At 42.2% G+C, this 144,179-nt stretch overlaps 8 protein-coding genes across 10 annotated transcripts; 4 read left to right on the forward strand and 4 right to left on the reverse strand.

Moving 5' to 3' along the window:
• Window positions 1-1,322: 1,322 nt before the first annotated feature.
• On the forward strand, window positions 1,323-7,024 carry LOC139548031 (RIMS-binding protein 2). The gene is made up of 5 exons (XM_071357325.1): window positions 1,323-4,072; window positions 4,547-4,703; window positions 4,943-5,046; window positions 5,213-5,284; window positions 5,433-7,024. The coding sequence occupies exons 1-5, from the start codon at window positions 3,836-3,838 to the stop codon at window positions 5,496-5,498; spliced, it is 636 nt and encodes a 211-aa protein (XP_071213426.1). The 5' UTR covers window positions 1,323-3,835; the 3' UTR covers window positions 5,499-7,024.
• Window positions 7,025-12,180: 5,156 nt separating this feature from the next.
• Window positions 12,181-30,647, reverse strand: LOC139548054 (carbonic anhydrase 4-like). Its single transcript, XM_071357366.1, has 9 exons — window positions 30,367-30,647; window positions 24,525-27,058; window positions 23,804-23,848; window positions 21,483-21,647; window positions 21,072-21,217; window positions 20,812-20,904; window positions 20,636-20,702; window positions 13,108-13,271; window positions 12,181-12,841 (listed from the first exon to the last, which is right to left on the reverse strand). Exons 2-9 carry the CDS (start codon window positions 24,577-24,579, stop codon window positions 12,662-12,664), a joined length of 915 nt encoding a protein of 304 aa, XP_071213467.1. The 5' UTR covers window positions 24,580-27,058; window positions 30,367-30,647; the 3' UTR covers window positions 12,181-12,661.
• Window positions 30,648-30,690: 43 nt separating this feature from the next.
• On the forward strand, window positions 30,691-33,643 carry LOC139548055 (dehydrogenase/reductase SDR family member 11-like). Of its 2 annotated transcripts, none has more exons than XM_071357367.1 (7): window positions 30,691-31,133; window positions 31,751-31,960; window positions 32,268-32,362; window positions 32,481-32,610; window positions 32,931-33,023; window positions 33,115-33,180; window positions 33,316-33,643. In XM_071357367.1, the coding sequence occupies exons 1-7, from the start codon at window positions 30,993-30,995 to the stop codon at window positions 33,355-33,357; spliced, it is 777 nt and encodes a 258-aa protein (XP_071213468.1). In that variant the 5' UTR covers window positions 30,691-30,992; the 3' UTR covers window positions 33,358-33,643. The 2 variants fall into 2 exon arrangements, with proteins under 2 accessions (XP_071213468.1, XP_071213469.1); XM_071357368.1 differs by having other exon boundaries at window positions 30,701-31,124.
• Window positions 33,644-33,821: 178 nt separating this feature from the next.
• Window positions 33,822-79,779, forward strand: LOC139548056 (transcription elongation factor SPT6-like). Of its 2 annotated transcripts, none has more exons than XM_071357369.1 (37): window positions 33,822-34,037; window positions 34,602-34,710; window positions 34,847-35,026; window positions 35,278-35,348; window positions 35,528-35,717; window positions 35,819-35,903; window positions 36,163-36,418; window positions 36,954-37,055; window positions 37,177-37,290; window positions 37,390-37,479; window positions 37,574-37,716; window positions 37,905-38,047; window positions 38,129-38,245; window positions 38,505-38,634; window positions 38,828-38,978; window positions 47,718-47,872; window positions 50,345-50,540; window positions 50,916-51,058; window positions 52,293-52,410; window positions 52,701-52,777; window positions 52,961-53,096; window positions 53,926-54,063; window positions 72,526-72,693; window positions 73,474-73,601; window positions 73,773-73,980; window positions 74,153-74,300; window positions 74,528-74,670; window positions 74,862-75,002; window positions 75,117-75,312; window positions 75,622-75,860; window positions 76,028-76,141; window positions 76,346-76,470; window positions 76,974-77,086; window positions 77,193-77,270; window positions 77,725-77,903; window positions 78,030-78,253; window positions 78,476-79,779. In XM_071357369.1, the coding sequence occupies exons 2-37, from the start codon at window positions 34,611-34,613 to the stop codon at window positions 78,660-78,662; spliced, it is 5,226 nt and encodes a 1,741-aa protein (XP_071213470.1). In that variant the 5' UTR covers window positions 33,822-34,037; window positions 34,602-34,610; the 3' UTR covers window positions 78,663-79,779. The 2 variants fall into 2 exon arrangements, with proteins under 2 accessions (XP_071213470.1, XP_071213471.1); XM_071357370.1 differs by lacking the exon at window positions 33,822-34,037 and adding an exon at window positions 34,063-34,236.
• A 114-nt stretch (window positions 79,780-79,893) lies between these two features.
• proca1 (protein interacting with cyclin A1) lies at window positions 79,894-85,982 on the reverse strand. The gene is made up of 4 exons (XM_071357371.1): window positions 84,890-85,982; window positions 84,606-84,738; window positions 84,209-84,343; window positions 79,894-83,985 (listed from the first exon to the last, which is right to left on the reverse strand). The coding sequence occupies exons 1-4, from the start codon at window positions 85,605-85,607 to the stop codon at window positions 82,110-82,112; spliced, it is 2,862 nt and encodes a 953-aa protein (XP_071213472.1). The 5' UTR covers window positions 85,608-85,982; the 3' UTR covers window positions 79,894-82,109.
• A 17,811-nt stretch (window positions 85,983-103,793) lies between these two features.
• LOC139548034 (adenine phosphoribosyltransferase-like) lies at window positions 103,794-107,135 on the forward strand. The gene is made up of 4 exons (XM_071357327.1): window positions 103,794-103,905; window positions 104,373-104,499; window positions 105,108-105,199; window positions 105,373-107,135. Exons 1-4 carry the CDS (start codon window positions 103,890-103,892, stop codon window positions 105,564-105,566), a joined length of 429 nt encoding a protein of 142 aa, XP_071213428.1. The 5' UTR covers window positions 103,794-103,889; the 3' UTR covers window positions 105,567-107,135.
• Window positions 107,136-112,525: 5,390 nt separating this feature from the next.
• rab34a (RAB34, member RAS oncogene family a) lies at window positions 112,526-119,751 on the reverse strand. The gene is given in 13 exon segments (XM_071357326.1): window positions 112,526-113,101; window positions 113,263-113,370; window positions 113,536-113,626; window positions 113,820-113,901; window positions 114,011-114,062; window positions 114,194-114,221; window positions 114,223-114,259; window positions 114,350-114,451; window positions 114,640-114,705; window positions 114,848-114,939; window positions 115,084-115,187; window positions 119,252-119,295; window positions 119,389-119,751. Coding segments are annotated over 11 exon segments (801 nt in total). The 5' UTR covers window positions 115,159-115,187; window positions 119,252-119,295; window positions 119,389-119,751; the 3' UTR covers window positions 112,526-113,033.
• Window positions 119,752-125,959: 6,208 nt separating this feature from the next.
• LOC139548035 (TLC domain-containing protein 1-like) lies at window positions 125,960-140,113 on the reverse strand. The gene is made up of 5 exons (XM_071357328.1): window positions 139,989-140,113; window positions 138,382-139,010; window positions 130,731-130,813; window positions 129,388-129,470; window positions 125,960-127,358 (listed from the first exon to the last, which is right to left on the reverse strand). The coding sequence occupies exons 2-5, from the start codon at window positions 138,585-138,587 to the stop codon at window positions 126,957-126,959; spliced, it is 774 nt and encodes a 257-aa protein (XP_071213429.1). The 5' UTR covers window positions 138,588-139,010; window positions 139,989-140,113; the 3' UTR covers window positions 125,960-126,956.
• Between the last annotated feature and the right edge of the window lie 4,066 nt (window positions 140,114-144,179).

Genomic DNA, 144,179 nt, shown 5'->3' on the forward strand with positions numbered 1-144,179 from the left:
ACCACTCACTGTTACCAATGCAAAGGGTGACCTCTCCTGGGAAGATAAGCTTAATACAACTATTTGGCATTACTAGTGTCACAACTTGATTGTGCTACCTGTTTCTTCTGAGAAAATCAGATACTATTGTTGCAACCCAACTGGAAGTCTTGTCAAACATTTTTCAAAGATCAGGTATCCTCCTTATTCATATTCAATGGGTGTGGGAAGTCCCAAATGCAACCCTATTCCCTATATAGTGCACTACTGTTGACCAAGTAGTGCACTATATCGCACACAATGTCAGTGCATTAAAAGCACATTTCTGCAGGGAGATGGAGTGATGGAGAAGGGACCTCCTGCTTGCTGTACCTTTAGTCCAGCAGCACCAATACAATGAGTCAGTCAGAACACCCTCTGCTGGTACAGCATGGTACAAAGTCATGACTCAGTGCAAAGGATGGATGAATCATCACGGCCAGTGCTAACTCCTTGCATTTGCGAATCAGTAAGGGATGAATCCCAACTTCCCATTGATGTTAATGCAGTGAAAATTCTACCTAAGGGGAAGTTTAGGATTCACCCCTAAACCTCATGTATTTGACATTTTTTGACATAGTTTCAGAGTACTATAGGTGCAGGTAGTATGCTTTGTCAGTCACAAAAGTCTCAATATTAGCTGGATAGGAGTTCTACATGTATTGTTGTATTGGGGACAATGGCGAACATGCATTCTGCAGAATCAGGACACTGTTGGTTCACACCTGGCTCCAGTTGGAGGGACAGATCAGCTAATTAGTAAAGATGTTCCAAGCTGATTAAGGTATCACAAACGTCAGATGATTATTTTCTGTCTCTCAGACCTTCAATGTAGGTCGGCTGCAAAGGCACCAACCCTTCCCTTCTTTCTTCTCTCTGCCTGCCTTTCTCTCACTCTTTCTTTCTCTCACTCTCTTCTTTCTTTCTTTCTCTCTCTCTTCTTTCTTTCTTTCTCTCTCTCACTCTCTCTTATTTATTTATTTCTCTCACTCTCTCACTCTTCTTTATTTATTTATTTCTGTCTCTCTTTCTTATGGAGATAGAATACTGCCATCTCTCCTTCTCTCTCCCTTTCACACTCACTCCCCTCTCTCCCCCCTTTCTCTCTCTCCTCTCTCACTCAATCACTGTTTCCACACTCTTCACCTTAGTTTCAACCCCTTCCATTTGTCAAGGCAGTGGTGAGAGAGATAATCTGTTGCTGACCTAAGTTCAGAGAAGGAAGTTGAGTTGAGTCGCAATATAACTTTAAACCCGTCTTGAGTCAATTTCTGTGCCCCTGCGGAAATCGAATTAGCATAATAAAAAAATCCCCATAAAAATCTGTCTATTTAAGCTCGAGATATCTGTTTTTTTGCATGGGCTGCGTCTATGACCCCTCTATGGAAAGGTGAGTCTCTCATGAACACGTACATGTCGGTTGTTTTTGGTCTAGGATGCCCACAAGACTCGCTTGAAGATAGCCCGGTACCATGAATGAATGGAAGTATATATGGAAGTAGTTTAGCCCCTAAAAAGCTATTAAATATGTGTCATTAAAAAAAATGTTTCCTCATTCTTATATCTCAGATATAGGATAGACACTTCAAAACAAACTTCATTTAGAATTTTTTGGAGAGACTAACTGTTTTTCCTTGTATGAATGTGTTATTCAATGTGTTTCTATGGGCTAATAGCAGTAATGCCAAATTCAATGTTTCATCAAACCATTTTTGTTTCTATATTTTTATATCTAAAGGGGTCCTAAAATTCTTAATCAAATACACTCAACAAAAATATAAATGTAACATGCAACAATTTCAACAATTTTATTGAGATACAATTCATATAAGGATATCAGTCAATTGAAATACATTTGTTAGGCCTTAATCTATGGATTTCAGATGACTGGGAATACAGATATGCATCTGTTGGTCACAGATACCTTAAAAAAAAAGTAGGGGTGTGGATCAGAAAACCAGTCAGTATCTGGTGTGACCACCCTTTGCCTTGTATGAATGCAAGACATCTCTTTCACATAGAGTTGATCAGGCTGTTGATTGTGGCCTGTGAAATGTTGTCCCACTCCAATTCAATGGCTGTGCAAAGTTGCTGGATATTTGCGGGACTTGGAATTATATGGAATTTTGCTTATATCATGCTATACCCCAATAAACACAAAGTTCAAATGCAGAGACTCCGAGACCATTAATTGAGTGCTTTTGAAGTGACAGGTTGGCGCAAAATCGCTGCTGCGCTGTATCAGCACAATGGACAGCGCCCTATATACTAAAGCAAGGCCTTTTTGGTAATGGATATAGGCTGCAATTCACCTATTACAAACAGCCTATGTGAATGCACCTGTACACACAGCTGTCTTACCAAAGTAATGCAAATGCTGAAAGAAGTAGCCTAGTTATTCATGCATGCTAACGAAAATACTGAATAGCAGTTTGGCTTAGAATACCAACACTACTGCAAATGCCAACGAATGAATGTGAACAGAACAAAACAGCGGTACCAAGTAGGCCTAGTAAACTAAATGTTGATAAAGGCATGAAACAATCTATATTTAGGCCAGTTAAATTAACAGTAAACAAACACAGTAAACAAAAGGCAAATGGAGATCCAAATAACCAAAACATAGCCTACAGCCTACTACAGTGAGATGCAGCCATGCACAGCTGTCTTGCCAAACAAATGGAACATGGAAAACCATGCTGCTCATGAGTACAGCAACACCTTCTGATATGGAACAATACACTTCTGTTGATCAAATTCGATCTTACGTCAATTTACGCAAAGTTTTTTTTAAATCTGACACAGCGGTTGCATTAGGAACAAGTGTATCTTTAATTATATGTAAAACATGTATCTTTCATCAAAGTTTATGATGAGTATTTCTGTTATTTGACGTGGCTCTCTGTAATTACTCCGGATATTTTGGAGGCATTTCTGAACATGGCGCCAATGTAAACCGAGATTTGTGGATATAAATATGCACATTATCGAACAAAACATAAATGTATTGTGTAACATGATGTCATATGAGTGTCATCTGATGAAGATGTTCAAAGGTTAGTGATTCATTTTATCTCTATTTCTGTTTTTTGTTATTACTATCTTTTGCTGGGAAAATGGCTGTGTTTTTCTGTGGCTATGTACTGAGCTAACATAATTGTTTGGTGTGCTTTCCCCGTAAATCCTTTTTGAAATCTGACATGTTGGCTGGATTCACAACATGTGTAGCTTTAATTTGGTGTCTTTCATGTGTGATTTCATGAAAGATCGATTTTTATAGTAATATATTTGAATTTGGCGCGTTTTCTGGATTTTGGCCAAGTGGGACGCTACCGTCCCACCTATACTAGAGAGGTTAATTAAGAACAAAGTCTTATTTACAATGACGGCCTACACCAGCCAAACCCTAGTAGTGCTATACACTATCATCTTTCATTTAAACTTCACCCAACAATGCACATCTTTAGCGCATGCAAAGCTGAGCATTCTTCTCTTGCTACTACACTTCTACAGATAGACTGTGTCCCACAGGTAGAGAGGGTTGGGACGAGAATGTTATCCACTTTCCTCAAAGAGGATTACAGCCTCAGGCAGCTTAGCTTCATAAAGGGTGAGGGTAAGGAGAGCCCTGTTGTCTCCAGCAACCATCTGTCTGCCCAGTGTAGAGCTGAGAGGGGTTGCTCTCACTGAAGTGAAGAGGGAATTCAGAAACTCTTGGAGGACAGTGGAAGTTGATAAAAATGCTTCTTTATTGTTAAAACCAACACATTCTGGCCCTTAACTGTCATCAGGGTTGCTCTCACTCACATAAGAGCTAATGGAGGGGATGCTAGGAGTGGATGTGTTTCTTTACCCTGATGGACTGAGAATTGCTACACCAGAGGATGTTAGGCAATGGGAGCTGGAGACCGCCAGCCAGGTGTCCAGCCAGGTGTCTCAGGAACCCCCCGTCCGACTCTTTGTGGCTCTTTTCCCATACAACCCTGCTGCGATGTCCCCAAACCCTGAGACCGCTGCGGAGGAGCTCCCTTTTGTGCCAGGACAGATCATCAAGGTAATGTACTGAGTAGTTTATCTGTACTGTAGAATATCAACCATTGCGTAATAACTGTTTATACCAACCAATGATTGACAGTTTATAAATAACTTATAAACTCCTTTTTAAATACTCCTCTTTAATATACCTTATGTAAAGAGTAACCTCCCATTTTAAAGGGGTAGATATGATCAAACCAAGTTTGAACATGGCTGGGTTAATATGAGGTAGGCAGATTATAAACAGTTGTACAGTATATTGGATTTTCTAGATGCTGGTGTTTCCTGTTTGTTCTCTGTTAATGCGTAGGCCTACATGATGTGCAAAAGTTGTGGTTTCCTAATTTCCTGTCATTATTTGCAAACTGGTTGATGTTGAACCGATAACTTTCCACTCATGTTCCTTTCTTTTACACATGCACAGTAGATCTGTATCATTACCCAAAAAATCTCATGAAAACAAAATGGCTGACTTTGTCTCTGTCTCTGCCAGGTGTTTGGAGATAAAGACGATGATGGTTTCTACCATGGGGAGTCTGGTGGTCTGTCTGGTGTCGTGCCTAGTAACATGGTATCTGAGATCCCAGTGGATGATGACTACCTCAAGCATCAGCTCATGCAGCAGGGTTTCCTGCCTGTCGACCACACAGGTATCTCTTTCTCTCACTCTCGCTCACACTCTCTTTCTCTCTCACTCTCTCTGAAATAATTTATATTAAAAATAATCTGAGATTTCTTAATGATGACAATTGAGATCTGGTGTGCGTCCCAAAGGCACCCTATTCCCTATATACTGTAGTGTACTACTTTTGACCAGGGCCCTGGTGCCATTTGGGATGCAGTCCTATGATCTAATCCTTCAACTCTTGACATCTATGTTTCCCATCAGATCCCAGTGAGGAGTCCAGCGTGCTAGATGACTTGGTCGTCCGCAGGATGGTGGCCATCTTTGAGTATGACCCTTGGGAAAGTTCCCCCAACATGGACAGCGACGTGAGTGTGTAACCTCCACATGGGTGTCCAAATCCACTTTCTTATTTTGTTCTTTTGAATTTAGTGAACTCCAATTTTGAGGTAATCCCAGTTATAGGGCCTTACTGTGCATATTACAGCTACACCAAATGAACAGTAACTTTTTCCCCCAATAATCTTCTTGTAGGCTGAGCTCGCCTTCCGTGCAGGGGACATAATATATGTGTTTGGTGATATGGATGAAGATGGATTCTATTATGTGAGTGTTGGACTGCATTAAGTAGTCTTTGGGGAAATTGAACCTTGTTTTCCATTGGTTCTATATCTAAATGCTTTGCTAATGTCTAATCTCCATCCAGGGGGACCTGTATATCTAACTGCTTTGCTAATGTCTAATCTCCATCCAGGGGGACCTTCATGGGCTGAGAGGTCTGGTGCCATCCAACTACCTGGAACCACTACCATGGGAATAGGATTAACAAGGAGCATCCGATACATGAGATTATGCCAAGAATCAGAATCAGATACAATGAACAAAAAAACGTTTTCAAGGATATCTGAAGGGATATTACTGTGTCAAAGATCAAGATTTTGTCATATTTTTTCTTCTGCATAAGTACATGTGACCACAGAAATCTCCTCCAGGATTTGTAATGATCATGGAATAGGGTTTTTATGAGCCGTGTGCAGGCTATCACGCACAGTAACGCAGTAGACAGATTTAGCTCTGTCCAAATAAATCCTATGAACTACAAACCTTTTGGTGGACATTTTAAGGTGCAGTAAGATTGGCCAAAATAATGACATCATGGTTATCGTATTACATAATGCTTTGTCAGCAGCTAGGGTATTGTAGCCTTAAAAATATGATTTTTATTCTCACTTTGCTGATGGGGATGTATGTTGTAGTTATGCCTATATTTGCCTTAATACATCTTCCGGTTTAGGAAATATCCATGCACATCATTTTATCGTGAAGGCTGTGAGCAATCTTTCCTGTTAGAGATATTATTTTCTTCCTTAGTAATATGTACAATTGTTTTTTTATTTTTTATTTTGGTAAATACCAACTGAGATTCTGATGGGAACATTGAGCACATTGAAGGAAGATATCTATGCAGAATTTAGCAGTACTATTAAACTGTTCATTTTCTGAAAATCTGTTTCGTACACTTGTTCCTCATGTTAGTGGGTTTAGAATTATACAGTGCAGGATCTTCATCATAACCGGATGCTGAACACTGAAACAATTGTAACTGTACAACCACTTTTACTATCAACTGCACTGTGATTGTTATACAAATATCTACAATAGTAGAATGACCATAAACCATGGAAAGCAAGAAACACAATTTATTTATTTTCATTAGTACAATATTGCAATCAAATCTACTTTTATTTGAGAAACATGACTGAATACTTAACGGGAACTTAACATTTATTCATAGGACTGTATTTCTAGTACAAAAATGTAATACAACTTAAAAATAGACCATGGTCTCCAAGCTTTTCAGAATCGTTCATTGATGTCAATGGAGTCCTTGTAGAATTTTCCTTCGTAGCCAACAGTACAGTCATCCATAAAGTAGGAAACACTACACTGTGCAGAGGAGTTTAGTAGTACTCTCTACTTTATGGATGACTGCACTGTACATCAGTATCTTCTCGTTGCTGTGGCAGCTTCGTGTTTGGTTCTGCTCAGAACCCCTCCTCAGTCCAATCCGTAGAGCAAATTCAAAACAGGAACTTACTAAATCGTCACAAAAACGTGATGTTTTTTTTGTAATACATTGCGGATGTGTAACAAAATGATCTCATAATTTATAAAAGTGTACTAAAATCGTCTCAACCAGTAGAACCAATAAAATGTTACAATATATTACTGCCACCATACAGTAAACCTCTCATATGTTTTATACAAAATGATATTCAATGAATATATCTCAGTCAGTATATCACACGGTCTTACCATCTTTCTCTCCTCTATCCCAGCAGAAACAGAAGTGTGAAATAACAGTGGTGTTCTTATTAAGCTTCGTAGTCACGTGGTGTAAACCACAGGAAGAGGTCTAACAGTCCCTCTATAGCAATCTCTCCTTCTATCTCTGAGATACACCAACCAACCTACGCCCATACAGCCCACATAGACAGACATCTTCACTGATGACAGAGTATGTACCCCAAATGGCACTCTTTTTCCTTTACAGTGCACTACTTTTGACCAGGGCCCATCGAGCTCTGGACAAAAGTAGTGCATTATATGAGGAATAGGGTGCCATTTGGGACACAGTCAGAGGTGCCCTCTTTTAAGGGTATGCAGAACATAACAAAAAACATTTTTAAACAGGCAAGTCAGTTAAGAACAAATTCTTATTTACAATTATGGGGAACAGTGCCTTGTTCAGGGGCAGAACAACATATGTTTTACCTTGTCTGCTCAGGGATTCAATCCAGCAACCTTTCTGTTACTGGCCCAACAGTCTAACCACTACGCTACCTACCGCCCAATTAAAAAATTAGCTACTTAGATATTGTGAAATGTATGCATATTTTATTGATCGCTTTCAAATTGATTTGACATATTGACGTGCTGTCCATGTTGACTATAACCTAGAGAAGAGATCAAAAGCTCAGGATGTGCTGAACCTTTGATGGGATTCACACAAAAACATTGTTTTAGGCTTTTAATAGCATAGATCCACTATTAAAGGAGTGTAGGAGTAAAAAGAACACGTATGTCTTATGAGGGTGTATCTCAGACATGGTTTAATTCATTTTTACCTTTATTTATTGATCCAATTGATCCATAACCTGTTTAAAAAAAAGAGGAGGTGCAGATATCAGCTTTTCATTGCTTTAAAAGATTTGATGGGATAGGTTACGCTACTGTTTATTCTTTTGTCTTCCATTTTACATTTGAGTCATTTACTGTAGCAGATTCTCTTATCCAGAACGACTTACAGTAGTGAGTCTTATAATGCATTTTGCCAACAGAGAAGAACACTAACACATACCACTACCCTAGTTTACAGCAGCAGAAAATGGGCTATATGTAATAGGCACAACTGAAACTTGTGAAATGACTTTTAAGTGAGACATGTCCTCTGTTGTCAAGACAACCTAAACCTCAGAGTCAAGTCAGGCAAGAGAGGAGGAAGTGGTGATGGGTGGAAACTGGGTGTGCAAACTGTGCAAGATATTTTTGTGAAATGTTTACAACAAACAGCGATGCGTTCCACGCCTACACTCTACCTTCTCTTTATTTAGTTGAAGATACTTGAAGACCTACCATTTCTCTCACATTTAATGATTTCAATGGGCATCACTACTAATATTTCAACCTCCCTACACCATAATTACACTTTACAGTGCTTTCTGTGGTGGGGCAAGCCAGCAGAAAATATGGAGCTTTGCGCCGTGATTGGTTCAGTGTTCTGTCACTCATGGGGACACTACGTCACCGCCAAGTCTAAGGGTAGAGCTAGAAAATTCTAGCTCCTTGGGTGCTGCCATAGAGTTACATTAGAAGTGCCCATCCAAGAAGGTTTAAGGTCATTGGCCACAGATAAAATGACGTCAAATAACGTTATATGTACAGTAGCTTTGTTTGGACTGATCATGTCAACACCATACTTTCAAAATCTAAGCTAGCACTCATCATCATAAATCAAGTCGACAGTCTACTGGCAAATCCTTTTAAATGCCTGTCATATGAAGAGAAATAATGAAGAGAAATTATAGATAAAATGTATCAGTGCTCATTTGCCTTTGGACATACACATTACACAAGTTGGAAATCGCAAATTCAACAATGAGTGGTTTGGAAGGAATCAGTGACAGTGGCTAACTGAAAGCATTGCAAAGCAATCACTAGCCTGCTATTCAGTGGAGTGGCTGTGTGGTCCCAAATCTGGGAATAAGGGTCTCTTTTCCAAGTTAAAAATGATAAACATTCAACATTGGGCATGCTGTCAATGAAGCATGATTTGTGCCACGCTCAAAACAACTGTTAACTTGGAACTGCAAAAACTTGACTTCACTGTGTCACGGTCGTCTGAATGAATGGACCAAGGCGCAGCGTACTTAGAGTTCCACATGATTAATAAATATGAAACTCACCAAAAACAATACAGAAGAAAACGAAACGTGACGTTCTGGGCTGCTCACAGGCAGCTACACAAAAACAAGATCCCACAGACAACAGGTGGGAAAAGGCAGCCTAAATATGATCCCCAATCAGAGACAACGATAGACAGCTGCCTCTGATTGGGAACCATACCAGGCCAACAAAGAAATAGAAAACATAGATTGCCCACCCTAGTCACACCCTGACCTAACCAAATAGAGAATTAAAAGGATCTCTAAGGTCAGGGCGTGACACACTGAGTTCAAGACAACTTGGAACTCGGGAATAAACGAGCTCCGACTGGGAAAAGAAGCTTTGAACAGTCATCCAAGTCTGAATTGTAAATCCGGCCTCTTTCTAGAGCTACGACCTGAAGATCAATGACGTCATCATGATTCAACCTTGTTTTTTTCTAAGTTCCCAGTTGTTTTCAAAGCACCATAAATCCAGAGAATTCCAGACTTTGATGACGAGTGTTGTTCGAGTGAGCACAGCACAACAAGGTGAGTCCAAAAATGTATTTTATGCTGCTGCATAAATTATGTAATATGCCAGGGAGATATGTACACTGTAGCGAAGAAAGTAATACTAGTGTTTGTTGTGTAGTGAGATGTTGGTAGCCCATGTGCCTCCCCCTAATAATTTGGTCTATTTACCCCTCTTAATTCCACCTACTGTTCTGACTTGGTGGTGCACATAACAGCTTATAACCTGTTTTAGAGAAATGTAATCATTTAATATTTTAAGAGCTTTCAATGTCTGCTTATATGCCCCCTTTATGTATCCTGACTTGGTGTACTGTGAGAACACCATAAGAACGGCCGATGTTCTGAACAGTGTACATTTCAAAAGCGCTAAACAAATAGTTATATTGACTACGTCCGTCCTAGCTCGCTCATTAACGTCTTAATCTAAATTACAGATTGCCTCTTATCCGCTTGTCGTCCCCTTATGACATAGTTTGTACATCTCAATTGTCATTAGAAACCACATTTGTTTAAACAAGTCAGCCATATCAGCTATGTTTTTTTAAAGGCAGTAAATGAGGCTGAATGAACTGTTTCGCTGCCAGACAAGGCTCCGCTGATAGCCAGGTGTAGCAGTGGTAAGATGTTGGAACTGCTGTTGGGACAGCTTTATGTAGGCCCTAACAGTTTGTGGTAACCGTTTGTCACCGTTATAGTGAAATAAATGCATTGTTTAGTGTTGTGTTGTGTAGTGGCTTTGCTGGCATGCATCCCACTTTAAATTTTTTGCCCCACCAAGATTTACATGCTAAAATCGCCACTGCCTATAGCAATAGCTAAACATGATTGAGTAGGTGGTAGATTATTCCCCTGGCTCAACTCACTGCAGTGCTATTTCTTTTTAACATGGGATTACTTAAGGTGAAATGGATAGTGTAGCCTACCTGTATCTAAACAAGAAGTGCCCTAAATGGAATCAGTGGCTATTATCCACAGGTTGTTGACTAGGGATTGATTGAATTATCCCTGATTAGACTAGTGTGACATTGTTAGGTGTGGGGTGTCCTGACTAACCTGACCAGGCTATGGGAAGTCTAAAGTCTACAGAGTGGAAATTATATTTTCAGTCAAAACACATGGTTATATGACCACATTTTCCCCTTATGGAAACCGCTGAATCTGCCATTGCAGCCATTTCTATTGTATCAATAATCTGTGAAGTGTGTGTGGGGGGGGGGGGGGGGGGCAACGACTTTTGGGTGGAAATAAGAAAGTACTCACCTTGGGAGTTGTACATCTTGCATTGCTTTGTGCAGTGTAGTGGTCAAAAAGGATGCAGAAAGGAATGGTAGGTGTGCTCTGATACCCATTACTGCCACTTGGTGGACTGTTGAAGAAATTACATAAGAATAAATCAAAATAGCCTTTTTTTCTTATTATTTATATTTACCTTTCTTTAACTAGGCAAGCCAGTTAAAAACAAATTCTTATTTACAATGACGGCCTACTCCGGCCAAACTCGGACGACGCTGGGCCAATTGGGCACCGCCCTATGGGACTCCCAATCACAACCGGATGTGATACAGCCTGGATTCAAACTAGGGACTGTAGTGACGCCTCTTGCACTGAGATGCAGTGACTTATACCGCAGCGCCACTGTTCTTAGTTAGTGTGAAGAAAGTGAAGAAAAAACAATATGTTGTTGGCTTTATAGCTTTAACTGAATTGGTACACCTTATAGCTGGGACCGAGAGACTGAAAAACAGCTTCTATCTTTATTTTACCTTCATTTAACTAGGCAAGTCAGTTAAGAACAAATTCTTATTTTCAATGATGGCCTAGGAACAGTGGGTTGGTTAATTGCCTTGTTCAGGAGCAGAACGACAGATTTTCAGCTTGTCAGCTCAGGGATTCAATCTTGCAACCTTCCGGTTGCTAGTCCAATGCTCTAACCACTAAGCTACCTGCCGCCCCAAGGCCATCAGACTATTAAACAGTTATCACTAGCACATTAGAGGCTGCTACCTATAGGCATAGACTAGAAATCACTGGCCACTTTAATAATGGAACACTAGTCACTTTAATAATATTTACATATCTGGCATTACTCATCTCATATGTATATGCTGTATTCTATACTATTCTACGGTATCTTAGTCACTTAATAATGTTTACATATCTTGCATTATTCTTCTCTTATGGATATACTGTATTCTATACTATTCTACGGTATCTTCGTCACTTAATGTTTACATATCTGGCATTACTCATCTCATATGTACAGTATATACTCTTTCTATACTATTCTACGGTATCTCATTCACTTGATAATGTTTACATATCTTGCATTACTCATCTCAATACTATTCTACAGTCCGTTCCGCTCTGACATCCCTCGTCTATATGTATATAGTCTTAATTAATTCCTACTTAGATTTGTGTGTATTGGGTATATGTTGTGTAATTTGTTAGATATTACTTGTTAGATATTACTGCACTGTCGGAGCTAGCAGCACAAGCATTTCGCTACACCCGCAATAACATCTGCTAATCATATGTATGTGACCAATACAATTTGATTTTATTTATACAAAAAATACATGAATGTGGTTTGTTACCGAACAATATAGATCAGAGTTCCAGTGCTTTGATACTGATTCTCAACAGTTGTGTTGCTGGTTCTGTGGAAAGCACAGGTCACATAATGACATTGACCGTTCAATAACAATAGGAAGTTTGAGGTTAATTAAATATTAACAATAATGATATGAAGGTAATAAGAGGGTAATAACAATGCTTGGCTCAATGCCATCTCAAGTATTATTTTATACATAACAATAAAAATATAAAATGTTTTGGTGCATTTTTATGCTGTGTCCTTAAACACATTACCCCCTTGAATAAACTGTATCAACTATAATTTGGCAAGTAAAGTAAACTTGAAAGAGAACATCTGCATAGCAAAGCGAAATATAAGCACTTGAGATTTTGACAATATCAGGCACTCTAATTCACTGATACCCAAATCCAAAGATCCTGGTATTTAGTTGGGCAGTGGGAGTCCAATGGCGGATATCACAGAGGTGATGAGTAGCAGAGTGCTGACTAAGACAACTTGACTTCCAGAGCGATACACCTGGCGACCATTCAATAGCTGGACTGGGCGATAGGTTCCCACCATAGGCTTTCCATCAGCAAACTGAAGCTGAGAAAATGCAGCAAGCTGTAAGACACAAAGATGAAAACATGTTAGACCAGTGGCGTACCACAGTTTCGAATGGCCCCCAAAAGTTCTGAGATTGTTTTGGGAGGAAACGGCTAATTTCTTGCAATTCTACACAAATTGTTATGGGGCAAAGTTAACCATTTGCAGTTTTACAGTTAATTTCCTGACAGCAGGTAATTGTATGATTGTACAGGTATAATGTCAAGTATAAAGGTGACATAGGTGAGGTACAGTATAATGTCAAAGGTGATTCTATAAAGCACCTGTTGCCTGCTGAGAGGAATAGTATTTTCGAACATTGTCCAGACGACAGATTCTACACAGGCAGGTGTGGTGAGAGAGCCATTGTAGCGGAAGTAGCTGGTCATATTACTCCGAGAGGGGATGAGCATGTCCAGGGACACTTCACTAAGGGTAGTGTTTGAGCCTAAAGTTGGACACAATAAATACAATGGAAAATAAATATACAGTTGCCAAGGATTCCAGCCACCTGAGCCATGGACTGTTCTCCCTGCTCCCGTCTGGTAGGCGGTACCGGAGCATCGGGTCTCGAACCAACAGGCACTGAGATAACTTCTTCAACAGTCTTATGGCCTGGGGAAAGAAGCTAACTACCCCTGCCCTCCCTTCCAGACTTTCCGCACTGACTACCTGCTCTGTCTCTATGCTCAACCACAGGTCTCTACCACTCAGGCACACACACCTACACACTGACACTCTTCTCATTCACACATACCCACATGTACACGCACTCATGCACCCACGCTCACACACTCACTACTGACGCCACACACATACAGATCTAGGATCTTAATTGCAGTGCAGGACATTTTTATCTTGGGTAGCACTTTATAATAACTCCACGTATTAAAGCATTTATAATGGATTATTCAATATTTTATTCATCATTTACACCCACATTTGTAAAAGTTAGTAACCTATTTAATAATGATTCATAAGATCATTTATAAGATAATTTACTAGTCATTAGTTAAGTATTTTTGCGTGGACTCATCTAAAGTGTGGGATATTTATACTTTATAAATACTTTATAAATGTTTTGAGCAGGGGCTGGAACCGAAATACTTTTCCAATCATTCCGTTCCGAGCAGAACCCCTATGTTTTGTTGTTCCAGTGTTCCGACCAGAAAATAAATTTCTAAAGCGGTTTGAACCCCCAAAAGGTAACAGTTCATATAGTTCCTTTTTGTTCATTTCTTAAACTGTGAACTCATTTTTACCTTTAGCTCGTTAAATGACTCCTCCAAATAGTGCCAACTGAGCAGCTTGCTGTGGAACAAGTATTTTTTATTTAACTAGGCAAGTCAGTTGAGAACAAATTCTTATTTACAATGATGGCCTATCACAGCCAAACCATGGGTCTCTCAATCACGGCCAGATGTGATTCAGCCTGGATTCAAACCAGGGACTGTAGTGCGCCTCTTACACTGAGATGCAGTGTCTTAGACCACTCGGGAGCCCAAGAGGTAAGCGTTGTTTACATGTTTGATTGGTCAGATAAGTGCAGGCGCAAGATCCGACTGAAATTTCACGGGTCGGGAGAGAGCGACATGCTGCTTGGCTTGAAACGCTGAGCATCATGACGTGAATTGGAACATGTTTAGGCTATTCTAACATTCTAATTATACAGAAGTACATACTAGACATTAGGAATATTTTTGGAACTAAAAAGAATGTTATTAACTCGTTCTCAAGATTTGAAAATAACAGTTCTGTTTCGTAACACTAGAGATCCCTTTCGTTCCTGGTTCTGTTTCCGTTTCTCTGAACATTTTGTTATTTTTCGGTTTTCATTTCTGTTCTCTGAACCGGTTGCAACCCCTGGTTTTGAGTGACCAGTATAATTTCTCACAAAAAGATGAACATGCCATTGGTAATGTCACGTCCGTTGATGGAATGAGGAGAACAAGGTGCAGCGTGGTAAGCGTACATCTTACTTTATTAGATGAACACCAAAAACAACAAAATATAAACGAACGTAACGTTCTGCAGGCTACACAGTAACTAACAAAAACAAGATCCCACAATCTAAGGTGGGAAAAAGGGCTGCCTAAGTATGATCCCCAATCAGAGACAACGATACACAGCTGCCTCTGATTGGGAACCATACTAGGCCAACAAAGAAATAGAAACATAGATTTGCCCACCCAAGTCACACCCTGACCTAACTAAATAGAGAATAAAAAAGGCTCTCTAAGGTCAGGGCGTGACAGTACCCCCCCCCAAAGGTGCGGACTCCGGCCGCAAACCTGAACCTATAGGGGAGGGTCCGGGTGGGCATCTCATCTCGGTGGAGGCTCCGGTGCGGGACGCAGACCCTGCTCCGCTTAAGGCTCCCCCCACTTCGGTGGCGCCTCTGGTGCGGGGATCGTCGCCGGGGACTCCGGACCGTAGATGGTCGTCGTGGACTCCGGACCGTACATCACTGCCGGAAGAACCGAACCGGGGATCGTCGCCGGAAGAACCATACCGGGGATCGTCGCCGGAGGAACCGAACCGGGGACCGTCGCCGCAGGCTCCGGACTGCAGACCGTCGCAGGAGACTCCGGACCTTGGATCGTCGCTGGATGCTTCGGGCCATGGATCGTCACTGGAAGCTTCGGGCCATGGATCGTCACTGGAGGCTTCGTGCCATGGATCGTCACTGCAGGCTTCGTGCCATGGATCATCACTGGAGGCTTCGTGCCATGGATCATCACTGGAGGCTTCGTGCCATGGATCATCACTGGAGGCTTCGTGCCATGGATCATCACTGGAGGCTTCGTGCCATGGATCATCACTGGAGGCTCTGTGCGTGGAGCAGGCACAGAACGTACTGGACCGTGGAGGCGCACTGGAGGTCTGGAGCGTAGCGCGGGCACAACCCGTCCTGGCTGGATGCTCACTTTAGCCCGGCAAGTGCGGGGCGCTGGCTCAGGACGCACTGGGCTGTGAAGGCGCACTGGAAACACAGTGAGTAGAGCCGGCGCAGGATATCCTGGTCCGAGGAGGCATACTGGAGACCTGGAGCGCTGAGCCGGCACAATCCGTCCTGGACAGATGCTCACCTTAGCACGGCAAGTACGGAAAGCAGGCACAGAACGCACCGGGCTAAGGGTGCGCACTTGAGGCACGAACCGGAAAACATGGTATCTGACCCGTGACCAACTCCTCATCGTAATTACAGGGAGTTGGTTCTTGTTCCCACCTTTGCTCCACTCACCACCCCGTGTTTCCCCCCCCATTTTTTTTTTTTTTGAGGCTGCCTCTCGGGCTTCCGTCGTTTCCTTGATTCCTGGTTTCGTTGCTGTTCCACTCTCGCTGCCTCCGCCTGCTTCCATGGCAAGGTCTTGTCCCCTGCCATTACCTCCTCCCAGGTCCAGGATGTCCTCCACTCCTGGGCACGCTGCTGGGTCACTTGGTGGTGGGATCTTCTGTCACGTCCGTTGATGGAATGAGGAGACCAAGGTGCAGCGTGGTAAGCGTACATCTTACTTTATTAGATGAACACCAAAAACAACAAAATATAAACGAACGTAACGTTCTGCAGGCTACACAGTAACTAACAAAAACAAGATCCCACAATCTAAGGTGGGAAAAGGGCTGCCTAAGTATGATCCCCAATCAGAGACAACAATACACAGCTGCCTCTGATTGGGAACCATACAAGGTCAACAAAGAAATAGAAATATAGATTTGCCAACCCAAGTCACACCCTGACCTAACCAAATAGAGAATAAAAAAGGCTCTCTAAGGTCAGGGCGTGACAGGTAAACATTCCAGCAGTACCTAATGCTCCTTAAGGTCTCAAAATGACAACTAGGACATATCAATGGTTTAACAATAAGCACACAATACAGTGGATGTTTAAGAAAATATACTTACAATTTTATTCCAAAACAGTCACCCTGTTGTAATAGTGTTATGCTAGGTAAAATAATGTTTTTAGTCTAAAAATGCTAACATAGGAGTTTCTTGGCAGTGACTTTTCTACCAAAACCAAAGTGTGGATTGCAGCCAGTCACTTCTTCTTGGTTAATCTTGGTTAACCCAGAACTAAAATATTGCGGGGATTGGTCAGCTGCGTGATTAAGGTCTTGGTTATTTTATACATCAGTGGTCCATACATGTTAGAAATTGGTCTAAACATTCGCAAAAAAGGAAACTCTCACATTTCCACCTTGAAATTTCAGACTTGATTTCCCCTTACAAAAAATGTATCAACACCTACAAAAATGTCCATTAATTATAATCCACATTTCCTGTTGCTGCAGGATTATTTTCCTACTGTAGTAGGCTGGCTCAAATTAAAATCCTATATCTGTACACTCACACATCACAATGCACACACCACATAGCTGCCATAGTGATTATAGTGATTACTATTACCGTTCACTGCTGCTTTATTGATTATTATGATTATTATTAACATTGCAATTTATCCTGCTACTAGTCACTTTTACCCCATTTACATGTTCATACCTATCCCAATCACTCCAGTACCCCTGCACATTGTATTAATGGTACTGTCACTGACCTGTAAATAACTGTTAATTTTTTTTCTTTTTTCTCGTATTTCACGTGTTTCTTCTCATCTACAGTGCATTCAGAGAGTATTCATACCTCTTGATTTATTACACAATTTCATGTGTTACGGATACAATTATTATTTTTTAACGCATCTACACCCATTACCCCATAATGACAGTGAAAACATGTTTTCAGAAATGTTTGTACATTTATTGAAAATGAAATACATAAATATCTTATTTAGATAAGTATTCACACCCCTGAGTTAATACTGAGTAGAAGTACCTTTGGCAGCGATTACATCTGTGTCTTTCTGGGTAAGTCTCTAAGAGCTTTCCACAAATGGATTTTGCAACATTTGCCCATTATTCATTTCAAAATTCTTCAAACCATGTCAAATTGGTTGTTGATCACCATTTTCAGGTCTTGCCATAGATTTTCAAGTAGATTTAAGTCAAAACTATAACTCGGCCACTCAGGAACATTCACTGTCTTCTTGGTAAGCAACTCCAGTGTAGATTTGGCATTGTGTTTTAGGTAATTGTCATGCTGAAAGATGAATTAATCTGGTGGAAAACAGACTGAACCAGATTTTCCTCAAGGATTTTGCCTGTGCTTAGCTCCATTCCATTTCTTTCTTATCCTGAAAAACTCCCTAGTCCTTAACGATTTAAAAGCATACGCATGATGCAGCCATCACTATGCTTGAAAATATGAAGAGGGGTACACAGTAATGTGTTGGATTTTCCTGTCACGCCCTGACCTTAGAGATCCCTTTTTATGTCTCTATTTTGGTTTGATATGGGCGTGAGTTGGGGTGGGCATTCTATGTTTTGTTCTATGTTGTCCTTTTCTATGTTTTTGGCCTGGTATGGTTCCCAATCAGAGGCAGCTGTCAATCGTTGTCTCTGATTGAGAACCATACTTAGGTAGCCTTTTTCCACCTGTGTGTTGTGGGTAGTTGTTTTCTGTCTTTGTGTCTGCACCAGACAGAACTGTTTCGGTTTCGTTCGTCTTTTTGTTGTTTTTGTTATTTAGTGTTCTGAGTTAAATAAATTTAACATGGACACTTACCACGCTGCGTTTTGGTCCGATCTTGACTACTCTTCATCAGACGAAGAGGAATATCGTTACATTTCCCCAAACATAACACTTTGTATTCAGGGCAAAAAGCGAATTGCTTTGCCAAAATGTTTCCAGTATTACTTTAGTGCCTTTGTTGCAAACTGGATGCATGTTTTGGAATATTTTTGATTCTGTACAGGCTTCTTTCAATTCACTCTGTCAATTAGTCCATAATACTAACCTATCTATAATTTTGTTGATCCATTAAATGCTGTAACTGTTTTAAAGTCACCTGAGCGGTTTCCTTCCTCTCCGGCAAATTAGTTAGGAAGGACGGGTGTATCTTTGTAGTGACTGGGTGTATTGATACCCCATCCAAAGTGTAATTAATAACTTCACCATGCTCAAAGGGATATTCAATGTCTGCTTTTTTTACCCATCTACCAATAGAGTTTAATCTGTGTTTGAAATTCACTGCTGGACTGAGAGACCTTACAGATAATTGTATGTGTGAGGTATCACTAGCCACTTTAAACAATGGCACTTTATATAATGTTTACATACCCTACATTACTCATCTCATATGTATATACTGTACTCTATACCATCTACTACATCTTGCCTATGCCGTTCGGCCATCACTCATTCATATATTTTTATGTACATATTCTTATTCATTCCTTTACACTTGTGTATAAGGTAGTTGTTGTGAAATTGTTAGGTTAGATTACTTGTTAGATATTACTGCATGGTCGGAACTAGAAGCACAAGCATTTCGCTACACTCGTATTAACATCTGCTAACCATGTGTATGTGACAAATACAATTTTATTTTGATCTGATGTAGTCATAAAAAAAATTGTACAGAGATGATGTAGTCATAAAAAACATTTAAACCCTATTATTGCACACAGAGTGAGTCCATGCAACTTATTATGTGACTTGTTAAGCTAATTTTTACTCCTGAATTTATTTAGGCTTGCCATAACAAAGGGGTTGAATAGTTGTTGACTCAAGATATTTCAGCTTTTCATTTTTAATTAATTTGTACACATTTCTAAAAACATTATTTCACTTTGACAACATTTTCCCCCATTTTCGTGGTATCCAATTGATTGTTACAGTCTTGTCTCATCGCTGAAACTCCTGTACGGACTCGGGAGAGGTGAAGGTCATGAGCAGTGCGTCCTCCAAAACACAGCCCAGCCCAGCCACACTGCACCCGGCCCACCACAGGAGTCACTTTCTGGAGGAACTGTATATTACCGTTATTGCATTGTTGGGAAAGAGCTTGCAAGTTAACTCTTAAGGATTGGCCCCTTTTTTTCAATTTTCGCCTAAAATTGCATACCCAAATCTAACTGTCTGTAGCTCAGGCCCTGAAGCAAGGATATGCATATTCTTGGTACCATTTGAAAGGAAACACTTTGAAGTTTGTGGAAATGTGAAAGGAATGTAGGAGAATATAACACATTAGATCTGGTAAAAGATAATACAAATTAAAAAAAATCAGTTCTTTTGTATTTTTTTGGTACAATAATTTTTTAAACGAGAAAAGCCATAATGTATTATTTCAGTCCAGGTGCAATTTAGATTTTGGCCACTAGATGGCATCAATGTACGTGCAACATTTCAGACTGATCCAATGAACCATTGTATTTCTGTTCCAAATTTTGTATCAAGAATTCCCAAATGTGCCTAATTTGTTTATTAATAAGTTTTCATGTTCAAAACTATGCACTCTCCTCAAACAATAGCATGGAATTATTTCACTGTAATAGCTACTGTAAATTGGACAGTGCAGTTAGATCAACAAGAATTTAAGCTTTCTGTCAATATCAGATATGGCTATGTCCTAGGAAATTTTCTTGTTACTTACAACGTCATGCTAATCGCATTAGCCTATGTTAGCTCAACCTGCAGGGGACTGACCAATCCTAAAGAAGTTAAATATTTAACTGTACTATTTTACACCTGCTGTATCTTGTACATGAGACAATTAAACTTTTGAAATCTTTGAAAAATGCCAGTTGTACTTTAGACTCTTGGCACTTATGCCAATGTGACTGGAAACTATGGGCACTTTCACATAGGCCTATCCCTGTATGATCCTGATCCTGGAGTATTATCTACCTGGATCCATCCCATAAAATATTACATAACAAGGCCTGTTGTTTATGGGATTATATGACTTACTGGGATGTTTGATAGTGTTCAGAGCATTTACAATGGCGTCATATTTCTTGTTGGAGCTTCTTGATTCCTGAAAATATAAGATAAGTATCAATCAATCAAATGTCCTAACAACCCAAATAAAAATATTACAGTTGTACATCTCATGGATAATCTCATAATAATCTCATAGTTAATACCTCATAAAAGAATCCAAGAACTCCAACCCCTGCACGGTCTTTCAGAGCTTCAGCCAAAGAGTTGTATTCCTCTTTTATATTAACAATATGCAGCTGAGGATAAATAAATAAAATGTGAACATTCATAGTGTATGTAAATGTGATTGCTGTATAATTACTGTACACATACTGTACCCAAATGACCATAAAACATTGCAATAAACACAAATCAAGACCATGAAAATGGATTGTGAATGTTTCCTTTCTTTTGGTCACCAAACCTCCATGGGATATCGTTCTCCATCAATGGTGTGTTCTGATCCAGGGCCTCCATCCTTGCCCCAGTGCAGGTGGAGCTGTACTGCCTTGTATGGCACCGCCAGATCTCCACCCTGAACCTTCGCTGTGGCAGGCAGGTCCACTTGAACTGCAGAGATATGAAAGCTTTAGTCCATGTAAGAGCAGATATGTGGAGTCCATGGACCTTGCATGTACTGTACTATTGTATTGTTCAGTCTATGTTATGGAGCTTTGAGCTTATATCAAATCTGTGAAATATCAAGGCATTAAAACGGTGAATAGGCCTTGCTATTCATGTTCAATACAACTACAATACACCATGCTAATATACTGTATCATTAGCAGGGGACATTGTACTGTAAATGTAATGCAGCATCTATATAGCAATTTACCAGTGTGACCATTGTTTGTGATGAAACCATGGAAAGCCTCTTGGTACCCAGTGAATGTGAATGGTGTAAGGCGTCCGTCTGGTAGGGTTCTTCTCGTCACAATGTTAATTGGAGATTGGGCTCTTCCGTCACATGTCCCAGCAACCGTTGCCCAACCATCAGGTCCTTCTCAGCGAATATTGAGACAGAACATTCGTTATATTTGATTTGGGGTGGCAGATAGCCTAGTGGTTAGAGTGTTGGACTAGTAACTGGAAGGTTGCAAAATCAAATCCCCACGCTGACAAGGTAAAAATCTGTTGTTCTGCCCCTGAACAAAGCAGTTTACCCACTGTTCCTAGGCTGTCATTGAAAATAAGAATTTGTTCTTAACTGACTTGCCTAGTTAAATAAAAATGTTTAAAGAACTTTGATTCCAATGGGTATTTTAGCAAATATATGTGCAACAAGTGTTGAATTTCATGTTTTATAATTACACAAAATTGTAGTAGTTCCCATGCCTGATATTAGTGTACATTCCTTTTGTTGTTGTAAGTTCCCTTTTTAATGTCGCACACTTCCTTCTCCTTCTGTATTCTCCCTCAAACATTCCCTGCCCTCCCTTACCTCTTCAATTTCTACTGTATGTGGAAGAGGTTCAAGTAAAATTGTCCCATGAAAATCCTTATCAATCCATTATGTTAAAACACAGATATTGAGTTTATATAGTCACTGACATTGTAATATTATGGTCTTCTACCAGTATATTGTGATTTGTATCTGTTGATTTGTGAATGCTGTACATGCTAGCTAGTTAGCGGGGGTGTATGCTTCATAATTAACGACTCATGTGTAATCGTAACAGCATAAAGGAAGTCCATTTGTTCATCTGACCTAGAATTCCTTACAATAAAATGGCGACAATATTATCTCCGAAGAGAATTCTCGTTGGTGACTGTCACAGCCGTGTATATCCCCCTCAAGCCGATACCACGACAGTCCTCAAGGAACTTCACTGGACTCCACGCAAACTGGAAACCATATATCCTGAGGCTGCATTTATTGTATCTGGGGATTTTAACAAAGCAAATTTGAGAACAAGGCTACCTAAATTCTACCAGCGTATTGATTGTAGCACTTGTGCGGGCAATACACTGGATCACTGCTACTCTAACTTCCTTGTCACCTAAAACCCTCATAAACTTTTACGGATGCACAATTGAGAGCATCCCGTCTGGCTGTATCACCGCCTGGTATGGCAACTGCACTGCCCACAACTGCAAGGCTCTCCAGAGGGTGGTGCGGTCTGCACAACGCGTCACTGGGGGCAAACTACCTGCCCTCCAGGAAACCTATAGCACCCAATGTCGCAGGAAGGTCAAAAAGATCATCAAGGACAACAACCACCCGAGCCACTGCCTGTTCACCCCGCTACCATGCAGAAGGTGAGGTCAGTACAGGTGCATCAAAGCTGGGACCGAGAGACTGAAAAACAGCTTCTATCTCAAGGCCATCAGACTGTTAAACAGCCATCACTAACACAGAGAGGCTGCTGCCTACATACAGACTCGAAATCATTGGCCACTTTAATAAATGGATTACTGGTAATTTTAATAATGACACTTTAATAATGTTTACATATCTTACATACTCATATGTATATACTGTATTTTATACCATCTATTGCATCTTGCCTATGCCGCTCGGTCATCGCTCATCCGTATATTTATATGTGCATATTCTTATTCCATCCCTTTAGATGTGTGTATTAGTTGTTGTGGAATTGTTAGATTACTTGTTAGATATTACTGCACTGTTGGAACTAGAAGCACAAGCATTTCGCTACACTCGCATTAACATCTGATAACCATGTGGGGCGGCAGGGTACCCTAGTGGTTAGAGCGTTGGACTAGTAACCGAAAGGTTGCAAGTTCGAATCCCCGAGCTGACAAGGTACAATCTGTCGTTCTACCCTTGAACAGGCAGTTAACCCACTGTGCCTAGGCCGTCACTGAAAATAAGAATTTGTTCTTAACTGACTTGCCTAGTTAAATAAAGGTTATTTAAAAAAATGTGTATGTGACCAATAACATTTGAATTGATTTGCGTTATTGTAGTTTTCTCTGCACATGTCGTCATTGGGCTAGCATGGCTATTCATGTACCCTGTTGTTAATTAATACTTTACAGAATAGTTGGTGCATAAGGGCAGCACAACATTTAATTTATGGATGTTTGTTTCTTTATCAGAAAATAAAGCATCATCCTCTGGACACCTGTTGCCAATCAAAATACAACACAGAGGCAATCTACACTGTCACATATGTACTGTATATGGTTTACCTGTGCAGTTGCCACCGCATGTAACCTGGGACTGGTAGCACCAATCTAGAGAAGGGATTTAAGGACAAAGATGTGTGGCAAAGTTCACTGTTAAGGTTAACCTTTGTCAATCAGATACAGACAGCGTAAAGGAACACCCAATGTTATTGGCTTTTGGCAGATAGCATTAGAAAGGTTAACTTGCCACAGGTGATAGAAATAGATAGAAATTCAGAACATTTCATTCTCTGAGAAAGTGGTAGTTGAATTTCAAAATCATGTATCTAATTCAGTAGTTTCATCACCACATAGTGGGGTAAGCTTTGACAAAATGTCATCATTTCCCTCTCATTCCAGTGCATTTCATGAGAAAACATTGGATATTTACTTACAATAAGCAGGCAGTTGGGCTGATCAAGTCTCTATAATTGACCATTTATATTTCATACACACTGAACATTTTGCCTTCTGATTGATCTGCTACTGTGAGTTACATCAGTTCTTTGTTTTATTACATCTCAGACAAAATTACTATTTTATTAATGCATTTCTATGATATTTGTTGTGGAATTCCAAAGTACCAAGCGTTTACTGTAGTTTGTAATATATTTAGCTTCATAACTTAGCTAACTACATTTTCAGAGTAGCTTCCTCAACATTGTAAACCCAATGCAAGTACACATAGATCAAGTCTCAACCCATGTTAGTTACTAGGATTGAATAAATAAATGAACACACTCACCTGCCCCTTGAATCTTCACAATGGTGGCAAAGAAAAATGAAATAAGTAAATTCATTGTGATTCGTGTTTGGTTGTGTCAAACGGATTAAGTTATGTTCCAAATAATGCCAATAAGCAGAGCACCTAGTTCATAAAAGTTCCAATAGAAAAGGCAACTCCTCCCACTAGGTTGTATCCATACCTGTTGATAAAATGTATTTACATAAGGCTGTTCCCTTATCATTTGTTATCTATACATTGATGGGAATTCGTTAATAAATGTCATATACTCCAGTCAAGAGTGATTTATAGACAGATATGAGTCAAAACTATTGAATACATTAGTGAGATACTGCTTGTAGGCTATTTCCTCAGAACTACTGATTAGATAGTTGGCATATAATTTTATGATTTGAGATGTGGTGTACTCTCACACGATAAATAAACAGCACTACATTTGTTTCCTTGGAAGTTGTGGGAACATACGTTTTTGGTTTCCTGTTGGTTCTGGGAACGAAGCCATAAATTACCTGACTGATAGAATAGAAGTGAACACTGCCTGTTCTGGAAACGTTTATTTTTGGTTGCATGGAGGTTCTGAGAATGTTTTACTCTGGGTGGTTTTATTAAGGCTCTGAAAATGGAAATTATAGGTTATTTAGGGGGTTTTCAAGAACTTCCTTAAAACTTTCACTGAATGTTTCAGTAAGACTTTAAACATTACTAGCTTATTTTTTGTTAACTTTAAAAAAAACTCCAAGCACAGATAAGACACATGGAAATGTATTTCCTTAGGCATTAATAATGCAAACACATTTCTTTTTTTGTGACACGGCATCAGTGAGATTCAAACCTATAGTCTTCTGTTCTCTATCCATGTAATTAGTCCACTTCACCACCAGGATGGAGCTGGCATGCCATGTTTTTTTACGCATACAAATCTGTTTATTTTAGTCTATTCAAACAGACCCCGTTTCAAAGGAAGCAAGCACTCATTAAGATCAGGTGTAGCCAATTAGTGGGCATGGCCAACAAACCTGAACACACTTAACAAGATAGAGGATAGAGAGAGTTTTGTTGATGCTGAGAACGGAATGTATATGTTTTTAAATAACATTCTTAGACTGTTCTCTGAACATTACTAAAGTTTTCATGGAAGGTTTTTTAACGTCCTCGGAACAATTCGAGAACATGACTTTAAATAGAACTATGAAGAAACCTGTAGGAAATGTTATGCTGAAGTAGCAAAATTCCCAAAGCCAAACATTGCTCTTTTGTCACGACTTCCACCGAAGTCGGCTCCTCTCCTTGTTCGGGCGGCATTCGGCGGTCGACATCACTGGCCTTCAAGCCATCGCTGCTCCACTTTCATTGTTCCATGTGTTTTGTCTTGTTTCCTCGCACACCTGGTTTACATTCCCTAATCACACTACATATATATTCCCTCTGTTTTCCCCATGTCTTTGTGTGGAACTGTTTTTGTTACGTGTTTTGTGTGACACACCAGGCTGGTTTTTCTCCAGGTACCATGTTCAACCCGTGGTGTGTTTAATTGTTAAACATTTTGCATCCTTGTGACTTTGTTGCGCTTTTCACTTTTGCCTATGGCTGGAGGTTTGTTTGACGCAGTTGCGTCCGTCTGTTGTTTGCTTCTGCCAAATAAAGTGTGCGCCTGATCACAACTCTGCTCTCCTGCACCTGACTTCTACACCAGTAGCGCACAACCTTGACACTCTTAATGTTCTCTGAACTATTTGAGAATATTCCCAGTGTCAAACCATTTGAAGAAAGTTCCTAGAACATTCCTAAAATTGAACTGAAATGTAACCGTGTTTGAGCTTTTAGGAAACATTCTCTTAAGTAATGAAATACTAAGAAAGTTACTTTTTTGGGGTCAAGTTCCTTACCTGCGGTCTAATTACCAAAGCACCCTCTTGTGGCCTCATGGGTGGAATTTGTCATGATTTTTCATGATTTTATAATTAATTAACAGTATTTATTTTTTTCCCACAGAAAATCTGGTGTTTCTATCTGAAATGGTTTTGTTATATTTCCGTCTTCTGTGATGTATATAAAGTGTAATATTGGGATGCAAGCTCAAAATTGAATACATTTCAAATCTATATCTGACATGGTACCGGTGTCTTCTTGTTTTTAAGCCCATAACCATGTGTGTGAGGGGTATACTTTTGTTTCAAATAATATTTTTTTTAAGACTACCAAGAAACACTGTGTGACTCTGATTTAGCACAATGCAGTAAAAGGTTAAACATACTGAGAATGTTCCAAAGCCAAGCAACTATCCTGCACCATTCCCAAAATGTGGTGGGAAGGTTGTATGCAAAATAGCCATAGGACAACCACACACTCACCAAGCTTTAAGAAACATATGGTTCTCAGAATGTTATGTGCTAGATGGGTACTGACCTTAGAGGCAGAAATAGAGTCACCCCAATAGATGTCAACAGAGCCGGCTCTAGCCTTTTGGGGGCCCTAAGCAAGATTTGGTTGGGGCACACCTCGCCGCAAAACATTTTAGTGGCCCCCCTCTTGACCTGTGGAGAGATTTATTTAAATGTTTTTCCTGTAATTCTACACATTTTGCAAAGGGACATAGAGAAAATGTTGCAGTTTAAAAAGCAAGTTTTCTGCAATTCTACACATTTTGCCATGGGTGGAGAGATAACGTTGCAATTATACTATTTTGCCATTGGGCAGATAGACAGCTAAGCGACCACTTACAGTATGTCGTGAACACACAATCCATGTCTAAATAGTCTCAAGGCTTAAAATCTTTATTTAACCTGTCTGTAGACAATATAAATGTACAAATAGATTCTAAGTTGGTTACATAAATGATTATTAAATGTTACATGAAATGTAAATATCAAAACCGAATGGAAACCCCCTTGTTAATATGTATTGGCAATCATTTACTTAATGGTGAGGCATGGAACAATGTTTTTTTTTGCTTTTGTCAAGCTGGATGTTTGAAATATGAGTAGGAGATTTCAGTCATGCTTCTTCAGGAATGGAATACAGACAATTAGCACTTGAATGCTGTAAATGAATACTGTGTGTAAATACTGGTGTGATGTATGATTGTTAATAAAATTGTTCATAGACACATTTTTTATACTGTGTCTGTGTGTATGCAAGTACTTTGGAATTACGTTTAAATCGTCGAAGCAACGACCTGAAAAGATGTCTCTTCAACTTTCACTCTCAACCAGAACCGAACTTAGACTGACATCTTTGTATAGTCGTCTTTTCAATTACATAAAAAACAAGTATTTTCAACAACACTTTCAACCAAAACCGAACGTAGATTGGACGTCAGGCATAGTCGTCTTTTCAACAACATTTTGCTAGGTGGGTTATGTCTGGAACCAGCCCTGGATGTCAGACCACTCCAGAACCCCCAGGAGTCCATGTGTAATGTCAACGCTTCTCGAATACTCCTCACATGACATCATTTACAAATCCATGTTGGAGCTCATTGTTATACACTCTGTGGAAAGGGTTCTACATGGAACCCAAAACGGTTATATTTGGAACCAAAAGCGTTCTACCTGTGAATCAACCAGGGTTCGTTATTTAGCAACAAAACTGAAGCATACGCAACTATGGAGCGAAACAGATGGACTTGGCTTCGATTGTTGACAACATGTAATCTACAGTGCATTCGGAAAGTATTCAGACCGCTCATCAATCTACACACAATACCCATAATGCAAAGCGAAAACAGGTTTGTAGATTTAAATTACTATTTTTTAAATATAACATTTACATAAGTATTCAGACCATTTGCTATGAGACTCGAAAATGAGCTTGGGTGCATCCTGTTTCTATTGATCGTCCTTGAGATGTTTATACAACTTGATTGGAGTCCACCTGTGCTAAATTCAATTGATTGGACATAATTTGGAAAGGCACACACCTGTCTATACAAGGTCCCACAGTTGACAGTGCATGTCAGAGCGAAAACCAAGCCATGAGGTCAAGGGAATCCGTAGAGCTCCGAGACGGGATTGTGTCAAGGCACAGATCTGGGGAAGGGTACCAAAACATGTCTGCAGCATTGAAGGTCCCCAAGAACACAGTGGCATCCACCATTCTTAAACGGAAGAAGTTTGGAACCACCAAGACTCTTCCTTGAGCTGGCCGCCGAGCCAAATTGAGCAATTGGGGGAGAATGGCCTTGGTCAGGGAGGTGACCATGAACCTGGACCTCCTGAGTTCCTCTGAGAAGATGGGAGAACCTTCCAGAAGGACAACCATCTCTGCAGCACTCCACCAATCAGGCCTTTAGATAAAATTGGCCAGACGGAAGCCACTCCTCAGTAAAAGACACATGACAGCCCGCTTGGACTTTCCCAGATGCACCTAAAGGACTCTGGTCTGATGAAAACAAGATTGAACTCTTTGGCCTGAATGCAAGTGTCACATCTGGCGGAACCAGGCACCATCCTTATGGTGAAGTATGGTGGTGGTAGCATTATGCTGTGGGGATTTTTCAGCAGCAGGGACTGGGAGACTAGTCAGGATTGAGGGAAAGATGAATGGAGAAAAGTACAGAGGATCCTTGATGAAAACCTGCTTCAGAGCGCTCAGGACCTCAGACTGGGGCTAAGGTTCACCTTCCAACAGGACAATGACTCTAAGCACACAGCCAAGACAACGCAGGAGTGGCTTAGGGACAAGTCTCTGAATGTCCTTGAGTGTCGCAGCCTGAGCCCGGACTTGAACCCTATCTAACATCTCTGGAGAGACCTGAAAATAGCTCTGCAGCGACACTCCCCATCCAACCTGACAGAGCTTGAGAGGATCGGCAGAGAAGAATGGGAGAAACTCCTCAAATACAGGGGTGTCAAGATTGGAGCGTCATACCCAAGAAGTCTTGAGGCTGTAATCGTTCCCAAAGGTGCTTCAACAAAGTACTGAGTAAAGGGTCTGAATCCTTATGTAATTGCAATATTTCAGTTTTGTTTTTCAATACATTTGCAACAATTTCCAATAACCTTTTTTTGTGGTATTGTTTGATGAGAGAAAAAACGATTTTATCCATTTTAGAATAAGGCTGTAACGTAACAAAATGTGTAAAAAGTCAAGGGGTCTGAATACTTGCCGAATGCACTGTAGTTACCAGCAATTTGTTGCAAAGGGATATACATATAGGCCTATCAAATTGTGAAACTATCAGGTTCTGTGTTCCCTGAAGCAGGGACCTAACTTTCACTGGGGACGGGGAGATATCCCCCACATTCTGAAATTGCATTTTTGTCCCCCTCAGTTGAATAATTGGAATGTGATACAAAACGAGGCAACGGTGTGCTTATGGACCCTGCAGACACCGAGCAGCTGGGTAGGCTGTTTGGAGTGTTTATCTAACCAGATAAAATTATAATAATAATGTTATGTTCCCCCACTTCTAAAACCAAAGTTGTGCCCCTGCTGAAATGTATTTGAAGTTAACACGCATCTTTTTTATTGGCAGACAGAGAGAGTATCCGGCTAAATACACTACATTTCACTAGAGTAGGGCTATAGGACTCCCGAGTGGCGCAGCAGTCTAACACCTTGCCCAAACCGGCTGCGCGCGTGCGCCATTGTGCGCTATCGTGCATAATTTTATTTTACCCCCCCCCCACACCAAACGCGATCACGACACGCAGGTTAAAATATCAAAACAAACTCTGAACCAATGACATTAATTTGGGGACAGGTCGAAAAGCATTAAACATGTATGGCAATTTAGCTAGTTAGCTTGCACTTGCTAGCTAACGTTAATTTGTTCTAGTTAGCTAGCTTGCTGTTGCTAGCTAATTTGTCCTGGGATATAAACATTGAGTTGTTATTTTACCTGAAATGCACAAGGACCTCTTCTCCAACAATTAATCCACACATAAAACGGCCAACCGAATCGTTTCTAGTCATCTCTCCTCCTTCAAGGCTTTTTCATCGTTTACTTTATATGGTAATCGCATCTAAACTTTCATTCTATTACCACAACTACTGGCAAAACAGTTCGTCTTTCAATCACCCATGTGGGTATAACCAATTTTGCGACGCACGCGACGTGTCAGGTCTGGACAGGCGCTGCATCTCTGTGTAAGAGGCCTCACTGTCGTCCCTGGGTCGAATCCAGGCGGGCGTGACTGGGAGTCCCATAGGGCAGCGCACAATTAGCCCAGAGTCGTTTGGGTTTGTCATTGTAAATAAGAATTTGTTCTTAACTGACTTGCCTGGTTAAATAAAATAAAAAACAGGAAAGGAAAGGGCTCGAACAGCAATCAGTCATCCTATGAATATTCAATCATTTGCGGGACAAGGGGTTTGGCCTGAGTTTCATTGGGCACGAGTTAGGGAGTTTGTGCACCTATCAATGGATACAACGTTGCTGATACTCTGCAAAATTCTAAACAACTTGAGAACAGTATACAATTGAGCAACTTTAGGAAATACAGTATCCAGTTGTGTTGATAGATTATGGATCGCTGGAAAGGTAGAGTGGCGCTTGTTACCGGGGCTTCTGTTGGAATCGGAGCGGCGATATGCAAGGCTCTTGTCCAGCACGGCATGAAGGTTGTCGGCTGTGCCAGGAACGTCGAGAAAATAGAGGTGGGCCATGTATGTGACGTAAAGCGTTAGTGTAGGCTTTTTGTTGTTTCTACTTTTTGAACTGTGCTGACTAGGCACTATGCACTACTATCTTAGCCCAATATTGGACTAAAGGAGCTAACCTTACTCCAATGACCTTACATGTTTTGTTTAAAGGGCGAATTGGCGCTGGAAAACTAAACAGCCAAATACTGAATAGATTATCAATTGCGGTACGGTTCTAGAAACATAAATCCCTCTACTTTCATATAACATCAAACAATTTCACAAATTCAAAATACACACTTACTGCACTATTTCATATGTAGCATATATGGGCCAACAAATAAATAATTGACATGTCACCTGCATTCTGTCACAAGGTTTGCATCACACGTTTTAGGTTAGGTTTATTATAGATTACTACAGTCTAATGGCACCTGATCTATACCAATTGTGAAGTATTCTTTGCAAACTGTTTCATTACTTTTATGATGTGTGCCACAGTACTCACAGTAGTATATGATATTATAGAAAATATTATGTGTCAAATGAAGCACATTTGGGAATTACTTTCATATGGCTTCACCATGGTGTTTTAACCTTTGGAACATAATGCATGAAGTCATCTTACCTCTTGATTTTAGAAACTGGCAGCAGAGTGTCAGAGCGCTGGGCACAGTGGCACCCTTGTTCCCTACAAATGTGACCTTTCAAATGAAGAGGAGATCCTTTCCATGTTCTCTGCCATCAAGACTCTCCATCAGGGAGTGGATGTGTGCATCAACAATGCTGGCCTGGCCCATTCAGAGTCACTGTTGAATGGCAAAACCGATGGCTGGAGGACAATGATTGATGTAGGTGTCACTGTCAATGATCTCTGTGTTTATGTCAACTGCTGTCCATATTTATCTTTTATTTTTTATTTTTAGTCATTTAGCAGGCACTCTTATCCAGAGCGACTTACAGTCAAAAAGCAAAGCATGATTTTCGCTATCCTGTGTCATGCTCTCCATCATTTAATAACATTTGTTATTGATATACGTTTCAATCTCTGTGTTGTTACTGACCTTATTTATTAATAAAAAAACAAGGGATGGCCGTCACACTTTCTTCAGTCCATTATTTAATATCACATTGATATTCAACGGATGTATTTTACAGGTGAACGTCATTGCATTGTCTATCTGCACACGAGAGGCATACCAGTCTATGAAGGAGAGGAAGGTGGATGATGGACATATCATCAACATAAACAGGTACCGTACAACTCTATCTCTACCTCCAGATATGCAATTGGACTCAGGTTGCAGTGAATGCTTTTCTTTGGACAATCCACTGGTAGTACAAACCATAATGTATCTTCTTCTATTCTAGTATGAGTGGACATCGTGTAGTTTTCAGTGCTGATACACACTTCTATAGTGCTACCAAGTATGCTGTGACTGCCCTGACAGAAGAGCTGCGGCAAGAGCTGCGAGAGGCTAAAACCCACATTCGAGCCACGGTAAGTTATTAATTCTTAGTCTTCTTATTAGAAATATTTCATTCTATTGTCAATGAGCTGATCAGTCGTCCATAGCCACCCAGCACTGAATTGTGCTAATTTGTCATATTGTGAGTACTGTACACTAATAGTACACTGCTGAAAACGATGGTGTTCTATTATTGGCAACACTCCACAATATCAGGCCAGTGTGTCCTCATAATAGACCACATTGATGTTTACAAATCAACCGATTTATCTAGCTAATGCACAATGTAATCGTTAGAGCCATCTAATGTAAAACTGTCACTAACCCTGTGTTTCTGTTTTCCTCTGAACAGTGTATATCTCCTGGTATGGTGGAAACAGAATTTGCTTTCCGGCTTCACAGCCTGCATCCAGAGAAGGCTGCTGCTACCTACAACAGTATGAAGGTGAATAATAACAATAATAATGATATCTGTGCATACAGGCTATATGATTGTTTTTGAATGTGTACGTTATAATTCTACTGCCTTCCTACAGTGTTTGGAAGCAGTCGACATTGCCAGTGCTGTAACGTATGTCTTAGGCACACCGCCACATGTTCACGTAAGTAGGACACTTGTCTGTCTCAGTATTCTTTGCACACTCTGTTCACTTCCATCAATGTTTGAATGAATGGGGGAAACGTTTTCCATAATCTGACAAATAATAACTACCATACTCCTGTCTTTACATATCTAGATTGGAGATGTTCAAATGCGACCTGTGGAGCAAGTGTCATAGAGCAGTCCTGCAGGAGGAATCTGATGCACCTTGTTCATCTCAAAGAGGATTTAACGTTGGCTTAAAGCTGTAGGATTGTGGAGATTTTGAATTGTGATTTTTGGTCTGATCCGAAAATTATTATTTGCCATGAAAATGATTGTAGGCTACACTACAGCCCCTTTACAATCTGATACAACCTGATAATACTGACATTGTGTAACAACACTAATGCAATTTTCCACCAGTATTTGGATAATTTTTTTAATTAATGTGTTTTCTAAAATAAAGTTATATTTCAAGTGAATTTTGTGTGCAATACATTAAACACAAGGTCCAATTAAACTGAATAACATGTTCTATGTTACAGACAAATATTACAAAAAGAAGACATTGAAAAGTAATGCAAATACAAAATATATTATGTTACATAGCATAACACTAGAAAAATAACACACGAAAACATTGAAAAGTATAATGCAAGGATTGCACTCTGCAATCCAAGGAGAGCTGTGTTCATCTGTGACGTGCCTCGCCTTCATTTAGAGTTTGAGGGATTTTTCTGCATTCCAGTCTTGGAAATTTGCTTGCGCCTAGATAGCTAATACATTTTTGTCGTTAAGAAATGAATCTATTTTCCATATCACGCTTTGCTAATCAGTCAACTTAAAAGGGAGCCGGTCCTGCCTCCTGTCACATAGGTATGTACCGTTATGGGCAATGGGAGTCAGCCAGCTGTTTCTGGCAATACAGCTGTATGCTAGCTACAGTAGATGGGGCTAGCTTGGTAGCCATCTCTTTCCATTGTTGTTATGCAAGCTAGCTAACGTTAGCTATGTTGTTGTAGCTAAGAAGAATGCTACCTGCAGCTCCAGCCTGATATCCGTTGGATAGCTACGGGTACCTTTGCTTATTTGCCAAGTCATACATTTTTATCGTAGCTAACTAGCTAAACCTTGTGATATCTAGCAATGTCTTTGCCCCCTGGCTATAATACTGTTCTACTGCATCTCTACCAGTCAGCCATGGCAGACAGCAGCGTTTTATCATCATAGCTTATTGTAGCCTAATATTTCATTATTTACAATAAGGTTTTCTTATGACATAGCCATACTTAAACACGTAAACTGTAAAATATGGTGTAATAAATTGGTTAACGTTTTTAAATGATGGAATAATTTTTTCCCATAACATTATTTCCAAAAACTGTTCTTTGACACATAACCAGCTAATGAAAATCATGTTGTTTATTATCTCTTCAACAGCCACTAAACATGGATTTCATCGAGAGGGAAGCAGAGGAGTCTGAGGAGGAATTTGGGAGTCCAGAGGACACAGAGAAAAAGGCACTGAAGCATGCTGCAGCAAATGATGGTAATCTATTCATTGTACAGCATGTGAATCATTTAGATTTTATTTCAAAGATGTTCCTTGACAGAGTTATCATCATCACAACTACCCTAAATAAGATCGATGTTAACAATGTACAACTTCTTGATTTGTGACTTAGATGAGGAGGAGGAAGAGGAGAATACTGAGGATCAAGATGCAGATGGAAACCTCTGTGGTCTGATTGATGATGGTGTGGATGAAGGGGGAGGGGAGGAAGAGGATGAGGAAGAAGGGAATAAAGATAAAGAAGGTGATAGTGACTCTGGGGAGGAAATTGGACACCGTAAGAGGAAGAGAAGTAAGTGGTCATTCATAAATTGGTCCTGTATTTATTCATGTCTGGGCTGCACTGTGATTGCTTCCTAGCCACATTGTAGGCTATGTCTTCAGTCATTGAATAAACTATAATGTCGTAAACCCTTTGATTCTATTTTGCCCATTCAGATTCAAGCCTTCATGATTTGTGACACCTAACAGTGTGCAGCAGAATCATGCATACCAATAATAATCACATTTGGTGTTTGAGTATCTTGCGATTTCTGTCTACAGGCTTTGACGACCGCTTGGATGATGATGATATTGATCTCATTGAGGAGAATTTGGGAGTAAAAGTGAAAAGGGTAAATATTCCGATGCCATTATGACAAGCAAAATTCATTGTCATCATGGACATTGTATAACACACAGCGGAGGTCTCGTGTCATGTCCCATGGTCCCACTCTCTAAAAATACTATGTAAAAGTAGATTGACTAAAATGTTTTCCTGATATCTCTACTCCTTCCTTATCATCATAAACAGCAAAAGTTCCGTCGTTTGCGAGACATGTCGGATGATGAGGATGAGGAGGGAGATGAAGATGTCAGGGAGGCCCATGAGAAGGACATGATAGCGGATGAGATCTTCATGGGGACGGGAGCGGATGAGGGTGAGGCATTGGATGTGCCTTTGCATCCCGGGGAGGATGAGGAGGAGGACGATGAGGAGTCTGGTATGAAACATGTTAGTTTCTTCATCTATAAACAGTTGAGTTGTTTTGAGTTAGCCATTTGAAAATATTTGAGTCATAGTGTTTTTTTTAAATTTCCTCAGATATCGATGACTTTATTGTGGATGATGACGGACAGCCCTTGAAAAAACCCAAGTGGAGGAAGAAGCTGCCAGGATATACAGATGCGTAAGTGATTCTGACATTTCATTTAATCACTTAGATCCCAATTTGCAGTAGCCTCTCCACCTGAAAGCTTACCCGAAAGTAAGAAGTCCTATCTGTGCAATAGAATTTGATATGGTAGATATTTTCCAAATGGCACCCTATTCCCCTATGGGCCCTGGTCAAAAGTAGGGCACTATAATAGAGTGCCATTTGGGACGCTGGCATGTTTATCTGTACTCACATGCAGTATTTAGTACTGAGCACCACTGCCTTTTTACAGAGCCCTTCAGGAGGCCCAAGAGATATTTGGAGGGGACTTTGACTTTGCCGAGTTTGACACTGAAGCCTATGAAGATGCAGAGGAGGAGGAGGAGGATGCAGATGAAGAGTCATGGGACCGGCCCAAGAAGCAGGCCAAGAAGAGGGTGGGTCGACGCAGTATCTTTGAGATCTATGAGCCTAGCGAGCTGGAGAGCAGTCACATGACGGACCAGGACAACGAGATCCGCTCCACTGACATGCCAGAGAGGTTCCAGGTGTGTATACTTCTAAAGGGTGCATCCCAAATGGCACTCGGACCCTATGGGCTCTGGTCAAAAGTAGTGCACTATATAGGGAATAGGGTGCACAGTCATAGTAATTTGGACACGTGAGCACCTGAAACTCACCTATAACTGTTATGGGCTTGACGCTGTAGCCCTATGGTATTCAAACTTTTTAATTTCTTCAGCCAGAATTTCTGGGGACCACATTTTTTTCGCAATAATTTTGCATGACCCCACCCCAAATATGACACAACCTTAAAATCGGTACATTTCGATTTTTACATAAACAAATCACCTTCAATTCATTACATTTGCATCTCTTATCAAAATGAAAAGAAACGAAATAAAATAAATAAATGATAATTATCTTTCTCAAAAACTTTTGCATATTGTCCCATACAATAATCTATACTCTTAATTTTTTCACTGTAGTTGCCCCGCGACCCCGACTTTGAATACCACTGACTTTGAATACCACTGCTGTAGCCCATACCCTTTTCTATGTGTGTGGTCTTGTTGTTTTTAGTTGCGCTCCACTCGTGTGAAGCCAGCAGAGGATGATGAGCTGGAACAGGAGGCTGAGTGGATCTATAGGAATGCCTTCTCTACTCTCACCATCTCCATGCAGGTACTGGAGTGAGGATATTTTAGCTAGGTCTCATAAGACAATTAGTTAAAGCTGATGCTACAGTCTAGGTCTGTTTTTAAAATGTTTGTATTTTTAAAAATCTAATATTCTGTGTTTTCAGGAGAACGCAGACTATTTGGACAGAGGTCCAACCACTACTTTCAGCAGAAAAGGCCCCAGCACCATACAGAAGATTAAAGAGGCTTTGAATTTCATGAGAAACCAACACTTTGAGGTACTACACATTCCTTCTAGCACTGTAGGTAAAGTTGAGTTCTTCCATATCATTTTTCACAGTTAGTTAATAAAACTGTCTTCATTGTTTCACTTCTAGGTTCCGTTTATAGCGTTCTACAGGAAAGAGTATGTGGAGCCTGAACTCAATATCAATGATCTGTGGAAGGTTTGGCAGTGGGATGAGAAGGTAATATACTGTAGCATTGGATTTTGGTTAACTTTAACCCTTCATTTATTCTCTCTGTTTAATTACTGTTTAATGTGGGACTTTCTTTCCTCAGTGGACCCAGCTGAAAACCCGCAAACAGAACCTGAGACGCCTGTTCCAGAAGATGCAGGGATACCAGTTTGAACAGATCTCAGCTGACCCAGATAAGCCACTGGCTGATGGCATTCGACCACTAGACACTTCAGATTTAGAGAGGTAAGGCTTGTCATGTCAAACATGTTTGTAAATAAGCCTTGTCTGAGCCAGAACAGCCCATCTCCTGTTTCTGTAGTGAGGCAACTTGATGTACAAGTACACCCCTTAGACAGTACGCTAGTCATGTTATGACACCTTTATTATTTTTGTTGTATCTGAATGCATACCTGATTATGTTTTTTGACAAGGCTGAAGGATGTCCAGTCTAGTGATGAACTGGGCGACGTCTACAACCATTTCCTGCTGTACTATGGCCGGGATATTCCAAAGATGCAGAATGCAGCCAGGTCCAGCAAGAAAAAGCTGAAGAAGATCAAAGTGGATGAAGATGGTACGATTTAGATTATATATTGTAAGATGGGGAAAGCACCTTTACCCTTACCAGAGTAATTATCATGTATTCTGTTCGCAGGTAATGAGCAGGAAGTAGAGGAGGAGGAAGAGGAAGAAGAGGAGCAGTCAAAAGGGCCGGACCTGAAGCTTGCATCTCGCAGGGATATGTACAGCATCTGCCAGTGTGCAGGACTGGGTGAGTGCTTTATCATGTGTGTCCAGTAGGCATCACTATCAGCACCTATTACAGACAGATTTGTGTGCTTTACAGTACATCTTCAGGTCTATACAGTTAGCTTGTGATAATACAAAAACTTGCGAAAGAATGTGTGACTGGAAAACTGTGACTATTGTACTTAAACAGAGTTTGCTAATCAAAGTGCACTTCCTGTATCACGAGCCAACTGTATTTGCAACAGTTTTTGAGTCCACCATTTAAAGGGTTCTCTCGTCAGATGGCCTGGCCAAGAAGTTTGGTCTGACTCCAGAGCAGTTTGGAGAAAACCTACGTGACAGTTACCAGCGTCACGAGACGGAGCAGTTTCCTGCTGAGCCCATGGAGCTGGCTAAGGACTACATCTGCAGGTTAACCGGCGACACAATATTGCACTGTATACAGAATACACTTTAATATTAAGATAACCCCACCATCTTAGCAGTAACAGAGTTGGTGTTGAGAGGTGAATATGCAAACTTGTACATGGCTGCATCTCAAGTCGAGATGCAAACCTATAGCTTCCGCAATACTACTAATAGTATGTTCTCTCTGCCTGTGCAGCCAGTTCAGCACAGCGGAGGCAGTACTGGAGGGGACTCGCTACATGGTTGCCATGCAGATCGCCCGGGAGCCTCTAGTCAGACATGTGCTCCGACAGACGTTCCAGGAAAGAGCCAAGATCAACATCAAACCCACCAAGAAGGGAAAGAAGGTATACACCATCTATTTGCAATAGGGTTGAAAATTCACAGTAACTTTCGGAAAATTCCCAGGTTTTCCAGAAATCCCAGTTGGAAGAAATCCTTTATCCTTCTACCAGGAATTCCTGGGAATTTGTGAAAGTTACTTGAATTTTCCAACCCTATTCTGCAATTACCTCCACTTATTTGTTGGTTGTATTAGTGGTTTATTTAGGTCTTTCATGGGATATACAATAGCTGTCAGAGCAGCTCACAGCTCATAGATTACTGCACCTGTACATAACCCATCTACAATTTAGCCCAAACAACTACCTCTTTACCTACTGTATTTATTTATTAATTTATTTTGCTCCTTTGCACCCCATTATTTCTGTCTCTACTTTGCACTTTCTTCCACTGCAAACCAACCATTCCAGTGTTTTTTTAGTTTTTATTTTACTTGCTGTGTTGTACTCACTTCGCCTCCATGGCCTTTTATATTTTTATTTATTTATACATATATTTGTTTGCCTTCACCTCCCTTATCTCACCTCACTTGCTCACATTGTATATAGACTTATTTTTTTTAATTTCTTTTCACTGTATTATTGACTATATGTTTGTTTTACTCCATGTGTAACTATGTGTTGTTGTATGTGTCGAACTGCTTTGCTTTATCTTGGCCAGGTCGCAATTGTAAATGAGAACGTGTTCTCAATTTGCCTACCTGGTTAAATAAAGGTTAAATAAAAAAATAAAATAAATAAAAGAGGCGTCAGGTAGCCTAGCGGTTAGAGTTGCTTGTTTGAATCCCTGAGCCGGCAAGGTGGAAAAATCTGCTGTTCTGCCCTTTAGCAAGGCAGTTAACTCCCACAACAACTGTTCCTCTGACTCAGAGTGGTTGGGTTAAATGCAGAAGACACATTTTGGTTGAATGGATTCAGTTGTGCAACTGACTAGGTATCCCCTTTCCCTATTCATACCCCTTGACTTTTTCCACATTTTGTTTTGTTACAGTCTGAAACATCCTTGACATGTCACTACAACTTGTTTGGAGTCTACCTATGGCCAATTCAATTGTTTGGACATGATTTAGAAAGAAACTCACCTGTCTACAGTGCACTCTCCAAAGATGTTTGATCAGGTTCAAGTCTGGGCTCTGGCTGGGGCGCTAAAGGACATTCAGAGACTTGTCCTGAAGCCACTCCTGCATTGTCTTGGCTGTGTGCTTAAGGTTGTTGTCCTGTTGGAAGGTGAACCTTCGCCCCAGTCTGAGGTCCTGAGCGCTCTGGAGCAGGTTTTCATCAAGGATCTCTTTGTTCATCTTTTCCTCGATCCTGACTATTCTCCCAGTCCGAGCCGCTGAAAAACATCCCCACAGCATGATGCTGCCACCACCATGCTTCACCGTAGTCATTGTGCCATGTTTCTTCCAGACGTGACGCTTGGCATTTAGGCCAAAGAGTTCAATCTTGGTTTCATCAGACCAGAGAATCTTGCTTCTCATGGTCTGAGAGTCCTTCAGGTGAATTTTGGCAAACTCCAAGCGGGCTGTCGTGCCTTTTACTGAGGAGTGGCTTCCGTCTGGCCACTATCATAAAGGCCTGATTGATAGAGTGCTGCAGAGATGGGAGAACCTTCCAGCAGGATCACCATCTCCACAGAGGAACTCAGGAGCTCTGTCAGAGTGACCATCGGGTTCTTGGTCACCTCCCTGACCAAGGTCCTTCTCCCCCAATTGCTCAGTTTGGCTCGGCGGCCAGCTCTAGGAAGAGTCTTGGTGGTTCCAAACTTCTTTAATTTAAGAATTATAGATGCCACTGTGTTCTTGGGGACCTTCAATGTTGCAGACATGTTTTAGTACCCTTCCCCAGATCTGTGCCTTGACACAATCCTATCTCGCAGCTCTACGGACAATTCCTTCGACCAAATGGCTTGGTTTTTGCTCTGACATGCACTGTCAACTGTGGGACCTTATATAGACAGGTGTGTGCCTTTCCAAATCATGTCCAATCAATTGAATTTACCATAAGTGGACTCCAAGCAAGTTGTTGAAACATCTCAAGGATGATCAATAGAAACAGGATGCACATGAGCTCAATTTCGAGTCTCATAGCAAAGGGTCTGAATACTTATGTAAATAAGGTATTTCAGTTTTACATGTTTTATACATTTGCATAAATGTAAAAATAAAACAGTTTTTGCATTATCATTGTGGGGTATTGTGTGTAGATTGATGAGGAGAAGCAGTGAATCAATTTTAGAATACGGCTGTAACGTAACAAAATGTGGAAAGGGGAAGGGGTCTGAATACTTCCAGAATGCACTGTATATAAGGTCCCACAGATGACAGTGCATGTCAGAGCAGAAACTATACCATGAAGTCCAAGGAACTGTCCGTAGCACTCCTAGATAGAGTTGTGATGAGGCATATATCTGGAGAAGGGTATAAAACAATTTCTAAAGTTTTGAAAGTTTCCAAGAGCACAGAGGTCTCCATCAAAAATATACCCAGACTCTGCCTAGAGCTGGCCGTCCGACCAAACTAAGCAACCAGGCAAGAAGGTCCTTGGTCAGGGAGGTGACCAAGAACAATGACCACTGACATAACTACAGAGTTCCTTGGTTGAGATGGGAGAACCTGCCAGAAGGACAACAATCTCTACCGCACTTCACTAATCTGGGCTTTATGAGAGTGGCCAGACGGAAGCCACGTATGAGAAAAAGGCACAAAACAGCACGCACGCCTGGAGTTTGCCAAAAAGCATGTGAAAGACTATGAGAGCATAAAGCAAATGAGCATGTGGTCTGATGAGACAAAATTGACCTGAATGCAAAAATATACTATGTCTGGAGAAAACCAGGCACAGCTCGTCACCTGTCTAACACCATCCCGACTGTGCAGCATCATGCTATGTGTCAGGACCCGGTGCGAGAAACAGTCACTAAATCGGCAGAACCCAGAAGATGAGGCAGACACAGCAGTACTAGAGATGGTGGTTTAATAAAAAATAGATAACTTCCAAAATACAAAGAAAATCCACAAAGTGGTAAAAACAGCAAGGGAAAAAACAAACCTAAAAGACTAATCCAAAATACAAAAGAACAAAACCAGAGAACCTCTGGAAAATCCAACAAGAGAAAAATATATGTTCACAACAAGGCTTGGGCTGGGGCTGGGTGCTAACATACAAACACTGAGCAAGGAACTAAGGAACACACAGGGATTAAATACTAACAAGGGAACGACATACAGGTGCAAACAATAATAGAGCAAGGGAAAAACAAAATGTACAAAAAAGGTGCAATGGGGACATCTAGTGACAAAAAACCAGAACAGTCCTGGCCAAAACCTGACACTATGGAGATGGTTTTCAGCGGCAGGGACTGTGTGATTGGTAAGGATAGAGGGAACAATGAATGGAGCTAAATACAGGCAAATCCTTTATGAGAACCTGCTTCAGAGTGCAAATAACCTAAGACTGGGCGTGAAGATTTACACTACCTTTCTAAAGTTTGGGGTCACTTAGAAATGTCCTTGTTTTTGAAAGAAAAGCACATTTTTTGTCCATTAAAATAACATCAAATTGATCAGAAATACAGTGTAGACAATGTTAATGTTGTAAATGACAATTGTAGCTGGAAACGGCAGATTTTTTATGGAATATCTACATAGGCGTACATAGGCCCATTATCAGCAACCATCACTCCTGTGTTCCAATGGCACGTTGTGTTAGCTAATCCAAGTTTATCATTTTAAAAGGCTAATTGATCATTAGAAAACCCCTTTGCAATTATGTTAGCACAGCTGAAAACTAATGTTCTGATTAAAGAAGCAATAAAACTGGCCTTCTTTAGACTAGTTGAGTATCTGGAGCATCAGTGGGTTTGATTACAGGCTCAAATGGCTAGAAACAAAGAACTTTCTTCTGAAACTCATCAGTCTATTCTTGTTCTGAGAAATGAAGGCTATTCCATGCGAGAAATTGCCAAGAAACTGAAGCTCTCGGACAACTGTGTACTACTCCCTTCACAGAACAGCGCAAACTGGCTCTAACCAGAATAGAAAGGAGTGTGAGGCCCCGGAGCACAACTGAGCAAGAGGACAAGTACATTAGTACAAGTACATTACGCCCCCCCCGCCCTAGGGGCGCCGCCTGGTTGACCGGGGTGTCGGCGGTGGAAGTCTGCGATGAGGGCTGGATCCAGGATGTCTCTAGCGGGAACGCAGCACCTCTCCTCTGGGCCGTAACCCTCCTAGTCAACCAGGTACTGTAAACCCCTGCCCCGTGGTCGAACACCCAGGAGACGTCTCACCGCGTATGCCGGATGGCCATCAATGACACGGGGGGTGGGCCTGGGTACAGGAGACAAAGAACTGTGAGACACGGGTTTAATTATAGACACATGGAACGTAGGGTAAATACGGAGGGTACAGTGTAACAAGAGATGGACAGCAGTGGAACTCAGGACTCTGTAGATGGGAAAAGGACCAATAAAACGGGGGGGACAGTTTGCGGGACGCTATCCGAAGGGGCAGGTCCCGTGTGGACAGCCATACCCTCTGCCCAATGCGGTACCTGGGGTTGGTCTTGAGAATTGCCGCCCTGGCTCTTCTCCAGGTACGTCGACAGGGGCAGACAAACATCTGGGACGAGGGTACGCTGTCTTCCTGCTCTTGTTCAGGGAAGAGTGGAGGCTGATACCCCATGGAGCACTCGAAAGGGGAGAGTCCCGTGGCAGAACTGGGAAGAGTGTTCCGGGCATACTCCACCCAGACCAGTTGACGGCTCCAGGTAATGGGGTTGGTTGAGACCAGGCACCTTAAGGTGGTCTCCAGGTCTTGGTTGACTCGCTCCGACTGACCATTAGTTTGGGCATGGAATCCGGATGTCAGGCTGGCCAACAACCCAATAAGGGTGCAGAATGCCTTCCAGAACTGAGACGAGAACCCCAATCAGAGACCATGTCTACCGGGAGTTCTTGGATCCTGAAGACATGCTGCACCATAAGCTGGGCCTTTTCCTTGGCAGAAGGTAGTTTGGGGAGAGGGATGAAATGGGCGGCCTTGGAGAACCAATTGACTACCGTCAGAATGACAGTGTTGCCATCAGACGGAGGGAGCCCAGTGACAGTCCAGAAATATATGAGACCAGGGACGATGAGGAACCGGTAGTGGCTGCAGGAGGCCAGAAGGAGCTTGCCGTGGAGTCTTGTTGTGAGCACACACACAGTGCATGCGGTGATGAAGGCAGAGACGTCAGGGGCCATTGTGGGCCACCAGAAACGTTGTTGAAGGAAGGCTAGTGTACAACGGGACCCTGGATGACAGGTCAGCCTGGAGGAATGAGCCCATTCCAGAACCCGGGACCGGACTGGATTAGGGACAAACAGCCGGTTAGCCGGGCGCCCTTCATGTCCAGGCTGGGAGCATTGTGCCTCGTGGACCAGGTTATCAATACCCCAATCCACTGTGGCAGCAAGGCATGAGGTAGGGAGAATGGTTTCAGAGGTCGAGGGTGTGGCAGAGGAACTGTGTAGGCGGGAGAGGGCATCAGGCTTCACATTTTTAGACCCTGGGCGGTAGGAGATGGTGAAGTTAAATCTGGTGAACAGGAGGGCCCACCGGGCCTGCCTGGAGTTGAGGCACTTGGCTGTATGGAGATATTCCAGGTTTTTAATGGTCGTTCCAGACCAGGAATGGCTGTTCTGCTCCTTCTAGCCAGTGCCTCCACTCCTCCAACAACATCTTCTCCGCCAGGAGTTCTCGGTTGCCAACATCGTAGTTCCTTTCAGCAGGATTGAGACGATGGGACAGGAAGCCACAGGGATGAAGCTTCTGGTCCTGGGCAGATCGCTGGGACAGGATGGCCCCCACTCCAACATCAGAAGCATCCACTTCTACCACACATTGACACGAGGGGTCCTGATGGATGAGGATGGGTGCTGTTGTGAACCGATGCTTCAGGTCCACAAAGGCTTTGTCGACAGCTGGAGACCATTTGAACGGTACCTTGGGAGAGGTGAGTGCCGAGGGGGGTGCCGCCAGGTTGCTGTTGTCCTGAATGAAACGGCGGTTAGAAGTTTGCAAATCAAGAAACCGTTTCAACTGCACCATGGACATTGGTTGAGACCAATCCACCACTGCTTTCACCTTTCCAGGATCCATCTGAACATTGCCCTCAGCAATGACATATCCCAGAAAGGTGATAGTAGAGCGGTGGAACTCACACTTCTCGGCTTTCACGAACAGCTGGTTCTCCAAGAGGTGCTGAAGGACCTGTCTGACATGAAGAACATGTTCTTGTGCCGATCGGGAAAAAAACAGGATGTCGTCAAGGTACACAGAACACAAACCGGTTTAGCATGTCCCGAAGCACATCATTGACCAAAGCCTGGAAAACAGCGAGGGCGTTGGTGAGTCCAAATGGCATGACCTGGTACTCATAATGTCCACTGGCTGTGTTGAAGGCTGTCTTCCACTCATCCCCCTCGCGTTTCCGAACCAGGTGGTAGGCATTTCGAAGGTCCAACTTGGAAAATAAAGTGGCCCCCTGGAAAGGTTCAAACGCCGAGGAGAGGAAGGGGGTAACGATTCTTGACAGTAATGTCATTAAGTCCCCGGTAGTCAATGCACGGACGCAGGGTCTTGTCCTTCTCCACAAAGATAAACCCTGCGCCGGCAGGAGATGCAGACGGACAGACGGCTCCAGTGGCCAGAGACTCCTCTATGTACTCCTCCATAGCTTTGGTCTCTGGTCCAGACAGAATACAATCGACCCCGAGGTGGTGTAGTGCTTGGGAGAAGATCAATGGCACAATCATAAGGACGGTGCGGGGGAAGGGAAGTAGCACGTGCCTTACTGAATACTTCTAGGAGGTCATGGTATTCTGTGGGGATAGCAGAGAAATCCACAATCTTGCTAACATCCTGAGGAAGGTGACTTGAGGAAGGTTGTGCTGCTTGAAGGCAGTGGGAATTGCTAAATGGGCTCCAACTCAGGATGGAGCTTGTGGTCCAGTCAATCACAGAATTGTGCTTTTGGAGCCAGGAAAATCCCAACACAACCGGAACATGGGGAGATGTCATGAGGAGGAACTGTATAGTCTCATTGTGGTCAATGATCACTCTGGTCTCCCCACAGCACAAGAGCAAAAAGGGGTGTGCAGGTGATGGGAATTAGGAAACTCCCAGTCTGACTCACCATGGTACTGGTACCCACTAAAGACAAGGGTTACCTAATAGGGCAGGTAGGTATAAAATGTCCTGCCCCTCCACAGTAAAGACAACAGTTACTGTTCATCCTCTGTGAGCGCTCCCAAACTGATAGCCTAGTTCTTCGCAACTGCATAGGCTCAGGAGTATCCAACTCACCCGTCATAGATTCACGCGAGAGCTCGGGTGGCTTCGACTCCTCTCGGAAGAGCTGCCTTCAGAAACTCCTGGATTCCATAGGAGGTGAACGCACCATATGCACGAGTGTGCCCGAGACCAGACCTCCTCTCACTCTTGCGTTCCCGCAATTTTAATGGTTAAAGTGATAAGGAAGTCAAGGTTCACCGGCAGTTCCCGAGCAGCTAGCTCATCCTTAATCTCCTCAGATAATCCGTGCAGAAAAGTATCGAAAAGAGACTCCGGAATTCAGGCACTCTCAGCGGCCAACGTGCGAAAGTCCACCGTGTAGTCTGCCACACTACGGGAGTTGACGTAAGTCAAGCAGTTTGCTGGCCACCTTTCTCCCGGATACCGGAGACTCAAAAACTTCTCACCTCTGCCATGAATTCCTCCAAATGACAGATTGTTGTTCCCAAACTGCCGTAGCCCAGGAGAGCGCCCTTGGAGAGCGCCCAGGACACAATAACGTGGACAGGTGAAACAGATCAGGGTGTGACATGCTGATAATGGGCCTCTGTATGCCTATGTGGATATTCCATTAAAAATCTGCCGTTTCCAGCTCCAATAGTCATTTACAACATGAACAATGTCTACACTGTATTTCTGATCAATTTGATGTTATTTTAATGGACAAAAAAAATTGCTTTTCTTTCAAAACAAGGTCATTTCGAAGTGACCCCAAACTTTTGAAAGGTAGTGTACATTCCAACAGGACAATGACCCCAAGCATACAGCCAAAGCAATGCTCGAATGGCTTCAGAACAAGAATGTGAAACCCAGCCAAAGCCCAGACTTGAATCACATTGAAAATCTGTGGAAAGAGTTGAAGACTGCTGTTCACTGCCATTCCCCATCTAACTTAACAGAGCTTGAGTAAATCTCCAAGGAAGAATGGGATAAAATCCCCAAATCCAGATGTGCAAAGCTGATACAGACATACCCAAGAAGGCTCAAATCTGTAATCACCGCCAAAGGTGCTTCTGCAAAGTATTGACTCAGGGGTGTGAATACTTAAGTGAATGAGATATTTCTGTATTTCAGTTTTTATATATTTGCAAAAATAAAAAAAACATGTTTTCACTTTGTCATTATGGGGTATTGTGTGTAGATGGGTGAGGGGAAAACAAAATAAATTTAATACATTTTGAATTCAGGCTGTAAGACAACAAAATGTGTAATAAGTCAAGGGGTATGAATACTTTCTGATGGCACAGTACATACTGTATAGAAAAAATACATCTAACATGTTCTTTTCATTGACTCATATTTTTACATTTAGTCATTTAGTGACTTATAGTTAGTGCATATATTAATATGTCGTGATCTAGTTTGAAGTACTCTACCAGACATGTATGTGGTCTAATCTTTCCTATAGGATGTGGATGAGGCCCATTATGGTTACTCCTTTAAGTATCTGAAAAACAAGCCTGTAAAGGAGCTGAATGGTGACCAGTTCCTCAAGATGTTCCAGGCAGAGGAAGAGGGCCTGCTCACCATAAACATCTGTATTGACCTAATTGGAGTGAAGGGGTGAGAGCTTTTTATTATAACGTTGTGTAATAACATATTAATAACATTATTGTCAGCATCCCAAATGGCACCATATTCACTAAATAGTGCACTACGCTCTGGGATACGCGCAATGCCGTCGGGGGTAAGCCAAATGAAAATGTGATTCACATTTTCAAACAGTCCATTTAGATTTTCCAACAGGGCTATACATTTGGGTGATGTTTTTTTCTCGCCTGAGTAGCCTCGTTTCACTGCCAAAAAAAAAATTAAACCATCTAGTGTTTCTTCGAAATAACAACACAATGTCAAATACAGGTAGCCTAGTCAAATAATTAACATCCAGTCACATTAACCGTTACTCTGTCAAGGGAAACCTTTGCTCTTGCGCAGAAATTTAGAAACTAAACATGCCAATTTGAAAAATAAGCCACGGGAGTTTTTTGAGCGAGAATTAAAACAACTTTCGATTAGTAAGACATGTATAAAAGCAACAGATACCATTAATAAGAAGGGGCTAGAAGCGTCTTATATGGTGAGCTACCGAGACAAGCCCCATACTATTGTGGAGGACTTAATTCTTCCTGCTGCCGCGGATATGGCTGGGACAATGCTTGGGGAAAAGGCCAAAAAAACTATACAGACAATACAGACTATACATCAAACAACACTGTTTCACGACGCAGCAGTGACATGGCAGGAGATGTTTTGAAACAAGTACTGCTTCGCATACAAGCCAGTGAATTCTATGCGTTACAGCTGGATGAGTCAACAGACGTGGCGGGCCTGGCACAGCTCCTGGTATATGTCTGTTACATTTATGGGGCGTCAATTAAGGAAGACATCCTCTTCTGCAAACCACTGGAAACCAGGACTACAGGAGAGGATATTTTAGAACTACTAGACAGCTTTGTGACATCAAATGGACTTTGGTATCTGTACTGATGGCGCAAAAGCCATGACAGGGAGACATAGTGGAGTGGTAACGCGTGTGCAAGCAGTTGCTCCTGACCCCACTTGGGTACACTGCAGCATCCACCGAGAAGCTCTTGCTGCCAAGGGAATGCCTGACATCTTGAAAGACGTTTTGGACACTACAGTGAAAATGGTTAACTTTGTTAAAGCAAGGCCCCTGAACGCTCGTCTATTTTCTGCATTATGCAATGAAAATGGCAGCAACCAAATAACGCTTTTACAACATACAGAAGTGCGCTGGTTATCAAGGGGCAAAATATTGACAAGAGACGAGCTTAAGGTTTTCTTTACTAATTTTCACTTGTCTGACCTCTAGCATGATGAGGAGTTTCTCACACGACTGGCCTATCTGGGTGATGTTTTTTCTCGCCTGAATGATCTGAATCTAGGATTACAGGGACTCTCCGCAACTATATTCAATGTGCGGGACAAAATTGAGGCTATGATTAAGAAGTTGGAGCTCTTCTCTGTCTGCATTAACAAGGACAACACACAGGTCTTTCCATCATTGTATGATTTTTTTGTGTGCAAATGAACTCAAGCTTACGTACAATGTCAATGTGATATAGCGAAGCACATGAGTGAGTTGGGTGCGCAATTACAAAGGTACTTTCCCGAAATGGACCACACAACTGGATTCATTATCCCTTTCATTCCCTGCCTCCAGTTCACTTACCGATATCTGAACAAGAGAGCCTCATCGAAATTGCAACAAGCGGTTCTGTGGAAATTTAATTTAATTTGAAGCCACTGCTAGATTTATGGATAGGGCTGCGTTCAGAGTATCCTGCCTTGGCAAATAGCGCTGTTAAGACACTGATGCCCTTTGCAACCACATACCTATGTGAGAGTGGATTCCCGGCCCTCACTAGCATGAAAACTAAATACAGGCACAGACCGTGTGTGGAAAATGCTTTAAGACTGAGACTCTCTTCAATACAACCCAACATTGCAGAGTTATGTGCATCCTTTCAATCACACCCTTCTCATTAACCTGTGGTGAGTTATTCACCATATTTGATGAACAAATAAGGTTTTATATGTAAGATGGCTAAATAAAGAGCAAAATTATTGATTATTTTTTATTTGTGCCCTGATCCTATAAGAGCTCTTTGTCACTTCCCACGAACCGGATTGTGACAAAAACTCACACTCATTCTTATGTTTAATAAATGTATCGTATAGTGTGTGTGTGGCAGGCTTACAATGATGGCTAAAAACAAAATTTGAGAGTGTGCTGACCCTGGTGCTAGAGGGGGTACGCAGCTGGAGGTTGAATGTTTGAAGGGGTACGGGACTATAAAAAGTTTGGGAACCACTGATGTAGGGAATAGGGTGCCATTTGCAACGCAGGTTCTGAGCTTGTGTAATAATATATTAATATCATGAAATAACCATTAATAACATGTAATAACATATTAATACCATGTAATAACATATTCCAAAATGTGTTCTGTTTACATGTATACTGTCCTGAATCAGTCAAGTATCCATGATATCACTATGTTTGTTGAGCAGGTACGGAGGTGACCAGGCATACTATGAAGAGATAAAGCAGTTTTACTACAGAGATGAGTTCAGCCACCAGGTTCAGGAGTGGAACAGACAGCGCACTCTGGCCATTGAACGATCCCTCAAACAGTTCCTTTACCCGCAGATGGCGAAAGAGCTGAAGAACAAACTTATTGCAGAAGCAAAGGAGAACATCATCAAGGTACTCCTCCCCCCCGCTCCCCCCCTCACACACACACACACACACACACACACACACACACACACACACACACACACACACACACACACACACACACACACACACACACACACACACACACACACACACACACACACACACCCAAGGATAAATCTTCTGCAGCAACATCTATTGAGATATATTGTGAAGACATTACCTCAACATTTAATTTGATTTTTCTTCTTCTTTTATTTACTTTGATGTGACGTCATTGCTACTGTGGTATTGATGACTTATTTTCTTATTCTGGTATTGACTTTCCAAAGCAGGCGGCTCAGAGCATTGATGTATGTTGAGCCTGCTACAGTGTTGTGATAGTGGTTGCCCGCCCCTCAGGCCTGCAGCAGGAAGCTGTATAACTGGCTGAAGGTGGCGCCCTATCGGCCCGACCAACAAGTGGAGGAGGAAGATGAGGAGCTCATATCTGAGGCCCACGGCAAAGGGATCCGCGTGCTGGGAGTGGCCTTCTCATCCAGCAGGTAGAGTACTGCACACTGTCTCTGACTTCACTTTGGTGTGTCCCAAATTTCACCCTAGTGCACGATGTAGTGCACTACTTTTGACTAGACCCTATGTGCCTCTGGGCAGAAGTAGTGCACCATATAGGGAATCGGGTCTCTCTGTCTCAAATGAACTGCCAATATGCCAACATTCCATTCAATCAATATGGAACGCAGACCATGGGGGATAGAAGGACACCAGATTAGCGCACATTCCACAAATCTGATCAATCAAAATGAATATTTGTCAAGTCTGGCCCACAATGTGGTTACTAAAGTCCGATTTGGATATATTTGGCTGTTTTCACTGCATAACATTTAGATGTAGTTCCTTCTCAGGTTTAGAAGTATTGAGTGACTGCTATGCTAACTCCCTTTTGTATAAGCTGGTAGCTTTTTTAAATTCTTTATTTAACTAGGCAAGTCAGTTAAGAACAAATTCTTATTTTCAATGACGGCCTAGGAACAGTGGGTTAACTGCCTTGTTCAGGGGCCGAACGACAGATTTTTACCTTGTCAGCTCAGGGATTCGATCTTGCAACCTTTCGGTTACTAGTCCAGCGCTCTAACCACTAGGCTACTTGCCGCACAGCTTGCACAGAGAAGTGGTGTTAGTAATGAGGAGATTCGGGATTTTTCCCCCATGGCATCTTTCACCCCACGCATTTCCATGGTATTTCCATTATTTTGGTTGAGTTTCATTGACCTCTCTACTGCATCTATGCAGTCAATCCACAGCCATACACTGGCTAAAAATCAGTTGATGATAGAACTTAGTCAAGTTGTAAATGCAACAAGTACTGATATTGTATCATACAGTATAATAGCACTCAAAGCTTTCCAAGAAAACAAAATGTTTGACATTTACGGTCTGTTTGCATATATTTTAGAGTCAATTTATACAGAAAATGTGTATAAAACTGTATTTATAATTTTATGAAAATATTTTAGGTTGACAATAACTCTTTTACACAATTTTTTAAATATCACATGCCTTACTTTTGTTTTCCTGCATAAGTATAATCAGTATTATGCCTCTACTGCCATTCATTCAAATTAGACTGGTTTGGATTTCTCCCTGGCCAATATGGCTACCATTTTCATCCCATTCTGGAACGTTGAGGGTTTATGACATAGCCCCTCGAGAAATTTAATTGGAACTCTATGTTTATGACTTTGTTATTATTCACTGCAAACCTCTGTCTGTCTACAGAGACACCCCAGTGTTCTGTGCCCTGGTGAACGGTGACGGAGAGGTGGGGGATTTCCTCAGGCTTCCTTACTTCCTGAAGAGGAGGAACGCATGGAGGGAGGATGAAAGGGAGAAAAAGGTATATATAAAACCAAACCAAGTGTGAGTCCTAAATGGCACCCATTTACATGTTAGTCATTTAGCAGACGCTCTTATCCAGAGCGACTTACAATTAGTGTAGTGAGTGCATACATTTTCATACCTTTTTTTCGTACCATAGGGCTCTGGAAAGAAGTAGTGCACTATGTAGGGAATAGGGTCCATTTGGGACACAAAGCAAGAGTTTTGAAGAAGCTCAGATAACCATACCATCCATTGTTGACCATATTTGTTGTAAATATTGTAATATTTGTCCTACCATACCTTTAGATCCACGATATTGAAACCCTGAAGAAGTTTCTGAACAGCAAGAAGCCTCACATCATCGCTATAGCTGGGGAGAACAGGTTTGCAACCCTCTCCTGGTTTCTTTCACCTGTGGCCTTCTTAGACTGCTGTTTGAAGAAGCTTACTAACATGACTGAGGTTGCATCCCAAACAGCACCCTATTCCCTATATAGTGCACTACTTGGGTGCCATTTGGGACGCATCCTGAATGTCTGTAATGTTCCCCTCCACTCCCTGTGCAGGGACGCCCAGATGGTGATTGAGGACATTAAACGCACTGCCAGTGAGCTGGAGCAGGAGTCCTCCTTCCCCACCATCGGGGTGGAGCTGGTTGACAATGAACTGGCCATGCTCTACATGAACAGCAAGAAGTCAGAGGTCAAGTCCTGCCCTCATTTCCCTAAACATGTTTTCTTTATTCTCACAAGACATTTCCTCATCTCAATTTTGTCTACATTGGAGGTTTTCTACATACTGTACCTCCAGAAACGCTCTCTGAGTGGTCCACAATGTGGTTTTTAAATATGTATTATGTATTGCCAATGACTGTAATATTGTGGAGTGAGTGACACTTAAATAGATTTTTCTCTTAACTCTACATATAGTACCAGTCAAAAGTTTGGACACACCTTTGCTCATTCAAGGGTTCTTCTTTATTTTGACTATTTTCTATATTCTAGAATAATAGTGAAGACATCACAACTATGAAATAACACATATGGAATCATGTAGTAACCAAAAAAGATGATTCAAAGATTATTCACCTCCAGGCTGTGTAAGGGCTATTTGACCAAGAAGGAGAGTGATGGAGTGCTGCATCAGATGACCTGGCCTCCACAATCACCCGACCTCAACCCAATTGAGATGGTTTTGGATGAGTTGGACCGCAGAGTGAAGGAAAAGCAGCCAACAAGTGCTCAGCATATGTGGGAACTTCTTCAAGACTGTTGGAAAGCATTCCAGGTGAAGCTGATTGAAAGAATCCCAAGAGTGTGCGAAGCTGTCATCAAGGCAAAGGGTGGCTACTTTGAAGAATCTAAAATATAACATATATTTTGATTTGTTTAGTTACTACATGATTCCGTATGTGTTATTTAATAGTTTTGATGTCTTCACTAAAATAGTAAAATAAAGAAAAACACTTGAATGAGTAGATGTGTCCTAACTTTTGACTGCCACTTTATTTTTCTATTTCTCCAATCCACAGGCAGATTTCCGGGACTACCCCCCTCTCCTGAGACAGGCTGTGTCTGTGGCCAGGAAGATCCAGGACCCCCTGGTGGAGTATGCTCAGGTGTGCAGCAGTGACGAAGACATCCTCTGCCTCAAGTTACACCCTTTGCAGGTACAGACTGAGTTCCAAATAGGGCTTTGATTAAAAGTAGTGCACAAGGGGGGACAAAATGGCGCCGTAGAGAGAACACTGTGTTTCAGCGAGCTCCCGTGGCATTCGTAAATTTATATTTTTTTATTAATCTCCTAGCTTGAAAAAGTGGTAGAATTGGCTAAATAAGTTATCCTACAATGAGTATTGACGGCTATTTCTCAAAAATCTCTGACAACATGCCCAACAGAACTACTAAGAACTCGACCAAAACCACCATCCCTGTAGATGTGCAGGAGGAGCTAGCTAACGTTAGCGAAGCTAACACCATTGCGGATCCAGGCACAATGGACCTGGTGATTCAAAAGATGACATTAGTAAAGTGATTGATGTTAAGATAAGAACGGTCTTGGAAGCAATAGCAGGCCATTCAGCTGAACTACAGAGGGTTGTCAAACGTGTTGATGAGGCGGAAGGAAGAATTGCTACAGTGGAAACTTCAACTACATCTATGGACACTAAGATAAAAGCACTTGAGAAACAGGTGCGCGAAATGGCGGAGCACATCGACGACTTGGATAATCGAGGACGCAGATGCAATATTCGTGTTGTGGGACTCCCGGAAAATTCTGAAGGGACACTAAGAGGCGGAAAAAGCGTGAAAAGCAAAAAACGTTAGAGGGTGAATTAGGAACTCAAGAGAAGGACTATATTAAAACTCCCACTCCTGCCCTATTAAAGGGAATATCAGTTCTTAGATCAACGTTGGACTCTCTCCTAACACAGGACGCTGAAAAGAAAATGAGATTTGTCAGGCAAAAGCTATATGAAAATGGCAATAAGCCAGGAAAGTACTTGGCGTACCTAGCTAAAAAGAGAGCTGACTCACAGTCAATTGCTACTATTACTGATTCTGATGGCAATCATTTATATGAAAATAAATTGATAAATTACTCATTTAAGAAGTTTTATGCAAATCTTTATGCCTCAGAACTGCCAAATGATGCACCCAAATTAATGGAGAACTTATTTTCTAAGATTGAGCTCCCTACTATCTCCGAAGAACAGAGGTCTCTCCTTAATGCCCCTATTACCGAGGAAGAGATAATGTTCGCAATTAAGAATCTGCAAAATGGTAAGGCCCCAGGACCAGACGGGTTTTGTAGTGAGTTCTAGAAAGAGTTCCATGGCCTGATCCTTGAGCCATTGCGTGATATGTTTAACCACTCATTTTCAAATGACCAGCTCCCTCAAACGCTGAGAGAAGCCAACATATCACTTATTCTCAAAAAGGGAAAATGTCCAGAGTCTTGTTCCTCGTACAGACCAATTTCCCATCTGAATGTGGATAGAAAATTGCTTTCTAAAATTCTAGACACAAGATTAGAGGACTCACTACCACTAATTGTGAAAGGAGACCAACCTGGCTTCATTAAGGGCCGTAAGTCATGCAACAATGTCAGGCGGCTTCTTAATGTAATTCAAGCCTACCAACAAAGTGCTATGGATGGTCTTGTGCTCTCCCTAGATGCTGAGAAGGCATTTGATCGTGTGGAGTGGTCTTACCTATTCTTTGCTCTAAATACATTTGGTCTCGGGGACAACTTTATAAAATGGGTGAAAGTGTTATATGATGATCCTCAGGCTGCTGTCCTTACTAATGGGCTACGGTCAAATAGCTTCTCTATATACAGAGGTACCAGACAGGGCTGTCCTTTGTCCCCTCTCCTATTTGCACTCGTTATGGAACCACTGGCCGAGGCCATCAGGGTAACGCCTGCTATACAGGGGCTGCTCATTGGTGATGTTCACCATAAAATAAGCTTGTATGCTGATGATGTCCTGATATTCATCTCTAGTCCCGAGACTTCAACTACATCTCTTATTAATATTATTGAATTATTCAGCGAATGCTCAGGCTACAAGATTAACTTAACTAAATCAGAGGCTATGCCACTTGGTAACCTTCACTCTGTACCTAATACTTCTCCCCCCTTCCCTTTTAAATGGTCTCCCTCAGGTTTTACGTATCTGGGTATATTTGTAACTCCTAAATTCCAGAAAATGTACAAAGCCAATTTTGTTCCCTTGTTTGATACAATAAGACAGTATCTGGAGCGCTGGAACTCTCTCCCGATTTCTGGGTTGGGTAGAATATCCCTCTTGAAAATGAACGTTTTACCTAGACTACTTTACCCAATCCAAATGATCCCAGTATTACTCGCCAATAAGGTAATAAAGGATGTAAATGGATGGCTAAGTTCCTTTATATGGAGTAAACGCAAGCCAAGACTTAAGATGGCAATATTGCAGCTGCCAAGTTCTATGGGTGGCTTGGATCTGTCCAATATCAGGTTCTATCAGTGGTGTGCCCACCTATGTTATATTTCTGATTGGATCACAAACGATGACTCCTCTATTTGGTTAGACATTGAGACTTCTCTTTCAAAATACCCCTTACAGGATCTTTTATTTTTCAGAAGTTTCAAGTCTGTAGAAGATCACTGCAATAATCCTATTACACTTAACACACTCAAAGTATGGAGGTCAGTTCAACGCTTCCTGGGAAGGTCCAAACTAACCTCTGCTCTTACCCCAATTCTTAACAACCCAGATTTTGGTCCAGGATTGCTGGATGCTGGCTTTAACTTTTGGCTTAATAAGGGCATACGCAGACTAAATGACTTATTTGCTGATAAGATTTTATTGTCATTTGAGCAGATGGTCGAGAAATATCGACTCCCAAAGCAGGACTTTTTCCGCTTCCTACAAGTAAGACATTATATTGTGAAGAGCACCACCTTAATTGGTAACCTTGATATGTCTGTCATTGAAAGAATGCTTTTTTTCCCACAAAGGAAAATGTCTGTAAGTCTGTTTTATGATGCTTTAAGGTCCTTTTCTGCTGTCGACACACAGAGGGTGAAACAAGTGTGGGAGAAAGAATTGTCTGTTACTATTGACAAAGAGATGTGGGAGGACATTTGGAGATATGCAAAAACAATATACAGTGGGGAGAACAAGTATTTGATACACTGCCGAATTTTCAGGTTTTTCCTACTTACAAAGCATGTAGAGGTCTGTCATTTTTATCATAGGTACACTTCAACTGTGAGAGACGGAATCTGAAACAAAAATCCAGAAAATCACATTGTATGATTTTTGAGTAATTAATTTGCATTTTATTGCATGACATAAGTATTTGATACATCAGAAAAGCAGAACTTAATATTTAGTACAGAAACCTTTGTTTGCAATTACAGAGATCATACGTTTGCTGTAGTTCTTGACCAGGTTTGCACACACTTCAGCAGGGATTTTGGCCCGTTCCCCCATACACACCTTCTCCAGATCCTTCAGGTTTCGGGGCTGTCGCTGGGCAATACGGACTTTCAGCTCCCTCCAAAGAATTCTATTGAGTTCAGGTCTGGAGACTGGCTAGGCCACTCCAGGACCTTGAGATGCTTCTTACGGAGCCACTCCTTAGTTGCCCTGGCTGTGTGTTTCGGGTCGTTGTCATGCTGGAAGACCCAGCCACGACCCATCTTCAATGCTCTTACTGAGGGAAGGAGGTTGTTGGCCAAGATCTCGCGATACATGGCCCCGTCCATCCTCCCCTCAATACGGTGCAGTCGTCCTGTCCCCTTTGCAGAAAAGCATCCCCAAAGAATGATGTTTCCACCTCCATGCGTCATGGTTGGGATGGTGTTCTTGGGGTTGTACTCATCCTTCTTCTTCCTCCAAACACAAAGAGTGGAGTTTAGACCAAAAAGCTCTATTTTTGTCTCATCAGACCACATGACCTTCTCCCATTCCTCCTCTGGATCATCCAGATGGTCATTGGCGAACTTCAGACGGGCCTGGACATGCGCTGGCTTGAGCAGGGGGACCTTGCATGCGCTGCAGGATTTTAATCCATGACGGCGTAGTGTGTTACTAATGGTTTTCTTTGAGACTGTGGTCCCAGCTCTCTTCAGGTCATTGACCAGGTCCTGCCATGTAGTTCTGGGCTGATCCCTCACCTTCCTCATGATCATTGATGCCCCACGAGGTGAGATCTTGCATGGAGCCCCAGACCAAGGGTGGTTGACCGTCATCTTGAACTTCTTCCATTTTCTAATAATTGCGCCAACAGTTGTTGCCTTCTCACCAAGCTGCTTGCCTATTGTCCTGTAGCCCACCCCAGCCTTGTGCAGGTCTACAATTTTATCCCTGATGTCCTTACACAGCTCTCTGGTCTTGGCCATTGTGGAGAGGTTGGAGTCTGTTTGATTGAGTGTGTGGACAGGTGTCTTTTATACAGGTAATGAGTTCAAACAGGTGCAGTTAATACAGGTAATGAGTGGAGAACAGGAGGGCTTCTTAAAGAAAAACTAACAGGTCTGTGAGAGCCGGAATTCTTGCTGGTTGGTAGGTGATCAAATACTTATGTCTGCAATAAAATGCTAATTAATTACTTAAAAATCATACAATGTGATTTTCTGGATTTTTGTTTTAGATTCCGTCTCTCACAGTTGAAGTGTACCTATGATAATAATGACAGACCTCTACATGCTTTGTAAGTAGGAAAACCTGAAAAATCGGCAGTGTGTCAAATACTTGTTCTCCCCACTGTATATATGTAATCGTACTAGAGCAATCAAATTAAGAATAATACACAGATTGCATATATCCCCAAATCGCAGACATCCTTTTAGCCCCTCTTCCTCTTCTCCTCAGTGTCTTAAATGCAAAACTGATACACGCACCCTAACACATTGTTTATGGTCATGTACCAAAATACAAAGATACTGGTCTGGTGTTCTGCAAGAAATTGAAAAGATACTAGGGGTTGATCTAGATTTGGACCCAGTTTCTTTACTGTTGGGCCTCCCTAGTAGGCATGTTACTTCTGTGGGTAAGAGGAGGCTTTACAACATCCTTACCTTTGCAGCGAGGAAAAACATCCTTTTACAGTGGATTAGTGATAAGGTTCCTTCTATTAAAGATTGGCATAAGATACTATTTGAATGGGTGCCTCTGGAATATCTGACATGTACATTGCATTCTAAAACAGATCAGTTCTACAAAGTATGGGAACCCTATCTAAATTACCTAGAACCTGAGGTATCAGCTATTATGCTGCAAGGATTCTCTTAGAATGGTGGTGATCTATGTATTTCAGAATTACACTGTATGTTCCATGTGTGGAACCTAACTTCTTAGTTTAAATTGAGCTTTTTTGTTTAATTTATGTTTGTTTAAAATGTATGTATTGGGAGACGCAATGATGGGGATGGGGTGAGAGAAGCGGAGAGAGGAAAATGGTGTACGTATGTATGGGTGTGTATGTGTGTGTATGTATGTATATGTGTATGTATGTGTATATATAGTGGGGCAAAAAAAGTATTTAGTCAGCCACCTATTGTGCAAGTTCTCCCACTTAAAAAGATGAGAGAGGCCTGTAATTTTCATCATAGGTACACTTCAACTATGACAGACAAAATGAGGAAAAAAATCCAGAAAATCACATTGTAGGATTTTTTATGAATTTATTTGCAAATTATGGTGGAAAATAAGTATTTGGTCACCTACAAACAAGCAAGATTTCTGGCTCTCACAGACCTGTAACTTCTTCTTTAAGAGGCTCCTCTGTCCTCCACTCGTTACCTGTATTAATGGCACCTGTTTGAACTTGTTATCAGTATAAAAGACACCTGTCCACAACCTCAAACAGTCACACTCCAAACTCCACTATGGCCAAGACCAAAGAGCTGTCAAAGGACACCAGAAAAAAAAATGTAGACCTGCACCAGGCTGGGAAGACTGAATCTGCAATAGGTAAGCAGCTTGGTTTGAAGAAATCAACTGTGGGAGCAATTATTAGGAAATGGAAGACATACAAGACCACTGATAATCTCCCTCGATCTGGGTCTCCACGCAAGATCTCACCCCGTGGGGTCAAAATGATCACAAGAACGGTGAGCAAAAATCCCAGAACCACATGGGGGGACCTAGTGAATGACCTGCAGAGAGCTGGGACCAAAGTAACAAAGCATACCATCAGTAACACACTACGCCGCCAGGGACTCAAATCCTGCAGTGCCAGACGTGTCCCCCTGCTTTAGCCAGTACATGTCCAGGCCCGTCTGAAGTTTGCTAGAGAGCATTTGGATGATCCAGAAGAAGATTGGGAGAATGTCAGATGAAACCAAAATAGAACTTTTTGGTAAAAACTCAACTCGTCGTGTTTGGAGGCCAAAGAATGCTGAGTTGCATCCAAAGAACACCATACCTACTGTGAAGCATGGGGGTGGAAACATCATGCTTTGGGGCTGTTTTTCTGCAAAGGGACCAGGACGACTGATCCGTGTAAAGGAAAGAATGAATGGGGCCATGTATCGTGAGATTTTGAGTGAAAACCTCCTTCCATCAGCAAGGGCATTGAAGATGAAACGTGGCTGGGTCTTTCAGCATGACAATGATCCCAAACACACCGCCCGGGCAATGAAGGAGTGGCTTCGTAAGAAGCATTTCAAGGTCCTGGAGTGGCCTAGCCAGTCTCCAGATCTCAACCCCATAGAAAATCTTTGGAGGGAGTTGAAAGTCCGTGTTGCCCAGCAACAGCCCCAAAACATCACTGCTCTAGAGGAGATCTGCATGGAGGAATGGGCCAAAATACCAGCAACAGTGTGTGAAAACCTTGTGAAGACTTACAGAAAACGTTTGACCTCTGTCATTGCCAACAAAGGGTATATAACAAAGTATTGAGATAAACTTTTGTTATTGACCAAATACTTATTTTCCACCATAATTTGCAAATAAATTCATAAAAAATCCTACAATGTGATTTTCAGGATTTTTTTTTCTCATTTTGTCTGTCATAGTTGAAGTGTACCTATGATGAAAATTACAGGCCTCTCTCATCTTTTTAAGTGGGAGAACTTGCACAATTGGTGGCAGACTAAATACTTTTTTGCCCCACTGTATATACACTGCTCAAAAAAATAAAGGGAACACTTAAACAACACAATGTAACTCCAAGTCAGTCACACTTCTGTGAAATCAAACTGTCCACTTAGGAAGCAACACTGATTGACAATAAATTTCACATGCTGTTGTGCAAATGGAATAGACAACAGGTGGATATTATAGGCAATTAGCAAGACACCCCCAATAAAGGAGTGGTTCTGCAGGTGGTGACCACAGACCACTTCTCAGTTCCTATGCTTCCTGGCTGATGTTTTGGTCACTTTTGAATGCTGGCGGTGCTTTCACTCTAGTGGTAGCATGAGACGGAGTCTACAACCCACACAAGTGGCTCAGGTAGTGCAGCTCATCCAGGATGGCACATCAATGCGAGCTGTGGCAAGAAGGTTTGCTGTGTCTGTCAGCGTAGTGTCCAGAGCATGGAGGCGCTACCAGGAGACAGGCCAGTACATCAGGAGACGTGGAGGAGGCCGTAGGAGGGCAACAACCCAGCAGCAGGACCGCTACCTCCGCCTTTGTGCAAGGAGGAGCAGGAGGAGCACTGCCAGAGCCCTGCAAAATGACCTCCAGCAGACCACAAATGTGCATGTGTCTACTCAAACGGTCAGAAACAGACTCCATGAGGGTGGTATGAGGGCCCAACTTCCACAGGTGGGGGTTGTGCTTACAGCCCAACATCGTGCAGGACGTTTGGCATTTGCCAGAGAACACCAAGATTGGCAAATTCGCCACTGGCGCCCTGTGCTCTTCACAGATGAAAGCAGGTTCACACTGAGCACATGTGACAGACGTGACAGAGTCTGGAGACGCCATGGAGAACGTAATGCTGCATGCAACATCCTCCAGCATGACCGGTTTTTGCGGTGGGTCAGTCATGGTGTGGGGTGGCATTTCTTTGGGGGGCCGCACAGCCCTCCATGTGCTCGCCAGAGGTAGCCTGACTGCCATTAGGTACCGAGATGAGATCCTCAGACCCCTTGTGAGACCATATGCTGGTGCGGTTGGCCCTGGGTTCCTCCTAATGCAAGACAATGCTAGACCTCATGTGGCTGGAGTGTGTCAGCAGTTCCTGCAAGAGGAAGGCATTAATGCTATGGACTGGCCCGCCCGTTCCCCAGACCTGAATCCAATTGAGCACATCTGGGACATCATGTCTCGCTCCATCCACCAACGCCATGTTGCACCACAGACTGTCCAGGAGTTGGCGGATGCTTTAGTCCAGGTCTGGGAGGAGATCCCTCAGGAGACCATCCGCCACCTCATCAGGAGCATGCCCAGGCGTTGTAGGGAGGTCATACAGGCACGTGGAGGCCACACACACTACTGAGCCTCATTTTGACTTGTTTTAAGGACATTACATCAAAGTTGGATCAGCCTGTAGTGTGGTTTTCCACTTTAATTTTGAGTGTGACTCCAAATCCAGACCTCCATGGGTTGATAAATTTGATTTCCATTGATAATTTTTGTGTGATTTTGTTGTCAGCACATTCAACTATGTAAAGAAAAAAGTATTTAATAAGAATATTTCATTCATTCAGATCTAGGATGTGTTATTTTAGTGTTCCCTTTATTTTTTTGAGCAGTGTATATTCAGTATATCACAAAAGTGAGTACACCCCTCACATTTTTGTAAATATTTGGGTATATCTTTTCATGTGACAACACTGAAGAAATTACACTTTGCTACAATGTAAAGTAGTGAGTGTACAGCTTGTATAACAGTGTAAATGTGCTGTCCCCTCAAAATAACTCAACACACAGCCATTAATGTCTAAACCGCTGGCAACAAAAGTGAGTACACCCCTAAGTGAAAATGTTCAAATTGGGCCCAATTAGCCATTTTCCCTCCCCGGTGTCATGTGACTCGTTAGTGTTACAAGGTCTCAGGTGTGAATGGGGAGCAGGTGTGTTAAATTTGGTGTCATCGCTCTCACACTCCCTCATACTGACTGGTCACTGGAAGTTCAACATGGCACCTCATGGCAAAGAACTCTCTGAGGATCTGAAAAAAAGAATTGTTGCTCTACATAAAGATGGCCTGGGCTATAAGAAGATTGCCAAGACCCTGAAACTGAGCTGCAGCACGGTGGCCAAGACCATACAGCGGTTTAACTGGACAGGTTCCACTCAGAACAGGCCTCGCCATGGTCGACCAAAGAAGTTGAGTGCACGTGCTCAGCGTCATATCCAGAGGTTGTCTTTGGGAAATAGACGTATGAGTGCTGCCAGCATTGCTGCAGAGGTTAAAGGGGTGGGGGGTCAGCCTGTCAGTGCTCAGACCATACGCCGTACACTGCATCAAATTGGTCTGCATGGCTGTCGTCCCTGAAGGAAGCCTCTTCTAAAGATGATGCACAAGAAAGGCCGCAAACAGTTTGCTGAAGACAAGCAGACTAAGGACATGGATTACTGGAACTATGTCCTGTGGTCTGATGAGACCAAGATAAACTTATTTGGTTCAGATGGTGTCAAGCGTGTGTGGTGGCAACCAGGTGAGGAGTACAAAGACAAGTGTGTCTTGCCTACAGTCAAGCATGGTGGTGGGAGTGTCATGGTCTGGGGCTGCATGAGTGCTGCCGGCACTGGGGAGCTACAGTTCATTGAGGGAACCATGAATGTCAACATGTACTGTGACATACTGAAACAGAGCATGATCCCCTCTCTTCGGAGACTGGGAGTATTCCAACATGATAACGACCCCAAACACACCTCCAAGACGACCACTGCCTTGCTAAAGAAGCTGAGGGTAAAGGTGATAGACTGGCCAAGCATGTCTCCAGACCTAAACCCTATTGAGCATCTGTGGGGCATCCTCAAACGGAAGGTGGAGGAGTGCAAGGTCTCTAACATCCACCAGCTCCGTGATGTCGTCATGGAGGAGTGGAAGAGGACTCCGGTGGCAACCTGTGAAGCTCTGGTTAACTACATGCCCAAGAGGGTTTAGGTAGTGCTGGAAAATGATGGTGGCCACACAAAATATTGACACTTTGTGCCCAATTTGGACATTTTCACTTAGGGGTGTATTCACTTTTGTTGCCAGCGGGTTAGATATTAATGGCTGTGTGAGTTATTTTGAGGGGACAGCAAATTTAGACTGTTATACAAGCTGTACACTCACTACTTTACATTGTAGCAAAGTGTCATTTCTTCAGTGTTGTCACATGAAAAGATATACTCAAATATTTACAAAAACGTGAGGGATGTACTCACTTTTGTGATATACTGTATATATATGTATGTGTAAGTGAGTGCAGTTTTTTTTTTTTTGCTTTGTCTCTGTTGTTGTATCTCTTAATATGGGTGAAATTCCAATAAAAATACTGTTACAAAAAAAAAGAAGTAGTGCACTATACAGTGAATAGAGTGCCATTCAGGACGCAACTCCTGTTTCCATTAGGCCAGGCATGCTTGGGAGATCATCATCACCTAGTGGTGGCTTTGATGAAATCACACTGAGGGTTTACAGAGATCCTTTAGAAACCCCTACTAAATGGACGATTCCATGCCTGCATGGCCCAATTTTTTTTGGCGGGGGGGATTTTAGATTGTTCTCAAAATTCTCACATAGAAACTTCATTGGGAGGAAGAATGTTTGATGTGCTATGTTTTTTTGTAAAATCATGATGAAAGTGGCCATTTTAGGACCTTTTTGACCCATACATGCCCCCTGTAAGACCCAATGATCTGTGAACCGTACATGATACAGACAACACCTTGGTGTCATCATACTCCTAACTGCCAGTCTCACGGTAATTAACATAAACACGTTTAGCATCTCCTGGCTTCCACGCATAGCCTACAAGCCACTGATGCAGACCTTTGAAACGTCTACATAAAAATAAAAAATAAAGTCTAATAAATCCATTTAATATAGCCCTCACAATCAATCCATTATTTATTTTAAACAGGTCTTAAGAAACATGTTATGAAGAAAATGTTGTCTATTTCAGAAGAACAGAATAGCATACTCTGAAATGACCGTATGTTATGCCCTGATCTAGCTATGCCATATGGCTGTGGGCCACACTAGTTCATTTAGCATACAAGATTGGCTTAGAATTCCATGGCATTATTTTATATTATTTTATAGTATGAAGAATACAATTGAACGTAGCTGAATAAAATAGAAAGGATATTTTCTCCAAATGATTTCCGAGGGAGTACGCACGTGCGGCTATTCTGTGTTGAGCTGTTAACAAGGAAATAGGTATTCCTATATGCTTATTTTAGCAACTATAGTTGTGATACAAACATTGGGCTATACTGTATGTTTAAATGCTTTTATACATTCTAAGGCTGCATGATGTGACTAATGATGATTTGAAAAAAGTTGCATGGAAGGCATGAGCTCTGCTTTGTTTCTTGTGCAGGCTGCACACACTTCATCAGTCTCTCATTCATAATTTGACAAGCACTTGATAATATTCTCACCATGCCTTGAATTTATTGGCGGCATCTCCCTTGTGTGGCCGTAATGCCCCCTTCTCTTGGCAGCCGTGCTCCAAAGCACCTCTCACTTACATGACTCTCTTAGATATTTCAATTGTTATTAGCCAATGCCCGTCACGTGATCGGGTCCTTCTCACAGGCATCTCAGCTCCGAAGTAGGCTACAAGTGAAGACTGACACATCGGGGACGTAACTGCGCGCGTCCGTCTTATCGAATTCCGAGGTGCATATTAAAGAATTTAGTTTTTGTCAGCCACCAAGATGAGTAGGCCTAATGAACAGCGAAAGCACTAGCCTATGTCAATCTACTATCCCAAATAGTACAAAAGTTGACCTATTCTATTGGTCAACTTGTCCTTCTGTGTGAGAAATAAATATTCCAAACATACTCTGGGACAGTTGTGGGATGCGATAGAACCCAAATTACACTGAACAAAAATATCAACGCAACATGTGAAGTGTTGGTCCCATGTTTCATAAACTGAAATAAAATATCCTGGAAATGTTCCATATGCACAAAAAGCTTATTTCTCTCAAATTTCATGCCCAAATTTGTTTACATCCCTACTAGTGAGCATTTCTCCTTTGCCAAGATAATCCATCAACCTGGCAAATGTGGCATATCAAGAAGCTGATTTAAACAGCATGATCATTACACATGTGTACCTTGTGCTGGGGGACAATAAAAGGTAACTCTAAAATGCCACAGTTTTGAGGGAGCGTGCAGTTGTCCTGCTGACTGCAGGAATGTTCACCAGAGCTGTTGGCAGAGCATTTTATGTTAATGTCTCTACTATGATCCGCCTCCAACATTGTTTTAGAGAATGTGGCAGTACGTCCAACCGGCCTCACAACCGCAGACTGTGTGTACGGCGTCGTGTGGGTGAGTGGTATTCTGATGTCAACATTGTGAACAGAGTGCCCCATGGTGGCGGTGGGGTTATGGTATGGGCAGGCATAAGCTACGGACAATGAACACAATTCCATTTTATTGATTGGCAATTTCAATGCACAAAAACACCGCAACAAGATCCTGAGGCCCATTTTTTTCAAGGTGTCTGTTCCCAGTCATGTGAAATCCATAGATTAAGGCCTAATTAATTTATTTCAATTGATTGATTTCCTCAAATGAACATTAACTCAGTAAAATCATTGAAATTGTTGCAACAAAAAAAGCAATGAGGCTGATGCAACAGATCAGAACGTTTATCTTAAAACGTTTATAAACTATTTGGCTATTTCTTCACATTATAAGTACAGCAATGCGCACACGGCAGTAGGCTATAAGCACAAATATTCCAAAATGCAATCAATTAGCTCCCGCTGTTCTCAAAAGTGACCGCAAATGAGATTATGGATGTAATGCTTTATTATAAAGGTGCATATTTATGGTGAAACTTATCTTCCCTAAACTTGAAACTCACGCACCCACTTTGTATACCAGTAAGGCTCTACACCAGTTGTAAAGCGGATTAATGTGCTTAATTTTAAGAAGTAATTTGATCACTTAAGTTGTGATACAAACCTTATCAAAACATATAGGCCTATGGGCTAGACTACATGAGGTGTGCGACTATGATTTGAAAAGGTCACACAGAAAAAAGGCATGTGCTGTTTCTTGCCTTACTGCACAGGCTGGGCATCATTCACAAGTGATAATCCATCAATCACAAGTGATAATACATCATTCACAAGTGATGTAGCAGTTAGGCGTCTTTGTCTTCATCTTGTCGTGTCCCGTGTATTATATATATTTATATATATATTTTTATATATTTTTCTTCGCATATATTTTTTACATTTTTCTTAACTCCAACTTCAACATACTCTCCTGCAACCCGCCTCACCCAATGTGGTATAGATCTGCTATTTTCTTTACTTTAGAACCAGAACCCCCAACAGAAGCTAGCTAGTAGTCAGCTAGCCACTGCTAGCGGTCATCACCTAACCTTTAGCTCGGACAACTCCTGCCAGTCTGCACAGCTCGATTACCGGACTGTTAGCTGAAGAGGTCCATCAGCCAATTTCTTGGGCTACTATACCTATTTTTCCAATTGGCCTGGACCCTTTTACTACACGTACCCCTGCTGATCCATCACGACTGGTCTGCCGATGTAACCGCACAAGGGGGCTACAACAGACTTCTTCCGTCGCAACGTCCCTCTAAGGCCCTTCTGCTAGCCCCGGCCCGCTAGCTGTCTGAATCGCCGTGTCTCCAGCCCGCCCAGCTCCTCACTGGACCCTGTGATCACTCGGCTACACATGCCTCTCCCTAATGTCAATATGCCTTGTCCATTGCTGTTTTGGTCAGTGATTATTGTCTTATTTCACTGTAGAGCCTCCAGCCCTGCTCAATATGCCTCAGCTAACCCTCTTGTCCCACCTCCCACACATGCGGTGACCTTACCTGGTTTAATTGATGTCTCTAGAGACAATACCTCTCTCATCGTCACTCAATGCCTAGGTTTACCTCCACTTTGTCTGGACATTATGCCTTGAATCTATTCTTCCGTGCCCAGAAATCTGCTCCTTTTACTCTCTGTTCTGAACGTACTAGACGACCAGTTCTTATAGCCCTTAGCCGTACCCTTATCCTACTTTTCCTCTGTTCCTCTGGTGATGTAGAGGTTAATCCAGGCCCTGCAGTGCCTAGCTGCACTCCCATTCCCCAGGCGCTCTCATTTGTTGACTTCTGTAACCGTAAAAGCCGTGGTTTCATGCATGTTGACATCAGAAGCCTCCTCCCTAAGTTTGTTTTATTCACTGCTTTAGCACACTCTGCCAACCTGGATGTCCTAGCCGTGTCTGAATCCTGGCTTAGGAAGGCCACCAAAAACCCAGAAATGTCCATCCCATTTTCCGACAAGATAGAACTGCCAAAGGGGGCGGAGTTGCAATCTACTGCAGTGATAGCCTGCAGAGTTCTGTCTTACTATCCAGGTCTGTGCCCAAACAATTTGAGCTTCTACTTTTAAAAATCCACCTTTCCAGAAACAAGTCTTTCACCGTTGCCGCTTGCTATAGACCACCTTCTGCCCCCAGCTGTGCCCTGGACACCATATGTGAATTGATTGCCCCCCATCTATCTTCAGAGCTCGTTGTAACGGTTTCTCCTCCTCTACGTCTGAAGAGGAGGAGTAGGGATTGGACCAAAACGCAGCGTTGTATGCAGACATAAAGAATTTATTTCAACAAGACGAAAATACGAAGAACACTTGAATAGATTACAAAAACAACAAAACGACGTAGACAGACCTGAACTTGAGAACTTACAATATAACACGAAGAACGCACGAACAGGAACAGACTAACCAAACGAACGAACACGAAACAGTCCCGTGTGGTGCGACAGACACAGACACAGGAACAATCACCCACAAACAAACAGTGAGAACAGCCTACCTTAATATGGTTCTCAATCAGAGGAAACGTAAAACACCTGTCCCTGATTGAGAACCATATCAGGCCAATAGACAAATAACCTAAACATAGAAACACATAACATAGAATGCCCACCCCAACTCACGCCCTGACCAACTAAACACATACAAAAACAAGGAAAACAGGTCAGGAACGTGACACTCGTGCTGTTAGGTGACCTAAACTGGGACATGCTTAACACCCCGGCAATCCTACAATCTAAGCTTGATGCCCTCAATCTCACACAAATTATCAATGAACCTACCAGGTACAACCCCAAATCCGTAAACACAGGCACCCTTCATAGATATCATCCTAACCAACCTGCCCTCCAAATACACCTCTGCTGTCTTCAACCAGGATCTCAGCGATCACTGCCTCGTTGCTTGCGTCCGTAATGGGTCTGCGGTCAAACGACCACTTTTCATCACTGTCAAATGCTCCCTAAAACACTTCAGCGAGCAGGCCTTTCTAATCGACCTGGCCCGTGTATCCTGGAAGGATATTGACCTCATTCCGTTAGTAGAAGATGCCTGTTTATTCTTTAAAAGTGCTTTCCTCACAATCTTAAATAAGCATGCCCAATTCAAAAAATGTAGAACCAGGAACAGATATACCCCGTGGTTCACTCCAGACCTGACTGCCCTTGACCAGCACAAAAACATCCTGTGGCGTACTGCATTAGCATCAAATAGCCCCCGCGATATGCAACTTTTCAGGGAAGTTAGGAACCAATATACACAGGCAGTTAGAAAAGCAAAGGTTAGCTTTTTCAAACAGAAATTTGCATCCTGCAGCACAAACTCCAAAAAGTTATGGGACACTGTAAAGTCCATGGAGAATAAGAGCACCTCCTCCCAGCCGCCCACTGCACTGAGGCTAGGAAACATAAATAAATACACGATAATTGAGAATTTCAATAAGCATTTTTCTACGGCTAGCCATGCTTTCCACCTGGCCACCCCTACCCTGGTCAACAGCCCTGCACCCCCCACAGCAACTTGCCCAAGCCTCCCCCATTTCTCCTTCACCCAAATCAAGATAGCTGATGTTCTGAAAGAGCTGCAAAATCTGGACCCCTATAAATCAGCTGTGCTAGACAATCTGGACCCTCTCTAAAATGATCAGCCAAAATTGTTGCAACCCCTATTACTAGCCTGTTCAACCTTTCTTTCGTATCGTCTGAGATCCCCGACGTTTGGAAAGCTGCCCCGGTCATCCCCCTCTTCAAAGGGGGAGACACTCTAGACCCAAACTGCTACAGACCTATATCTATCCTACCCTGCCTTTCTAAGGTCTTTGAAAGCCAAGTTAGCAAACAGATCACAGACCATTTAGAATCCCACCGTACCTTCTCCGCTATGCAATCTGGTTTCCGAGCTGGTCATGGGTGCGCCTCAGCCACGCTCAAGGTCCTAAATGATATCATAACCTCCATCGATAAGAGACAATACTGTGCAACTGTATTCATAGACCTGGCCAAGGCTTTCGACTCTGTCAATCACCACATTCTTATCGGCAGATTCAACAGCCTTGGTTTCTCAAATGACTGCTTCACCTGGTTCACCAACTACTTCTCAGACAGAGTTCAGTGTGTTAAGCTGGAGGGCCTGTTGTCTGGACCTCTGGCAGTCTCTATGGGGGTGCCACAGGGTTAAATTCTCATGCCGACTCTCTTCTCTGTATACATCAATGATGTCGCTCTTGCTGCTTGTGATTCTCTGATCCACCTCTACGCAGACGACACCATTCTGTATACTTCTGGCCCTTCTTTGAACACTGTGTTAACTAACCGCCAGACGAGTTTCAATGCCATACAACTCTCCTTCTGTGGCCTCCAACTGCTCTTAAATGCAAGTAAAACTAAATGCATGCTCTTCAACCGATCGCTACCAGCACCTGCCCGCCCGTCCAGCATCACTACTCTGGACGTTTCTGACTTAGAATATGGGGACATCTACAAATACCTATGTGTATGGTTAGACTGTAAACTCTCCTTCCAGACTCACATTAAGCATCTCCAATCCAAAATTAAATCTAGAATCGGCTTCCTATTTCGCAACAAAGCATCCTTCACTCATGCTGCCAAACATACCCTCGTAAAACTGACTGTCCTATCGATCCTTGACTTCGGCGATGTCATTTACAAGATAGCCTCCAACACTCAGCAAATTGGATGCAGTCTATCACAGTGTCATCCGCTTTGTCACCAAAGCCCCATATACTACCCACCACTGCGACCTGAATGCTCTCGTTGGCTGGCCCTCGCTTCATATTTGTCGCCAAACCCACTGGCTCCAGGTCATCTATAAGTCTTTGCTAGGTAAAGCCCCACCTTATCTCAGCTCACTGGTCACCATAGCAGCACCCACCTGTAGCACACGCTCCAGCAGGTATATTTCACTGGTCACCCTCAATGCCAATTCCTACTTTGGCCGCCTTTCCTTCCAGTTCTTTGCTGCCAATGACTGGAACGAATTGCAAAAATCACTGAAGCTGGAGACTCATATCTCCCTCACTAACTTTAAGGACCAGCTGTCAGAGCAGCTCACAGATCACAGCACCTGTACATAGCCCATCTGTAAATAGCCCATCCAACTACCTCATCCCCATACTGTTATTTTTTTTTTGTGCCCTTTTGCACCCCAGTATCTCTACTTGCACATCATCATCTGCACATCTATCACTCCAGTGTTTAATTGCTAAATTGTAATTATTTTGCCACTATGGCCTATGTATTGCCTTACCTCCTTTATCTTACCTCATTTGCACACACTGTATATAGACTTTTTTTCCTATTGTGTTATTGACTGTATGTTTGTTTATTTTTTGCGCTTTTGCCATGGTTCATTTTCATTCCAGCCAGGTAGGCTATACACCTGTTGTAAAGCAAAGCAATTTTCTTAATATTAGGTTATTTGAGAAATAAATATAGTAGGCTTAGCCTATAGAAAGCTGATGGGAACCTCCTCTTTTTAATAGAAGCCATTAAAACTCTGTTTTCTCACGTAATTGAATAGCCTATAGATTACATTTTCGATTACATTTGCATTGATGCCAGAGTCATTAGAGGGACAATAGAGTGCTGAGTTTGGTAGGCTACTAATGACCATCAGCAGCATTAGAGCTTGAAGAGGCCTAGTTACCGTGACTAAATGGTCACGTGGAATTTGACTGCGGTCATGACTCTGGTCACCGTAACAGCCCTAGCTGTGATTGGTTAATAACCTATAATGTCAATGTATAAAATGGAGAGCCCACTCTCGAAATGTAATGTGTTTAAAGAGTATATTGTTCCAAACACCAAGATGTCTGTAACATGTACGGTTCACGGATCATAGGGTCTTACAGGATGCAGGTATAGGTTTTTAAAAAGGCCTAAAATGGTTCCAAATTTTTTTTTGTGATACAAATTTTAAAAGCATGTTAAACATCCTTCCTCCCAATTAAGTTTTTGTGAGAATTCCCAGAACAATCTGTGATAACATAAATATTTTCGGGCCATGCTGGAATGGAATGACCCAAATGCAGTAGCAAGTCTAGTTGACTGTACATGATAATCATAGTCTGGTTTGAATCAAAGTCTGTGAATCAATGTGTCTGTAAAGAGTGAGTCTAACTGTTCTCTGTTTGCTTCCCACACAGGAGCATGTAGTGAAGGAGGACCTGCTGAATGCTCTGTACTGTGAGTTCATCAACCGGGTGAATGAAGTGGGTGTGGATGTGAACCGGGCCATGGCCCACCCCTACACCCAGAGCCTGGTGCAGTACGTCTGTGGCCTGGGGCCCAGGAAGGGATCCCACCTGCTCAGGGTAAGACATAGATCACATAAGGCATCTAGATTTCAAACATGTTAATACAATGTAATTAAAGTGTTACTACACAGATATAAAAGCAACAATATACCAAGTGTTACCAGATAGAATTGATCAATATACAGTAGCAATATGTACCTATATGTTTTTATTATTATAGTTTCTCAGTACTCTACTGCAGGGGTTCCTCAACTTTTTCACTCAGGCCCCCCCTTCCAGCATTGTGGGAAATCCCACTCCCGCACTTGCACTCGCGTCACATCTATTTCTATGGGCGCAAGCACTGTTCATGACACAAACTGTTCATACCCCTCTTGTTGGTGGAGAGAACATTTTGCAGGTTTAAAGTTTATTTTCTGCAATTCTACACATTTTGTCATAGGGTGCAGAGAAGATTTTGCTGTTTTAAAGCAAATTTTCTTGCAATTCTATACATGTCTAATGTGTATTCATGTGATATTTGAATGACTCAAACATTACCACAGATCTATGGGCAAAAAAACCTAGCAAAAAAAACTTTATCTGACATGGGCTAGTTGATCTGGACATTTCTGACAAGTTATAAATAGCTCTCTAAGGTATACAATGACTGACATGACAAGAGAAAACTGATGATGCACTACTCGAAATTGCACCTTTGGCATTTTGCTATTACAACTTTCAAGAGTAAGTTTAAAGCCGGACCCTGCGCAACCCACAGTTTGGGAACCACTGCTCTACTGTACTGACATCTGAACAGATACTTTTACATGTACACTTATCCATCTCTGTTTCCAGATCCTGAAGCAAAATAACACTCGTCTGGAAAACCGCACTCAACTGGTCACCATGTGTCACATGGGCCCCAAGGTCTTCATCAACTGTGCTGGTTTCATCAAGATTGACACAGCTTCACTTGGAGACAGGTCGGTCTCAGAACATTGGACATGGTCATTCATGCAATACTGCAGAAAATTCCTGAGACTAAAAACCATATTTTGTTTTTAAATTTAACTCATAATAGTAACATTCACTACTACTTTTATTGACATCATCACACAGCCAATTCACTAAATAGTGTCTTTCCCTACCTGCAGTACTGACTCCTATATTGAGGTTCTGGATGGATCGCGGGTGCACCCAGAGACCTACGAGTGGGCCAGGAAGATGGCCGTGGATGCCCTGGAGTACGATGAGTCAGCGGAGGACGCCAACCCGGCCGGAGCACTGGAGGAGATCCTGGAAAACCCGGAGCGGCTCAAAGACCTAGACTTGGACGCCTTTGCTGAGGAGCTGGAAAGACAGGTCAGTGTGGGAGATGTCGGCTGCATCCCAGAAGTAGTGCACTATATAGGGAATAGGGTGCCATTTGGAACACATCCGTTATCCTACTCTGGGTGGTTATGAAGAGCTTGCATCCTCTTCCTGATCTGAGGACATTGTAGTGTTCACTGTTTGAGACTCTCTGTGTCCACAGGGCTATGGTAACAAGGGCATCACCCTGTATGACATCCGTGCTGAGCTGAGCTGCAGGTACAAAGACCTGAGGTCCACCTACAGAGGACCTAACACAGAGGAGATCTTCAACCTGCTCACCAAGGAGACACCAGAGACCTTTTACATCGGTACGTAATGTTCCTTCTCAACCAGGGCCTTATTGATATCTCTTTCAAAATGATGGGTTAACACGCACACTACCATGCTTTTTTGGTGCAGGGAGTCACAGCCCTGCACCAATGTGCAGGGAGTCACAGCCACTATGTGGACATAGTAGAAAACATGTATAACTCCCTTATTGGTATCTCAACACTGTTTTCATGGTCTCGGTCTGTCTGTCTTCGTGGCTCTCTAGGTAAACTGATCACCAGTGTGGTGACAGGCATTGCTCACCGCCGCCCCCAGGGTGAGAGTTATGACCAGGCCATAAGGAATGATGAGACAGGTCTGTGGCAGTGTCCTTTCTGTCAGCAGGATAACTTCCCTGAGCTCAGCGAGGTGAGAATCTGATATGCTCCATATTCTGCTACAATCTATACTCGCACACTGTGAGTGACAGCCCATCTGAAGAGTGGTGGGTTATCGGGTTTTAAGTTCCTAGATTATTGTTATTTGTTGCTATAGTTTTATTGACCACAGCTGTCTTTTTGATCAACAAAGTCTGACATAGCCTCTGTTTTCTTTGGCAGGTGTGGAATCATTTTGACAGTGGCTCCTGCCCTGGCCAAGCTATTGGGGTCCGCTGTCGCATGGACAACGGAGTCACCGGCTTTATCCCAACCAAGTTCCTCAGTGACAAAGTGGTCAAGCACCCTGAAGAAAGGGTTAAGGTATTACTGTAGTTTCCCCCCAAATATCTCTCGATTTCAGTATAACTAACAGTCAATTACCAAAGTCATAACACTTTATAAAAGTCATATAACACTAACTTGAACCTGCTGTAGGTGGGCATGACAGTGCACTGCAGGATCATGAAGATTGACATTGAGAAGCTCAGTGTGGATCTGACCTGTCGGACGTCAGACCTGTCGGATAAGAACAATGAGTGGAAGCTTCCCAAGGACACCTACTACGACTTTGACACTGAGACAGAGGATGTGAAGCAGGAGGAGGAGGCCAAGAAGAAACAGCAGAGAACAAGTGTGAACCTGTCTGAGATCTTACTGTACAACTCTAGATGGAGAACATAGCTGGAATTGATAAATGGATAAAATTACATTATTGATTCATCTTTTATTATTGGTTGATTTTGGTAATGGTAGTAAGAGTAGATTTTAGGCTAGTTTCCGGGACACAGATTAAGCCTAGTCCTGGAATAAGAAGCATGGTCATTGGAAATGTTCAATTTAAAGTGTTTTTTAGTCCAGGACTAGGCTACATCTGTGTCTGGGAAAGCAGGCCTAATAATATAATACCAAATGCTAAAATACATATTTCCACTCCCTGAAGCCTACATCAAGAGGGTGATAGCCCACCCATCGTTCCATAACATCAACTTCAAGCAGGCAGAGAAGATGATGGAGTCCATGGACCAGGGAGATGTGATCATCAGGCCCAGCAGTAAGGGAGAGAACCACCTGACTGTTACTTGGAAGGTTGCTGATGGCATCTACCAGCACATTGACGTACGAGAGGAGGGCAAGGAGAACGCCTTCAGCCTGGGACATACCCTGTGGATCAACACTGAGGTCAGCTCCATTCACAGGCTTCTTCATTATGAAGCAGTATATGCCTGTATGAATATAATTATGTGCGTCCCTATATAATCCACAGAAGTAGTGCACTATGTAGGGATTAGGGCGCCATTTGGCATGAAACCAATGTGTTTCACTAGGTTGTTTGACCTTTTTCTCAGGAATTTGAAGATCTGGATGAAATCACAGCCAGATACGTTCAACCAATGGCTGCATTTGCTCGCGATCTACTTGGTCACAAGTATTTTCAAGAATGCAATGGTGGAGACCGAAAGGTAGGAACAAGGATATACTTTCTTTCAATTCACAGTATCATTGTGTATGAATGTGTATTTATGTGTGTATAAGTCTATCTGCCAGTGTGTGTGTGTGTGTTTGAGAGAGAGAGAATAAGAGTTTCAAAGAGACAGATGGGATAGAAACCTTTTCAATTCTCTTCGATTGATCATCAGCTGCCATCCCTGTTTTTTGAATTGCAGAAAATGGAGGAGGTCTTGGTGAAAAGCAAGAAGGAAAAGCCTACATTCATCCCCTACTATGTGTCTGCCTGTAGAGAGCTGCCAGGGAAGTTTCTGCTCGGTTACCAGCCCCGCGGAAAACCAAGGTTACCTCAGGATTGCCAACCACACTAGCCGCTGCCTTTGTCATTCAAATAAACACCCATTCATACAATGCATGAATTTGCATAGATATAGAAATGCTGGAGATGTACTTGGCTTCATTTTCTTTCATGTGCAATTGACACCCTAAAGAAAAAGCTCTCGTGTTGGAAATGGAACTGCCTCATCCCCAAAACCCAAACACAGAATGTGTGTCAGTACAGTAGGGGAAGCATAAAGCACCTTTTTGTCTCTGCCGCTGTTGCCTGCCAAGAGAAAGAGTGATTATTGGTGCTTGTTTAGAGACATGAAAGGACATAAACATTAACCCTTATTTACTTCTCTCTCACTCGCTCAGGAGGGTTTGTCACATGTATCCACAGTAATCATCACTGTTCAGTGAACTTTCATAAAGTACTATACTGTGGTGTTGTAATGTAATGTCACAATGTACTGTCATTGTTATATTGTCATAATCAGAATGGCATGACTTTTCTCTGGCATGCAGGGTTGAGTTTGTGACTGTCACGCCTGAGGGGTTCAGATACAGAGGCCAGATTTTTCCCACAGTCAATGGACTCTTCCGCTGGTTCAAAGACCATTTCCAGGAGCCAGTGGCAGGTCAGAGCCTACACAGAATGCCACACAATGAAACCTACAGTCCAGGGTAATCGTGCTCTAATAATGGATCACTTCTGTTATCTGATATTTGGTATTTCTCCTACAGGGATTACTCCCAGCAGTAGCAGTAGAACACGAACCCCAGCCTCTGTCAATGCCACGCCAGCCAATATTAACATTGCAGGTCAGTTTAGTGCTGGGACGATACCAGTATCGCCATATTTTTTCCATGGCAAAAAGGAAAACACGAAGCAGATTAAACTCTTTGGTTATTTAAAAACCTGCTGTATGTAGAATATTGTGTGCTATAGCTTGGTAAAAAATGAATACATGTGACTCTGGATGACAACATAATTATGTTTGTTTCCAGCATTAGGGCTGTTTTCCTAAAGAAGTTAAATCTGCGTTGTGCTTTGTTTCCTTGCCACGATATTAACGAGTATCGTGATACTGGTATTGTCCCGGCCCTATGTCAGTTATTGTGTATACTCACTCCCCAGGATTTCTATGGCTATGATATACTGTATGTTACCTCAATTGGTTTTTAACATTTCATACATCCTAAGGTTGAAATCGTCAGCATTTTAAGGACTTTTAAGTTGTATGTGTTATGTATGCCCTGTGTGTCTGTCACTCAGATCTGACTCGTGCAGTGAACGCCCTCCCTCAGAACATGACCTCTCAGATGTTCAGTGCCATTGCCGCGGTAACGGGCCAGGGCCAGAACCCCAACACCACACCTGCCGGATGGGCATCCAGCCAGTACGGCTATACTGGTGGCAGCAGCGGCGGAGGGGGGAGCAGCAGCGCCTATCATGTACGTTTGGAATACACAGACGCTTACTGTATATCTGAATGTCACAATCACAAAAACTTTGGACTTTCATCTCTATCAGTTTTTCATATTTCTGTTCAACATGAGCCCTTCTTTTTTCTGTCCCAGGTGTTTGCCACACCAGCTCAGCAGCCCATTGCTACTCCCCTTCTGACGCCCAGCTATTCATACACCACCCCCACCCCCAGCCAGCAGCAGACTATCACCACGCCCCAGTACCCCAGCAGCACTCCCCAGTCCTCACACGGATCACACGGACATGGACACCGCCCTTCCTCCTCCACACCATCATCAACATCCTCCTCCCGCCACCACAGGACACCAACACCAAAGTAAGTCACCTCTCAAAACTAGCTCTTAGACAGAATTATCCAATAGAGAAACTATGGGTCATTCAAATTGAGAGATTATGGTCCATGTATGTAGCTGCGTACTTACAGAAGTTTCCAACGGCAGATAACTTACCTCTAATTGTTCAGGAACCATACAACTGCTACATTGCGAGTGAGTAAGTAAATAGTGAGTTATCTTCTCTCCCTGCTCCCAACCCTCAGGGCAACTTCCCACACAGCGGTGGACTGGGGAAAGATGGCCGAGCAGTGGCTCCAGGAGAAAGAGGCAGAGCGCAAAAAGACGAGGCCCAGAATGACTCCACGACCTTCTCCCAGCCCCATGATCGAGAGCACTCCCATGTCCCTCGCTGGAGACGCCACACCACTGCTGGATGAGATGGATCGCTAGGTCCAGAGTAGACTTTCCTTCTCCTGATCCCACTGTTACTCACCCCTACTGTACTGTATATGAACTGGACTCATTATATATTACTGCATACACTTCACTGCTTCAGTTGGTCACATTGAAGGATAAGATGATGGTGACCAACATGGATGACTGAATTGCACGTGGAAAATGTATTTGATAACAGTGGTTTGTTTCAAATTCACCTAAAGAAGATGGTTGGAAACGTTGATTATCACTTCTTTGGTAGCACTGTTTCTCGCTTGCAATTTTAGTGGAATGTACTGGAAACAATGAAAACTGCATGCCTTGTTTAAACCAGGTTTTAAGCGTATTAACTTCAAATGCATGTGATGCAACAAAAACCAATGAAAACTATTTATTTCTGAATCACACCCGAGGTTACTGTAACATATGCTATATGAATATTAACTATCTCTCAGTAGGGGTTTGAAAAGGCAATTTGTAGTACCATGTATATTATATCTATACCATTTTATCTTTGTCACATGAGTCTTAGGCCATTTTAATCACGTGTAAGTTTCTGGATTCATATCCAGTTGCTGCTTGGTGTATTGCCTGAGAGCTGACTAGGTATAGGTTTTAGCCTACATTAGCTATACAGGCTTCATGTCTACTCTGAGTGTAACACAATGAAGAACATTGACAGTATTACTTGGAAGTGTTGAACAGAATAAGTATAGGACCTCAAGCACTTTTACTAACTGTATTTTTTTTTTTACTTTGAATGTTTTTAGTATTTTTAAATGCATTGCCAACTGAAACATGTTGTGGTCTGTGCATACTGTGCTACATCAGCATATTCACATTACAGCTACTGTCCCGTAATATACAGTACACTTAAATGTTATCCTCTGTCAATGTATTTAACCCATATGAATGTATTTTAAACCTATCAAATTCACTTCCTGTAGTTGAAGTCAACTCATGTAAGAACAGTGTCAGTTATTTTTAGTATTCATCATGTTCTCATGTAATCCACAAACAAAATGAGTCCATAACAAATAAGAGATCTATCAGTGCCAGCCTGCAGTACTAATTAAAGCTGTATGTTAGCATTGTTGAATGCCTTTCCTTCATAAAAATGTCAAATACAGAAGACTCTCTTGTTTCTTTGCCAACTGCGAACAATTGTTCCTCTCAAGTAGTCAGACCATACAAAATACAATATGATTCCATTCAAAAGACCATTGAAAAACACTGTCAATGCAGCTGATTTAATATTTATTTTTATTTATTTAACCTTTATTTAACCAGGTAGGCAAATTGAGAACACGTTCTCATTTACAATTGCGACCTGGCCAAGATAAAGCAAAGCAGTTCGACACATACAACAACACATAGTTACACATGGAGTAAAACAAACATATAGTCAATGATACAGTGAAAAAAAATAAGTCTATATACAATGTGAGCAAGTGAGGTGAGATAAGGGAGGTGAAGGCAAACAAATATATGTATAAATAACTAAAAATATAAAATGTGTTAATGTGTTAATGTGTTAATATAATGTGGTATGAGGTGGGAACACTCTGTTCCCCCCAAACTGAGCTGGTCTGAATGCTTGGGTCTACTCCCAGTCTGGAACACCATCAGTAGCATGAAAGTCCTCTTTGTTATTAAGCTTTGAATACCAGTCACTGCTTACTGAAGTGTCCAACTGTTTTACTAAACTCAGCAAAAAAAGAAACGTCCTCTTTCTCTCAACTGCGTTTATTTTCAGCAAACTTAACATGTGTAAATATTTGTATGAACATAAGATTCAACAACTGAGACAAACTGAACAAGTCCCACAGAAATGGAATAATGTGTCCCTGAACAAAGGGGGAGGTCAAAATCAAAAGTAAGTCAGTATCTGGTGGGGCCACCAACTGCATTAAGTACTGCAGTGCATCTCCTCCTCATGGCCTGCACCAGATTTGTCAGTTCTTGCTGTGAGATGTTACCCCACTCTTCCACCAAGGCGCCTGCAAATCCTGTAACTCGTCGCCAAACCCACTGGCTACAGGTTATCTACTAGTCTCTGCTAGGTAAAGCCCCGCCTTATCTCAGCTCACTGGTCACCATAGCAGCACCCACTCGTAACATGCGCTCCAGCAGGTATATCTCACTGGTCACCCCCAAAGCCAATTCCTCCTTTGGTCGTCTTTCCTTCCAGTTCTCTGCTGCCAATGACTGGAACGAACTGCAAAAATCTCTGAAGCTGGAGACTCATATCACCCTCACTAGCTTTAAGCACCAGCTGTCAGAGCAGCTCACAGATCACTGCACCTGTACATAGCCCATCTGTAAACATCCCATCTATCTATCTACCTCATCCCCATACAGTATTTATTTATTTATCTTGCTCCTTTGCACCCCAGTATCTCTACTTGCACATTCATCTTCTGCACATCTACCATCCCAGTGTTTAATTGCTATATTGTAATTACTTCGCCATCATGGCCTATTTATTGCCTTAACTCCCTTATCTTACCTCATTTGCACTCACTGTATATATACTTTTTGTTTTCTTTTGTTCTACTGTATTATTGACTATGTTTTGTTTATTCCATGTGTAACTCTGTGTTGTATGTGTCGAATTGCTATGCTTTATCTTGGCCAGGTCGCAGTTGCAAATGAGAACTTGTTCTCAGCTAGCCTACCTGGTTAAATAAAGGTTAAATTAAAAAGTTAAATGTAAAAAATTGTAGTGTGTAAGAATCAGCTTAGGGATTTGAGCCTCAGTGTTACAGGGTCTTACAGCCCTCATTTAGGTGGGGAGAATAGAGTTCATAGTGAGCACGTAATCCTTTTTTAGGAATGTGACCCCTTTCATCACAATGCCTTATATCGCATTGGAAGAGACTAGAGGTCCAAAGTCCCACACAGAACAAAGGAAATAGTATTTAAACCTGGAAGAAGGCTCAGCTTTCTTGGCTTGGAGCCTGTCTGTGTATATAATATTGCAAGAATTGTTTGCAGAAAAGTAAAAGTAAGCCGTTTACGAGTAAGCAGATGAAATGGAGAACTCCCTGAACTTGGAATTCCCTAATTTCTTCCGTATTAAATATTCCCTGCTGTGTCTTGGGTGTACAGTACATGCCTACATGCACAAAAAATGAATGTGTTATTAATGAAATCATCACTTTTATAATTCATTGCATTCAATATATGCTTCTTTCCAATATTGTATTAATCATTGGTGTTTAAATGCACATACTATAATACAAAACATTATCCTGATTCTTCATTCACTTGTTTCAATTCCTGTTGAATAGTGGCACAAATGTTGATTTTACAAAACATACACAAGATGACGACTAACACATAATACACATATGTCTGAGTCTGCATAGCAGGTTTTTCTGATAGTCAAGAGCCAGACTAGTCATCTAGGACATCATTTCACTCTTTCATTCTATACTAGCAACATTGTTAGTATGAGTCTCATTGTGGTGGTTTTCTCCTTTTCTTTCTACCTAGTCTCTCTTCTGTTTTCTGGACAGTGGATTTTATTGGACTTATAGTGTGTGTGCTGGTCTGCACAGGGAAGAGGGCCTGTTCTCTGTAGTTCTCAGATTCCTGTAGATTGAACTCTCCTACTTTGTCAACTTTGAAATAGATTTCTGACGCTGAGGGTGTCAGACTTGTACCTGTTATTATTTCTTCAAGTTCAGTTTCATTGTCATTATGGATTGGAACCTTATCCTTGACAACAGTGGGTATGGTCACTTTTTTACTTTTCTTTCCACCCTCCCTCTCTTTTGATCCTTGTCTTCTCCCAGTCATAACAGGGTCGCTGGCTGTTGTGGTGAGAAGTCCCTTTTCACTGTGACTCTCTATGCTCTGTGAAGCTAGCATCTCAGCCTGCTCTGCAGCGACTACAGTGGTGGTTGTGGGGATGTTCAGTACAACAGTGCTGTCAGTAGTGACTGTATGAAGGGCATCTTCAGTGGGATTCTGAAGAGATGTGCCCTCAGCCAAAAGAGTTGATATGACTTTTCTCCTCATCTTTCTTCCCTCCCTCTCTTTCAGTCTGTGCCTTTTGGTCTCACTCAAAGTTGAGCCTACCGTCGTAGTGGTATTGGACCTCTTCTCATTGTGACTTTCTGGTCTGTGTGACACTGGCTGCCCTGCAACGCTAACAGTAGTGATGGTGGCGGCGGCTGGAGCACTTGTGCTCTCAGTAGTGATCACTTCAAGATCCTTTTCAGTAGGGTTTCGGAAAGTATCCCCCACCATGGGAAGAGTGGGAGTGATTTTCCTCCATTTATTTATTTTCTCTCTCTCCTTTGACCTGTGCCTTTTGCTTTTGATAAAAGTCACAATGGGGGTGCCGGCAGTAGCCGTAACATGTCCCTTTTCACTGTGGTTCTCTAACTTTTGTTGCGCAGGCTGATCTGCAGAGATTATGGCAGTGCTGGTAGGGACGGTCGGGGTGCCAGAGCTCTCTGTTGTGGTTGTTGGGAGGTCCTGTTTAATGGCGGTATGGCGTGTAACTCCTTTAGGGGTGACAGTTGGCGTTATGTTGCTCTGTTTTTTCCTCCCTTCCCCCTTTCTTGACCTCTGCCTTTTGGTTTTCTGTGTGGTCACAATGGGTGTGCTGGTGGTTGCAGAAAGAGATGTTGTTTCTGTGTGATCCTTCAGAGCCGGAGTTTCCAGCATTGTCTGCTCCTTCTTGACAGCAGTGGCTGAGGTGACAGAGGCATCTGCAGCACTTTCTTCATCTATACGTGGTTCATCTCTCATGACATCATTAAAAAGCTCCTCTTTCCCTCCACAATCTTTTTCACCATCACTGAAACTGTTGACATTTCTGTTCAACTGGTCAACATTCCCAGGCTCATTTACAAAGTTACTCTTATCGACAACTTCCTCTGCTTTGGTAGGACTAACTTGGTAGGACTCATCTGCTCCTTTTGAGACTGAGTCGATTTTCTGCTTCCTCTTTCTCCCTTTTCCTTTCCTTTTCTTGTTATTTTTCCCTGCAGTGTTCTTCCTCTTCTTCTTCTCTGAGGTCTGTGTCTCTCCTTTGGTGTTGTCTGTAGCTGAACCCTGAGAGGTGGAGACGGTGGCCAGAAATTTGATGAAGTCCTCAGCGACTGTGACCATGTTCCTGAGGGAGGGCTCCTCAGGGCCAGTGGTCTGGGAGCCAGAAACAGTGGACTGTGTTGTGCCTTCAGGATTGTCCTGCTCTGTGCCTGTTTCCTTTGTCTCTTTCTGAGGAGCCACGGTCAGCACGTCAATAACGTCAATACCTCCGAAATCATACGGGATGGACTCTCTAGGCACTGCAACCGGGAGCTTGTCATATTTTTTACACCTTTGGATAAGAGAGATGGAGAGAGGTTTAAAATGTGCTCCCTGTAGTGTACTATAAAGCCACTAAAAATGCTTGGATTGTTAATTCTTGTTCAATTTTTTAAATTATTTGTATTGTATTTGCAAGACATTCTAGTTCACTGTCGATGCTAGTAACATAAGCATTTTGCTGCACCTGCCACAACATGTGCATTATTAGAACTTACAGTAAATACTGTACTTACACACCATACCAGTGGCGCTCCACACATTGCTCTTCATATATGAACTGGAAACAGGGCACCTCAATGACATTGAAGAAAGCTTGGCCAACCACCCTGGAGGAAGTGTCATTGACTTTCCTCAGACACTCCTTCAACCTGCACAGATAGTGTGACAAAGAGAAAATTAGCCACTCCTGGTTACTGTAGCCTGTCTGGATGGTTTGACAGGCAGTAGTACATCATACAATTGGTTTGAGCCTCTGACTATCTAAGATAATTACTCAAGTGTATGAAGTAGTTTATTTATTTATTATTTTTAGATTATTTAAACGGAGGGATCAAAGGCATTGCATTTTGCTCATAACATTCTATTTTTTAAACAAAAAAAGGCGTTTCAACTATAATGTAGGCAACTCACGCATTATCGCAGTCACAGTGACTAAGGGGATGCCACTTGAAATTGGTGTAGCCGTATTTTGAGGAAAACGCATGGATGACGTAGGGGCAGTGGTCATGAACGCGGCAACAACTATCAGTCGCCGCGAACTCTCCTGCAAACGGCGAATGTATATTAAAAGATAACAACAAACCAACATGCACCGAAATCAGGGAAACAGTTGAATGGCTAAATGTGGTCATAATAGTTCATAATGCATCTAAAATACAGAATAACATCAAACTTTACGCAATTACACAACCTACCCAAATGGTCGTAATTATCAGCCATGTTGCCAGCTCCACACCACAGGGTTCCAGGATAAGTGAATCCTCGCTTGGATCTCCGTATGTCCTGCTTGTCATACTCGTGGACGGAATTCTCTCTCGTCTCCTTCGGTGTCTGTGCTGTTGGTGCGGCTATCCTCTCCGTGGTGACCGTCGTGCACTTTGATGTCCTCTGGAACGCTTGACAGTTGTATTTGGCTTCTGTCATGTCTGCAAAACTCAACTCCATATATTCTGGGTTGGTTATCTGGTGCTTCAGTCCCAATCTGCACACATGCATGAATGACTTCACCTGCATCTGGTTGATGGTTACTGAGCAGTCCACCAGTTTACCCGACGTGTCATGCACAGAGAGCACTTCCTCATTTCCGTCTGACACTTGGTAAAGACAATTTCCCCCAATGCCTGACATTTTGGCACAGAATGTGCCATTGAGCATGAAAAACACATCTTTACTCTGTTTCTCTGCATCTAGGGAATAATTTGGGAATTCTCCCTTGACGAAGTTTCTGTCCAGATAAGACAGAAAGAAAAAAAATACCGACCACATTACTTCAGATGGCACTTTCAGCACCACGCGCACTAAGACAGTACCACTACTTTCCCGTGTTCTCGCCAAAACCGGCTTTATAGCGACATTTCTAGTGGTGCGATTATTAATACGATGACTGACAATAATGGGAGGGGTCTGACACATAAAATTAACCCCTTCAGTGGCCGATTACACACTTTCCATTGTTTCAACAGAATCCATTGATATTGTAAGTCCGGGCTAATTTCAGAATGTGCGCAAACTGTTGCTTAAACATAAAAACACGACTATTCTACAATTACTAGCAGTTCAACATGAAAATAATCAGCCTACCTGTGCCTGAATTTTGTTAAATTCAAATGAGACAATAACTGCAGGAAAGTATATAGACAACAAGGCACGTTTGTGTGCGTTTTTGTCTTTTACACGCATTCTATTTATGTATAGGCGAATAATCAAAGAAAGCAGACCCGATATGGTTAATAGGATGCAGTGTACTACTGCTGGCAGCCTAGGCTACTCTGCCGTGGGTTGACCGCAAGTTACCTCCCCGTCCCCCTTTTCACCAAAAATCGAGATTTAGCTTTGGTGACGCTGCAAGCAAGGAGGAGGTTCTTCTCGCGCTTCCCATGGAAACAAGGATGGCGTGATTCTTCCAACCCAATAGATTGGACATCTTTTAGATTCCACAAAAGGCATTGGTGGTGACCTAAATTAGAATGTTGGAACAAACGTCTTTCTTTGTCTAGAATGGAAAGGTTTGCAAAGCTCGCACGCAATCCGCGCTCTCTCAGCAGCATGTCTGAGCAAACTGGGTTTAATTAATGTTCTTTCAGAGGTTGAAACCTACTACCGATGGAGGATGGAGAGTTGAGGTTGAGGTCATGTCAGAGGGTGCACTACTGTACCCAAGCCAAGCGTAAATACTGCCCTGGTGTCGAATGGGGTCATTTACTTGGACTGGCACTGCATGGGGGCACGGGCAGGTAATTAATCTGTTAAAGTAGCTAGCAATATCATGGAACTCATTTGACAAAAACGGACTATGCATTTTTAATATTGCCATCCATATACTGCTTTGGCAACATTTTTAGGTTTTATGGACTATTAAATATTTCACCCAATTGGCTAGGTCTGCATGTGCAGTCACTAGTCCAGACAAAAATCGGCGGTGAGTTCTAATCAGGCAACTGTTTGGTCACAAGGCAGGACTTACAATGAGCTTTCTGGAGAGGCGTAGGTATTTTGTATTTGTAGTATGATCTAAAATAAGGACGCGCGACAACGAGGTTCTAGCTCCCGCCTGTTTATTAACCTAACCCTCGCATGTCATACATGGGTACCGATACCCTCAAGGGACATCCTACTACATCTTCCCCTCTCCCATGAACAAGAACTCAACATGCATAACCACTGAAGCATAACTGAAATGCAATTTGGAAACCAGTATTATTCTCTAACATGCTACTTCCCATCCTGAAACAGTATGAAAGCATTAAATCACACAGTATGAACATTAACTTAGGTACAGTCTCTTTTTGCTGGGTATGGTCCCCAACAGTATGTTTTCTCTTCACGTAACATAGTCTTTCAGCCACTCTGGTGGCTTCACATCCCTTTTTGGGCGCGCTTGTGGCTCTGTGAGCATTCTCTCTCCTTCACCCTCTTTTTGTGCATTTTCTGTGGCCTCAGTCTGTGTGGCTGGTAGATCTGGAAGAGCTCTGAGGTGTGTTTTGTTCCTTCGTATCTCTTCTGAGCCTGTGTCCACCACATAGGAGCGTGGGGCATCCACTTTCCTCAGCACTATTGCTGGTGTCTTTGAGTTTGTAATCCACACACATTGACCTTCGGTCAGCTCTGGCCTCTCCTTAGCATGGTGTCTCCGATTAAAGTCTCCAGTTTGCGTTTGTTTCAGCCGTTTGTCCCTCTCAGCGAAGGCCTTCCTGTTAGGCCATCGGGGTTTAAGCTGAGCCGGCGAGACAGGCAATGGGGAACGCAGCCTCCTGCCCATCAGGAGCTCGGCAGGCGACGGCCCATGATGCAGTGGTGTAACTCTGTAAGCTAACAGAGCCCTGTATGGATCCGTGTTCTTTTTCAGCAGTCCTTTGACTGTTTTCACAGCTCTCTCTGCCTCACCATTACTCTGTGCATGGTAGGGGCTACTGGTCACATGTGTGAAGTCATATTCTGCGGCAAAAGCAGAAAAGGAGCTTGCAGAGAACTGGGGAGCGTTATCTGTAACCAGGACCTCAGCGACCCCTTGCCTGGAAAAAATTGACTTTAATCCATTGATAACACCAGCTGATGTGGTTATGGGTGTCTTTGCTATTTCAATGTATCTTGAGTAGTAATCTACCACTAGCAGATAAGTGTTATTTTTCCAATAGAACATATCTGCCCCTATCTTTTGCCATGGCCGTTTTGGCAGCTCTGTTGCCATCATTGGCTCCGGATGACAAGGTTGACATTTTGTACAGACCTCACACTGGGCCACCAGCTTGGCAATCTGAGTACTCAGACCAAGCCACCACACTGTTGAGCCCTCAGTCAGCCTTTGGTTATCCCCATCTATCCATCATGCACTCTGTCTAGCATTTCTGGTTGTAGAGTCTCTGGGATAACTATCCGTTGTCCTTTCATGAGAAGGTCTCCATTACAGTGGAAGTCACTTTGGTGCACCCAATAGGGCTTCAGCAGCTGAGGCAGTTCCTCCTGCCTGGGCCATCCCCTTTTGCACTGCTGCACTATCTGTCGGCAGATGTGGTCTCATTGTTGCTCCTCTGCAATCTGCTGCAGTTTGGTCTAAGATGCAGGTAGACTGTCCCTTATTGCATTAATGGACACCTGTACCTCATCCTCTAGACATTGGTCCTCCTCTGATAATGGACGTTTAATTGGGGCCCTGGAGAGTGCGTCTGCTGTGATCAGTGCCTTCCCTGGCACATACACCATCTTGTAGGTGAACCTCAGTAATCTGAGGCGGAAGCGCAGAACTCTGGGAGGCAAGTCGTCGGATTGTTAGAAGGCGGAGAGAAATTATGCAAAATCACCCGAGGCAACATTCGACTTAACCTTGGAAAAGCCCCTGGGTTAATTGAATGCTCATTACTACAAGGATTAAGTGGGTGGAAAACAATAATAATTCTGTTCTCCAGATAGCTTGTTTCCATTGGTGTTATATTTTGACCTTGATAAAAATCTGCCTATATGCTGGTAATCCGTTTGGATAGCCTTGGGACCCTTCCATAGCCTATATAACACAGCCTTTATAAACCCTTTTAATAGGCAAATAGTTACAGTTGGTATTATCAGAATAATAGTTTTAATAGAAAGTGACAATAATAAATGTATAAAATGAAATTATTCACACTAATACGCACACATTGAATTACAAAATGCTGACACTGTTATGTGACCAACAAATGAGACACGATTGAACAATCTGCTGACAACAATAATTGATTTCTCCCGATTCTTCTATTAAATATAATTTTATTAAATGGAAGGTTCTGTCGATTTCTCTGTTCTTACTATGGCGTCACAGAGTAGGTGTAACGCTCTAGGTGTCGGGGTGTTTGTGGAATCAGACGCAGGAACAGCAGAGCTTCAATAGGTTGAGTTTAATTCCCAACTTGTACACAAACAATGTCCAAACCGGACTACTGGGTGTCAAATAAACACCTGTCTTCAAACATGAAGACAAAACCAGTACACACACACGAACCACTCCCGAAATCCAAAGAAACAGACGAACAATCCCGCACAAAGAAGCAGACAGGCTGGCTGACTAATAAAGCCACCCTGATTGCTAATTCCCTCAAACCAGGTGATAACCATAAACACATAAGGAGGGGGAGGAAAAAGAGTCAGTAGCAGCTAGTAGGCTGGTGACGACGACCGCCGAGCGCCACCCGAACGGGAAGGAGAGCCTGCCTCGGTTGAAGTCGTGACAGTAGGCAAACAACTGAGCAGGCGGAGAGCCACTTCACCTCCACCTGTTGGCTGTGTAGTATCACCTAGAATTAGGAATGACTAAAATGGACATGAACCTTCCTATGATGGTATAAAGGTCAGCCAATTTGGTCAGGGAGTTGGTCAACCATGGTTTGCCAGTACTGTGATAAAATATTGTGTAAAATCCTGAATTTGAAGAATTGATCTGCACTGTATGTTTGTTAGCTAGCTAGCCAGTTTTAGAGGAATGATTCCATACATTTTTCAAATTAACTGCCAATATGCCAACATTCCATTAAAAAAATGCAGTCAATCCACAGCTATATACTGGCTCAAATCAGTTGATAGGACTTAGACGAGTTGTAAGTGCAACAAGTAGGTGATATTTTATCATACAGTATAAATTAATTTGATTTGATTATAATAGCACTCAAAGCATTCCAATATATTTTTTTGACATTTCTGGCCTGTTTACATATGTTATAAAGGCTATTTATACAGACAATTTGTATAAAAAAAACATATATTAGGTGCAAAAACTCGATTTACCCTGTAGCGGCCCAATTTTTGGAAGCAAACCAGTCGATGTTGTCCCTACGTTATATCGGCATTGAACATGTCACCCTCCCTAGGAGAGGGGGTGACCTCGACAATTTATTATTAAAACGAGAGGCTTCCTGGATCTTTAATTTAAAGACTCTTGCTCCCTTCAGTCTCAACGTAGACTTTGATCTGAAGCCATTCTCGTGATTTTGTTATTGTAAATGTTTGTAGGCCCATGTAGCCAAATTGTATCTATCAATCAAATGTATTTATAAAGCCCTTCTTACATCAGCTAATGTCACAAAGTGCTGTACAGAAACCCAGCCTAAACCCCCAAACAGCAAGCAATGCAGGTGTAGAAGCACAGTGGCTAGGAAAAACTCCCTAGAAAGGCCAGAACCTAGGAAGAAACCTAGAGAGGAACCAGGCTATGAGGGGTGGCCAGTCCTCTTCTGGCTGTACCGGGTGGAGATTATTACAGAACATGGCCAAGATGTTCAAATGTTCATAGATGACCAGTAGGGTCAAATTATAATAATACCAGTGGTTGTCGAGGGTGCAACAGGTCAGCACCTCAGGAGTAAATGTCAGTTGGCTTTTCATAGCGGATCATTCAGAGTGTCTCTAGAGAGTTGAAAACAGCAGGTCTGAGACAGGTAGCACGTCCGGTGAACAGGTCAGGGTTCCATAGCCGCAGGCAGAACAGTTGAAACTGGAGCAGCAGCACGACCAGGTGGACAGCAGAGAAAGAAAGAGAGAATTAGAGAGAGCATACTTAAATTCACACAGGACACCGGATAAGACAGGTGAAATACTCCAGATATAACAGACTGACCCTAGCTCCCGACACAAACTACTGCAGCATAAATACTGGAGGCTGAGACAGGAGGGGTCGGGAGACACTGTGGCCCCATCCGACGATACCCCGACAGGGCCAAACAGGCAGGATATAACCCCACCCATTTTGCCAAAGCACAGCCCCCACACCACTAGAGGGATATCTTCAACCACCAACTTACCATCCTGAGACAAGGCCGAGTATAGCCCACGAAGATCTCCCCCACGGCACAACCCAAGGGGGGGGCGCCAACCCTCACGTCAGTGACTCAATGATGGTATGCTATCCATTCATGTTTTGGGTTTGTTATTTTTATATCTGAGAATTAACCAATGCTATCAGGCCACACCCGACTGTGATTACAGACACCTGTGTGTGTCCTTTGACACTATATAAACTAGTCACCCCGCAGTGTTTGTCATTATAGCCTGATGAAGACAGCTTGTCTGTCGAAACGTTGGTTATTAGGTTATTAAATTATTGCATCTAAGCTCCTAGAGTGTGCGGCTCTCCTTTAATGTTTCAAGTGTTCTACCCCGCTAGCCAGCACCTCGCCTAAATTGGTGTGTGTTTCTTTCGCCTCTAGATTAATCTGTAACCGAGTAAACAGCACCCTACCGACAAAAAGCTCTTAAACGATGCCGAATTATATATTTTTTCCTGACACTGGTCAAAGACCAAAACAAGATTACTTTGAATATAGCCAAAGCGAACGTGATAATATAATTGTATCGTGTTAGGATTTATGTTTATGCACTATAGCCTGTTAGCATATTGTTTGAAGATGAATATTGTTTTGTTACACACACACACAAACAATACAGATGGGTGTGTGTGTAGGTGTGTAAGGACTGACCAACACAGGCCATAAAAGCTGTGGTCAGTCTGGAGAGGGGAGGGGTGCATCACTCTAGGCCAACCAGGGGGGTTGGGAGACTGATCAGTACCATATTAGGAATTGTTTGAGTGAAGATTCAAGGGGGAGACACAAGACGGAGCTAATCTACCCAGCAACCAGATGTGGACAAAGGAAAGCCCAAGGGGCTTGGACAAGTCCGGGTGCCCCCAAAGGCGGAGCAAGAGTCTAAACCGTGCTCAGCCTCTACTATGATAGGCCAACTGGACGAGTTGGAACCAAAACTGTCATAGTATAAGAACTGCTTTTTGAGTACATTCCACAGTTCCCTGATCTACCCTGCGCGGAGATACAGTGAACCCGTATATACGAAAATTGCATTTGCCCTTCATTGTTTGCGGTAATTAAACATAATTAAAGAAAGTTAGCAGACCTTGCTTTTTATTTATCCTGACACCGGATGTGTTACACGCAGCGTTCACAATCGGAGTCGCTTTTTGATATGCCGGGGGTAATTAGGATCTCTCGAAAGAACTTAAATTTATCTAAGAGCCAGAGGAGAATGCATCTACATACAGTCAATCTTAGTGAATATGTGCGTCAAGGCATTATTCCACAGGGACTCAGGTGGCAAAAAGAACCATCACTGGGACAGCGCACAGATGATTTCTGTGAGTGCTGGTGTGCCATCCTGAACAAATGCTTGATTGATTTAATGACATTATTTGTTGACCAGTTGAAAAAATATTTTATTGAAATGGACTGGCATATTCAATGAACTTATAAACTAACCAAGCGCTCCAGGACAAGTTGTCTAAAGAAATAAAGGGAACTTAAAATAAAGAAATTCAACCAAAACAAAAAAGGCCGAGGACAAAGTCTACTTCTGGAGAAACCCTGATAAAAGAGGTCCTCCTCTCCATGACAGACGCAGGAGGGAGGCCGCTTACATTCTATCCATCCCCGACTAACCAACAACCTACAACCAGCGCCTCATCTGCTTCCAGTGCCAGTTTTTTTATCCAACGAGAGACTTGACCGACGGAAGCGCAGAGATGGCCGCGGACATGCGCACCGACGAGATGCCGCACCCGACGGGGTAAGAAGAAACGACTACCAGAGGCAGAGGGACGGTCCCAGACCCCACGGGACTGAGTGTCTTCAATTTATCAAGCAAGATATTGAGCCCTGCCCATATTAGAGGGTTATATTTTGTGCCTACAACTCAGTGCAACGATTTCGATGTTAAGGTAGACATGTTTAGGTTTTTTAGAGACATCCGTTTAAGGGAATACTTTAGCTCCCCTAATCGTGATATTTCTACTGAACATGTAGGTTGCTGACCTGCACATATTCCGACTCCTTTTAGAAGTAAGAGTTATTATGTACCTCCATCCAATCGCAATCACTCTATTGAGACATATTGGAGACTCGTTGAAAAAGAGATCGTTCATCTCCTTAAGAACTAACAGGAGTACATATCTTTCCATAATTTACCTCAATCCGATACGTCATTCCTTACCCGCCCTACTGATAAGGGTGGGTCGGTTGTGCTCAGGGATAGGACTGTTTAAGTAAATGAGTGTCATAGACAACTGTTTGACAACACCTTTTACAAGAAACTCAGAAGTGACCCCACTGACCAATTTCAGAACACTATCTTTACTGTCCTAGATGGGTATTTAAGTTCTGGTCAGATAACCAAAAAAGAACACGACTGTTTGGCTATTCAACACCCTAAAATTGCAACTTTTTATACTTTGCCGAAATTACACAAGAATGTTACAAAATCTCCAGGGCGCCCTATTGTAGCGGGCATTGATGCAGTAACGGCCCCTATCGACTTTTGTTGACTTTTTTATTAGACCACTCGCAGAACAGCGCCCCTCCTTTGTAAAGGACACCAGCAGTATGATCTCTACTATCGACTCTCTTGATCCTCTCCCTGATAATACTTTGTTAGTTACTTTTGATGTTGAGTCGTTATACACTAATATTCCACACGAGGGCGGTATTGAAGCTATGGAACATTTTCTTCTGCACGTGACCCTAATGAACTACTTTCCAGTGCATGCATTATAACATTGGCTGAAATAGTACTCACACACAAAACTACTTCATGTTTCTAAATGATTTCTTTATTCAGACGAAGGGTACTGCTATGGGATCCTCCATGGCTCCTAACTATACTAATTTGTATGTTGGTTACATGGAGAAACAGTCAATGTTCAAACCTCTCAAATGTTTTCTTGCCTAACATTATTTGGAAAAGGAATATTGATGATATTTTTGTTCTATGGAGGGGTGATGCAAAACAGATCCAGGCATTCCATGCTTTTCTTAACTCTTGTTCTGAGCATCTGAGATTTACTTTGCAATCTGACACGTCAAATCAGTTTCCTTGATCTTCTGTGAGGATAATGTTCTATGCGCTGATCTTTACAGGAAACCTACTGATCGTAACAGTTTGTTGAGGGCTGATAGTTGTCACCCGCTTCCCTTGAAAAACAGTTTGCCATACAGCTAATTCTGTCGATAAAAAAAAAATGCAAAAAAAAGAAAGAAAAAGATTTCGACAGAAAAATGGCTGAAACGCAAAGAAAATTCAAGAAGAGGGGGTACAAAGATGGCCAGATTAATACTGCCATTGAGAAAATTCAAAACAAACAGAGACATTTTTCAAGGACAGTCTCGCAAAAAGAAGCATTCTTGCGTTCTAACTGCGCGCTATGCAAAGTGCTTTGAACAAATTAAGGGAATCGTTCAAACATTGGCACATTCTAAACTCCGATGACAGTATCGGTAATGTGTTTTCAGGCGCTCCCTTGGTCGTATTCTCGCGGGGCAGAAATCTCTGAGATCAATCGGTAAACTCTGATTTACCACCCTGTACAACGTCTATTTGCGCCCCTACTGGATGGAAACCACACGTGTAATGGCTGTGCTCAATGCAATGGCACTTATAAATGAAGATCCTTTAAACACCCCCGAACAGGGAAACATATCCAATCAAAGGTGTCAACATGTGCTCCACTAGGTCAGTTGTTTATCTTATAACTTGTCCTTGTGGTAAAAATGATGTGGGTAAAACAAAGCGCGAATTAAAAGTATGAATCTTGAAGCATCGTAGCACCATTAGGTGCAAAAACTCGATTTACCAGTAGCGACCCACTTTTTGGAAGCAAACCACTGGATTTCGTCCCTAAATTATAGGGGGTGACCTCTACAATTATAGGGGGTGACCTCTACAATTTATTGTAAAAACGAAAGGCTGCCTGGATCTTAAATTTAAAGACTCTTACTCCCTTCGGTCTCAACGTAGACTTTGAGCTGAAGTCATTCTTGTGATTATTGGGATTTTGCTTTTGTAAATGTTTGTAGGCCTTTGTAGCCTAATTGTATCTATGATCGTTTGCTATCCATTCATGTTTTTGGTATGTTATTTTTATATCTGAGAATTAACCAACGATATCAGGCCACACCTGGCCGTGATTAGACACCTGTGTGTGTCCTTTGATACAATATAAACTAGTCACCCTGCAGTGTTAGTCATTATACCCTGATGAAGACAGCTTGTCTGTCGAAACGTTGGTTATTAGGTTATTAAATGATTGCATCTGAGCTCCTAGAGTGTGCACTCTCCTTTAATTTTTCAAGTCTTCTATGCCTGAATTGGTGTGTTTCTTTCGACCTCTATATAAAACCCATATAAACTCTATTTATTTAAAATATTTTAGGGTGACAATAATGCTATTACACAATTTCTGATCTATCACACGGCTTAACAAATTTAACAAAATAGGCTACGTTTCAAAATAAATGTTTAACTGTTACTGAGGTTTATATGTTGTAAAATGACAAGGGGGATTTGTTCATTTGAATTTTGTTTTATTATTTAAATGAATTACCGAAATTGATGGTCTTATTGATTACTGTTCTCCTGGCAGCAGGATCACAGATTCGTCACTACACTGTGGGGCCCCCTTGTTGAGGATCAGCGGGGCAGAGGTGTTGTTGCCTACCTTCACTACTTGGGGTCGGCCCGTCGAAGTTCAGGACCCAGTTAGACAGGGAGGGGTCTAGACCCAGGGCCCTGAGCTTAGTGATGAACTTGGAGGGCTCTAAGGTGTGGAAGGCTGAGCTATAGTCGATGAACAGCATTCTTACATAGGTATTTCTGTTGTCCAGGTGGAATAGGGCAGTGTGCAGCACAATGGCGATTGCATTGTTTGTGAATCTGTTGGGATGATATGCAAATTGTATTGGGTCTAGGGGTGCCGGGTAAGGTGGAGATGACATGGTCCTTACCTAGCCTCTCAAAGCACTTCATGATGACAAAAGTGAGTGCTACAGGGCGATAGTCATTTAGTTCAGTTACCTTAGCTTTCTTGGGTACAGGAACAATGGTGGACATCTTGAAGCAAGTGGGGCCAACAGACTGGGATATGGAAAGATTGAATACAGTTGAAGTCGGAAGTTTACATACACTTAGGTAGGAGTCATTAAAACTTGTTTTTCAACCTCCACAAATTTCTTGATAATTAGGGATAGGCGTCCAGCTAGCGGGAAAACTTCCGGTGAAACTAGAGGGCGCGCAATTCAAATAAATAATCATACAAATTATGGATATCAAACATTTAGGCACATATAAGTGTCTTATATCGGCTGAAAGCTTAAATTGTTAATCTAACTGCATTGTCTGATTTACAGTAGCTATTACAGCAAAAACATGCCATGCGATTGTTTGAGGACGGCGCCCCACATCAAAATATTTTTCCACTGGCACAGGTTTCATACATTCAAATAACGATTAACAATTCACTTACTTTTTGAAAATCTTCCTCTGATTTGTCATCCAAAGGGTCCCAGCTATAACATGTAGTGTCGTTTTTTTAGATAAAATCCTTCTTTATATCCCAAAAAGTCAGTTTAGTTGGCGCCATCAATTTGAGTAATCCACTCGTTGAACATGCAGAGAAAGGAATCTACCCCTAAACAAGTCAAAATACTTTTATATTTACTCTTCAGATACCCTAAAATGTAATCAAAATATAATATTTCTTACGGAAAGAAGTATGTTCAATAAGAAACCGATTTTAGCAGGTGCGTACTGTCTTCATGGCGTGCGCAAACACGAATTTCCAAGACTGTGTCCCTGTACTAAAACTGATATTTCTTATTTGTTTTTGAAGTTACAAGCCTGAAACCTTGACCATAGACTCCTGACACCCTGTGGAAGCCATAGGAATTGCATCCAGGGAGCAAATTTTCAATATTACATTTTACTTGCCTTTTTAAGAGGATGGTCTCTCAACAACAACAAAAATATTAGGTTGGTTTTTCTTTGGATTTTCTCCTACCATATCTATTGTTATATTCCCCTACATTATTTTTTAAATTTCTACAAACTGTTTTCTGTTTTCACTACAAAGTGTTTTCTTTCCAATGGTACCAATTATATGCATATCCTGGCTTCAGGGCCTGAGCAACAGGCAGTTTACTTTGGGCACGTCACTCAGGTGGAAAAGGAGAAAAAAGGGGCCTTTCCCTAAGAAGTTTTAACAAACCATAGTTTTGGCAAGTCGATAAGGACATCTACTTTGTGCATGACACAAGTAATTTTTCCAACAATTGTTGACAGACAGATTATTTCACTGTATCACAATTCCAGTGGGTCAGAAGTTAACATAGACTAAGTTGCCTGTGCCATTAAACAGCTTGGAAAATTCCAGAAAATTGTGTCATGGCTTTAGAAGCTTCTGATAGGCTAATTGACATAATTTGAGTCAATTGGAGGTGTACCTGTGGATGTATTTCAAGGCCTACCTTCAAACTCAGTGCCTTTTTACTTGACATCATGGGAAAATCAAAAGAAATCAGCCAAGACCTCAGAAAAAAAATTGTAGACCTTCACAAGTCTGGTTCATCCTTGGGAGCAATTTCCAAATGCCTGAAGGTACCACGTTCATCTGTACAAACAATAGTACGCAAGTATAAACACCATGGGACCACGCAGCCGTCATACCGCTCAGGAAGGAGATGCGTTCTGTCTCCTAGAGATGAACGTGCTTTGGTGCAAAAAGTTCAAATCAATCCCAGAACAACAGCAAAGGACATTGTGAAGATGCTGGAGGAAACGGGTACAAAAGTACCTATATCCACAGTAAAACAAGTCCTATAGCGACATAACCTGAAAGGCCGCTCAGAAAGGAAGAAGTCACTGCTCCAAAACAGCCATAAAAAAAGCCAGACTATGGTTTGGAACTGCACATGGGGACAAAGATCGTACTTTTTGGAGAAATGTCCTCTGGTCTGATGAAACAAAAATAGAACTGTTTGGCCATAATGACCATCGTTATGTTTGGAGGAAAAAGGGGGAGGCTTGCAAGCCAAAGAACACCATCCCAACCATGAAGCACGGGGGAGGCAGCATCATGTTGTGGGGGTGCTTTGCTGCAGGAGGGTCTGGTGCACTTCACAAAATTGATGTCATCATGAGGCAGGAAAATTATGTGGATATATTGAAGCAACATCTCAACACATCGGTCAGGAAGTTAAAGCTTGGTCGCAAATGGGTCTTCCAAATGGACAATGACCCCAAGAATACTTCCAAAGTTGTGGAAAAATGGCTTAAGTACAACAAAGTCAAGGTATTGGAGTGGCCATCACAAAGCCCTGACCTCAATCCTATAGAAAATGTGTGGGCAGACCTGAAAAAGCGTGTGCGAGCAAGGAGGCCTACAAATCTGACTCAGTTACACCAGCTCTGTCAGGAGGAATGGGCCAAAATTCACCCAACTTATTGTGGGAAGCTTGTGGAAGGCTACCCGAAACACTTGACCCAAGTTAAACAATTTAAAGGCAATGCTTTTTAAAGGCAATGCTCAAAAGCTGAAATAAATCATTTTCTCTACTATTATTCTGACATTTCAGATTCTTAAAATAAAGTGGTGATCCTAACTGACCTAAAACAGGGAATTTTGTGAAAAACTGAGTTTAAATGTATTTGGCTAAGGTGTATGTAAACCTCCAACTTCAACTATGTGTCCGTAAATACTCCAACCAGCTGGTCTGCACATGGTTTGAGGACGCGGCTTGGGATGCCATCTGGTGAGGGTTAACACGCATAAATTACTTACTCACGTCGGCCACGGAGAACGAGTGCTCGTAAGCGCCGGGGGCCGCGTCAGTGGCCTGATGTTTTCTTTGCTCAATTAGTGTTGAATTTGGTTAACAAAAAATGAAATGGCTTATTTGCAAGGTGTGGCTTATTTGATAGAATAGAGATTTTGTAATGCTTAAGTTGTTACAAGTGTACTGATATAAGTAGGACACGTGACATCCCGGCAACTTTGAGAAAAAACATTTTATATCGGATATGTGCCTGTTGTTCACATGCATACAGTGCCTTGCAAAAGTATTCACCCTCCTTGGCATTTTTCCTATTTTGCTGCTTTACAACCTGTACTTTAAATAGATTTTTATTTGGATTTCATGTAATGGACATATACAAAATAGTCCAAATTGGTGAAGTGAGATGAAAAAATAACTTGTTTCAAAAAAAAATTAAAAGGAAAAGTGGTGCGTGCACATGTATTCACCCGCTTTGCTATGAAGCCCCTAAATAAGCTCTGGTGCAACCAATTACCTTCAGAAGTCACATAATTAATTAAATAAAGTCCACCTGTGTGCAATCTAAATGTCACATGATCTCAGTATATATACACCTGTTTTGAAAGGCCCCAGAGTCTGCAACACCACTATGCAAGGGGCACCACCAAGCATGCGGCACCATGAAGACCAAGGAGCTCTCCAAACAGGTCAGGGACAAAGTTGTGGAGAAGTACAGATCAGGGTTGGGTTATAAAAAAATATCAGAAACTTTGAACATCCCACGGAGCACCATTAAATCCAAAAATGGAAAGACTATTGCACCACAACAAACCTGCCATAAGAGGGCCGCCCACCAAAACTCATGGACCAGGCAAGGAGTGCATTAATCAGAGAGGCAACAAAGTGACCAAAGATAACCCTGAAGGAGCTGAAAAGCTCCACAGCGGAGATTGGAGTATCTGTCCATAGGACCACTTTAAGCCATACACTCCACAGAGCTGGGCTTTACGGAAGAGTGGCCAGAAAAAAGACATTGCTTAAAGAAGAAAATAAGCAAACACGTTTGGTGTTCGCCAAAAGGCATGTGGGAGACTCCCCAAACATATGGAAAAGGTACTCTGGTCAGATAAGACTAAAATGTAGCTTTATGGCCATCAAGGAAAACACTATGTCTGGCACAAACCCAACACCTCCCATTACCCCGAGAACACCATCCCCACAGTGAAGCATGGTGGTGGCAGCATCATGCTGTGGGGATGTTTTTCATCGGCAGGGACTGGGAAACTGGTCAGAATTGAAGGAATGATGGATGGCGCTAAGTACAGGGAAATTCATGAGGGAAACCTGTTTCAGTTTTCCAGAGATTTGAGACTGGGACGGAGGTTGACCTTCCAGCAGGACAATGACCCTAAGCATACTGCTGAAGCCACACACTCATTTAAAATGTCTTGGAATGGCCTAGTCAAAGCCCAGACCTCAATCCAAATTGAGAATCTGCGGTATGACTTAAAGATTGCGTTACACCAGCAGGAACCCATCCAACTTGAAGGAGCTGGAGCAGTTTTGCCTTGAAGAATGGGCAAAAATCCCAGTGGCTAGATGTGCCAAGTTTATAGAGACATATCCCAAGAGACTTGCAGCTGTAATTGCTGCAAAAGGTGGCTCTACAAAGTATTGACTTTGGGGGGTGAATAGTTATGCACACTCAAGTAAAAAAAATTGTCTTATTTCTTGTTTGTTTAACAATAACAAATATTTTGCATCTTCAAAGTGGTAGACATGTTGTGTAAATCAAATGATACAAACCCCCCAAAAATGAATTTTAATTCCAGGTTGTAAAGCCAACAAAATAGGAAAAATGCCAAGGGGGGCGAATACTTTCGCAAGCCGCTGTATCTGCCCTCTCATTGGCTAGAATGGTCTCAGCTGATTTTGACTCCTCCCGACTGCCTTCGATTTTTTAAGACATTTATTTCCATTGTTAGAGCGGCCACATGAGTATATGGTCAATATAATGGATAATCTGTGTGCAAGGCAAACACAGCGTTCCATTGGAAATGAATGTACTTTAGGTGTACCAAAACACAATGACGCGGTCGGTCTGATCGAGGCATCACCCTCGGAGTTTCGACAGCAACACTTGACAACGTAGGGCCCTCCGAGCGAGTTGGTAAAGGAGAGGGTCTGGTTTGGGATCATAGCGATAGATAGAGGACTCATCTTTATATCTGTGCCATTATAGTGTCTGTGACCGCATCGGCAGCGCCATTGCGTCTAAAACCCATAGGAATCGCCACCCAGTTGACTACTTTGATTACTTTAAAATGGCGGAAGCATGGTGGAAGCCCTCAATGGTGCTGCCCATGCCAAAATGGACTTTTGGCCACTAGAGGACTCTATCATTCTCTACATTTGGGATTCACCAGTTATTTGTGTGCAGTACATCTTCACAGACTCCACCACACCACAGCATTGTAAATCTATTTAATTTGTAATGGTTAAAGCTTTTTGTTGTCATTGTTAACTTGTAAAAACATAGCATTAGATCATCATTTATCAGAAAGTCAACTGAAAATCGATGAAATACAACATTGCATAATTTAGATTTCGTTTTATAATTTAAAACAGAAAACTTTCAAATATTTTGGCCCTATTTAGAGTCATCTTCTGTGCTATTTGAACGGAATACACTTCATATTATTGCAATAACGATTCGATTTTAATTTTAACCAATGTTATTAACTTTTGCTCCAATTGTGTGTTAAATTTACATGTGATGTTTCTTGACATGTTTCTTGACATTACTAAAATTATTTGAAATATTGCAATAACAATTTCAGGGTCTAGCAGAATGAACACTTTGGCTGTTCCAACAGACAGGGGGAAAGGCTAGTACCTTTCCCTAATGGCACCAAACACCAAAGGACCAAAGTTTGCCTGGTTGGACCCATCAAGACTTTACTGTAATTCCTAGGAACTAGTGATACACCTTTAGTTACTATCCTGTTTCTTTTTATCCTGATCAGTCTTTGTTCATTTCAAGCATACCCATACCATGATGCAGCCACCACCATGCTTGCAAATAAGGAGGCAGTTACTCAGTGATGTGTTTTGTTTGCCACAAACATAGGTTTTGCATTTAGGCCAAAAAGTGTATTCCTTTGCCATGTTTTTTTTTCTTCAATATTACTTTAGTGCCTTATTGCAAATGCACAGGATGTATGTTTTATTCTGTATATTTGTATTTAGGTCTTTATTGTGGAGTCACTACAATGTTGTTTATCTATCCTCATTTTTCTCCCATCACAGCCATTGAACTCTATAATTGTTTTTAAATCACCAATGGTGACATCCTTGAGCATTTTTCCTTCCTGTCCGGCAGCTCAGTTCAGAAGGACGACTGTATCTTTGATGTGTCTGGGTGGTTTAATACATAATCCAAAGCATATTTATTAACTTCACCATGCTTAAAGAGATATTCAATGTCTGATTTATTATTGTTACCCGTCTACCAAGCACTGACCTTCTTTATTAGGCTTTCGAAAATCTCCCTGGTTTTTGTAGTTGAATCTGTACTTGAAATTCAACACTTGACTGAGGGACCTTACAGATGGATGTATGGGGGACAAAGGAAAGGGTAGTCATTAAACAAATCATGTCAACTCCTATTATTTCACACAGAGTGAATCCATGTAACTTATGTGATTTGTTAAGCCAAATGTTGATCCTGAACTAATTTAGGCTTGCCTTAAAAAAGGGGGGTAAACACTTATGCAACGACTATACACTCACTGGCCAGTTCATTAGGTACACCCATATAGTACAGGGTCGGACACTCCTTTGCCTCCAAAACAGCCCGAATTCATGGATTCTATAAGGTGTCAGAAACGTTTGTTGCTTAATTGCGTGAAAAGGCCAGAAGGGCGGCCATTTCTGAGATACTGGATCCGGCATGCCTGGCACCCACGCTCAAAGTCACTTACACGGAACCCAAACTGGCTGCGCGCGCGCCATCGTGCATAAATGTATTTTGTCCCCTACACCAAACACGATCACGACACGCAGGTTAAAATATCAAAACAAACTCTGAACCAATTACATTAATTTGGGAACAGGTTGAAAAGCATTAAACATTTATGGCAATTTAGCTAGTTGCCTTGCACTTGCTAGCTAATTTGTCCTATTTAGCTAGCTTGCTGTTGCTAGCTAATTTGTCCTGGGATATAAACATTGAGTTGTTATTTTACCTGAAATGCACAAGGTCCTCTACTCCGACAATTAATCCACACATAAAACGGTCAACCGAATCGTTTCTAGTCATCTCTCCTCCTTCCAGGCTTTTTCATCTTTGAACTTATATGGTGATTGGCATCTAAACTTTCATAGTATTACTACACCGACCTGCAACACAGTTCATCTTTCAATCACCCACGTGGGTATAACCAATGAGGAGATGGCACGTGGGTACCCGCTTCTATAAACCAATGAGGAGATGGGAGACGCAGAACTTGCAGCGCGATCTACGTCAGAAATAGAAAGGAGTTCTATTTTAGCCCTTGGCAACACAGACGCGCACGAGCAGTGTGGGTGCAATAATTGAATAACAAAGATTTCTAAATTTATTGTGCGGGGTGGTCAGCCTATTATGTCACTCGTTTTGATTACATTCAATCTAACAGTAATGGAATGCCTCGATGCCTGCTTTATATAGCAAGCCACAGCCACATAACACACTGTCCATAGGAGCGATTCATTTTCGTGAACGGGATGGTGTACCTAATAAACTGACCAGTGAGTGTATTTTAGTTTCTTTATTATTAATTTGTAAAGATCAAGATCAAGTATTTTGTGTAGATCAATGACAAATCACAATTAAATATATTTCAATCCCACTTTGTAACAAAAACAAAATGTGAAGAAATACAAGGGCGGTGAATACTAACTATAACTAATTTCCCATGCAGTGTGTAAAATGTGTATTTTTCCCAGTGCATATACTGTAAAGATACTGTAAGGAAACCAATAGCAGTCCGGGTGGTCATTCTGGTTCATTCTGTATCTAATCCAGGCACTGTCAGATTGTGTGAAGGACCTCTGTCCATTCCAGAATGAGGCCATTGACTTGGTCGCGGGTATAGATGCAATGGGATTCATCCTCGGTAAACAACTAGTCAATAATGTTTCAGGAAAACATACAATCTCAACCAATATGCTCATGTGTTGTTGCTGAAGTGTGGCTGCATGCGATTTACTGCATACTAATTTTATTTCACATCCAGCAAGCTCGACTGAAAGGGCAGGAAACCTAACCACTCTGAATTATACTTAATTTAGGGGTAGTACACATTTAGGTCCTGCTTGGGCAATTGCCACAATGACACGCTTTAAGAGTAAAATATCACACCATGCAACACAAAACAAAAGCCTTGCAAAATCAATCATACTATGTGTGAAAGGGATCTGTATGGCTTGATCTACATGTAATGCTGCTGTCACTTCAATCAGGCATATACATCTTCTGAGAGAAAATATTGATTGGTGAAATGAACTCTCACAATCTCATCAATACAACAACAGTCTATCTGTGCTGTTTCTAAGATGTCATTTTTATCTTGGTGGTTTTCAGGATCATCTGTGGCCACAACCCTTGGAAAGGGCTTTCTGGCTATCCGTAAAGCAGGACACCTGTGCATACAAATCCAGAGCCAAGAGTACAGGGACTACTCAGGCAGAGAGAAGATGGAGGTTCACCTGTATGTGTTAATGCCATCACACTGACACAATTGCTTTCCTTGGTGAATAAGTCACCAGAGTCTATGGCCAAGGAAGGGACATCACTCATCTAAGGTTTCAAGAGTCCTGCCTTGTTTGTAGAATCCAGAGGTGAAGGATAAAGAGAGAGACTCATTAACATGAATGTAGCAAGACAACATACAGTGTGATAGACAAGCTCAATGAACCCACAAGCTAAGAGGCAGTATGGCCTGTTTTGGCTCTGACTGTTTGTATTTGTTTCAATGAATGCAAGCATGGCCTCATTTCCTGTGACAATATAGTGTTGGTGCAGGAACCAAGGGCCCTAGTCTGTAGCAAAGAGTTTGTATAGCCACTGAACACCTTTGTATTTAAGTAAACATTTCCCCTTCAAGGAGATTCTCTGAATGTGTTTTGTCCTCTAACTCAGTAGGACTGCCGGTGTGCATACTGTGAGTTAAGAGCTTGAATATAAATACAGTGGACATCCCAAATAGCACCCTATTCCATTATTTTGACCAGTGCCCATAGAGCAAGTAATGCACTATGTAGGGAATAGGGTACCATTTGGGACACAACCACTAGTTGGTCTCTCTCTGTGCTGCAGGGCTCCAGGTGCTGATAGTGGACCAGTGGATAGAGACCGGAGGAACCATGAAGGCTGCTATCAAACTGGTGGAGCGGCAGGGAGCTACTGTTGTAAGTCAGTGTGTAATCACAGTGCCAGACAATGTCTCATTGTAGGTAGGCTAGATTTGAAATAATCTGTTGTATCACTGAAAAGTGCTAAAAATATATACTTGAATCACAACTGTATACTGTAAAGTTTTCTATCTGAATTACTATCAAGTAAAAGTAATGCATATTTGCAGGTGTTGCTGCTGTGGCCATTGAGAACAGCGAGGGAGGGAAGTGGATCAAGGAGAAATACAAACACTTTCACTGCATCCCAGAGGAACTACAGATTCAAATTGACAAACAATATCTTGACTCCTTCCAAGAGCTTCGCCAGTTAAATGCTCAAACTCAATGTCATGCAGTTCCGAGCAGGGTAGGCAATCTCTAACTGTGCTGACAAGGATTCTATGTTACTCTAGTATGGTGCTTTGTCCAAGAAGTCACTAAGATCATGTATTGCCTTGGAGTGGTGAATGCATTCAATTATTTTGGCTTATATACAAGCATATTGTATATATAGTACCTAGTGAAAGTGTAAACAAATTCAATATAAAAATGGATTCGATTTTTTCCCCATAGAGATCCACATTTTCAAAGTGAAAGAAATTACAGCTGTGAATCATTTTGAATAATATTCTACCAACTTTGTACAACTCTTAGGGCAACATACACGGCAGTTTATTAGGTACACCACCCTGTTCACAAAAATGGTGTGGTTCTACAAATAGTGAGTCACGTGGCCATGGCTTGCTATATAAAGCAGGCAGACAAGCATTCAGTTACTGTTAGATTGAAAGTTAGAATGGGCACAACGAGTGACCTAAGCGACTGAGCGTAGTATGATTGCCAGTGCCAGGCGGGCCGGTTTCAGTATCTCAGAAACGACCGGCCTCTTGGGCTTTTCGTGCACAACAGTGTCTAGACTTTACCGAGAATGGTACGAAAACATTTATTTAAAAAACTCCAGTCGATAGCGACAGTCCTGTGGGCGAAAACAGCTTGTTGATGAGAGGTCGAAGAAGAAACTACAGGTTTGTGGTGGCAGCATCATATTATGGGTATGCTTGTCACCAGCAGGGACTGGGGACAGGATGAAAATAAAAAGTTATGGATCATAGTCCAAGTAAAAAGTTATAGGAAATCCCACCTCAGTCTTCTGAAAACATAACCCTGGGATATATATTTCTTTTAATTCAACAACATTACCCAAATTGTAATGCCAAAGATGCACCAGAATGGCTTTCCAGGAGGTGTTGAGTGTTCCTAAATAGTCCAGTCTCCATCCTGACTTAAATCTGCTTTAAAAAAAAACAAGACAATGTTCGAATATTGCTGTCCATCAATGATTCCCAACCAAATTTACTGAGCTTGAGCAATTTTGACAAAAACAATGGATATACAGTATGTTGCCCTAAGAGTTGTGCAAGGTTGATAGAATCTTATTAAAAATGATTCACAGCTGCAATAGCTGCCAAAGATGCTTCCATCAAGTATTAACTCTGGGGTGTGAAGACATACAGTATGCAATCAATGCATCCTCATTTTTTATTTCTTAGTAATTTAATATATATATATTTTCAAAGTGAATATATATATATTTTCATATATATATTTTCAAAGTGAATATATATATATTTTCAAAGTGAATATATATATTCACTTTGAAAATGTGTAGATAGATATTGTAAGAAAAATATGTAATGGAATACATTTTTTTATTTAATTTTAAGGCAGCAAAATTTGAAGACTGTGTAGACTTTCACTATCAACTGTATGTATAATTGTTTTATATTAAGAGGCCCAGGCTAATATGACAAACAGTTATTAAGCATAATTTAATAACAGATTAGTGATTCATCCTATATAAAGTAAGCTTTACAATCACTGCTCTGTATCAAATCAAACAACTGTTTACTGGTAATAAGACTTTATAATTATAAAACAAATCATTCTAAGTGGGGCAAAAAAGTATTTAGTCAGCCACCAATTGTGCAAGTTCTCCCACTTAAAAAGATGAGGCCTGTAATTTTCATCATAGGTACACTTCAACTATGAAAGACAAAATGAGAAAAAAAATCCAGAAAATCACATTGTAGGATTTTTAATGAATTTATTACATTTACATTTTTACATTTAGGTCATTTAGCAGACGCTCTTATCCAGAGCGACTTACAAATTGGTGCATTCACCTTATGATATCCAGTGGAACAACCACTTTACAATAGTGCATCTAACTCTTTAAAGGGGGGGGGGGTAGAAGGATTACTTTATCCTATCCTAGGTATTCCTTAAAGAGGTGGGGTTTCAGGTGTCTCCGGAAGGTGGTGATTGACTCCGCTGACCTGGCGTCGTGAGGGAGTTTGTTCCACCATTGGGGTGCCAGAGCAGCGAACAGTTTTGACTGGGCTGAGCGGGAACTGTACTTCCTCAGAGGTAGGGAGGCGAGCAGGCCAGAGGTGGATGAACGCAGTGCCCTTGTTTGGGTGTAGGGCCTGATCAGAGCCTGAAGGTACGGAGGTGCCGTGCCCCTCACAGCTCCGTAGGCAAGCACCATGGTCTTGTAGCGGATGCGAGCTTCAACTGGAAGCCAGTGGAGAGAGCGGAGGAGCGGGGTGACGTGAGAGAACTTGGGAAGGTTGAACACCAGATGGGCTGCGGCGTTCTGGATGAGTTGTAGGGGTTTAATGGCACAGGCAGGGAGGCCAGCCAACAGCGAGTTGCAGTAATCCAGACGGGAGATGACAAGTGCCTGGATTAGGACCTGTGCCGCTTCCTGTGTGAGGCAGGGTCGTACTCTGCGAATGTTGTAGAGCATGAACCTACAGGAACGGGTCACCGCCTTGATGTTAGTTGAGAACGACAGGGTGTTGTCCAGGATCACGCCAAGGTTCTTAGCACTCTGGGAGGAGGACACAATGGAGTTGTCAACCGTGATGGCGAGATCATGGAACGGGCAGTCCTTCCCCGGGAGGAAGAGCAGCTCCGTCTTGCCGAGGTTCAGCTTGAGGTGGTGATCCGTCATCCACACTGATATGTCTGCCAGACATGCAGAGATGCGATTCGCCACCTGGTTATCAGAGGGGGGAAAGGAGAAGATTAATTGTGTGTCGTCTGCATAGCAATGATAGGAGAGACCATGTGAGGATATGACAGAGCCAAGTGACTTGGTGTATAGCGAGAATAGGAGAGGGCCTAGAACAGAGCCCTGGGGGACACCAGTGGTGAGAGCACGTGGTGCGGAGACAGATTCTCGCCACGCCACCTGGTAGGAGCGACCTGTCAGGTAGGACGCAATCCAAGCGTGGGCCGCGCCGGAGATGCCCAACTCGGAGAGGGTGGAGAGGAGGATCTGATGGTTCACAGTATCAAAGGCAGCCGATAGGTCTAGAAGGATGAGAGCAGAGGAGAGAGAGTTAGCTTTAGCAGTGCGGAGCGCCTCCGTGACACAGAGAAGAGCAGTCTCAGTTGAATGACTAGTCTTGAAACCTGACTGATTTGGATCAAGAAGGTCATTCTGAGAGAGATAGCAGGAGAGCTGGCCAAGGACGGCACGTTCAAGAGTTTGAGAGAAAATAAAGAAGGGATACTGGTCTGTAGTTGTTGACATCGGAGGGATCGAGTGTAGGTTTTTTCAGAAGGGGTGCAACTCTCGCTCTCTTGAAGACGGAAGGGACGTAGCCAGCGGTCAAGGATGAGTTGATGAGCGAGGTGAGGTAAGGGAGAAGGTCTCCGGAAATGGTCTAGAGAAGAGAGGAGGGGATAGGGTCAAGCGGGCAGGTTGTTGGGCGGCCGGCCGTCACAAGACGCGAGATTTCATCTGGAGAGAGAGGGGAGAAAGAGGTCAAAGCACAGGGTAGGGCAGTGTGAGCAGAACCAGCGGTGTCGTTTGACTTAGCAAACGAGGATCGGATGTCGTCGACCTTCTTTTCAAAATGGTTGACGAAGTCATCCGCAGAGAGGGAGGAGGGGGGAGGAGGGGGAGGAGGATTCAGGAGGGAGGAGAAGGTGGCAAAGAGCTTCCTAGGGTTAGAGGCAGATGCTTGGAATTTACAGTGGTAGAAAGTGGCTTTAGCAGCAGAGACAGAAGAGGAGAATGTAGAGAGGAGGGAGTGAAAGGATGCCAGGTCCGCAGGGAGGCGAGTTTTCCTCCATTTCCGCTCGGCTGCCCGGAGCCCTGTTCTGTGAGCTCGCAATGAGTCGTCGAGCCACGGAGCAGGAGGGGAGGACCAAGCCGGCCTGGAGGATAGGGGACATAGAGAGTCAAAGGATGCAGAAAGGGAGGAGAGGAGGGTTGAGGAGGCAGAATCAGGAGATAGGTTGGATAAGGTTTGAGCAGAGGGAAGAGATGATAGGATGGAAGAGGAGAGAGTAGCGGGGGAGAGAGAGCGAAGGTTGGGACGGCGCGATACCATCCGAGTAGGGGCAGTGTGGGAAGTGTTGGATGAGAGCGAGAGGGAAAAGGATACAAGGTAGTGGTCGGAGACTTGGAGGGGAGTTGAAATGAGATTAGTGGAAGAACAGCATCTAGTAAAGATGAGGTCAAGCGTATTGCCTGCCTTGTGAGTAGGGGGGGAAGGTGAGAGGGTGAGGTCAAAAGAGGAGAGGAGTGGAAAGAAGGAGGCAGAGAGGAATGAGTCAAAGGTAGACGTGGGGAGGTTAAAGTCACCCAGAACTGTGAGAGGTGAGCCATCCTCAGGAAAGGAACTTATCAGGGCGTCAAGCTCATTGATGAACTCTCCAAGGGAACCTGGAGGGCGATAAATGATAAGGATGTTAAGCTTGAAAGGGCTGGTAACTGTGACAGCATGGAATTCAAAGGAGGCGATAGACAGATGGGTCAGGGGAGAAAGAGAGAATGTCCACTTGGGAGAGATGAGGATCCCAGTGCCACCACCCCGCTGACCAGAAGCTCTCGGGGTGTGCGAGAACACGTGGGCAGACGAGGAGAGAGCAGTAGGAGTAGCAGTGTTATCAGTGGTAATCCATGTTTCCGTCAGTGCCAAGAAGTCGAGGGACTGGATGGAAGCATAGGCTGAGATGAACTCTGCCTTGTTGGCCGCAGAGACCTGGAACTCCACGTGGGTCGTGCGCGCTGGGACCACCAGGTTAGAGTGGCGGCGGCCACGCGGTGTGAAGCGTTTGTATGGTCTGTGCAGAGAGGAGAGAAGAGGGATAGACAGACACATAGTTGACAGGCTACAGAAGAGGCTACGCTAATGCAAAGGAGATTGGAGTGACAAGTGGACTACACGTCTCGAATGTTCAGAAAGTTAAGCTTACGTTGCAAAAAATCTTATTGACTAAAATGATATAGTACTGCTGGCTGGTGAAGTAGGCTAGCTAGCAGTGGCTGCGTTGTTGACTTTGTTTGAAAGTGTAGCTGGCTAGGTAACCTCGATAATTACTCTAAACTACACAATTATCTTGGATACAAAGACAACTATGCAGCTAGCTAACACTACGCTAATCAAGTCGTTCCGTTGTAATGTAATAGTTTCTACAGTGCTGCTATTCGGTAGAAGTTGGATAGCTAGCAGTGTTGACTAGGTAGGAGAACGGCAGCGCGGCGGACGAAAATAGCTGGCTAGCTAGCCGATAATTACTCTAAACTACACAATTATCTTAGATACAAAGACAGCAAAGACAACTATGTAGCTAGCTAACACTAATCAAGTCGTTCCGTTGTTCCGTTGTAATGTAATAGTTTCTACAGTGCTGCTATTCGGTGGCTAGCTGGCTAGCTAGCAGTGATGACTACGTTACGTTACGTTACGTTAGAAGGACGAAAATAGCTGGCTAGCGAACCTCGAAAATTACTCTAAACTACACAATTATCTTTGATACAAAGACGGCTATGTAGCTAGCTAAGATCAAACAAATCAAACCGTTGTACTGTAATGAAATGAAATGAAATGTAATACTACCTGTGGAGCGAAGCGGAATGCGACTACTCGCTCCAACGCGGAAGCGGGCAATGGTTTATTTGCAAATTATGGTGGAAAATAAGTATTTGGTCACCTACAAACAAGAGAGCATTGCTAGAGAGCATTTGGATGATCCAGAAGAAGATTGGGAGAATGTCATATGGTCAGATGAAACCAAAATATAACTTTTTGGTAAAAACTCAACTCGTCGTGTTTGGAGGACAAAGAATGCTGAGTTGCATCCAAAGAACACCATACCTACTGTGAAGCATGGGGGTGGAAACATCATGCTTTGGGGCTGTTTTTCTGCAAAGGGACCAGGACGACTGATCCGTGTAAAGGAAAGAATGAATGGGGCCATGTATCGAGAGATTTTGGGTGAAAACCTCCTTCCATCAGCAAGGGCATTGAAGATGAAATGTGGCTGGGTCTTTCAGCATGACAATGATCCCAAACACACCGCCCGGGCAACGAAGGAATGGCTTCGTAAGAAGCATTTCAAGGTCCTGGAGTGGCCTAGCCAGCCTCCAGATCTCAACCCCATAGAAAATCTTTGGAGGGAGTTGAAAGTCCGTGTTGCCCAGCAACAGACCCAAAACATCACTGCTCTAGAGGAGATCTGCTTGGAGGAATGGGCCAAAATAACAGCAACAGTGTGTGAAAACCTTGTGAATACTTACAGAAAACGTTTGACCTCTGTCATTGCCAACAAAGGTTATATAACAAAGTATTGAGATAAACTTTTGTTATTGACCAAATACTTATTTTCCACCATAATTTGCAAATAAATTCATTACAAATCCTACAATGTGATTTTCTGGATTTTTTTTTCTCATTTTGTCTGTCATAGTTGAAGTGTACCTATGATGAAAATTACAGGCCTCTCTCATCTTTTTAAGTGGGAGAACTTGCACAATTGGTGGCTGACTAAATACTTTTTTGCCCCACTGTAGAACTTTCAATAATAACTTAGAATGATTTGTTTTATAATTATAAAGTCTTATTACCAGTAAACAGTTGTTTGATTTGGTACAGAGCAGTGATTGTAAAGCTTACATGTATATTTTGAGCTAAGTTTAGTAATTTTTGATATACAGTATCTTTATAGAGCTAAAACTTGCACCTGCAATTAAACATTAGAAAAATTACTTAAATAATCTTTGTTTAAAAGGAAAACTAGACATATGTATGCACTTTTCACTCTGATTATGGTATTCAACTAGAGGGATAATATAAGATCAGTCATTCAAATATCGCACATCATTATAAATCAATAATTCTCAGTTATATTATTGTATCTATCTAGCGTAGAGGAGGTACATCTGACTAATACACATCTCTCATACTGTATGAATGCAGTTGCGCTGTTAAAAATAGGACTATGTAATCATACTCCTTAGCTAGCATAATATAACATCCCAGGAAGGAGTCATGAGTTTTAATCTATGCAATAGTTACAAATTGTGCAAAAAACATGTCGCATGGAAACAACACTAAACAAAACAGCGCTGTAAAAACTCTAATAGGCCTAATGGTGGAGTGTCTTAAAAATATCCATATTGGGTATTTGAAGACATCCATGATTGTCCATACTCCATAGCTATTAAAGCAGTACCTCGATCACAATTTCTGTCAGGACTCAAAAACTGGAATTGTACAGTATGAGTACAATGACACAGAGGAAATTCTATCCGAAACTCTGGATAGTCAAAAATAAGCCAAGCACCACAGGAATCCACATCCAACCAAGAAGCTGTTCTTTCCGGGCCAGCAGAAATTAAAATCAAATGTCTGTGAAGGCAAAAGTCTCTGTCCTGCCTCACTGCAAATTCCATGTCTCTGGGAGTGGTCATGGGTTCTCAGTTTCTCTTCTGAGGAAATTATGCTTTTTGCTTTGGTACCTTTTTACTGTAGTAGTCATGTGTTTGTCTTCATTGACAACAGTTTGACTGTTTCTTCTTTGATGTTGCATACAGGTTGTTTGAATTACTGTTAATTTCTGAAACAAACAAGAAACTCGCATGAAAAAAGGCTCTTATGTGTTTCTTATGTTACTCATACAAGTAACCTAGTTAGGGTTAACGTGGCAAGAGAACTGATGTTATTCTGATTACATAATGCATGGTGCCATATTTTAACAGTGCACAGCTGTGCACTCACTGATAACGTCCCCAATGTGTCTTGATCCACTCTTCTCTATCTCTGCCAGAACATTGACCTCAAATGCCAATGATGCAACACGGAAGAAAAACTCCCTCACATTTTCCCCTACAACAAGAACAGGAGGGGAAAAAAACATGAAGTCACATTTCTTCTTCAGATGTTTAGACAATTAGTTAACACAAATTATAATACCATCTTACAAACAAGTAGGCTGCATCCTGTCTTATTGCTACCAGTCTCAACATTGATCTGATATATTAGCCCACCAACCAGTCAATGATGACAAGGCCCAATACTCTGCTTTGATTTCCTCAGCCAGTTTGATGGCATCCTGTTCAATCTGAGAGTACTGAGCAGGAGACTGAGAAAATAACAGAGAGAAGAGGGGAAAAACAATAGATATACAAAACATATTATTATTATTATAATAATAATATACAGTATTCCATGAATTTTTAGTATCCAGTATATAGTCTGAACTTCGACTTCTGGAAGTTGAGAAAACGGATCAATTGTGCTTCTGCAGATTGTATATAAAAAGAGTGAACACATACACTCAGGTCTTTCTTTGTGCCCACCAGGAAAAGCTGGACATTGGTAGGATCATTCTCCTTCAAGGCATCTTCAAGCCACTGCCTGTGGATAAACATAGCGACATTCAAATATGTTAAGTGGAATTTACAGAGCACACGTGCAGCTGAAATGTATATTCATACTCATGTCAGTTGAATCTAATGTATTTTACCTTGCATGGCCCAAAGATGCCACATCATTTACATCAAACACAATAATAATCGCTGGAAAACAGAATTAACTTCATTAGTAAACTCAAACCTCATCAAATCTGTCTCTAAGAACATGGCAACACGTTTTAGGTTGTAATGAATTATATGGAAACAAAAACTGTTCAAAGAGAAAATTTCCTTACTCTGAGCTCCCCTGTAGTATGTGGAGGCAAATACACTTGAACCTCTCCTGCCCCGCAGTGTCCCATCTGTAGAGGAGAGAGATATTGGTGAGTGAAGGGACACAGATTAGCTCTGGGGATTAATACTGTAGAACACACCAGTAGAGTGAGACTCACAACTGTAAGCTGAAAGGCACCCCCAACACTTCAAACCGCTCCATCTCAAAGTCAACACCAATGGTCGCCTTGTAGTTCTTGTCAAATGCATCCTTGCAAAACCTAAAAAGCGTAAATTATTAGAAAAATCCGATAACAATCTACTTGCAAACAACCTATAAAAAAAACACAACCGACAGTATTCCAGTTTGGTGTATGCATTCCATCTGGTTATTAATTCACCAAAACGGCCCAGTTGACTGATACTGCAATCAAGTACTACGCACCAGGAATATACACATTTTGCTTACCTATTAATCAGACAGGTTTTTCCCACGGCCAGGTCACCAACCACTATGACCTTAGCGATTTTAAACCTACTGGTTTAAAATCGGAGGTGCCACAGACAGAGAGACAATCAAATATCACAATGAGACAACATACCACCCTCATCCCCATAATGCCATAAGGGAACTATCTGTATATCTTGAACATGAAAAGGCTTTGTGGCCTACCCACCCTACTGTGCCAGTGCGTTGTTCCTGGCAGGCAGTCTTCACTTTGAAGTTGAACTCTTCTTCAGTTTGCACAGCAGCCTTCTTACTATAACACTAGATTAGAACATAATGAACACAGCTTTATGAGATTGGTGGCCTAAGCAGCCTAGAGGGCAAAGGAACTAGGTTTGCAAGACCAGATAGGGTAACACATTCAAATGACTGTTTGACTGCTACCATGTACTGTATGATGCTTACCTGAGGAAGCTGGGCAATGACACGGTCCCTTCGAACAGGAGGCAGCACACTCATGGATGGCACTCGGACAGACATTAGGCCAAGATAACAGTCATCAGAGGGACCTACAGGGTACAGAATGAATAAGTGGAGGGGGGAGAGAGAGACTTAGGTTTTGTCAGTGCTTAATTTGTCAATCGGGAGGTGCCGGAACAGAAAGTGAAAGTGAGAGCGGGGTGACTTCGGGAGCTCTGAAGTACCAGAAAATCACCTTTATAATAAAGCATTGCCTGCATATCATCACATTTGCATAGTGGTCTAGCCTAGAGCAGTAGATTAATTTTTTTGTAGTCTAGTGTCCGGGAAAAATGTGGCCTTATATAAACACATTTCATGCAATTTTATGTGACAGGAGACTTTAGTTGAATCTTTTTTAATACCGCACAAATGATTGAAATTTCAGGCTACTTTGACACTGACAAACTGAGAATGTAAGATCCTTAAAAATGACCTTGTCTTGAATCCATCAATAGACTAGGCCTAGGTGTGTGGAGGTGACACACATATTGTACAATATGAGGGGGGAATTATAGTCCTAAAAAAGCTTTCCAGTTTCACTGACTCACCCATCAATGCGCAGCTCACTCACCGGCGATGGCCGATGCGCTCATGCCAAAAGCCTCTCTCTCTCGTTTTAGTTTGGAAAAACAATGCTGTTTGCTGTTAGGCCTATTTAGAAGTTGATCAAATATTTTCTTAGCCTACAGATAAGTAATTTTGTTTCAGCAGGAGCCATTTGCTTTCCAACCTGTGCTATCCCACAATTTTATACTGAACAGAAATATAAATGCAACAATTTCACAGATTTTACTGAATTACAGTTCATATAAGGAAATTAGTAAATTTAAATATATTCATTAGGCCCTAATCTATGGATTTTATATGACTGGGCAGAGGCGCAGCCATGGGTAGACATAGGCTGGGCCTGGCTCCCAAGTGGATGGACCTATCAGAATTAGTATTCCCCCACAAACAGGATTTATTACAGACAGAAATACTCCTCCGTTTCATCAGCTGTCTGGGTGGCTGGTCTCAGACAGGTGAAGAAGCCGGATGTGGAGGTCCTGGGCTGGCGTGGTTATTTTTATTTGACCTTTATTTAACAAGGAAAATCAGTTAAGAACAAATTCTTATTTACAATGATGGCCTATCCCGGTCAAACCCTAACCCAGAAGACACTGGGCCAATTGTGCGCCGCCCTATGGGACTCCCAATTACGGCCGGTTGTGATAAATCCTGGAATTGAACCAGGGTCTGTAGTGACACCTCTAGCACTGAGATGCAGTGCCTTAGACCGCTGCGCCACTCGGGAGCCCCGTGTATACGTGGTCTGCGGTTGTGAGGCCAGTTGGATGTACTGCCAAATTCTCTGTAACGACATTATGGTAGAGAAGTTAACATTCAATTCTCTGGCAACAGCTCTGGTGGGTATTCCTGCTGTCAGCAGGACAATTGCACGCTCCCTCAAAACTTGAGACTTCTGTGGCATTGTGCTGTATGACAAAACTGCACATTTTAGTGGCCTTTTATTGTCCCCAGCACAAGGTGCACCTGGGTAATGATCATGCTGTTTAATCCGATTCTTGATATGCCACATATGTCAGGTGGCTGGATTATCGTGGCAAAGGAGAAATGCTCACTAACAGGGATGTAACATTTGAGATAAATCATATTTTTGTGCATACCGAAAATGTCTGGGATCTTTTATTTCAGCTCATGAAACATGGGACCAACACCTTACATGTTGCGTTTATATTTTTGCTCAGTATTTGAAATATAGCAAATGCATGCTGTTCACTGACAGATTTGCCACGCATTCCCGACTGTAGGCAATGCCTTGTGATTGGACTACACACAATCCACAGCTAGGCTATAAAAAAAAGAAGCTATTGATCCCCTTGGCTAAATTATAGGCCTACTCCTGGTGTAGTATTCTGAATGATTTAATTTATTTCTCAACATACGGCAGTAATTCTATAACGTTGGCAAATGTATTTCAATTTATCTGATGTGCTGCAGCACCACCAGCGCCCTTCCTTCCCATAGCTATGATTCTACAAGGAAATAAATGATGAAGTACCCTTCCCATAGCTATGATTCTATAAGGAAATAAATGATGAAGCACCCTTCCCATAGCTATGATTCTATAAGGAAATACATGATGAAGCACCCTTCCCATAGCTATGATTCTATAAGGAAATAAATGATGAAGTACCCTTCCCATAGCTATGATTCTATAAGGAAATAAATGATGAAGCACCCTTCCCATAGCTATGATTCTATAAGGAAATACATGATGAAGCACCCTTCCCATAGCTATGATTCTATAAGGAAATAAATGATGAAGTACCCTTCCCATAGCTATGATTCTATAAGGAAATAAATGATGAAGCACCCTTCCCATAGCTATGATTCTATAAGGAAATACATGATGAAGCACCCTTCCCATAGCTATGATTCTATAAGGAAATAAATGATGAAGTACCCTTCCCATAGCTATGATTCTACAAGGAAATAAATGATGAAGCACCCTTCCCATAGCTATGATTCTATAAGGAAATAAATGATGAAGCACCCTTCCCATAGCTATGATTCTACAAGGAAATAAATGATGAAGCACCCTTCCCATAGCTATGATTCTATAAGGAAATAAATGATGAAGCACCCTTCCCATAGCTATGTTTCTACAAGGAAATAAATGATGAAGCACCCTTCCCATAGCTATGATTCTATAAGGAAATAAATGATGAAGCACCCTTCCCATAGCTATGTTTCTATAAGGAAATAAATGATGAAGCACCCTTCCCATAGCTATGTTTCTACAAGGAAATAAATGATGAAGCACCCTTCCCATAGCTATGATTCTACAAGGAAATAAATTATGAAGCACCCTTCCCATAGCTATGATTCTACAAGGAAATAAATGATGAAGCACCCTTCCCATAGCTATGATTCTACAAGGAAATAAATGATGAAGCACCCTTCCCATAGCTATGATTCTACAAGGAAATAAATGATGAAGTACAACTCTGGAGAGATGGTAGTTGCAGGCTCATGTCTATCAGAGTGCCTGTAGCCTCTCTCGCACCACAGCAACTGCAAAGAGTTGGTCTCTAGGCTACAATGTTGAGCAAATCATAAACCCGGGATGGCCCAACCCAAATAAATTCGCGGGCTGAAAACCTACGTTTTCACATTAGGGTGCTATGATAATTACAGAGGCGGCAACACGAATTAACTCTGATCGCTTTTATTCGAATTTAAACATTGCAAACAGTGAAAATGATGTTTCATGCCGCGAGATTACCGGATCGTGGCAAATAGGTTCCTGGAACGAAACAGTCCAAAACTGAGAGGTTCCGGATCATGTTCCGGCAGGATTCGGCTCAAATTAAGCACTGGGTTTTGTTAACATGACAATTATGAGCAAGAGTAGCCTATGCAACGTGTGGGATGACGCACCACTACACGATTACAATTGACTGATTACAATTTTACGCTAATGCTACTCTCTGTTCATCATATATGCATAGCCACTTTAACCATATCTACATGTACATACTACCTCAATCAGCCTGACTAACCGGTGTCTTGTATGTAGCCTCGCTACTTTTATAGCCTCGCTACTGTTATTTTTCACTGTCTTTTTACTTACCTATTGTTCACCTAATACCTTTTTTGCACTATTTGTTAGAGCCTGTAAGTAAGCATTTCACTGTAAAGTGTCTACACCGGCGCACGTGACAAATACACTTTGATTTGATTAGCCTATGAGTCAGTAGCCAGTAACTCGTCTGTTCTGGAGATTATCCACTAATCTATTTTAATCCTATTGTTCTGTTCACAAAGAAAATTAATGACTGTAAACTGTTTACAATAATATAGCTAATTCATATTGAACCGTTAATAGATTGTAAAAAAGTATTGTTGCTCTTTATAATTGTAATCATGCTTAATCATAATTCACATGATAAGAAGCAACAATAGCCTCTTCAAGAACCAAAACATGTGGACACATTGAAACATGATCTCCCAAAATGGCTTAATAAAAACCGAAGTTGTCTACAAAGGAAAAATAAAAGCTGCTAACAAACGGAGTCCATGCTGGGATGTCACTGGAGCTACATACCTTGGAACGGGACAGGATGGAGTTTTTTCGTCACGCAGCGTAACCTTTCAGTCAATAAAGAAAAGCTTTGACTTTTAGTTTGGTTTCAAGATTTGAGGTTTTACATAAATTAATCTGAATCTTTCCAAAAAACTCACCGTATTCGTTCACACCAAATAAACCAGACCTACGGAAGTGAGTGGGAAATTATTTAGGTTTTTAGTCGGATCTCTGATTTAGCTCCAGGTTCTCATTGGAATTTGGGAAATAAAGTCCTTGAGAGTCGACTCCCCCTGGAGGCAGATATCATTGGACACAATGTAGCCCAAACACGCATTTATTTTCTAATTTGTGGCAACATTGTTCATTATACAAAATCTTGTAGGCTACAATGCAACATTATAGCCATTGGCGTCATATTCCGGTGATAGAACGCTGGGTTTTCAGTCCTTTGATATTTACTACAGGCCCATGTTGCTTTGCCACTTTTTCTATTTCTTTGCTCATCGACACTTCCTGTCTCGTGGATACATAGTGTCGGGTGTCTTACCAGTAGTAGCCAATGGAAAATTACAATTAGGCAGGGTTTTAACTCCACATCTTGCAAAATACAGTATGTTTTGTTGCTTCTTTTCTGGAGGTGGTATATTCGTCTTGCATATGCACCAGCATCAATAATCTCTTTAGTTTACACAAAACAGCTCTAGAGGGCGGCATAGATCCATTAAATGTTTTATCTTTACGCAATTGGACAATAATTCAAAACAGTTAAACAATGTTTTCCTTCCTTAACTAATGGTCTTTATTTGTTCAACAGATCATGAAGTTGCGTTCAACAAACAAAAGGCTTTTAAAGAGCTTTAATAAGGCACATCAAATCAAATTGTTAAAATCAGAGATGTCATCTTCGAGTCAAGCAATTGCTTTATAATTTATTATATGTTAAGGTATATTTTACTTTTTACAGTAATATGTATTTTTTTTTTTACTATACAGAATAAAAATATAAAACACAACATGCAACAATTTCAATGATTTTACTGAGTTACAGTTAATAAGGAAATCAGTCAATTGAAATAAATTTATTTGGCCCTAATCTATGGATTTCACATGACTGGGCAGGGGCACAGCCATGGGTGGGCCTGGCCTTGGCTGGAGCCAGGTCCAGCCAATCAGAATGAGTTTTTCCCCACAAAAGGGCTTTATTACAGACAAAAATACTCCTGTTTCATCAGCTGTCCGGCTGGTCTCAGACGATCCAGCAGGTGAAGAAGCTGGATGTGAAGGTCCTGGGCTGGCGTGGTTACACGTGGTCTGTGGTTGTGAAGCCAGTTGGACGTACTGCCAAATTCTCCAAAACGATGTTGGAGGCGAAATTAACATCCAATCCTCTGGCAATAGCTCTGGGGGACATTCCTGCAGTCAGCATGCCAATTGCACACTCCATCAAAACTTGAGACATCTGTGGCAGTACTGTGATACAAAACTGCACATTTTAGAGTTGTCTTTTATTGCCAGCACAAGGTGCACCTTTGTAATGATCATGCGGTTTAATCCACTTCTTGATAATCCATCCACCTGACAGGTGTGGCATATTTTGGCAAAAGGAGAAATGCCAACTAACAGGAATGTAAACAAATGTGCACACAAAATTGGAGAGAAGTAAGCTTTTTGTGCATATTTCGGGGATCTCTTATTTCAGTTTATGGAACCAAAACTTAACAAAAAAATAAATGCAAAATGTAAAGTATATTTGGCAAGAGCCCGTATAGCTCTTCAAAACAAGGCACTGACCGTTTATTGTACACAGATCCGTGGGGCGACGCACAATTGGCATAGCGTCGTCCGGGTTAGGGAGGGTTTGGCCGGTAGGGAGGGTTTGGCCGGTAGGGATATCCTTGTCTCAGTATGTAAAAAAATAAATTAAAAAAATGTAATAAAATGTATGCACTCTACTGTAAGTCGCTCTGGATAAGAGCGTCTGCTCTTGGCCGGTAGGGATATCCTTGTCTCAGTATGTAAAAATGTAATAAAATGTATGCACTCTACTGTAAGTCGCTCTGGATAAGAGCGTCTGCTAAATGACTAAAATGTAAATGTAAATGTTGTTCTACAGAGATTTCTGTCCACATCATTCAGTCCAGCGTCACATATATACAGTGTTGGGGAGTAGTGAACTATCTATGTAGTTCAACTAGTAATTTTACTATATTTTGCAGTAGCTTGGTGGTAGTTGAACTAAATTCAAATCTTTGTAATGTTTTCAGTAGTTTGTTACTTTTTTTGCCATGTAGTGGTGTAGCTAACTCCTGGAACTGCACACCACTTTTATTTGAAAAAATAAAAGATGGGTGAAGTAGGCAATCATTTCCTGTCTTTTTTGGCATCAGACCTGCCTCATTCAAATCAAATCAAATGTATTTATATAGCCCTTCTTAGATCAGCTGATATCTCAAAGTGCTGTACAGAACCCAGCCTAAAACCCCAAACAGCAAGCAATGCAGGTGTAGAAGCACGGTGGCTAGGAAAAACTCCCTAGAAAGGCCAAAACCTAGGAAGTAACCTAGAGAGGAACCAGGCTATGAGGGGTGGCCAGTCCTCTTCTGGCTGTGCCGGGTGAAAATTATAACAGAACATGGCCAAGATGTTCAAATGTTCATAAATGACCAGCATGGTCAAATAATAATAATAATCACAGTAGTTGTCGAGGGTGCAACAGGTCAGCACCTCTAACGCTCCTGCTGTCTCTAGAGGGTTGAAAACAGCAGGTCTGGGACAGGTAGCACGTCCGGTGAACAGGTCAGGGTTCCATAGCCGCAGGCAAAACAGTTGAAACTGGAGCAGCAGCACGGCCATTCACACTTGAAACGTGTTTAATAAGCTAAATTACACATTGTTTCCATATGACCCCAAAGTGATCGGTTCTTGCAATTTGTAGTCTACGTCATATCAGATTTACAATGTTTCTACAAAGTAGTTTAGATTAAAGTTGTGTTAACTTTGAAAAAGTAGTTCATAATTTATTTGCTAAAGTAACTTTAATTACGTAAACTATATTTTTCTTAAGGGTGGCTTTATTGCACCTTAACTTCTTCCCGTGTGAAGAAATTGGTAGCTTGGTAAACTAAACTCAGCAAAAAAAGAAAATGCCCCTTTTTCTGGACCCTGTCTTTCAAAGATAATTCGTAAAAATCCAAATAACTTCACAGATCTTCATTGTAAAAGGTTTAAACACTGTGGTCCCGTGTGGCTCAGTTGGTAGAGCATGGCGCTTGCAACGCCAGGGTTGTGGGTTCATTCCCCACGGGGGGACCAGGATGAATATGTATGAACTTTCCAATTTGTAAGTCGCTCTGGATAAGAGCGTCTGCTAAATGACTTAAATGTAAAATGTAAATGTTTCCCATGCTTGTTCAATGAACCATAAACATTTAATGAACATGCACCTGTGGAACGGTCGTTAAGACGCTTACAGACGGTAGGCAATTAAGGTCACAGTTATGAAAACTTAGGACACTAGAGGCCTTTCTACTGCCCAGGGTTCCTGCTCATCTGCGTGAACGTGCCTTAGGCATGGTGCAAGGACGCATGAGGACTGCAGATGTGGCCAGGGCAATAAATTGCAATGTCTGTACTGTGAGATGCATAAGACAGCGCTACAGGACGGACAGCTGATCATCCTCGCAGTGGCTACGTGTAACAACACCTGCACAGGACAATGCATCACACCTGCGGGACAGGTACAGGATGGCAACAACAACTGTCCGAGTTACACTAGGAACGCAGAATCAGTGCTCAGACTGTCCGCAATAGGCTGAGAGAGGCTGGACTGAGGGCTTGTAGGCCTGTTGTAAGGCAGGTCCTCACCAGACATCATCAGCAACAACGTCGCCTATGGGCACAAACCCACCGTTTCTGGATCAGACAGAACTGGCAAAAAGTGCTCTTCACTGATGAGTCGCGATTTTGTCTCACCAGGGGTGATGGTCGGATTCGCATTTATTGTCGAAGGATACCTGGCCCGGGTATCCTGGAAGGATTTTGACCTCATTCCGTCAGTAGAGGATGCCTGGTTATTCTTTAAAAGTGCTTTCCTCACCATCTTAAATAAGCATGCTCCATTCCCCAAAAAATTTAACCAGGAATAGATATAGCCCTTGGTTCACTGCAGACCTGACTGGCCTTGACCAGCACAAAAACATCCTGTGGCGTACTGCATTAGCATCGAACAGCTCCCGCGATATGCAACTTTTCTGGGAAGTTAGGAACCAATATACACAGGCAGTTAGGAAAGCAAAGGCTAGCTTTTTCAAGCAGAAATTTGCCTCCTGTAGCACAAACTCCAAAAGTTCTGGTACACTGTAAAGTCCATGGAGAATAAGAAGACCTCCTCCCAGCTGCCCACTACACTGAGGTTAGGAAACACTGTCACCACCGATAAATCCACGATAATTGAGAATTTCAATAAGCATCTCTCTACTGCTGGCCATGCTTTCCACCTGGCTACCCCTACCCTGGTCAACAGCCCTGCACCCCCCACAGCAACTTTCCCAAGCCTCCCCCATTTCTCCTTCACCTAAATTGCTAATGTTCTGAAAGAGCTGCAAAATCTGGACCCCTACAAATCAGCAGGGCTAGACAATCTGGACCCTCTCTTTCTAAAAGTATCCGCTGAAATTGTTGCAACCCCTATTACTAGCCTGTTCAACCTCTCGTATCGTCTGAGATCCCCAAAGATTGGAAAGCTGCTGCGGTCATCCCCCTCTTCAAAGGGGGAGACACTCTAGACCCAAACTGCTACAGACCTATATCTATCCTACCCTGCCTTTCTAAGGTCTTCGAAAGCCAAGTTAACAAACAGATCACCGACCATTTCGAATCCCACCGTAACTTCTCCGCTATGCAATCTGGTTTCCGAGCTGGTCATGGGTGCACCTCAGCCACGCTCAAGGTCCTAAACAATATCATAACCGCCATCGATAAGAGACAATACTGTGCAGCTGTATTCATCGACCTGGCCAAGGCTTTCGACTCTGTCAATCACCACATTCTTATCAGCAGACTCAACAGCCTTGGTTTCTCAAATGACTGCCTCGCCTGGTTCACCAACTACTTCTCAGATAGAGTTCAGTGTGTCAAATCGGAGGGCCTGTTGTCCGGACCTCTGGCAGTCTATATGGGGGTGCCACAGGGTTCAGTTCTCGGGCCGACTCTCTTCTCTGTATACATCAATGATGTCGCTCTTGCTGCTGATGATTCTCTCATCCACCTCTACGTAGACGACACCATTCTGTATACTTCTGGCCCTTCTTTGGACACTGTTAACTAACGTCCAGACGAGCTTCAATGCAATACAACTCTCCTTCCATGGCCTCCAACTACTCTTAAATGCAAGTAAAACTAAATGCATGCTCTTCAACCGATCGCTGCCCACACCTACCCGCCCGTCCAGCATCACTACTCTGGACGGTTCTGACTTAGGTATTTGTAGTTGTCCACATATTCTATGTGTCTGGTTAGACTGTAAACTCTCCTTCGACTCACATTAAGCATCTCCAATCCAAAATTAAATCTAGAATTGGCTTCCTATTTCGCAACAAAGCATCCTTCACTCATGCTGCCAAACATACCCTCGTAAAACTGACTATCCTACCGATCCTGGACTTCGGCGATGTCATTTACAAAATAGCCTCCAACACTCTACTCAGCAAATTGGATGCAGTCTATCACAGTGCCATCCGTTTTGTCACCAAAGCCACATATACTACCCACCACTGCGACCTGTATGCTCTCGTTGGCTGGCCCTCGCTTCATATTCGTTGCCAAACCCACTGGCTCCAGGTCATCTATAGGTCTTTGCTAGGTAAAGCCCCGCCTTAGCTCACTGGTCACCATAGCAACACCCACCCATAGCACACGCTCCAGCAGGTATATTTCACTGGTCATCCCCAAAGCCAACACCTAATTTGGCCTTCTTTCCTTCCAGTTCTCTGCTGCCAATGACTGGAACGAATTGCAACAACAACAAAAAAATCACTGAAGCCTTATCTCCCTCTCTAACCTTAAGCATCAGCTGCCAGAGCAGCTTACCAATCACTGTACACAGCTCATCTGTAAATAGCACACCCAACTACCTCATCCCCATATTGTTATTTTTGTTTTTTAGCTCTTTTGCACTCCAGTATTTCTACTTGCACATCTCTCACTCCAGTGTTAATGCTAAATTGTAATTATTTCACCACTATGGCCTATTTATTGCCTTACCTCCCTAATCTTACTACATTTGCACACACTGTACATATATTTTTCTATTGTGTTATTGACTGTACATTTCTTTATCCCATGTGTAACTGTGTTGTTTTTGGTCGCACTGCTTTGCTTTATCTTGGCCAGGTCGAAGTTGTAAATGAGAACTTGTTCTTAACTGGCCTTCCTGGTTAAATAAAGGTGAAATATATTATTTTTTAAAACAGCAAGATCTGGCAAATCTGGTGCAGTCCATGAGGAGATGCACTTCAATACTTAATGCAGCTGGTGGCCACACCAGATACTGACTGTTACTTTTGACCCCCCCCCCCCCTTTGTTCAGGGACACATTATTCCATTTCTGTTAGTCACATGTCTGTGGAACTTGTTCAGTTAATGTCTCAGTTGTTGAATCTTGTTATGTTCATACAAATATTTACACATGTTAAGTTTGCTGAAAATAAACACAGTCGACAGTGAGAAGACGCTTCTTTTTTTGCTGCGTTTATTTTCAAAGTAGCTTCCCCAACACCATCTATAGACATACTGTGGGGGCTATCCAGGGAAGATTGTTGAGAAGGAACTGCGGTAGAGGCACTACTATGGCTTACCAAGACTCAAGGCTAACCCATCCTCTGGACCTGTCCGTTTCGGTTTGATTCACTTTGATAAATAATTTGAAGAGAAGCAATTCTTGTAACCTCAATAAATAAATACAAATTGACCTGGCTGTACATTCAGCTACTTTCCAGGGGATAAATGCATTTCACTACGTTAGATTTATGGAATGAATGGTCGCTGTTGTAAGAATGCCTGTCACCCATGTATTGGTGTTGACCTTTTGAGACCAAACAGTGAAGAATGAAAGTAAAACAGATGTATTGTCTGACAGTTTGTTAGTGTAAGATATTGATTGTACTATAGTATATTTACAAAATCCTATTAGTGGAAATTTCAATAAAACTATGTTGCTAAGTGACACCTGACAGAATTTGTGGGGTGGAACGTACAGCAACCAAGGTGGTGCCTGTTATCCTTGGCAGTTTGTTTCTCTACTGTATGCATGCATGTATGATTGTTAGCAGTTTTTCTGTTAAAGAGCATTCCACATGAATCATGTACATTCCTATATTGTAAACAATTGTATTAGCTATGATCAGAAGCAAAAGTGGCACAGTATCCTGGAAGTAATTTAGTAGGATTATCCCTGTCAGTGTTAACAGACCAGTCTCTCACTGTATGCTGCCCTGTTAGTGTGAGATCTTCAGCCACAGTGGGCATAATCATCACTATAGGGCACGTACCACTGTCCACATCCTTTCCTGGCCGCCTCTCACTACAACACGAGCCATTGAGAGAGAGCTTTTTTGTTGTTATAATAATAATAATGAAGTCACAGCTTGACACAATGCGATGAGATATGTAACCGAACAAACACACCAAACACAATATCTGGTATATGGTCATGTCACTATCGGTGTCATTCAGTGAGGAACTTTTTGACGTTGTTGTGGGTGCCATTTTGCTCCATATGAGCCCTGCTCCGGGGGAAGAAGTCGGCGCGGAGAAGACGATAAAAGTAGATCAGGATCATGGTGTTCATGAGGGTCATGGTAACCAGGAAGTAGCCTCCTTTGTCCATCCAGGAGTAGTTCTGGACGATGTAATATGTGAGGTAGAACTGTGCGCTGAGGCGGAAGACGATGTAGGTGAAGAGGTTGAGGAACTTATTGATTTGGTACAGAGGGGACGACTGCTGTGATGCTAGCTTCAGCATTAGCCTCAAATGCAGGGTGACACTGTTAACCTCCACAAAGAGAGCCACCACAGCACCGGCCACGTAGAGGTGCGAGTACAGAGAATACAGGAAGCACCAGAGCACCTGAGGAAGGGAAGGACAGAGAGAAAGTATTTAATATATACCAACGGCACTCTGCCGCCTTACAGCTGTAAGGCAATTGGGATACAGTAATCTTTGCAATAGTAAAACTGGGGAAAAATGTACAATTTATATTGAATATACTGTATGATTAATGGATCACCAAAAAAACACTAATCAACCAACTAGTGGTCAGAATATTGGGACAAATACTACATGACCAAAAGTATGTGGACACCTGCTTGTCGAACATCTCATTCCAAAATCATGGGCATTAATATGGAGTTGATCCCTTTGCTCCTACAACAGCCTCCACTATTCTGAGAAAGCTTTCCACTAGATGTTGGAACATTGCTGCGGGGACTTGCTGCGGGGACTTTGCTCAACCCTGGTTGAGGTCAGGGCACTGCAGGCCAGTCAAGTTATTCCACACCGATCGACAAACCATTCTGTATGGACCTGCATTGTGCACGGGAGCATTGTCATGCTGAAACAGGAAAGGGCCTTGCCCAAACTGTTGCCACAAAGTTTGAAGCACAGAATCGTCTGGCAGGAGTGGGCAATCCCAGTACTCGGGGGCCTGATTGGGGTCACAGTTTTGCCCCAGCTAATACACCTGACTCCAAAATTCACCTAATCATGATCTTCAGTTTAGAATGCAATTTGATTAAATCAGCTGTTTGCTAGGGATGGAGAAAAAGTGTGACAATCAGGCCCCTGAGGACTGGAGTTGCCCAACCCTGAATGTCATTGTATGCTGTAGCATTAAGGTTTCCCTTCACTGGAAATCAGGGGCAAGTCCGAACCATGAAAAATCGCCCAGGCCATTATTCCTCCTCCACCAAACTTTACAGTTGGCACTATGCATTTGGGCAGGTAGCCTTCTCCTGGCATCCACCAAACACAGATTTGTCCGTCGGATTGCCAGATGATGAAGCGTGATTCATCACTCCAGAGAACGTGCTTCCACTGCTCCAGAGTCCAATGGTGGCGAGCTTTACACCACTCCAGCCAACGCATGGCATTGCGCATGGTGATCTTAGGCCATGAAAACCCATTTAATGAAGCTCCCGATGAACAGTTTGTGTGCTGACGTTGCTTCCAGAGGTAGTTTGGAACTCAGTAGTGAGTGTTGCAACTGAGGACAGACGATTTTACGCGCTACGAGCTTCATCACTTGGCGGTCCCGTTCTGTGAGCGGTTGTTGCTCCTAGACGTTTCCACTTCACAATAACAGTACTTACAGTTGACTGGGGCAGCTCTAGCAGGGCAGACATTTGACGAACTGACTTGATGGAAAGGTGGCATCCTATGACGGTGCCACGTTGAAAGTCTCTGAGCTCTTCAGTAAGACTATTCTACTGCCAATGTTTGTTTATGGAGAGTGCATGGCTGTGTGCTCGATTTTAGACACCTGTCAGCCATGTGTGGCTTAAATAGCAGAATCCACTATTTTGAAGGGGTGTCCATATACTTTTGTATATATAGTGAACACTGACTGATCGGAGACACAGGGAAGCTCAGCTCAATGTGTGCCTCAGATCAGTTGCAAGATGCCCTGTGTTCAACACAACACACATCCCACCACACACAAGGGTGGGTGTTGTTCGCCTGCAATCAGGGATAGGCACACAGGAGCATTTATTTAGATTACAGAACAGGCCCTCACTGTGGCACCTTTAAAATGTCACTACTGACACAGTAAAATCCCCCTAGGAGGAGTACGATTCCTCTTAGTACCATACAATATTAAGATGTCATCTGCAAAATTTCTTCACAGCTCACATTGTTTCAATTCACTTCACTTGAAGTGAAACAAAGTGTGAGCGCAGCAATCATTCTGGTTTCACAAGGTCATAAAACAAAACCAGTGAATTAAAATACTGTAACTAACCTTCAGACACAATCTAGCAGTAGCTGCTGTAACAATAAATAAAATAAATAAATAAATATATATATATTTTAAAAAAGAGGCCATATTTAAATTCTTACCAGATACAAACTGAAACAATAAAAAGGTAAATTATCTTACCAGAACATGATGAATTAAGAACTCCCAGGATCCTCTTGCATGTCTAGTTAGAATGATGTCACCTGCATCTTGTACAAAGTATCCTGTCAAAGGAGAGTAAAGAGCAATGCCTCAGTTGAGGCCTTTTGAGCATTCTAAATAAAATTGTATTAATCACAAACAGGAGTAGACTTAGTGAAATGCTTACTTATGGGCCCTTCCCAACAATGGCAAGAAAAAAAATTCCATTGTTTTACTTTTAGATGTGTGTATTGTTAGATAGTACTGCACTGTTGGAGCTAGGAACACAAGCATTTCACTACACCCACAAACATCTGCTAAATGTGTGTATGTGACCAATAAAATGTGATTTGAAAAGTAAAACGCGTAATAATAAATACACAATGAGTAACGATAACTTGGCTATATGCACGGGATACTAGTACAAAGTTGATCTAAGAGCTATCTAATCTTAGGCCACGTTCCAATGTGCATTCCAGCATACCCCTTTGAATGCATGCCCAATACATTGCTTCATTCAAATTCTATGCTAGTGTGGATATTGGAACAGAGCCTGAGATTCTATTTCTATGGATTACTTATCAAGGTGCAAACAACGGATGAGGCCATCTAAATTGTTGATAACAGTAGTACCATAAACAAAATGGCCAGGACTTCCCTGTCCTACATATATCAGCGGAGAGAAATATATTGGACCGTACTGGCATAGTCCATCCTAATTATCAGCACCATGGACATTTGTGTTACACTTGAAAGGAAAACACAGGAATACCGCTTTAGACTGGATTTCAAAAATGAGTGTTGTGTGAACCTCTATAAATGGCAATCTGTCTCAATGGAATGGAAGGTTTGCAGTTGTCAGGCTGGCTCTCCTCAGACCTGCAGCTTCAGTTACACATGCATGCGAGACACGCAGAATAATAACACCCAACACTAGTCACATCTCGTCATCACATCTTTCAGCAGGGCTTTAGACTGCTGGGTCTTTAGGGGATTCGTTTTGGTGCCCATAGCAATCCGAAGGTGTGGCCCATCCCCTATTTGAGCCCGGTGAGATGGGCGGAGAGTATTTATTTTCCCAGGATATCCCAGCTATTATTAGGAACAAAAGTAGCTGTCAAGCTCAGGATTCACTCCATGCCTTTTAACTTAAAAAAATAAAAATTGATCAAGCCAGACTGAAGCCATTATTACAAAATGTTGAAGTGTTTACAGACTCCCCACGATGAACCCCACTCTCCCACACCATTTGTGGTCAATGTTAATGGCTTCCCAGTTTACCTTTATTTAACCCTTTCACATACAGGTATTTTAGCAGCCATCTTAAAGGGGTAGTGACTGACCTGATGAGATGCAGATGAGCATGTAGGCCGGGGCCGTGTAGAAGGAGTGAATGTTGGTTGCCAACTCAGGCGAAATGATCACACTGGAGAGGACAGGGATACATGGTTATGGACAGTTAAGTCTGAGTTCCTCTCATTCAGACACAGGGCTCACTGTGGAGCAGGGTTTCCCAGACTTGGTCCCGGGGGCCCGTTTTTGTTTTAGCCCAAGCACTACACAGCTGATTCAAATAATCATCTCATCATCAAGCTTTGATTATTTGAAATCAGCTGTGTAGTGCTAGGGCAAAAAACAAAAACGTGCAACCAGGGGAGGCCCCAGGAGCAAGTTTGGTAAACCCTGCTGTAGAGAATAGTCTGACTAAGCACAGACTTAGTATCATGATCTGGTAACAGCGATTCTCCTGCTTCTTTACAAGATGATTTGTGCCTTCACAAGGTCTATAGCAAAGTCTACGGTGAGACAGTACATTCCCTTGTTAATGCATGACCTGATGATGTCTAGCAGGTCAGGGTGAACACGTGTATGGCAATAATCAGTGAACTACATGAACAGCAGCTTGTCGAATATAACTGCTTTCACTTTATAAAACATCTATTACTAGCCTAAATTGTATAGCCTGCCTATGTACGCATGTGTTGTCAGCTATGCAAGTAGTGCAGGTACTGTGTAATATATATATATATACACACACACACACAAACTACCAGTCAAAAGTCTGGACACCTACTCATTCAAGGGTTCTTTATCTTTACTATTTTCTACATTGTAGAATAATAGTGAAGACATCAAAACTATGAAATAACATATGGAATCATGTAGTAACCAAAAAAAAGTTAAATCAACCTCTTATGGTTGCGATCCCCGTACAGGGATCAACATCCGGGGAAATTTCAGAGTGACTAATTAAAAATACAACGTCGTAACATTAAACATTCTTGAAAATGCAAGTGTCTTACATCCTTCAAAAGATTAGAATCTTGGTAATCAAACTACGTTTTCCGATTTTAAATAGCTATTACAGAGAACAAATGCCATGCTTTTGTTTGAGAAGAGCGATCAACAACAACAAACATTTTCCGCCATGACAGTTTTGACACATTCACATCTGAAGGTAAAATTATGACTTACATTCTGATATCTTGCTCTTATTTCTCTTCCTGACGGTCCCAGTGATCAAATGAAGTGCCGTTTTTTTTCTCGATAAAATCAATTTTTATAGCCTAAAACGAAACATTTTGTAAACCGTTTGTGTCGTGAATTCCATCTATATCAACTTTTTTACGGAGCATTGGACGTAATTACACACAGTAAACAATTGTTTATCTAGTCATGGTTGGTTTCATTGCAATCCTCTGGATGTTTGCAACACAGCCAAACTTGATTGTTTTTTTTGCGGGGAGTATTGACCGAAGTGAACTGATTTGAAGACAACGAGCAATGACCTCATTGCGCACCAATAATATTAGCAAAGTTTCGTTGATTTACTGTATTTCTGCCCAATGACCACTGATCTTCTTGAAATCTAGCTGGGTAGATAGCCAATGAGCTGAGGTAATGTGATGGTTATGGGTTGGACCACCATCCCTTGTTTGTAAACGCACGCGTAACGAACTTCCTTCGCCATTGACCATCAGTCTAGTTGCAGTCACGCTCGTTACGCAGAGCAGTGTTTTGGAAAGTGTTTTTTCAACGATTTCATTGAAGACATCATGGCGAATAAATCAAGAAAAGCGAAGTCCAAGTCTAAGTATACAGATTTGCACCAGATTATAGAAGAGATTGATCGAGAAAGTGAGACAGATTTTTTGTTTGAAGAATCTTTGAGTGAACACTGTTATGATTCAAACATTGAGGAGCTGTTTCTGCAAGGACAGGACGCAATTCTGGACTGGTAAGTGTTAATGCCGTTGTTTTAAATATAAATATTATTATTAATTTATTTTTTGCAAAAAAAACATTTTCTTTTCTGCAATTTGCAATGAAATGTGTGATGAAATGTGTAAAGTACACATTGGCTATACATAGTGTGTGTGTGTGTATGCATGTGTACGACCCATAACCTGTGTGTGTGTGTTTTGTGTTGTGTGTGTGTGTGTGTGTGTGTGTATGTGTATATATATATATATATATATATATATATATATATATATATATATTCCATGTCAGATATATATATCATCATATTATCATATCATATGCCAAAGTTCATTACTGCAGGCATGACTGTGCCTCAGGGCCAAAAGGGCACAGCATGGATGCGTCGTTGTGTTCTGTGTCGCATGAAGTCCCCCATCACCTGCACCACTTGTTCAGTTTGCCTCTGCTTTACAGCAGAAAGAGACTGCTATGGGACATGGCACAGGCAGCAAAATATTGTGTAGAGGACATCCAAAGGGTCTACCCTTGTTTTTGTTTAGTTTTTTTTTTCTAATATTTTTGTAAACATTTTTATAATTTTTTTGGTGTGTTAGAATTGCGTTTTGATATGTTGTATATAGTTATTTGCACTGTTGTATATAGTTATAGGTCATTTCACCAATTCGACCCCTTGGGTACATTTGGGCAACTTGTGTGGGACACCTGGGTGACTTCATGCTAAATGTCATGTAGCTCACCCATTCCTGAAGTTATCAGTCTGAAACTTTGCACACCTACAGTTGCCCTCTTGTGTCATCCATCCACATTATCTCCAGCATCCTATCTGACTGTGAGGCTATTCTAGTACATGTGAAAGATGATGCTACAACAATAAAAAAACAGAAAACGTATGCTCTTTCTTTCTCTTTTCTTCCACCAGATCTACTGTGTTATATTCTCCTACATTCAATTAACATTTCCACAAACTTCAGAATGTTTCCATTCAAATGATACCAAGAATATGCATATCCTTGCCTCTGGGGCTGTGCTACAGGCAGTTAGATTAGGGTATGTCTTCAGGTGGAAATTGAGAACAAGGGATGCAGCCATAAAAGGTTAAATCAATATATATTTGAGATTTTTCAAAGTGGCCACCCTTTGCCTTGATGACAGCTTTGCACACTCTTGGCATTCGCTCAACCAGCTTCATGAGGTAGTCACCTGGAATGCATTTCAATTAACAGGTGTGCCTTCTTAAAAGTTAATTTGTGGAATTTCTTTCCTTCTCAATGTATTTGAGCCAATCAGTTGTGTTGTGCCAAGGTAGGGGTGGTACACAGAAGATATTTGGTAAAAGACCAAGTCCATATTATGGCAAGAACAGCTCAAATAAGCAAAGAGAAACAACAATGCATCATTACTTTAAGACATGAAGGTCAGTCAATACTGAAAATCAAGAACTTTGAACGTTTGTTCAATTTCAGTCGCTATGATGAAACTGACACTCATGAGGACCATCACAGGAAACGAAGACAGAGTTACATCTGCTGCAGAGGATAAGTTAATAGGCTCTATGCATTATACCGCCTCCAACGTTCTAATTTACTTCTGATCGGGTTGATGACTTCCGGAGCGAGTTCTGCTATTGTTTTTATCATTAGCTTACTAGCTAGCTAACTGTCGCCGATGCATTTCTGACTGAAATAGTTCGCAATGACTACGTTTAAATTACAGCCCCGCGAAGGAGGTGCTAATGAATGTTGTTCAGTGCCTCTGTGTTCAGTTTCTTCCAAATGTAATGGTATTGTGAGCTTCCATCGTTTCCCCAGTCGATGTAGAGTTCAGAAAAAGATGGTTGGTGGCAGTACGTCGTGACAACTTTACTGTCACCAAACACACAAAGGTGTGTAGTACACATTTCGTCGAAAGTGACTTTGAGGGAAAAATTGGGGGGCGACAATACCTTAAAAGAGGTGTTGTTCCTACTGTTTTCGCGTGGAACTGGCAAATTCAAAAGAGACCTGGTGTTTGGGAAAGAAGACTGAAACCTCCTGTTCCGACTGAGGGGGATGAAGAACAAGGTGCGCTGCCAATGGACTGTGCCGTCTCTGATCCGGTCCAGAGCATTGGCCAAGCCAGTGTAAATGTACATGTGTTTATTTGCTAGCAGAAAAATAATAATTTGTTTATCTACGACATGTATCAATCATTTGTGTTGTAGTGAATATCAGTTTGTGTGGAGCTTGTATTGGCTTTAATTAGGCAATGAGTAACAGGGGTGATGAAAAGAAATCAAGTAAACACAGAGTAGCCAGAATGCAAGATTGAATACAATGTTAGAGATGTGTAATTGATTAACTTAACTGTTGAACATTTGCTGAAATACATTTTAAACAAATCTATTCTACTGTAGATTTCTTCACAAGAACAATACTTATTTTTCATAAAACCACTAAACTTAGCACCCATGCAGGGGATCCATTCAGGTGCGAGATAGACACTTCTGCAAGTAGTGGTAAAAATAAAAGTGGTCAACCTTCTCTCTTATAGTTTTTGAAACCTGTAGATCTTTATATATCCTTTCAACTAGGATGTCCTCCTTTGCACGGATGACAAAGGTCACACCAGCTACAACCTGTGAGAAGGATTTGACCTTGCACCTGCCAGTAGTAAGCATGCGATCTCTTCAACTTCAGCTCTCTATTCTGTATCTTCAGGTAAGGGCAGTCAACATAACTTGGTACATTTGGGCACTTGACCTCTAAGAGTCCAAAGTGTGGTCTTACACTGGGATCAATTATGATGCCATCTGGAGAGGATCCTAACCACGGAGCATCTGGGTGCACTACGAAGCCACACGGAAAGAAGTTAACATTCTTCAGTGTGCAGTACTCCTGTACAGCCACTGGCTCCATGGGTAGCCCCATCTTCATCTCCATGGTCTGCATATCAGATCCCTTGAACATCCGCTCAGCTAGGCGGTCAGCTGAGGTCTCTCCCCGGACATGGCAAACCTCTCGGAAACGAGAGAATGTTATTCTCATTTTCCTGAGCTGATGCCATTCCGGGCTGCTGCTCTGCTCCCTTGTAGCAACCTGGACTTTGTGTGACATCTCATAGGTTGTCTCTAATGCCTTGAGGTGGAACTGCTCCTGATGGCTAAGGACGTAAGCACACTAGGAAGCCTGAAGCCTGTAGCCATCTAATGGAAGTATTGGTGGAGAAGTGGCATCGGCAATCTTCACGGGTCTTTGGCTGTGGAAGCTGATAGGACAGAACACTGCCGGCTTGCACTGGCCCAAAGGCGGACTCAACCAGGGGCAGGTCAGCTGACATTTCCATTGTTGTCACAAGAGGAGAAAAGTTGGCATACGTTTCTGAGACGCGGAGTAGGTCCATGTCAGGCATGTATCCATTGAGTGCTTTGTAGAGAGAACTTCTGCAAAACATTTTAAAACCTTAACATCAGGTTGGAGAGATTATTATGACAAAGACTCATGTAACTTTTCCAGAAACAGCACAAGCCCAAAAGTTCAAATAAAATGAATTAAAATATACAGATTTATAGATTATATATTTCCCCCCAGTCTTTGTCCCAAACATTTGTCATTACATCGTAAAGACGCCACTGTTTAGGCTTATCATCTGGATACAAAAACAATCACAAGAAAAAATATTCAAAAATGTTCCCATTCTAGGAACCTCCAACTTACCTTATTCCATCAGCACACGAGTTAGGTTTACTGAACTCTATCCCATCAATCGGACCTGGTTTCACACCCTAATTAACAAGGATTTACTGTTACATAGGCTGAATACTTTTCAGGTGCATTTTTTTATTGATATTGATAGACTCACAAGTGTTCTTGGCTTGTGCCAACGCTGTTCTGTGTCTGTGCAGCTGTGAACTGGTGGTGCAGCAGGAATGTTTAGTTGAGAGTAGTGCGCTGTCTGGTAAAGAAGGGCCACCAGACGATTGCACAGAGCACTTCCTGCAACACAGGGGCAGTGGCTTTGGACCACTATCACTGGTACTGAGTGCTTAAACACCATCTGTGAAGATAAGACTGAAGTGAGAAACAAGAATGATGCGGCCAATAAATAACAATAAACATAGTAGTGTCTAGTCTTCTTAACTAGGGGCTCATTTAACTATACAGGAATACATTGTGTCTCAGCAACACAATTACCAAACACTGCATCAACAGATCTTTACCAAATAACCTGTTAAGTGGGCAATTCTAAATTGGGATTGAGACCCATCATTAATATCTATCTACTGCTAAGATTAAACGTTGACACTGTCTCCAATTTTGACCATGATGACAGTGTCTCACAGGAGATGTTTAACAAGGTCCCTAGTAGCTATCTATAACCTTTCCCTACTCTCATGCTGTGTGGCTTTTCACTCTTCCTCATGGACCTGTGACAGGCAGCCCTCACGGTGATCTCCCCTGTCAATGTATATTTGTTAGATACGGTGTAGAAGACATGAATAACAATTATTTTTAGCTAGCAAATATAGCTAGCAAGCATAACTTAACCAAGCTAACGAAAATACACACATTCTCAGGTAGATTCTGTCAACGTTACATCATTTTACGAAGTAACTAGCTAGCTACAGTTAATAGTTAAATTAGCTAACTAATGATTGTAGCTAGCTAACGTTATATCTGTCACTGACTTGGTACTCACCTTCATAGTTGTCTATGTAGCTTCCTATATACATCTTGAACCCCTTTTCATTCTTGCTAGCTGGAGTCTCGGAGGCTGATTTAACAATTCGATGTACAGTACATCATTAATATTAGTAGGTGAACGGATGATCGCCGCATGTGTGGTCCCCACCATGAAGCATGGAGGTGGTGGTGTGATGGTGCTTTGCTGGTGACTGTCAGATTTATTTAGATCAGCAAAGGGTGGCTACTTTGAAGAATCACAAATGTAAAATATATTTGGATTTGTTCACCACTTTTTTTTACTACATGATTCCATATGTTATTTCATAGTTTTGATGTCTTCACTATTATTCTACAATGTAGAAAATAGTCAACATTAAGAAGAACCCTTGAATGAGTAGGTGTGTCCTAACTTTTGACTGGTACTGTATATCTACTTGTACTACAAAAACAGTGTGTGTAACATAATGTTATGGCTCTGATCTGGCCCTAAATGGAGGATGGATTTGTAGTCCTTCAGAAGTCCCCACCTCACATAACAGCTTTTACAACAGTCATCTAGCCAGCAGGTTTTTCCAGTTTGCTCTCTTTGAAAATGGGCTACATCACCATTCTCGTGAGTGGATTTTTTGTTGTTGTCTTTGGCATGACACTAATTTAGTTAGGCTAATTGACTTGAGTGGATTCTCAAGAATTTTTAACTTTTCTTATGTCAAAACAGATGTGCTTTCTAAACTTCCACAATCTGATTAAGGCTCCATATTTGCAGACTCAATATCTGCCTAATTTGCAATAACCTGACACAGATAGTTATTAACTACAAAGGGGAACATTTACTGCCCTAATCAGCTACTCTAAACTACAAGCATAAAATGAACACATCTCGCTGCCTATGTAGTGTCGCAGAGCTCAGTAAGTATTTGTTTCCTGAGAAGGCCATTGGGTAGGCTGTACTGTGGCATTTCCCTCACATCTTCCCATCTGAACATGCTCATCCCTCTCCTCCTCTCCCCTGTCAGTGACTGTTACAGCTCCACACAACCCTACGTAACACAACATCATGTGGATCTACTATGAATGAACAATGGTGTCCCAGTGCAGAGTGACTCACCAGGTCACAGCCCAAGTCCCTGTCAGGAGGGAGTGGACCATAGAGACCGAGAGGTTCATCCACTTCCAGGAGCGGAAGTCATCCACCGCCACCGCTTTGGGCACAGGCAGATTCTGTAGTAGTCGGTGGGCCACCCGGAACATCAGAGCCCACACCAACACAGACAGTCCAGGGTGTCGCTGCAACACAGGAAGCAAGGCCTCCATCTTCTCCTCCCCCTCTCCTTTTTACTCTCTTCCTCGTTGTGCTTCGTCTGTTTCGCGTCAGCTGCTCCTCTCCACGGCTCTTCTCACACCTCCACGGTCCGTTGGTGAATATGTGTGAGGGGAGTGTTCTCCTCAGGACAGTCACAGTTCCAGGGGTTTGAAGGGAGTCGTTTTTATAGATGTGGTCTTTACCCCTCGTGCTCCTTTCAGAACTACTCGGAGAATAGGCGCAGCGTTTCTCACATTTTCCACTACTTCCCGGGCTCAGAGGGGGAGACTAGCTAGGGCTCCCTTACAACAGCTCATTCAATTCTACAGATCTTTTCCCCCCTCTCGTCGTGTGTTGCCACTCAACCAGTCTGCTTGTGTCTGCCTATGACTAGAGAGAAGGGGGAGTGGTGGAGAGGGAGTGGTGTGGGTGGCCTGCTTCCAAAAAAACAGAGAATCAAGGAGGGGCCACATCTTACTTAAAACACAAACAAGAAAGTTGAACTATATGACAGGGCTAAAAACATTAGGGTATAGAGTGTAACATTGTCACTTAAATCGTTACTATGAAACAATGTTCTTTGTTGTTTCTCTGGAGAAATAGTCACCGTCACAGAGCAGGCTGTATAAAATGTGAATTTGAGGTTTGATACACAGACATTTGTCAACTTCGACTGAATTTGGTGGTAGCCACAGAGAGCACAGCTCTGAATCAAACTAAAATTGAAGAGCAAATCTATCAACTAATTTGTTTAGCCTAACAGCCAACTAACACTCCCTCACTCAGTGAGAAACTGTGTTGCTCCATAAACCACTGTCTTGTTCTCCCCCTCCACCTTGCTCCCCCTTACACTTTTTCCATAAACAGAGCACACACTCCCCACAGCTGGTCTCTCTGGCCCAGTTGGGGAAGTGAAGAGGGGGGAGAAGTGGCAACATACCAGGGCCTGCACACTCAACCAACACACCACTACATGGGGTGTATTCATTAGGGAAAACCGTAGCAAAACATTTAAGGGGGGGGGGGGGAATCTGCATTTGTTATTGGACAAGTTCAGGTTAGTCCCTCCTTTTAGCCTATTTGGTTCCTAGTGAACCCATGCCTTTTACATTCAGCCCTGTGTGTACATGTCACACATGTGTCAATTACAAGCCCCCACATACAGTACAAAGCAAATACTAAGTGGTTGAATTCATTAGTTCAATGTCTCAACATGCCTTCAAAACAACAGTGGCTTTCCCTGTCATTTTATGAAGACTATATGTAATTAGGGATTTGGAGGAATGCATAAAAGTTATGAAGATGCATATGTAGGATATAAAGCATGATGCTGTTGCAGACCCTGTGTAATGTGGGGATTTGATAGATAAATAGTTCAAGGGTATGGGCACTCAAACCTGAAACATACTTACAGATCTTGATCCATAGAACTTGAACTAAAGCACAACACCCCCACTCTCGTCCTCCTTTCATACAATAACCTTCACAAGGTGAAGGGGAAATTCCTGAATGGTATAAAATGCCAAGATTGTATACACAAGGCAGGCCTACATGGAAGCCCCAATCTTAAATACAATTGCACACACCTGCTGTTGACAGGGTGTGTGCAATTTCACTTGTAGCTAAAACAGCCATTCGCTCAGTGCCATTCTCTCTTAGACCCATTATGTTATCATTAGCCCTTACAATCTTGGAATTCAAGACCTTAGTACACTGGCACCCTAATTAAGCCAAAATGTGGTTGTGTCTAGTCTCCATGTTATTTTGGTATGTTGCTCATTCCCAGAGATTCAAAGTTCAACATGGACACATGAAAACTAAGTCTAGGGTTGAGTGGAGAGAATGTGACAATGAGTTCCTTAAACTATGATTGAAACTAGGGTTGAATAGACAGAAATAAATCTGCCACATATCAGTTTGCAAACAATGAATTTAAAAAAAAATGAGTTAAAAAAGCTGCATACAATCATGGTTTCTTTTTACTTTCTTGAGTAAGGCAGCTTCAAAATGCAGGTGTTTCAGCCTAGCTCAGCGCTTTCTGTGGTGGTGGGGCAGCCAGCGGAAAATACGGAGCGTAGCGGTTGGTAATGTTCTCTAGTTGTGCCGTGATTGGGTCAGTGTTCTGTCACTCATGAGGACACTAAGTCACTGCAAAATCTATGGGTAAAGGTTGAAAATCCAAGCCCCTTGGGGGCTGCCATAGAGTTACATTAGAAGTGCCCATCCAAGAAGGCTCAAGGTCATTGGCCACAGATAAAATGACGTCAAATCCCGTTATATCTACCGTAGCTTTGATTGGACTGATCATGCCAACATCATACTTTCAAAATCTTAGCTAGCAAGCTAGCAGTCATCATCATGAATCAAGTTGACAATCTACTTGCAAATCCTTTTCAAGCCTTTTCAATATGAAGAGAAATTAGATAAAAACGTATCGGTGCTCATCGGCCATTGGACATAAACATTACACAACAAGTTGGAAATCGCAAATTCAACTATGAGTGGTTTAGAAGGAATCAGCGTCTAACTGCAAGCGTTGCAAAGCAATCATTAACCTGCTATTCAGTGGAATGGGTGTGTGGTCCAAGTCTGGGTTTAAGGGTCTCTTTTCCAAGCTTAAAAGGATAAACATTCAACACGATGGGCCAGAAAAGGTTGAATACATTGGCCATGTTGTCAATCCAGCATGACTTCTGTCATGTTCAAGACAACTGGGAACTCAGGAAAAAAAGAGCTACGACTGGGAAAATACGTTTTGAACAGTCATCAAACTCAGAATTCCAAGTCGGGAACTCGGGCCTCTTTAGAGCTCCTACCTGAAGATCACTGACGTCATGATTCAACATTGTTTTTTTCTCTCGAGTTCCCAGTTGCCTTAAAAGCACCATAAATACAGAGAATGCCAGACTTTGATGACAAAGATAGATGACAAAATTTGCCGACGAAGGACTGAGGCGCCACCTTCCTGTTCAAGTGAGCACAGCACAACAAGGTGAGTCCAAAAATGTCTTGTATGCTGCTGCATAAATTATATACAGTGCATTTGGAAAGTAGATACAGTGCATTCTGAAAGTATTCAGCCCCTTGACTTTTTCCACATTATGTGACGTTACAGCATTATTCTAAAATGGATTAAATAAATTCAAGTCCTCATCAATCTTCACACAATACCCCATAATGACAAAGTGAAAACATGTTTTTAGAAATACCTTATTTACGTAAGTATTCAGACCCTGTGCTATGAGACATTGCGGGCTTCGTGCCATGACTCCTCACTGGAGGCTTCGTGCCATGGATCATCACTGGAGGCTTCGTGCCATGGATCATCACTGGAGGCTTCTTGCCGTGGATCATCACTGGAGGCTTCGTGCCATGGATCATCACTGGAGGTTCTTGCCATGGATCATCACTGGAGGCTTTGTGACGCACTGGAGACCAGGCGTGCTGAGCCGGTACCATCCGTCCTGGCTGGATGCTCACCCTAGCCCGGCAGATGCGGGGAGCTGGGATGTAGCGCCGGGCTATGAGAGCGAACTGGAGACACCGTGCGCTTTACCGCATAACACGGTGCCCGACCAGTACCACGCTCCTTCCGATAAGCACGGGGAGTTGGCTCAGGTCTATACCCTGACTCAGCCACTCCCCGCATCTGCCGGGCTAGGGTGAGCATCCAGCCAGGACGGATGGTACCGGCTCAGCACGCCTGGTCTCCAGTGCGTCTCTTCGGCCCAGGATATCCTGTGCCGGCTCTGCGCACTGTGTCTCCGGGTGCGTCTGCACAGCTCAGTGCATCCTGTGCCAGTGCCCCGCATTTGCAGGGTGAAGATAACCATCCAGCCAGGACGGGTTGTTCAAGCTCTACGCTCGAGACCTCCAGTGCGCCTCCACGGCCCAGTGTATCCGGGCCGTGTGCCCCCCGCAAAAAAAAATTGGGGGCTGCCTCTCGTGCTTACTCCGCTGTGCCAATTCCTCTTAGCGTCGCCGCTCTGCTTTAGCTGCCTCCAGTTCCTCTTTAGGACGGCGATATTCACCAGCCTGTGCCCAGGGTCCCTTGCCTCCCAATATCTCCTCCCATGTCCATTCCTCCAGATCGCGCTGCTCCTCCTGGCCACGCTGCTTGGTCCCTTGGTGGTGGGTAGTTCTGTCACGGCCGTCAAAAGAAGTGGACCAAAGTGCAGCGTGGTCAGCGTACATTTTCACTTTTATTTCAAATGTCACCAACAAAACAACAAACGAAAGAAACAACCGTGAAGCTTACAGGGCTATTGTGCCACAAACAAAGTTAACTACCCACACTGAAAGGAGGGGAAAAGGGCTACCTAAGTATGATTCCCAATCAGAGACAACGATAGACAGCTGTCCCTGATTGAGAACCATACCCGGCCAAAACATAGAAATAAAGAAACATAGAAAACAAAACATAGAATGCCCACCCCAAATCACACCCTGACCAAACCAACTAGAGACATAAAAAGGCTCTCTAAGGTCAGGGCGTGACATTACTACTCGAAAGTCATCTTAATTCTTGCTCAAAAAACTCCCGTGGCTTATTTTTCTAATTGGTATGTTTTGTTTCTAAATGTCTGCGCAAGAGTGAATGTTTCATCGACTTGTGAGATAGTACTTTTGCACATATAACACACCGTGGCTGAGGAAAGGCACTACTCCCAATATAAGTGAACCCCAAATCAATGTAGTTCTCATCATATTTCGTTGTCCTCTTCGATGGTCCAACGTCCCTGTCTGTTGTTCAGTGCTTTCCCAGGTAAGGGGGCAGTAGCTCTTCGGCTGCATCAGATTCACAACTGTCAGTATCCATGCTAGCTGGGCTAAGAACAAATGTAGAATTACTGATCCTACCATTGGACGTGCTCGTGGAAGCAGAACAACTTGTGTCATCGACAGGTGCAGGTGTAGTACTGCTGGTAGTAGCAGTACTACCAGTAGAGCTGGTATGTGTCTCCATGGACACGGACCTTACTTTTTTTTAACCATTTATCAATTTTCGCGCAAACGGAATGAGCAGCAGCTATGTTTGGCTACATAGGGGCCGTTAGTGGAATTCCTGCGAGAGAGTAGCGGTTAATGTGATTCGATGTTCATTATTTGACTAGGCTACCTGTATTTGACATTGTGTTGTTATTTCACTGAACACTAGATGGTTTCATTTTATTTTTGACAGTGAAATGAGGCTACTCAGGCGAGAAAAAAACCTCACCCAAATGTATAGCCCTGTTGGAAAATATAAATTGACTGTTTGAAAATGTGAAGATTTTTTATATTTTTAAAGCATTTATTTATAATGTTTTTATGTGAATCACATTTTTATTTGGCGTACCCCCGAAGGCATTGCGTGTACCCCTGGGGGTACGCATACCCCAGTTCGGGAAAACCTGATGTAGACTAACCTGATGTAGACTATCCTAACTGCACAGCACACACTTTCCCAATATTGATGGATGTCCTTTGGGTGGTGGACACTTGTTGATACACACAGGAAACTGTTGAGCGTGAAAAACCCAGCAGCGTTGTAGTTCTAGACACAAACCGGTGCGCCTGGCACCGTACCCCGTTCAAAGGCACTTTAATCTTTTGTCTTGCCC

The sequence above is a fragment of the Salvelinus alpinus genome, chromosome 21 (assembly GCF_045679555.1).
Source record: "Salvelinus alpinus chromosome 21, SLU_Salpinus.1, whole genome shotgun sequence".
NCBI classification, from domain to species: domain Eukaryota; kingdom Metazoa; phylum Chordata; class Actinopteri; order Salmoniformes; family Salmonidae; genus Salvelinus; species Salvelinus alpinus.

What these genes read in the sequence shown, in the direction of transcription:
- LOC139548055 (XM_071357367.1), top strand. Translation starts at nt 30,993, where the DNA reads ATGGATCGCTGGAAAGGTAGAGTGGCGCTTGTTACCGGGGCTTCTGTT. An exon ending in AGAAAATAGAGGTGGGCCAT is followed by an intron (nt 31,134 to 31,750) that starts GTATGTGACGTA and finishes TCTTGATTTTAG; the next exon opens with AAACTGGCAGCAGAGTGTCA. An exon ending in GCTGGAGGACAATGATTGAT is followed by an intron (nt 31,961 to 32,267) that starts GTAGGTGTCACT and finishes TGTATTTTACAG; the next exon opens with GTGAACGTCATTGCATTGTC.
- LOC139548035 (XM_071357328.1), bottom strand. Translation starts at nt 138,587, where the DNA reads ATGGAGGCCTTGCTTCCTGTGTTGCAGCGACACCCTGGACTGTCTGTG. An exon ending in GGGACTTGGGCTGTGACCTG is followed by an intron (nt 130,814 to 138,381) that starts GTGAGTCACTCT and finishes TGTCCTCTCCAG; the next exon opens with TGTGATCATTTCGCCTGAGT. An exon ending in GCTCATCTGCATCTCATCAG is followed by an intron (nt 129,471 to 130,730) that starts GTCAGTCACTAC and finishes CTCCTTTGACAG; the next exon opens with GATACTTTGTACAAGATGCA.
- LOC139548054 (XM_071357366.1), bottom strand. Translation starts at nt 24,579, where the DNA reads ATGAATTTACTTATTTCATTTTTCTTTGCCACCATTGTGAAGATTCAA. An exon ending in TGTGAAGATTCAAGGGGCAG is followed by an intron (nt 23,849 to 24,524) that starts GTGAGTGTGTTC and finishes TCCCTTCTCTAG; the next exon opens with ATTGGTGCTACCAGTCCCAG. An exon ending in CACAAACAATGGTCACACTG is followed by an intron (nt 21,218 to 21,482) that starts GTAAATTGCTAT and finishes ATATCTCTGCAG; the next exon opens with TTCAAGTGGACCTGCCTGCC.
- LOC139548031 (XM_071357325.1), top strand. Translation starts at nt 3,836, where the DNA reads ATGGAGGGGATGCTAGGAGTGGATGTGTTTCTTTACCCTGATGGACTG. An exon ending in TGCCAGGACAGATCATCAAG is followed by an intron (nt 4,073 to 4,546) that starts GTAATGTACTGA and finishes TGTCTCTGCCAG; the next exon opens with GTGTTTGGAGATAAAGACGA. An exon ending in ATGAAGATGGATTCTATTAT is followed by an intron (nt 5,285 to 5,432) that starts GTGAGTGTTGGA and finishes ATCTCCATCCAG; the next exon opens with GGGGACCTTCATGGGCTGAG.
- LOC139548034 (XM_071357327.1), top strand. An exon ending in GAGAAGATGGAGGTTCACCT is followed by an intron (nt 104,500 to 105,107) that starts GTATGTGTTAAT and finishes TCTGTGCTGCAG; the next exon opens with GGCTCCAGGTGCTGATAGTG. An exon ending in AGCGGCAGGGAGCTACTGTT is followed by an intron (nt 105,200 to 105,372) that starts GTAAGTCAGTGT and finishes GCATATTTGCAG; the next exon opens with GTGTTGCTGCTGTGGCCATT.
- proca1 (XM_071357371.1), bottom strand. Translation starts at nt 85,607, where the DNA reads ATGTGTCAGACCCCTCCCATTATTGTCAGTCATCGTATTAATAATCGC. An exon ending in CACTGTGACTGCGATAATGC is followed by an intron (nt 84,344 to 84,605) that starts GTGAGTTGCCTA and finishes CTATCTGTGCAG; the next exon opens with GTTGAAGGAGTGTCTGAGGA. An exon ending in GAGCGCCACTGGTATGGTGT is followed by an intron (nt 83,986 to 84,208) that starts GTAAGTACAGTA and finishes TCTTATCCAAAG; the next exon opens with GTGTAAAAAATATGACAAGC.
- LOC139548056 (XM_071357369.1), top strand. Translation starts at nt 34,611, where the DNA reads ATGGATTTCATCGAGAGGGAAGCAGAGGAGTCTGAGGAGGAATTTGGG. An exon ending in GACACTTCAGATTTAGAGAG is followed by an intron (nt 37,717 to 37,904) that starts GTAAGGCTTGTC and finishes TTTTTTGACAAG; the next exon opens with GCTGAAGGATGTCCAGTCTA. An exon ending in GCAATGGTGGAGACCGAAAG is followed by an intron (nt 76,142 to 76,345) that starts GTAGGAACAAGG and finishes TTTGAATTGCAG; the next exon opens with AAAATGGAGGAGGTCTTGGT.